Genomic DNA, 140,801 nt, shown 5'->3' with positions numbered 1-140,801 from the left:
ATCTCGGGGTTCCTCTGGAGTTACCAGAGGGGAGTCAGTCCTCGTCTCGTGTGGAGGCATGCAAGTCCGCTCTCCACTCGAGCTGGATAAGCAGGGTTAGGCTCCCTGTCGGGTTTACATAGGGATCAGTGGCTTTCTCTCGAGGTGCCACAGGGCTGTCACACTTGCCATCGTGTTTTGAGTCGATCCTCAGGGTGACCGTCGAGTCAGTTCAGGAGAGTCAGGCGTATCAGAAGTGCATTGCGACATCGGGGTCTTTTGAAATGGGGACAGGTCCCCTGGAGTTCCTCTCGAGTGTCAAATTGAGACCGCCTTCTCTTGAGGCGCCACGGGAACGCCGGCATTCCTTTCCCGACGAAGCAGGGAAATGGACCCTCCTCTGGGGATTAGGAGGGAAAACCGGGGCTCTTCTTGAGCTGTGGCAGGACCGTCGGTGTTCCTCTCGAGTGGAGACGGGTATGTCGAGGAACTTCCTGAGTTGGCTCAAGGTTGTCAATGACCCTTTCGAGGCTCAGGAGGGAAGGTGGGATTTCTCTCAAAACGCCACAGTGGAAAAGGGTCCTATCTCTCGTTGAGGGGAGAATCTCTCCTCGTTTCTCTCGAGTTGCGGCAGCAAACTTTTGGTTCCTCTCTAGTTAAGACGGGGATCTCAGGGACCCGCTCGTGGGGCCTCAGGAAATTCCAGTCTCCATCCTAGCTGTGAGCGGCTTCTCGGGATTCCTCTGCAGTCCCTGCCGGGGCCGAGGTCCTCATCTGGATTTGAGGCTGGAACCTCAGGGTTCATCTCCAGTACCGACATGGATCTTGGGGTTCCTCTGGAGTTTCCACAGGGGCGTCAGGCCTTGTCTCGTGTGGAGGTATGCAAGACCGCTCTCCTCTCGAGCTGGAAAAGCAGGATCAGGCTTCCTGTCGGGTTGACACAGGGATTGGTGGCTTTCCCTTGAGGTGCCACAGGACTGTCACACCTGCCATCGTGTTTTGAGGCGATCCTCGGTGTGACCGTCGAGTCAGTGCAGGGGAGACAGTTGTATCTGTTGTGCTTTGGGACATCGGTGTCTTTTGAGATGGTGGCACGACCCCTGGAGTTCCTCTCACGTGTCAATTTGAGACCGCCTCCTCTTGAGGTGCGACGGGAACGCTGGGATCCCATTCCCGTTGAAGCAGGTAAATGGTCCCTCCTCTCGGGAGGAGAAGAAAACCCGGGGCTCTTCTTGAGCTATGGCACGACCCTCGCTTTTCCTCTCGAGTGGATACTGGTATGTTGGGGACTTCTTGAGTTGCCTCAGGGGTGTCAAGGACCCTTTCGAGTCTCAAGAGGGAAGGTAGGATTTCTCTGGAGTCGCCACAGCGGAAAAGGGCCTCCTCTCGCTTTGAAGGGAGAATCTCCTTGTTTTTCTCGAGTTGTGGCAGCAAACGTGGGGTTCCACTTGAGTTACGACGGGGACCTCAGGGACCCGCTTGTGGGGACTCAGGAAAGTCCAGTCTCCATGCGAGTTGTGAGGAGCCTCCTGGGATTCCTCTGCAGTCGCTACCGCGGTGAGGTCCTCATCTGGAGTTGAGGCCGGAAGCTCATGGTTCCACTACAGTGCCATCATGGATCTCGGGGATCACCTGGAGTTTCCACAGGGGAGTCAGACCTTGTCTCCGGTGGAGGCATGCAAGTCCGCTCTCCACTCGAGCTGGAATAAGAGTCAGTCTTCCTGTCGGGTTGACATAGGGATTGGTGGCTTTCTCTCGAGGTGCCACAGGGCTGTCGCACCTGCCATCATGATTTGAGTCGATCCTCGGTGTGACTGTCGAGTCAGTGAAGGGGTTTCAGTTGTATCTGGAGTGCATAGGGACACTGGGGTCTTTTGAAACGGTGGCACGACCTCTGGACTTCTTCTCGAGTGTCAAGTTGAGGCCGCCTCCTCATGAGGTGCGATACGACCGCTGGGATTCCTTTCCCGACGAAGCAGGGAAATGGACCCAGGTCACTTGATGAGCAGGGAAAACCGGGGCTCTTCTTGAGCTGTGGCGGACCGTCACTGTTCCTCTCGAGTGGAGATGGGTATGTCAAGTAACTTCTTGAGGTGCCTCAGGGTGTCAAGAACATTTCAAGGCTCGAGAGGGAAAGTAGGATTTCTCTGCAGACGCCACAGTGGAAAAGGGCCTCATCTTGCATTGAGGGAAGAATCTCCTGGTTTTTCTCGAGTGTGGCAGCAAACTTGGGGTTCCTCTCGGGTTAAGATGGGGACATCTGGGACCCACTAGTGGGGCTTCAGGAAAGTCCAGTCTCCATGTGAGTTGCGAGGGGCCTCTCGGCATTCCTCTGCAGTCTCTGCCGGGGCCAAGGTCCTCATCTGGAGTTGAAGCCGACACCTCGTGTTTCCTCTCCAGTGCCGACATGGATCTTGGTGTTCCCTTGGAGTTTCCAAAGGGGAGTCAGGCCACGCTTCATGTGGAGGCTTGCAAGTCCACTGCCTCTCGAGCTGGAAAAGCAGGGTCAGGCTTCCTGTCGGGTTGACATAGGGATTGGTGGCTTTCTCTCGAGGTGCCACAGGGCTGTCACACCTGCCATTATGTTTTGAGTCGATCCTCGGGGTGACCGTCGAGTCAGTGCAGCGGAGTCAGGTGTGTCCTGAGTGCATTGGGACATTGGGGTCTTTTAAAATGGTGGCACGACACCTAGAGTTCCTGTCGAATGTCACGTTGAGACCCCCTCTCCTTGAGGAGCGAAGGGAACGCTGTGATTCCTTTCCTGAAGAAGTGAAATGGATCCTCCTCTCGGGATGAGGAGGGAAACCCTGGGCTCCTCTTGAGCTGTGGGGGGACCGTCAGTTTTCCTCTCGCGTGGAGACGGGTAGGTTTGGGAACTTCGTGAGTTGCCTCAAGGGTGTCAAGGACCTTTTCGAGGCTCAAGAGGGAAGGTGGGATTTCTCTACAGAAGCTGCAGCGGAAAAGGGCCTCATCTCACGCTGAGGGGAGAATCTCCTGGGTTTTCACGAGTTGTGGCACCAAACTTGGAGTTCCTCCCAGGTCATGATTTGGACCTCAGGGACCTGCTGGAGGGGCTTCAGGAAAGTCCAGTCTTTATGCGATTTGCCAGAGGCCTCTCGGGATTCCTCTGCAGTCGCTGCCGGGGCCGAGGTCCTCATCTGGAGTTGAGGCTGGAACTTCAGGGTTCCTCTCCAGTGCCGACATGGATCTCGGGGTTCCTCTGGAGTTACCAGAGGGGAGTCAGTCCTCGTCTCGTGTGGAGGCATGCAAGTCCGCTCTCCACTCGAGCTGGATAAGCAGGGTTAGGCTCCCTGTCGGGTTTACATAGGGATCAGTGGCTTTCTCTCGAGGTGCCACAGGGCTGTCACACTTGCCATCGTGTTTTGAGTCGATCCTCAGGGTGACCGTCGAGTCAGTTCAGGAGAGTCAGGCGTATCAGAAGTGCATTGCGACATCGGGGTCTTTTGAAATGGGGACAGGTCCCCTGGAGTTCCTCTCGAGTGTCAAATTGAGACCGCCTTCTCTTGAGGCGCCACGGGAACGCCGGCATTCCTTTCCCGACGAAGCAGGGAAATGGACCCTCCTCTGGGGATTAGGAGGGAAAACCGGGGCTCTTCTTGAGCTGTGGCAGGACCGTCGGTGTTCCTCTCGAGTGGAGACGGGTATGTCGAGGAACTTCCTGAGTTGGCTCAAGGTTGTCAATGACCCTTTCGAGGCTCAGGAGGGAAGGTGGGATTTCTCTCAAAACGCCACAGTGGAAAAGGGTCCTATCTCTCGTTGAGGGGAGAATCTCTCCTCGTTTCTCTCGAGTTGCGGCAGCAAACTTTTGGTTCCTCTCTAGTTAAGACGGGGATCTCAGGGACCCGCTCGTGGGGCCTCAGGAAATTCCAGTCTCCATCCTAGCTGTGAGCGGCTTCTCGGGATTCCTCTGCAGTCCCTGCCGGGGCCGAGGTCCTCATCTGGATTTGAGGCTGGAACCTCAGGGTTCATCTCCAGTACCGACATGGATCTTGGGGTTCCTCTGGAGTTTCCACAGGGGCGTCAGGCCTTGTCTCGTGTGGAGGTATGCAAGACCGCTCTCCTCTCGAGCTGGAAAAGCAGGATCAGGCTTCCTGTCGGGTTGACACAGGGATTGGTGGCTTTCCCTTGAGGTGCCACAGGACTGTCACACCTGCCATCGTGTTTTGAGGCGATCCTCGGTGTGACCGTCGAGTCAGTGCAGGGGAGACAGTTGTATCTGTTGTGCTTTGGGACATCGGTGTCTTTTGAGATGGTGGCACGACCCCTGGAGTTCCTCTCACGTGTCAATTTGAGACCGCCTCCTCTTGAGGTGCGACGGGAACGCTGGGATCCCATTCCCGTTGAAGCAGGTAAATGGTCCCTCCTCTCGGGAGGAGAAGAAAACCCGGGGCTCTTCTTGAGCTATGGCACGACCCTCGCTTTTCCTCTCGAGTGGATACTGGTATGTTGGGGACTTCTTGAGTTGCCTCAGGGGTGTCAAGGACCCTTTCGAGTCTCAAGAGGGAAGGTAGGATTTCTCTAGAGTCGCCACAGCGGAAAAGGGCCTCCTCTCGCTTTGAAGGGAGAATCTCCTTGTTTTTCTCGAGTTGTGGCAGCAAACGTGGGGTTCCACTTGAGTTACGACGGGGACCTCAGGGACCCGCTTGTGGGGACTCAGGAAAGTCCAGTCTCCATGCGAGTTGTGAGGAGCCTCCTGGGATCCCTCTGCAGTCACTACCGTGGCGAGGTCCTCATCTGGAGTTGAGGCCGGAAGCTCATGGTTCCACTACAGTGCCATCATGGATCTCGGGGATCACCTGGAGTTTCCACAGGGGAGTCAGACCTTGTCTCGGGTGGAGGCATGCAAGTCCGCTCTCCACTCGAGCTGGAATAAGAGTCAGTCTTCCTGTCGGGTTGACATAGGGATTGGTGGCTTTCTCTCGAGGTGCCACAGGGCTGTCGCACCTGCCATCATGATTTGAGTCAATCCTCGGTGTGACTGTCGAGTCAGTGACGGGGTTTCAGTTGTATCTGGAGTGCATAGGGACACTGGGGTCTTTTGAAACGGTGGCACGACCTCTGGACTTCTTCTCGAGTGTCAAGTTGAGGCCGCCTCCTCATGAGGTGCGATACGACCGCTGGGATTCCTTTCCCGACGAAGCAGGGAAATGGACCCAGGTCACTTGATGAGCAGGGAAAACCGGGGCTCTTCTTGAGCTGTGGCGGACCGTCACTGTTCCTCTCGAGTGGAGATGGGTATGTCAAGTAACTTCTTGAGGTGGCTCAGGGTGTCAAGAACATTTCAAGGCTCGAGAGGGAAAGTAGGATTTCTCTCCAGACGCCACAGTGGAAAAGGGCCTCATCTTGCATTGAGGGAAGAATCTCCTGGTTTTTCTCGAGTGTGGCAGCAAACTTGGGGTTCTTCTCGGGTTAAGATGGGGACATCTGGGACCCACTAGTGGGGCTTCAGGAAAGTCCAGTCTCCATGTGAGTTGCGAGGGGCCTCTCGGCATTCCTCTGCAGTCTCTGCCGGGGCCAAGGTCCTCATCTGGAGTTGAAGCCGACACCTCGTGTTTCCTCTCCAGTGCCGACATGGATCTTGGTGTTCCCTTGGAGTTTCCAAAGGGGAGTCAGGCCACGCTTCATGTGGAGGCTTGCAAGTCCACTGCCTCTCGAGCTGGAAAAGCAGGGTCAGGCTTCCTGTCGGGTTGACATAGGGATTGGTGGCTTTCTCTCGAGGTGCCACAGGGCTGTCACACCTGCCATTATGTTTTGAGTCGATCCTCGGGGTGACCGTCGAGTCAGTGCAGCGGAGTCAGGTGTGTCCTGAGTGCATTGGGACATTGGGGTCTTTTAAAATGGTGGCACGACACCTAGAGTTCCTGTCGAATGTCACGTTGAGACCCCCTCTCCTTGAGGAGCGAAGGGAACGCTGTGATTCCTTTCCCGAAGAAGTGAAATGGATCCTCCTCTCGGGATGAGGAGGGAAACCCTGGGCTCCTCTTGAGCTGTGGGGGGACCGTCAGTTTTCCTCTCGCGTGGAGACGGGTAGGTTTGGGAATTTCGTGAGTTGCCTCAAGGGTGTCAAGGACCTTTTCGAGGCTCAAGAGGGAAGGTGGGATTTCTCTACAGAAGCGTCAGCGGAAAAGGGCCTCATCTCATGCTGAGGGGAGAATCTCCTGGGTTTTCACGAGTTGTGGCACCAAACTTGGAGTTCCTCCCAGGTCATGATTTGGACCTCAGGTACCTGCTGGAGGGGCTTCAGGAAAGTCCAGTCTTTATGCGATTTGCCAGAGGCCTCTCGGGATTCCTCTGCAGTCGCTGCCGGGGCCGAGGTCCTCATCTGGAGTTGAGGCTGGAACTTCAGGGTTCCTCTCCAGTGCCGACATGGATCTCGGGGTTCCTCTGGAGTTACCAGAGGGGAGTCAGTCCTCGTCTCGTGTGGAGGCATGCAAGTCCGCTCTCCACTCGAGCTGGATAAGCAGGGTTAGGCTCCCTGTCGGGTTTACATAGGGATCAGTGGCTTTCTCTCGAGGTGCCACAGGGCTGTCACACTTGCCATCGTGTTTTGAGTCGATCCTCAGGGTGACCGTTGAGTCAGTTCAGGAGAGTCAGGCGTATCAGAAGTGCATTGCGACATCGGGGTCTTTTGAAATGGGGACAGGTCCCCTGGAGTTCCTCTCGAGTGTCAAATTGAGACCGCCTTCTCTTGAGGCGCCACGGGAACGCCGGCATTCCTTTCCCGACGAAGCAGGGAAATGGACCCTCCTCTGGGGATTAGGAGGGAAAACCGGGGCTCTTCTTGAGCTGTGGCAGGACCGTCGGTGTTCCTCTCGAGTGGAGACGGGTATGTCGAGGAACTTCCTGAGTTGGCTCAAGGTTGTCAATGACCCTTTCGAGGCTCAGGAGGGAAGGTGGGATTTCTCTCAAAACGCCACAGTGGAAAAGGGTCCTATCTCTCGTTGAGGGGAGAATCTCTCCTCGTTTCTCTCGAGTTGCGGCAGCAAACTTTTGGTTCCTCTCTAGTTAAGACGGGGATCTCAGGGACCCGCTCGTGGGGCCTCAGGAAATTCCAGTCTCCATCCTAGCTGTGAGCGGCTTCTCGGGATTCCTCTGCAGTCCCTGCCGGGGCCGAGGTCCTCATCTGGATTTGAGGCTGGAACCTCAGGGTTCATCTCCAGTACCGACATGGATCTTGGGGTTCCTCTGGAGTTTCCACAGGGGCGTCAGGCCTTGTCTCGTGTGGAGGTATGCAAGACCGCTCTCCTCTCGAGCTGGAAAAGCAGGATCAGGCTTCCTGTCGGGTTGACACAGGGATTGGTGGCTTTCCCTTGAGGTGCCACAGGACTGTCACACCTGCCATCGTGTTTTGAGGCGATCCTCGGTGTGACCGTCGAGTCAGTGCAGGGGAGACAGTTGTATCTGTTGTGCTTTGGGACATCGGTGTCTTTTGAGATGGTGGCACGACCCCTGGAGTTCCTCTCACGTGTCAATTTGAGACCGCCTCCTCTTGAGGTGCGACGGGAACGCTGGGATCCCATTCCCGTTGAAGCAGGTAAATGGTCCCTCCTCTCGGGAGGAGAAGAAAACCCGGGGCTCTTCTTGAGCTATGGCACGACCCTCGCTTTTCCTCTCGAGTGGATACTGGTATGTTGGGGACTTCTTGAGTTGCCTCAGGGGTGTCAAGGACCCTTTCGAGTCTCAAGAGGGAAGGTAGGATTTCTCTAGAGTCGCCACAGCGGAAAAGGGCCTCCTCTCGCTTTGAAGGGAGAATCTCCTTGTTTTTCTCGAGTTGTGGCAGCAAACGTGGGGTTCCACTTGAGTTACGACGGGGACCTCAGGGACCCGCTTGTGGGGACTCAGGAAAGTCCAGTCTCCATGCGAGTTGTGAGGAGCCTCCTGGGATCCCTCTGCAGTCACTACCGTGGCGAGGTCCTCATCTGGAGTTGAGGCCGGAAGCTCATGGTTCCACTACAGTGCCATCATGGATCTCGGGGATCACCTGGAGTTTCCACAGGGGAGTCAGACCTTGTCTCGGGTGGAGGCATGCAAGTCCGCTCTCCACTCGAGCTGGAATAAGAGTCAGTCTTCCTGTCGGGTTGACATAGGGATTGGTGGCTTTCTCTCGAGGTGCCACAGGGCTGTCGCACCTGCCATCATGATTTGAGTCAATCCTCGGTGTGACTGTCGAGTCAGTGACGGGGTTTCAGTTGTATCTGGAGTGCATAGGGACACTGGGGTCTTTTGAAACGGTGGCACGACCTCTGGACTTCTTCTCGAGTGTCAAGTTGAGGCCGCCTCCTCATGAGGTGCGATACGACCGCTGGGATTCCTTTCCCGACGAAGCAGGGAAATGGACCCAGGTCACTTGATGAGCAGGGAAAACCGGGGCTCTTCTTGAGCTGTGGCGGACCGTCACTGTTCCTCTCGAGTGGAGATGGGTATGTCAAGTAACTTCTTGAGGTGGCTCAGGGTGTCAAGAACATTTCAAGGCTCGAGAGGGAAAGTAGGATTTCTCTCCAGACGCCACAGTGGAAAAGGGCCTCATCTTGCATTGAGGGAAGAATCTCCTGGTTTTTCTCGAGTGTGGCAGCAAACTTGGGGTTCTTCTCGGGTTAAGATGGGGACATCTGGGACCCACTAGTGGGGCTTCAGGAAAGTCCAGTCTCCATGTGAGTTGCGAGGGGCCTCTCGGCATTCCTCTGCAGTCTCTGCCGGGGCCAAGGTCCTCATCTGGAGTTGAAGCCGACACCTCGTGTTTCCTCTCCAGTGCCGACATGGATCTTGGTGTTCCCTTGGAGTTTCCAAAGGGGAGTCAGGCCACGCTTCATGTGGAGGCTTGCAAGTCCACTGCCTCTCGAGCTGGAAAAGCAGGGTCAGGCTTCCTGTCGGGTTGACATAGGGATTGGTGGCTTTCTCTCGAGGTGCCACAGGGCTGTCACACCTGCCATTATGTTTTGAGTCGATCCTCGGGGTGACCGTCGAGTCAGTGCAGCGGAGTCAGGTGTGTCCTGAGTGCATTGGGACATTGGGGTCTTTTAAAATGGTGGCACGACACCTAGAGTTCCTGTCGAATGTCACGTTGAGACCCCCTCTCCTTGAGGAGCGAAGGGAACGCTGTGATTCCTTTCCCGAAGAAGTGAAATGGATCCTCCTCTCGGGATGAGGAGGGAAACCCTGGGCTCCTCTTGAGCTGTGGGGGGACCGTCAGTTTTCCTCTCGCGTGGGGACGGGTAGGTTTGGGAATTTCGTGAGTTGCCTCAAGGGTGTCAAGGACCTTTTCGAGGCTCAAGAGGGAAGGTGGGATTTCTCTACAGAAGCGTCAGCGGAAAAGGGCCTCATCTCATGCTGAGGGGAGAATCTCCTGGGTTTTCACGAGTTGTGGCACCAAACTTGGAGTTCCTCCCAGGTCATGATTTGGACCTCAGGTACCTGCTGGAGGGGCTTCAGGAAAGTCCAGTCTTTATGCGATTTGCCAGAGGCCTCTCGGGATTCCTCTGCAGTCGCTGCCGGGGCCGAGGTCCTCATCTGGAGTTGAGGCTGGAACTTCAGGGTTCCTCTCCAGTGCCGACATGGATCTCGGGGTTCCTCTGGAGTTACCAGAGGGGAGTCAGTCCTCGTCTCGTGTGGAGGCATGCAAGTCCGCTCTCCACTCGAGCTGGATAAGCAGGGTTAGGCTCCCTGTCGGGTTTACATAGGGATCAGTGGCTTTCTCTCGAGGTGCCACAGGGCTGTCACACTTGCCATCGTGTTTTGAGTCGATCCTCAGGGTGACCGTCGAGTCAGTTCAGGAGAGTCAGGCGTATCAGAAGTGCATTGCGACATCGGGGTCTTTTGAAATGGGGACAGGTCCCCTGGAGTTCCTCTCGAGTGTCAAATTGAGACCGCCTTCTCTTGAGGCGCCACGGGAACGCCGGCATTCCTTTCCCGACGAAGCAGGGAAATGGACTCTCCTCTGGGGATTAGGAGGGAAAACCGGGGCTCTTCTTGAGCTGTGGCAGGACCGTCGGTGTTCCTCTCGAGTGGAGACGGGTATGTCGAGGAACTTCCTGAGTTGGCTCAAGGTTGTCAATGACCCTTTCGAGGCTCAGGAGGGAAGGTGGGATTTCTCTCAAAACGCCACAGTGGAAAAGGGTCCTATCTCTCGTTGAGGGGAGAATCTCTCCTCGTTTTTCTCGAGTTGCGGCAGCAAACTTTTGGTTCCTCTCTAGTTAAGACGGGGATCTCAGGGACCCGCTCGTGGGGCCTCAGGAAATTCCAGTCTCCATCCTAGCTGTGAGCGGCTTCTCGGGATTCCTCTGCAGTCCCTGCCGGGGCCGAGGTCCTCATCTGGATTTGAGGCTGGAACCTCAGGGTTCATCTCCAGTACCGACATGGATCTTGGGGTTCCTCTGGAGTTTCCACAGGGGCGTCAGGCCTTGTCTCGTGTGGAGGTATGCAAGACCGCTCTCCTCTCGAGCTGGAAAAACAGGATCAGGCTTCCTGTCGGGTTGACAAAGGGATTGGTGGCTTTCCCTTGAGGTGCCACAGGACTGTCACACCTGCCATCGTGTTTTGAGGCGATCCTCGGTGTGACCGTCGAGTCAGTGCAGGGGAGACAGTTGTATCTGTTGTGCTTTGGGACATCGGTGTCTTTTGAGATGGTGGCACGACCCCTGGAGTTCCTCTCACGTGTCAATTTGAGACCGCCTCCTCTTGAGGTGCGACGGGAACGCTGGGATCCCATTCCCGTTGAAGCAGGTAAATGGTCCCTCCTCTCGGGAGGAGAAGAAAACCCGGGGCTCTTCTTGAGCTATGGCACGACCCTCGCTTTTCCTCTCGAGTGGATACTGGTATGTTGGGGACTTCTTGAGTTGCCTCAGGGGTGTCAAGGACCCTTTCGAGTCTCAAGAGGGAAGGTAGGATTTCTCTAGAGTCGCCACAGCGGAAAAGGGCCTCCTCTCGCTTTGAAGGGAGAATCTCCTTGTTTTTCTCGAGTTGTGGCAGCAAACGTGGGGTTCCACTTGAGTTACGACGGGGACCTCAGGGACCCGCTTGTGGGGACTCAGGAAAGTCCAGTCTCCATGCGAGTTGTGAGGAGCCTCCTGGGATCCCTCTGCAGTCGCTACCGCGGCGAGGTCCTCATCTGGAGTTGAGGCCGGAAGCTCATGGTTCCACTACAGTGCCATCATGGATCTCGGGGATCACCTGGAGTTTCCACAGGGGAGTCAGACCTTGTCTCGGGTGGAGGCATGCAAGTCCGCTCTCCACTCGAGCTGGAATAAGAGTCAGTCTTCCTGTCGGGTTGACATAGGGATTGGTGGCTTTCTCTCGAGGTGCCACAGGGCTGTCGCACCTGCCATCATGATTTGAGTCGATCCTCGGTGTGACTGTCGAGTCAGTGACGGGGTTTCAGTTGTATCTGGAGTGCATAGGGACACTGGGGTCTTTTGAAACGGTGGCACGACCTCTGGACTTCTTCTCGAGTGTCAAGTTGAGGCCGCCTCCTCATGAGGTGCGATACGACCGCTGGGATTCCTTTCCCGACGAAGCAGGGAAATGGACCCAGGTCACTTGATGAGCAGGGAAAACCGGGGCTCTTCTTGAGCTGTGGCGGACCGTCACTGTTCCTCTCGAGTGGAGATGGGTATGTCAAGTAACTTCTTGAGGTGCCTCAGGGTGTCAAGAACATTTCAAGGCTCGAGAGGGAAAGTAGGATTTCTCTGCAGACGCCACAGTGGAAAAGGGCCTCATCTTGCATTGAGGGAAGAATCTCCTGGTTTTTCTCGAGTGTGGCAGCAAACTTGGGGTTCCTCTCGGGTTAAGATGGGGACATCTGGGACCCACTAGTGGGGCTTCAGGAAAGTCCAGTCTCCATGTGAGTTGCGAGGGGCCTCTCGGCATTCCTCTGCAGTCTCTGCCGGGGCCAAGGTCCTCATCTGGAGTTGAAGCCGACACCTCGTGTTTCCTCTCCAGTGCCGACATGGATCTTGGTGTTCCCTTGGAGTTTCCAAAGGGGAGTCAGGCCACGCTTCATGTGGAGGCTTGCAAGTCCACTGCCTCTCGAGCTGGAAAAGCAGGGTCAGGCTTCCTGTCGGGTTGACATAGGGATTGGTGGCTTTCTCTCGAGGTGCCACAGGGCTGTCACACCTGCCATTATGTTTTGAGTCGATCCTCGGGGTGACCGTCGAGTCAGTGCAGCGGAGTCAGGTGTGTCCTGAGTGCATTGGGACATTGGGGTCTTTTAAAATGGTGGCACGACACCTAGAGTTCCTGTCGAATGTCACGTTGAGACCCCCTCTCCTTGAGGAGCGAAGGGAACGCTGTGATTCCTTTCCCGAAGAAGTGAAATGGATCCTCCTCTCGGGATGAGGAGGGAAACCCTGGGCTCCTCTTGAGCTGTGGGGGGACCGTCAGTTTTCCTCTCGCGTGGAGACGGGTAGGTTTGGGAACTTCGTGAGTTGCCTCAAGGGTGTCAAGGACCTTTTCGAGGCTCAAGAGGGAAGGTGGGATTTCTCTACAGAAGCTGCAGCGGAAAAGGGCCTCATCTCACGCTGAGGGGAGAATCTCCTGGGTTTTCACGAGTTGTGGCACCAAACTTGGAGTTCCTCCCAGGTCATGATTTGGACCTCAGGGACCTGCTGGAGGGGCTTCAGGAAAGTCCAGTCTTTATGCGATTTGCCAGAGGCCTCTCGGGATTCCTCTGCAGTCGCTGCCGGGGCCGAGGTCCTCATCTGGAGTTGAGGCTGGAACTTCAGGGTTCCTCTCCAGTGCCGACATGGAACTCGGGGTTCCTCTGGAGTTACCAGAGGGGAGTCAGTCCTCTTCTCGTGTGGAGGCATGCAAGTCCGCTCTCCACTCGAGCTGGATAAGCAGGGTTAGGCTCCCTGTCGGGTTTACATAGGGATCAGTGGCTTTCTCTCGAGGTGCCACAGGGCTGTCACACTTGCCATCGTGTTTTGAGTCGATCCTCAGGGTGACCGTCGAGTCAGTTCAGGAGAGTCAGGCGTATCAGAAGTGCATTGCGACATCGGGGTCTTTTGAAATGGGGACAGGTCCCCTGGAGTTCCTCTCGAGTGTCAAATTGAGACCACCTTCTCTTGAGGCGCCACGGGAACGCTGGCATTCCTTTCCCGACGAAGCAGGGAAATGGACCCTCCTCTTGGGATTAGGAGGGAAAACCGGGGCTCTTCTTGAGCTGTGGCAGGACCGTCGGTGTTCCTCTCGAGTGGAGACGGGTATGTCGAGGAACTTCCTGAGTTGACTCAAGGTTGTCAATGACCCTTTCGAGGCTCAAGAGGGAAGGTGGGATTTCTCTCAAAACGCCACAGTGGAAAAGGGTCCTATCTCTCGTTGAGGGGAGAATCTCTCCTCGTTTTTCTCGAGTTGCGGCAGCAAACTTTTGGTTCCTCTCTAGTTAAGACAGAAATTTCAGGGACCCGCTCGTGGGGCCTCAGGAAATTCCAGTCTCCATCCTAGCTGTGAGCGGCTTCTCGGGATTCCTCTGCAGTCCCTGCCGGGGCCGAGGTCCTCATCTGGATTTGAGGCTGGAACCTCAGGGTTCATCTCCAGTACCGACATGGATCTTGGGGTTCCTCTGGAGTTTCCACAGGGGCGTCAGGCCTTGTCTCGTGTGGAGGTATGCAAGACCGCTCTCCTCTCGAGCTGGAAAAACAGGATCAGGCTTCCTGTCGGGTTGACACAGGGATTGGTGGCTTTCCCTTGAGGTGCCACAGGACTGTCACACCTGCCATCGTGTTTTGAGGCGATCCTCGGTGTGACCGTCGAGTCAGTGCAGGGGAGACAGTTGTATCTGTTGTGCTTTGGGACATCGGTGTCTTTTGAGATGGTGGCACGACCCCTGGAGTTCCTCTCACGTGTCAATTTGAGACCGCCTCCTCTTGAGGTGCGACGGGAACGCTGGGATCCCATTCCCGTTGAAGCAGGTAAATGGTCCCTCCTCTCGGGAGGAGAAGAAAACCCGGGGCTCTTCTTGAGCTATGGCACGACCCTCGCTTTTCCTCTCGAGTGGATACTGGTATGTTGGGGACTTCTTGAGTTGCCTCAGGGGTGTCAAGGACCCTTTCGAGTCTCAAGAGGGAAGGTAGGATTTCTCTGGAGTCGCCACAGCGGAAAAGGGCCTCCTCTCGCTTTGAAGGGAGAATCTCCTTGTTTTTCTCGAGTTGTGGCAGCAAACGTGGGGTTCCACTTGAGTTACGACGGGGACCTCAGGGACCCGCTTGTGGGGACTCAGGAAAGTCCAGTCTCCATGCGAGTTGTGAGGAGCCTCCTGGGATCCCTCTGCAGTCGCTACCGCGGCGAGGTCCTCATCTGGAGTTGAGGCCGGAAGCTCATGGTTCCACTACAGTGCCATCATGGATCTCGGGGATCACCTGGAGTTTCCACAGGGGAGTCAGACCTTGTCTCGGGTGGAGGCATGCAAGTCCGCTCTCCACTCGAGCTGGAATAAGAGTCAGTCTTCCTGTCGGGTTGACATAGGGATTGGTGGCTTTCTCTCGAGGTGCCACAGGGCTGTCGCACCTGCCATCATGATTTGAGTCGATCCTCGGTGTGACTGTCGAGTCAGTGACGGGGTTTCAGTTGTATCTGGAGTGCATAGGGACACTGGGGTCTTTTGAAACGGTGGCACGACCTCTGGACTTCTTCTCGAGTGTCAAGTTGAGGCCGCCTCCTCATGAGGTGCGATACGACCGCTGGGATTCCTTTCCCGACGAAGCAGGGAAATGGACCCAGGTCACTTGATGAGCAGGGAAAACCGGGGCTCTTCTTGAGCTGTGGCGGACCGTCACTGTTCCTCTCGAGTGGAGATGGGTATGTCAAGTAACTTCTTGAGGTGGCTCAGGGTGTCAAGAACATTTCAAGGCTCGAGAGGGAAAGTAGGATTTCTCTGCAGACGCCACAGTGGAAAAGGGCCTCATCTTGCATTGAGGGAAGAATCTCCTGGTTTTTCTCGAGTGTGGCAGCAAACTTGGGGTTCCTCTCGGGTTAAGATGGGGACATCTGGGACCCACTAGTGGGGCTTCAGGAAAGTCCAGTCTCCATGTGAGTTGCGAGGGGCCTCTCGGCATTCCTCTGCAGTCTCTGCCGGGGCCAAGGTCCTCATCTGGAGTTGAAGCCGACACCTCGTGTTTCCTCTCCAGTGCCGACATGGATCTTGGTGTTCCCTTGGAGTTTCCAAAGGGGAGTCAGGCCACGCTTCATGTGGAGGCTTGCAAGTCCACTGCCTCTCGAGCTGGAAAAGCAGGGTCAGGCTTCCTGTCGGGTTGACATAGGGATTGGTGGCTTTCTCTCGAGGTGCCACAGGGCTGTCACACCTGCCATTATGTTTTGAGTCGATCCTCGGGGTGACCGTCGAGTCAGTGCAGCGGAGTCAGGTGTGTCCTGAGTGCATTGGGACATTGGGGTCTTTTAAAATGGTGGCACGACACCTAGAGTTCCTGTCGAATGTCACGTTGAGACCCCCTCTCCTTGAGGAGCGAAGGGAACGCTGTGATTCCTTTCCCGAAGAAGTGAAATGGATCCTCCTCTCGGGATGAGGAGGGAAACCCTGGGCTCCTCTTGAGCTGTGGGGGGACCGTCAGTTTTCCTCTCGCGTGGGGACGGGTAGGTTTGGGAACTTCGTGAGTTGCCTCAAGGGTGTCAAGGACCTTTTCGAGGCTCAAGAGGGAAGGTGGGATTTCTCTACAGAAGCTGCAGCGGAAAAGGGCCTCATCTCACGCTGAGGGGAGAATCTCCTGGGTTTTCACGAGTTGTGGCACCAAACTTGGGGTTCCTCCCAGGTCATGATTTGGAACTCAGGGACCTGCTGCAGGGGCTTCAGGAAAGTCCAGTCTTTATGCGATTTGCCAGAGGCCTCTCGGGATTCCTCTGCAGTCGCTGCCGGGGCCGAGGTCCTCATCTGGAGTTGAGGCTGGAACTTCAGGGTTCCTCTCCAGTGCCGACATGGATCTCGGGGTTCCTCTGGAGTTACCAGAGGGGAGTCAGTCCTCGTCTCGTGTGGAGGCATGCAAGTCCGCTCTCCACTCGAGCTGGATAAGCAGGGTTAGGCTCCCTGTCGGGTTTACATAGGGATCAGTGGCTTTCTCTCGAGGTGCCACAGGGCTGTCACACTTGCCATCGTGTTTTGAGTCGATCCTCAGGGTGACCGTCGAGTCAGTTCAGGAGAGTCAGGCGTATCAGAAGTGCATTGCGACATCGGGGTCTTTTGAAATGGGGACAGGTCCCCTGGAGTTCCTCTCGAGTGTCAAATTGAGACCGCCTTCTCTTGAGGCGCCACGGGAACGCCGGCATTCCTTTCCCGACGAAGCAGGGAAATGGACCCTCCTCTTGGGATTAGGAGGGAAAACCGGGGCTCTTCTTGAGCTGTGGCAGGACCGTCGGTGTTCCTCTCGAGTGGAGACGGGTATGTCGAGGAACTTCCTGAGTTGGCTCAAGGTTGTCAATGACCCTTTCGAGGCTCAGGAGGGAAGGTGGGATTTCTCTCAAAACGCCACAGTGGAAAAGGGTCCTATCTCTCGTTGAGGGGAGAATCTCTCCTCGTTTTTCTCGAGTTGCGGCAGCAAACTTTTGGTTCCTCTCTAGTTAAGACGGGGATCTCAGGGACCCGCTCGTGGGGCCTCAGGAAATTCCAGTCTCCATCCTAGCTGTGAGCGGCTTCTCGGGATTCCTCTGCAGTCCCTGCCGGGGCCGAGGTCCTCATCTGGATTTGAGGCTGGAACCTCAGGGTTCATCTCCAGTACCGACATGGATCTTGGGGTTCCTCTGGAGTTTCCACAGGGGCGTCAGGCCTTGTCTCGTGTGGAGGTATGCAAGACCGCTCTCCTCTCGAGCTGGAAAAACAGGATCAGGCTTCCTGTCGGGTTGACACAGGGATTGGTGGCTTTCCCTTGAGGTGCCACAGGACTGTCACACCTGCCATCGTGTTTTGAGGCGATCCTCGGTGTGACCGTCGAGTCAGTGCAGGGGAGACAGTTGTATCTGTTGTGCTTTGGGACATCGGTGTCTTTTGAGATGGTGGCACGACCCCTGGAGTTCCTCTCACGTGTCAATTTGAGACCGCCTCCTCTTGAGGTGCGATGGGAACGCTGGGATCCCATTCCCGTTGAAGCAGGTAAATGGTCCCTCCTCTCGGGAGGAGAAGAAAACCCGGGGCTCTTCTTGAGCTATGGCACGACCCTCGCTTTTCCTCTCGAGGGGATACTGGTATGTTGGGGACTTCTTGAGTTGCCTCAGGGGTGTCAAGGACCCTTTCGAGTCTCAAGAGGGAAGGTAGGATTTCTCTAGAGTCGCCACAGCGGAAAAGGGACTCCTCTCGCTTTGAAGGGAGAATCTCCTTGTTTTTCTCGAGTTGTGGCAGCAAACGTGGGGTTCCACTTGAGTTACGACGGGGACCTCAGGGACCCGCTTGTGGGGACTCAGGAAAGTCCAGTCTCCATGCGAGTTGTGAGGAGCCTCCTGGGATCCCTCTGCAGTCACTACCCTGGCGAGGTCCTCATCTGGAGTTGAGGCCGGAAGCTCATGGTTCCACTACAGTGCCATCATGGATATCGGGGATCACCTGGAGTTTCCACAGGGGAGTCAGACCTTGTCTCGGGTGGAGGCATGCAAGTCCGCTCTCCACTCGAGCTGGAATAAGAGTCAGTCTTCCTGTCGGGTTGACATAGGGATTGGTGGCTTTCTCTCGAGGTGCCACAGGGCTGTCGCACCTGCCATCATGATTTGAGTCGATCCTCGGTGTGACTGTCGAGTCAGTGACGGGGTTTCAGTTGTATCTGGAGTGCATAGGGACACTGGGGTCTTTTGAAACGGTGGCACGACCTCTGGACTTCTTCTCGAGTGTCAAGTTGAGGCCGCCTCCTCATGAGGTGCGATACGACCGCTGGGATTCCTTTCCCGACGAAGCAGGGAAATGGACCCAGGTCACTTGATGAGCAGGGAAAACCGGGGCTCTTCTTGAGCTGTGGCGGACCGTCACTGTTCCTCTCGAGTGGAGATGGGTATGTCAAGTAACTTCTTGAGGTGCCTCAGGGTGTCAAGAACATTTCAAGGCTCGAGAGGGAAAGTAGGATTTCTCTGCAGACGCCACAGTGGAAAAGGGCCTCATCTTGCATTGAGGGAAGAATCTCCTGGTTTTTCTCGAGTGTGGCAGCAAACTTGGGGTTCCTCTCGGGTTAAGATGGGGACATCTGGGACCCACTAGTGGGGCTTCAGGAAAGTCCAGTCTCCATGTGAGTTGCGAGGGGCCTCTCGGCATTCCTCTGCAGTCTCTGCCGGGGCCAAGGTCCTCATCTGGAGTTGAAGCCGACACCTCGTGTTTCCTCTCCAGTGCCGACATGGATCTTGGTGTTCCCTTGGAGTTTCCAAAGGGGAGTCAGGCCACGCTTCATGTGGAGGCTTGCAAGTCCACTGCCTCTCGAGCTGGAAAAGCAGGGTCAGGCTTCCTGTCGGGTTGACATAGGGATTGGTGGCTTTCTCTCGAGGTGCCACAGGGCTGTCACACCTGCCATTATGTTTTGAGTCGATCCTCGGGGTGACCGTCGAGTCAGTGCAGCGGAGTCAGGTGTGTCCTGAGTGCATTGGGACATTGGGGTCTTTTAAAATGGTGGCACGACACCTAGAGTTCCTGTCGAATGTCACGTTGAGACCCCCTCTCCTTGAGGAGCGAAGGGAACGCTGTGATTCCTTTCCCGAAGAAGTGAAATGGATCCTCCTCTCGGGATGAGGAGGGAAACCCTGGGCTCCTCTTGAGCTGTGGGGGGACCGTCAGTTTTCCTCTCGCGTGGAGACGGGTAGGTTTGGGAACTTCGTGAGTTGCCTCAAGGGTGTCAAGGACCTTTTCGAGGCTCAAGAGGGAAGGTGGGATTTCTCTACAGAAGCTGCAGCGGAAAAGGGCCTCATCTCACGCTGAGGGGAGAATCTCCTGGGTTTTCACGAGTTGTGGCACCAAACTTGGAGTTCCTCCCAGGTCATGATTTGGACCTCAGGGACCTGCTGGAGGGGCTTCAGGAAAGTCCAGTCTTTATGCGATTTGCCAGAGGCCTCTCGGGATTCCTCTGCAGTCGCTGCCGGGGCCGAGGTCCTCATCTGGAGTTGAGGCTGGAACTTCAGGGTTCCTCTCCAGTGCCGACATGGAACTCGGGGTTCCTCTGGAGTTACCAGAGGGGAGTCAGTCCTCTTCTCGTGTGGAGGCATGCAAGTCCGCTCTCCACTCGAGCTGGATAAGCAGGGTTAGGCTCCCTGTCGGGTTTACATAGGGATCAGTGGCTTTCTCTCGAGGTGCCACAGGGCTGTCACACTTGCCATCGTGTTTTGAGTCGATCCTCAGGGTGACCGTCGAGTCAGTTCAGGAGAGTCAGGCGTATCAGAAGTGCATTGCGACATCGGGGTCTTTTGAAATGGGGACAGGTCCCCTGGAGTTCCTCTCGAGTGTCAAATTGAGACCACCTTCTCTTGAGGCGCCACGGGAACGCTGGCATTCCTTTCCCGACGAAGCAGGGAAATGGACCCTCCTCTTGGGATTAGGAGGGAAAACCGGGGCTCTTCTTGAGCTGTGGCAGGACCGTCGGTGTTCCTCTCGAGTGGAGACGGGTATGTCGAGGAACTTCCTGAGTTGACTCAAGGTTGTCAATGACCCTTTCGAGGCTCAAGAGGGAAGGTGGGATTTCTCTCAAAACGCCACAGTGGAAAAGGGTCCTATCTCTCGTTGAGGGGAGAATCTCTCCTCGTTTTTCTCGAGTTGCGGCAGCAAACTTTTGGTTCCTCTCTAGTTAAGACGGGGATCTCAGGGACCCGCTCGTGGGGCCTCAGGAAATTCCAGTCTCCATCCTAGCTGTGAGCGGCTTCTCGGGATTCCTCTGCAGTCCCTGCCGGGGCCGAGGTCCTCATCTGGATTTGAGGCTGGAACCTCAGGGTTCATCTCCAGTACCGACATGGATCTTGGGGTTCCTCTGGAGTTTCCACAGGGGCGTCAGGCCTTGTCTCGTGTGGAGGTATGCAAGACCGCTCTCCTCTCGAGCTGGAAAAACAGGATCAGGCTTCCTGTCGGGTTGACACAGGGATTGGTGGCTTTCCCTTGAGGTGCCACAGGACTGTCACACCTGCCATCGTGTTTTGAGGCGATCCTCGGTGTGACCGTCGAGTCAGTGCAGGGGAGACAGTTGTATCTGTTGTGCTTTGGGACATCGGTGTCTTTTGAGATGGTGGCACGACCCCTGGAGTTCCTCTCACGTGTCAATTTGAGACCGCCTCCTCTTGAGGTGCGACGGGAACGCTGGGATCCCATTCCCGTTGAAGCAGGTAAATGGTCCCTCCTCTCGGGAGGAGAAGAAAACCCGGGGCTCTTCTTGAGCTATGGCACGACCCTCGCTTTTCCTCTCGAGGGGATACTGGTATGTTGGGGACTTCTTGAGTTGCCTCAGGGGTGTCAAGGACCCTTTCGAGTCTCAAGAGGGAAGGTAGGATTTCTCTAGAGTCGCCACAGCGGAAAAGGGACTCCTCTCGCTTTGAAGGGAGAATCTCCTTGTTTTTCTCGAGTTGTGGCAGCAAACGTGGGGTTCCACTTGAGTTACGACGGGGACCTCAGGGACCCGCTTGTGGGGACTCAGGAAAGTCCAGTCTCCATGCGAGTTGTGAGGAGCCTCCTGGGATCCCTCTGCAGTCACTACCCTGGCGAGGTCCTCATCTGGAGTTGAGGCCGGAAGCTCATGGTTCCACTACAGTGCCATCATGGATATCGGGGATCACCTGGAGTTTCCACAGGGGAGTCAGACCTTGTCTCGGGTGGAGGCATGCAAGTCCGCTCTCCACTCGAGCTGGAATAAGAGTCAGTCTTCCTGTCGGGTTGACATAGGGATTGGTGGCTTTCTCTCGAGGTGCCACAGGGCTGTCGCACCTGCCATCATGATTTGAGTCGATCCTCGGTGTGACTGTCGAGTCAGTGACGGGGTTTCAGTTGTATCTGGAGTGCATAGGGACACTGGGGTCTTTTGAAACGGTGGCACGACCTCTGGACTTCTTCTCGAGTGTCAAGTTGAGGCCGCCTCCTCATGAGGTGCGATACGACCGCTGGGATTCCTTTCCCGACGAAGCAGGGAAATGGACCCAGGTCACTTGATGAGCAGGGAAAACCGGGGCTCTTCTTGAGCTGTGGCGGACCGTCACTGTTCCTCTCGAGTGGAGATGGGTATGTCAAGTAACTTCTTGAGGTGCCTCAGGGTGTCAAGAACATTTCAAGGCTCGAGAGGGAAAGTAGGATTTCTCTGCAGACGCCACAGTGGAAAAGGGCCTCATCTTGCATTGAGGGAAGAATCTCCTGGTTTTTCTCGAGTGTGGCAGCAAACTTGGGGTTCCTCTCGGGTTAAGATGGGGACATCTGGGACCCACTAGTGGGGCTTCAGGAAAGTCCAGTCTCCATGTGAGTTGCGAGGGGCCTCTCGGCATTCCTCTGCAGTCTCTGCCGGGGCCAAGGTCCTCATCTGGAGTTGAAGCCGACACCTCGTGTTTCCTCTCCAGTGCCGACATGGATCTTGGTGTTCCCTTGGAGTTTCCAAAGGGGAGTCAGGCCACGCTTCATGTGGAGGCTTGCAAGTCCACTGCCTCTCGAGCTGGAAAAGCAGGGTCAGGCTTCCTGTCGGGTTGACATAGGGATTGGTGGCTTTCTCTCGAGGTGCCACAGGGCTGTCACACCTGCCATTATGTTTTGAGTCGATCCTCGGGGTGACCGTCGAGTCAGTGCAGCGGAGTCAGGTGTGTCCTGAGTGCATTGGGACATTGGGGTCTTTTAAAATGGTGGCACGACACCTAGAGTTCCTGTCGAATGTCACGTTGAGACCCCCTCTCCTTGAGGAGCGAAGGGAACGCTGTGATTCCTTTCCCGAAGAAGTGAAATGGATCCTCCTCTCGGGATGAGGAGGGAAACCCTGGGCTCCTCTTGAGCTGTGGGGGGACCGTCAGTTTTCCTCTCGCGTGGAGACGGGTAGGTTTGGGAACTTCGTGAGTTGCCTCAAGGGTGTCAAGGACCTTTTCGAGGCTCAAGAGGGAAGGTGGGATTTCTCTACAGAAGCTGCAGCGGAAAAGGGCCTCATCTCACGCTGAGGGGAGAATCTCCTGGGTTTTCACGAGTTGTGGCACCAAACTTGGAGTTCCTCCCAGGTCATGATTTGGACCTCAGGGACCTGCTGGAGGGGCTTCAGGAAAGTCCAGTCTTTATGCGATTTGCCAGAGGCCTCTCGGGATTCCTCTGCAGTCGCTGCCGGGGCCGAGGTCCTCAGCTGGAGTTGAGGCTGGAACTTCAGGGTTCCTCTCCAGTGCCGACATGGATCTCGGGGTTCCTCTGGAGTTACCAGAGGGGAGTCAGTCCTCGTCTCGTGTGGAGGCATGCAAGTCCGCTCTCCACTCGAGCTGGATAAGCAGGGTTAGGCTCCCTGTCGGGTTTACATAGGGATCAGTGGCTTTCTCTCGAGGTGCCACAGGGCTGTCACACTTGCCATCGTGTTTTGAGTCGATCCTCAGGGTGACCGTCGAGTCAGTTCAGGAGAGTCAGGCGTATCAGAAGTGCATTGCGACATCGGGGTCTTTTGAAATGGGGACAGGTCCCCTGGAGTTCCTCTCGAGTGTCAAATTGAGACCGCCTTCTCTTGAGGCGCCACGGGAACGCCGGCATTCCTTTCCCGACGAAGCAGGGAAATGGACCCTCCTCTTGGGATTAGGAGGGAAAACCGGGGCTCTTCTTGAGCTGTGGCAGGACCGTCGGTGTTCCTCTCGAGTGGAGACGGGTATGTCGAGGAACTTCCTGAGTTGGCTCAAGGTTGTCAATGACCCTTTCGAGGCTCAGGAGGGAAGGTGGGATTTCTCTCAAAACGCCACAGTGGAAAAGGGTCCTATCTCTCGTTGAGGGGAGAATCTCTCCTCGTTTCTCTCGAGTTGCGGCAGCAAACTTTTGGTTCCTCTCTAGTTAAGACGGGGATCTCAGGGACCCGCTCGTGGGGCCTCAGGAAATTCCAGTCTCCATCCTAGCTGTGAGCGGCTTCTCGGGATTCCTCTGCAGTCCCTGCCGGGGCCGAGGTCCTCATCTGGATTTGAGGCTGGAACCTCAGGGTTCATCTCCAGTACCGACATGGATCTTGGGGTTCCTCTGGAGTTTCCACAGGGGCGTCAGGCCTTGTCTCGTGTGGAGGTATGCAAGACCGCTCTCCTCTCGAGCTGGAAAAGCAGGATCAGGCTTCCTGTCGGGTTGACACAGGGATTGGTGGCTTTCCCTTGAGGTGCCACAGGACTGTCACACCTGCCATCGTGTTTTGAGGCGATCCTCGGTGTGACCGTCGAGTCAGTGCAGGGGAGACAGTTGTATCTGTTGTGCTTTGGGACATCGGTGTCTTTTGAGATGGTGGCACGACCCCTGGAGTTCCTCTCACGTGTCAATTTGAGACCGCCTCCTCTTGAGGTGCGACGGGAACGCTGGGATCCCATTCCCGTTGAAGCAGGTAAATGGTCCCTCCTCTCGGGAGGAGAAGAAAACCCGGGGCTCTTCTTGAGCTATGGCACGACCCTCGCTTTTCCTCTCGAGTGGATACTGGTATGTTGGGGACTTCTTGAGTTGCCTCAGGGGTGTCAAGGACCCTTTCGAGTCTCAAGAGGGAAGGTAGGATTTCTCTAGAGTCGCCACAGCAGAAAAGGGCCTCCTCTCGCTTTGAAGGGAGAATCTCCTTGTTTTTCTCGAGTTGTGGCAGCAAACGTGGGGTTCCACTTGAGTTACGACGGGGACCTCAGGGACCCGCTTGTGGGGACTCAGGAAAGTCCAGTCTCCATGCGAGTTGTGAGGAGCCTCCTGGGATCCCTCTGCAGTCACTACCGTGGCGAGGTCCTCATCTGGAGTTGAGGCCGGAAGCTCATGGTTCCACTACAGTGCCATCATGGATCTCGGGGATCACCTGGAGTTTCCACAGGGGAGTCAGACCTTGTCTCGGGTGGAGGCATGCAAGTCCGCTCTCCACTCGAGCTGGAATAAGAGTCAGTCTTCCTGTCGGGTTGACATAGGGATTGGTGGCTTTCTCTCGAGGTGCCACAGGGCTGTCGCACCTGCCATCATGATTTGAGTCGATCCTCGGTGTGACTGTCGAGTCAGTGACGGGGTTTCAGTTGTATCTGGAGTGCATAGGGACACTGGGGTCTTTTGAAACGGTGGCACGACCTCTGGACTTCTTCTCGAGTGTCAAGTTGAGGCCGCCTCCTCATGAGGTGCGATATGACCGCTGGGATTCCTTTCCCGACGAAGCAGGGAAATGGACCCAGGTCACTTGATGAGCAGGGAAAACCGGGGCTCTTCTTGAGCTGTGGCGGACCGTCACTGTTCCTCTCGAGTGGAGATGGGTATGTCAAGTAACTTCTTGAGGTGCCTCAGGGTGTCAAGAACATTTCAAGGCTCGAGAGGGAAAGTAGGATTTCTCTGCAGACGCCACAGTGGAAAAGGGCCTCATCTTGCATTGAGGGAAGAATCTCCTGGTTTTTCTCGAGTGTGGCAGCAAACTTGGGGTTCCTCTCGGGTTAAGATGGGGACATCTGGGACCCACTAGTGGGGCTTCAGGAAAGTCCAGTCTCCATGTGAGTTGCGAGGGGCCTCTCGGCATTCCTCTGCAGTCTCTGCCGGGGCCAAGGTCCTCATCTGGAGTTGAAGCCGACACCTCGTGTTTCCTCTCCAGTGCCGACATGGATCTTGGTGTTCCCTTGGAGTTTCCAAAGGGGAGTCAGGCCACGCTTCATGTGGAGGCTTGCAAGTCCACTGCCTCTCGAGCTGGAAAAGCAGGGTCAGGCTTCCTGTCGGGTTGACATAGGGATTGGTGGCTTTCTCTCGAGGTGCCACAGGGCTGTCACACCTGCCATTATGTTTTGAGTCGATCCTCGGGGTGACCGTCGAGTCAGTGCAGCGGAGTCAGGTGTGTCCTGAGTGCATTGGGACATTGGGGTCTTTTAAAATGGTGGCACGACACCTAGAGTTCCTGTCGAATGTCACGTTGAGACCCCCTCTCCTTGAGGAGCGAAGGGAACGCTGTGATTCCTTTCCCGAAGAAGTGAAATGGATCCTCCTCTCGGGATGAGGAGGGAAACCCTGGGCTCCTCTTGAGCTGTGGGGGGACCGTCAGTTTTCCTCTCGCGTGGAGACGGGTAGGTTTGGGAACTTCGTGAGTTGCCTCAAGGGTGTCAAGGACCTTTTCGAGGCTCAAGAGGGAAGGTGGGATTTCTCTACAGAAGCTGCAGCGGAAAAGGGCCTCATCTCACGCTGAGGGGAGAATCTCCTGGGTTTTCACGAGTTGAGGCACCAAGCTTGGAGTTCCTCCCAGGTCATGATTTGGACCTCAGGGACCTGCTGGAGGGGCTTCAGGAAAGTCCAGTCTTTATGCGATTTGCCAGAGGCCTCTCGGGATTCCTCTGCAGTCGCTGCCGGGGCCGAGGTCCTCATCTGGAGTTGAGGCTGGAACTTCAGGGTTCCTCTCCAGTGCCGACATGGATCTCGGGGTTCCTCTGGAGTTACCAGAGGGGAGTCAGTCCTCGTCTCGTGTGGAGGCATGCAAGTCCGCTCTCCACTCGAGCTGGATAAGCAGGGTTAGGCTCCCTGTCGGGTTTACATAGGGATCAGTGGCTTTCTCTCGAGGTGCCACAGGGCTGTCACACTTGCCATCGTGTTTTGAGTCGATCCTCAGGGTGACCGTCGAGTCAGTTCAGGAGAGTCAGGCGTATCAGAAGTGCATTGCGACATCGGGGTCTTTTGAAATGGGGACAGGTCCCCTGGAGTTCCTCTCGAGTGTCAAATTGAGACCGCCTTCTCTTGAGGCGCCACGGGAACGCCGGCATTCCTTTCCCGACGAAGCAGGGAAATGGACCCTCCTCTTGGGATTAGGAGGGAAAACCGGGGCTCTTCTTGAGCTGTGGCAGGACCGTCGGTGTTCCTCTCGAGTGGAGACGGGTATGTCGAGGAACTTCCTGAGTTGGCTCAAGGTTGTCAATGACCCTTTCGAGGCTCAGGAGGGAAGGTGGGATTTCTCTCAAAACGCCACAGTGGAAAAGGGTCCTATCTCTCGTTGAGGGGAGAATCTCTCCTCGTTTCTCTCGAGTTGCGGCAGCAAACTTTTGGTTCCTCTCTAGTTAAGACGGGGATCTCAGGGACCCGCTCGTGGGGCCTCAGGAAATTCCAGTCTCCATCCTAGCTGTGAGCGGCTTCTCGGGATTCCTCTGCAGTCCCTGCCGGGGCCGAGGTCCTCATCTGGATTTGAGGCTGGAACCTCAGGGTTCATCTCCAGTACCGACATGGATCTTGGGGTTCCTCTGGAGTTTCCACAGGGGCGTCAGGCCTTGTCTCGTGTGGAGGTATGCAAGACCGCTCTCCTCTCGAGCTGGAAAAGCAGGATCAGGCTTCCTGTCGGGTTGACACAGGGATTGGTGGCTTTCCCTTGAGGTGCCACAGGACTGTCACACCTGCCATCGTGTTTTGAGGCGATCCTCGGTGTGACCGTCGAGTCAGTGCAGGGGAGACAGTTGTATCTGTTGTGCTTTGGGACATCGGTGTCTTTTGAGATGGTGGCACGACCCCTGGAGTTCCTCTCACGTGTCAATTTGAGACCGCCTCCTCTTGAGGTGCGACGGGAACGCTGGGATCCCATTCCCGTTGAAGCAGGTAAATGGTCCCTCCTCTCGGGAGGAGAAGAAAACCCGGGGCTCTTCTTGAGCTATGGCACGACCCTCGCTTTTCCTCTCGAGTGGATACTGGTATGTTGGGGACTTCTTGAGTTGCCTCAGGGGTGTCAAGGACCCTTTCGAGTCTCAAGAGGGAAGGTAGGATTTCTCTGGAGTCGCCACAGCGGAAAAGGGCCTCCTCTCGCTTTGAAGGGAGAATCTCCTTGTTTTTCTCGAGTTGTGGCAGCAAACGTGGGGTTCCACTTGAGTTACGACGGGGACCTCAGGGACCCGCTTGTGGGGACTCAGGAAAGTCCAGTCTCCATGCGAGTTGTGAGGAGCCTCCTGGGATCCCTCTGCAGTCACTACCGTGGCGAGGTCCTCATCTGGAGTTGAGGCCGGAAGCTCATGGTTCCACTACAGTGCCATCATGGATCTCGGGGATCACCTGGAGTTTCCACAGGGGAGTCAGACCTTGTCTCGGGTGGAGGCATGCAAGTCCGCTCTCCACTCGAGCTGGAATAAGAGTCAGTCTTCCTGTCGGGTTGACATAGGGATTGGTGGCTTTCTCTCGAGGTGCCACAGGGCTGTCGCACCTGCCATCATGATTTGAGTCGATCCTCGGTGTGACTGTCGAGTCAGTGACGGGGTTTCAGTTGTATCTGGAGTGCATAGGGACACTGGGGTCTTTTGAAACGGTGGCACGACCTCTGGACTTCTTCTCGAGTGTCAAGTTGAGGCCGCCTCCTCATGAGGTGCGATATGACCGCTGGGATTCCTTTCCCGACGAAGCAGGGAAATGGACCCAGGTCACTTGATGAGCAGGGAAAACCGGGGCTCTTCTTGAGCTGTGGCGGACCGTCACTGTTCCTCTCGAGTGGAGATGGGTATGTCAAGTAACTTCTTGAGGTGGCTCAGGGTGTCAAGAACATTTCAAGGCTCGAGAGGGAAAGTAGGATTTCTCTGCAGACGCCACAGTGGAAAAGGGCCTCATCTTGCATTGAGGGAAGAATCTCCTGGTTTTTCTCGAGTGTGGCAGCAAACTTGGGGTTCCTCTCGGGTTAAGATGGGGACATCTGGGACCCACTAGTGGGGCTTCAGGAAAGTCCAGTCTCCATGTGAGTTGCGAGGGGCCTCTCGGCATTCCTCTGCAGTCTCTGCCGGGGCCAAGGTCCTCATCTGGAGTTGAAGCCGACACCTCGTGTTTCCTCTCCAGTGCCGACATGGATCTTGGTGTTCCCTTGGAGTTTCCAAAGGGGAGTCAGGCCACGCTTCATGTGGAGGCTTGCAAGTCCACTGCCTCTCGAGCTGGAAAAGCAGGGTCAGGCTTCCTGTCGGGTTGACATAGGGATTGGTGGCTTTCTCTCGAGGTGCCACAGGGCTGTCACACCTGCCATTATGTTTTGAGTCGATCCTCGGGGTGACCGTCGAGTCAGTGCAGCGGAGTCAGGTGTGTCCTGAGTGCATTGGGACATTGGGGTCTTTTAAAATGGTGGCACGACACCTAGAGTTCCTGTCGAATGTCACGTTGAGACCCCCTCTCCTTGAGGAGCGAAGGGAACACTGTGATTCCTTTCCCGAAGAAGTGAAATGGATCCTCCTCTCGGGATGAGGAAGGAAACCCTGGGCTCCTCTTGAGCTGTGGGGGGACCGTCAGTTTTCCTCTCGCGTGGAGACGGGTAGGTTTGGGAATTTCGTGAGTTGCCTCAAGGGTGTCAAGGACCTTTTCGAGGCTCAAGAGGGAAGGTGGGATTTCTCTACAGAAGCGTCAGCGGAAAAGGGCCTCATCTCACGCTGAGGGGAGAATCTCCTGGGTTTTCACGAGTTGTGGCACCAAACTTGGAGTTCCTCCCAGGTCATGATTTGGACCTCAGGGACCTGCTGGAGGGGCTTCAGGAAAGTCCAGTCCTTATGCGATTTGCCAGAGGCCTCTCGGGATTCCTCTGCAGTCGCTGCCGGGGCCGAGGTCCTCATCTGGAGTTGAGGCTGGAACTTCAGGGTTCCTCTCCAGTGCCGACATGGATCTCGGGGTTCCTCTGGAGTTACCAGAGGGGAGTCAGTCCTCGTCTCGTGTGGAGGCATGCAAGTCCGCTCTCCACTCGAGCTGGATAAGCAGGGTTAGGCTCCCTGTCGGGTTTACATAGGGATCAGTGGCTTTCTCTCGAGGTGCCACAGGGCTGTCACACTTGCCATCGTGTTTTGAGTCGATCCTCAGGGTGACCGTCGAGTCAGTTCAGGAGAGTCAGGCGTATCAGAAGTGCATTGCGACATCGGGGTCTTTTGAAATGGGGACAGGTCCCCTGGAGTTCCTCTCGAGTGTCAAATTGAGACCGCCTTCTCTTGAGGCGCCACGGGAACGCCGGCATTCCTTTCCCGACGAAGCAGGGAAATGGACCCTCCTCTTGGGATTAGGAGGGAAAACCGGGGCTCTTCTTGAGCTGTGGCAGGACCGTCGGTGTTCCTCTCGAGTGGAGACGGGTATGTCGAGGAACTTCCTGAGTTGGCTCAAGGTTGTCAATGACCCTTTCGAGGCTCAGGAGGGAAGGTGGGATTTCTCTCAAAACGCCACAGTGGAAAAGGGTCCTATCTCTCGTTGAGGGGAGAATCTCTCCTCGTTTTTCTCGAGTTGCGGCAGCAAACTTTTGGTTCCTCTCTAGTTAAGACGGGGATCTCAGGAACCCGCTCGTGGGGCCTCAGGAAATTCCAGTCTCCATCCTAGCTGTGAGCGGCTTCTCGGGATTCCTCTGCAGTCCCTGCCGGGGCCGAGGTCCTCATCTGGATTTGAGGCTGGAACCTCAGGGTTCATCTCCAGTACCGACATGGATCTTGGGGTTCCTCTGGAGTTTCCACAGGGGCGTCAGGCCTTGTCTCGTGTGGAGGTATGCAAGACCGCTCTCCTCTCGAGCTGGAAAAACAGGATCAGGCTTCCTGTCGGGTTGACACAGGGATTGGTGGCTTTCCCTTGAGGTGCCACAGGACTGTCACACCTGCCATCGTGTTTTGAGGCGATCCTCGGTGTGACCGTCGAGTCAGTGCAGGGGAGACAGTTGTATCTGTTGTGCTTTGGGACATCGGTGTCTTTTGAGATGGTGGCACGACCCCTGGAGTTCCTCTCACGTGTCAATTTGAGACCGCCTCCTCTTGAGGTGCGATGGGAACGCTGGGATCCCATTCCCGTTGAAGCAGGTAAATGGTCCCTCCTCTCGGGAGGAGAAGAAAACCCGGGGCTCTTCTTGAGCTATGGCACGACCCTCGCTTTTCCTCTCGAGGGGATACTGGTATGTTGGGGACTTCTTGAGTTGCCTCAGGGGTGTCAAGGACCCTTTCGAGTCTCAAGAGGGAAGGTAGGATTTCTCTAGAGTCGCCACAGCGGAAAAGGGACTCCTCTCGCTTTGAAGGGAGAATCTCCTTGTTTTTCTCGAGTTGTGGCAGCAAACGTGGGGTTCCACTTGAGTTACGACGGGGACCTCAGGGACCCGCTTGTGGGGACTCAGGAAAGTCCAGTCTCCATGCGAGTTGTGAGGAGCCTCCTGGGATCCCTCTGCAGTCACTACCCTGGCGAGGTCCTCATCTGGAGTTGAGGCCGGAAGCTCATGGTTCCACTACAGTGCCATCATGGATATCGGGGATCACCTGGAGTTTCCACAGGGGAGTCAGACCTTGTCTCGGGTGGAGGCATGCAAGTCCGCTCTCCACTCGAGCTGGAATAAGAGTCAGTCTTCCTGTCGGGTTGACATAGGGATTGGTGGCTTTCTCTCGAGGTGCCACAGGGCTGTCGCACCTGCCATCATGATTTGAGTCGATCCTCGGTGTGACTGTCGAGTCAGTGACGGGGTTTCAGTTGTATCTGGAGTGCATAGGGACACTGGGGTCTTTTGAAACGGTGGCACGACCTCTGGACTTCTTCTCGAGTGTCAAGTTGAGGCCGCCTCCTCATGAGGTGCGATACGACCGCTGGGATTCCTTTCCCGACGAAGCAGGGAAATGGACCCAGGTCACTTGATGAGCAGGGAAAACCGGGGCTCTTCTTGAGCTGTGGCGGACCGTCACTGTTCCTCTCGAGTGGAGATGGGTATGTCAAGTAACTTCTTGAGGTGCCTCAGGGTGTCAAGAACATTTCAAGGCTCGAGAGGGAAAGTAGGATTTCTCTCCAGACGCCACAGTGGAAAAGGGCCTCATCTTGCATTGAGGGAAGAATCTCCTGGTTTTTCTCGAGTGTGGCAGCAAACTTGGGGTTCCTCTCGGGTTAAGATGGGGACATCTGGGACCCACTAGTGGGGCTTCAGGAAAGTCCAGTCTCCATGTGAGTTGCGAGGGGCCTCTCGGCATTCCTCTGCAGTCTCTGCCGGGGCCAAGGTCCTCATCTGGAGTTGAAGCCGACACCTCGTGTTTCCTCTCCAGTGCCGACATGGATCTTGGTGTTCCCTTGGAGTTTCCAAAGGGGAGTCAGGCCACGCTTCATGTGGAGGCTTGCAAGTCCACTGCCTCTCGAGCTGGAAAAGCAGGGTCAGGCTTCCTGTCGGGTTGACATAGGGATTGGTGGCTTTCTCTCGAGGTGCCACAGGGCTGTCACACCTGCCATTATGTTTTGAGTCGATCCTCGGGGTGACCGTCGAGTCAGTGCAGCGGAGTCAGGTGTGTCCTGAGTGCATTGGGACATTGGGGTCTTTTAAAATGGTGGCACGACACCTAGAGTTCCTGTCGAATGTCACGTTGAGACCCCCTCTCCTTGAGGAGCGAAGGGAACGCTGTGATTCCTTTCCCGAAGAAGTGAAATGGATCCTCCTCTCGGGATGAGGAGGGAAACCCTGGGCTCCTCTTGAGCTGTGGGGGGACCGTCAGTTTTCCTCTCGCGTGGAGACGGGTAGGTTTGGGAACTTCGTGAGTTGCCTCAAGGGTGTCAAGGACCTTTTCGAGGCTCAAGAGCGAAGGTGGGATTTCTCTACAGAAGCTGCAGCGGAAAAGGGCCTCATCTCACGCTGAGGGGAGAATCTCCTGGGTTTTCACGAGTTGTGGCACCAAACTTGGAGTTCCTCCCAGGTCATGATTTGGACCTCAGGGACCTGCTGGAGGGGCTTCAGGAAAGTCCAGTCTTTATGCGATTTGCCAGAGGCCTCTCGGGATTCCTCTGCAGTCGCTGCCGGGGCCGAGGTCCTCATCTGGAGTTGAGGCTGGAACTTCAGGGTTCCTCTCCAGTGCCGACATGGATCTCGGGGTTCCTCTGGAGTTACCAGAGGGGAGTCAGTCCTCGTCTCGTGTGGAGGCATGCAAGTCCGCTCTCCACTCGAGCTGGATAAGCAGGGTTAGGCTCCCTGTCGGGTTTACATAGGGATCAGTGGCTTTCTCTCGAGGTGCCACAGGGCTGTCACACTTGCCATCGTGTTTTGAGTCGATCCTCAGGGTGACCGTCGAGTCAGTTCAGGAGAGTCAGGCGTATCAGAAGTGCATTGCGACATCGGGGTCTTTTGAAATGGGGACAGGTCCCCTGGAGTTCCTCTCGAGTGTCAAATTGAGACCGCCTTCTCTTGAGGCGCCACGGGAACGCCGGCATTCCTTTCCCGACGAAGCAGGGAAATGGACCCTCCTCTTGGGATTAGGAGGGAAAACCGGGGCTCTTCTTGAGCTGTGGCAGGACCGTCGGTGTTCCTCTCGAGTGGAGACGGGTATGTCGAGGAACTTCCTGAGTTGGCTCAAGGTTGTCAATGACCCTTTCGAGGCTCAGGAGGGAAGGTGGGATTTCTCTCAAAACGCCACAGTGGAAAAGGGTCCTATCTCTCGTTGAGGGGAGAATCTCTCCTCGTTTCTCTCGAGTTGCGGCAGCAAACTTTTGGTTCCTCTCTAGTTAAGACGGGGATCTCAGGGACCCGCTCGTGGGGCCTCAGGAAATTCCAGTCTCCATCCTAGCTGTGAGCGGCTTCTCGGGATTCCTCTGCAGTCCCTGCCGGGGCCGAGGTCCTCATCTGGATTTGAGGCTGGAACCTCAGGGTTCATCTCCAGTACCGACATGGATCTTGGGGTTCCTCTGGAGTTTCCACAGGGGCGTCAGGCCTTGTCTCGTGTGGAGGTATGCAAGACCGCTCTCCTCTCGAGCTGGAAAAGCAGGATCAGGCTTCCTGTCGGGTTGACACAGGGATTGGTGGCTTTCCCTTGAGGTGCCACAGGACTGTCACACCTGCCATCGTGTTTTGAGGCGATCCTCGGTGTGACCGTCGAGTCAGTGCAGGGGAGACAGTTGTATCTGTTGTGCTTTGGGACATCGGTGTCTTTTGAGATGGTGGCACGACCCCTGGAGTTCCTCTCACGTGTCAATTTGAGACCGCCTCCTCTTGAGGTGCGACGGGAACGCTGGGATCCCATTCCCGTTGAAGCAGGTAAATGGTCCCTCCTCTCGGGAGGAGAAGAAAACCCGGGGCTCTTCTTGAGCTATGGCACGACCCTCGCTTTTCCTCTCGAGTGGATACTGGTATGTTGGGGACTTCTTGAGTTGCCTCAGGGGTGTCAAGGACCCTTTCGAGTCTCAAGAGGGAAGGTAGGATTTCTCTAGAGTCGCCACAGCAGAAAAGGGCCTCCTCTCGCTTTGAAGGGAGAATCTCCTTGTTTTTCTCGAGTTGTGGCAGCAAACGTGGGGTTCCACTTGAGTTACGACGGGGACCTCAGGGACCCGCTTGTGGGGACTCAGGAAAGTCCAGTCTCCATGCGAGTTGTGAGGAGCCTCCTGGGATCCCTCTGCAGTCACTACCGTGGCGAGGTCCTCATCTGGAGTTGAGGCCGGAAGCTCATGGTTCCACTACAGTGCCATCATGGATCTCGGGGATCACCTGGAGTTTCCACAGGGGAGTCAGACCTTGTCTCGGGTGGAGGCATGCAAGTCCGCTCTCCACTCGAGCTGGAATAAGAGTCAGTCTTCCTGTCGGGTTGACATAGGGATTGGTGGCTTTCTCTCGAGGTGCCACAGGGCTGTCGCACCTGCCATCATGATTTGAGTCGATCCTCGGTGTGACTGTCGAGTCAGTGACGGGGTTTCAGTTGTATCTGGAGTGCATAGGGACACTGGGGTCTTTTGAAACGGTGGCACGACCTCTGGACTTCTTCTCGAGTGTCAAGTTGAGGCCGCCTCCTCATGAGGTGCGATACGACCGCTGGGATTCCTTTCCCGACGAAGCAGGGAAATGGACCCAGGTCACTTGATGAGCAGGGAAAACCGGGGCTCTTCTTGAGCTGTGGCGGACCGTCACTGTTCCTCTCGAGTGGAGATGGGTATGTCAAGTAACTTCTTGAGGTGCCTCAGGGTGTCAAGAACATTTCAAGGCTCGAGAGGGAAAGTAGGATTTCTCTGCAGACGCCACAGTGGAAAAGGGCCTCATCTTGCATTGAGGGAAGAATCTCCTGGTTTTTCTCGAGTGTGGCAGCAAACTTGGGGTTCCTCTCGGGTTAAGATGGGGACATCTGGGACCCACTAGTGGGGCTTCAGGAAAGTCCAGTCTCCATGTGAGTTGCGAGGGGCCTCTCGGCATTCCTCTGCAGTCTCTGCCGGGGCCAAGGTCCTCATCTGGAGTTGAAGCCGACACCTCGTGTTTCCTCTCCAGTGCCAACATGGATCTTGGTGTTCCCTTGGAGTTTCCAAAGGGGAGTCAGGCCACGCTTCATGTGGAGGCTTGCAAGTCCACTGCCTCTCGAGCTGGAAAAGCAGGGTCAGGCTTCCTGTCGGGTTGACATAGGGATTGGTGGCTTTCTCTCGAGGTGCCACAGGGCTGTCACACCTGCCATTATGTTTTGAGTCGATCCTCGGGGTGACCGTCGAGTCAGTGCAGCGGAGTCAGGTGTGTCCTGAGTGCATTGGGACATTGGGGTCTTTTAAAATGGTGGCACGACACCTAGAGTTCCTGTCGAATGTCACGTTGAGACCCCCTCTCCTTGAGGAGCGAAGGGAACGCTGTGATTCCTTTCCCGAAGAAGTGAAATGGATCCTCCTCTCGGGATGAGGAGGGAAACCCTGGGCTCCTCTTGAGCTGTGGGGGGACCGTCAGTTTTCCTCTCGCGTGGAGACGGGTAGGTTTGGGAACTTCGTGAGTTGCCTCAAGGGTGTCAAGGACCTTTTCGAGGCTCAAGAGGGAAGGTGGGATTTCTCTACAGAAGCTGCAGCGGAAAAGGGCCTCATCTCACGCTGAGGGGAGAATCTCCTGGGTTTTCACGAGTTGAGGCACCAAGCTTGGAGTTCCTCCCAGGTCATGATTTGGACCTCAGGGACCTGCTGGAGGGGCTTCAGGAAAGTCCAGTCTTTATGCGATTTGCCAGAGGCCTCTCGGGATTCCTCTGCAGTCGCTGCCGGGGCCGAGGTCCTCATCTGGAGTTGAGGCTGGAACTTCAGGGTTCCTCTCCAGTGCCGACATGGATCTCGGGGTTCCTCTGGAGTTACCAGAGGGGAGTCAGTCCTCGTCTCGTGTGGAGGCATGCAAGTCCGCTCTCCACTCGAGCTGGATAAGCAGGGTTAGGCTCCCTGTCGGGTTTACATAGGGATCAGTGGCTTTCTCTCGAGGTGCCACAGGGCTGTCACACTTGCCATCGTGTTTTGAGTCGATCCTCAGGGTGACCGTCGAGTCAGTTCAGGAGAGTCAGGCGTATCAGAAGTGCATTGCGACATCGGGGTCTTTTGAAATGGGGACAGGTCCCCTGGAGTTCCTCTCGAGTGTCAAATTGAGACCGCCTTCTCTTGAGGCGCCACGGGAACGCCGGCATTCCTTTCCCGACGAAGCAGGGAAATGGACCCTCCTCTTGGGATTAGGAGGGAAAACCGGGGCTCTTCTTGAGCTGTGGCAGGACCGTCGGTGTTCCTCTCGAGTGGAGACGGGTATGTCGAGGAACTTCCTGAGTTGGCTCAAGGTTGTCAATGACCCTTTCGAGGCTCAGGAGGGAAGGTGGGATTTCTCTCAAAACGCCACAGTGGAAAAGGGTCCTATCTCTCGTTGAGGGGAGAATCTCTCCTCGTTTCTCTCGAGTTGCGGCAGCAAACTTTTGGTTCCTCTCTAGTTAAGACGGGGATCTCAGGGACCCGCTCGTGGGGCCTCAGGAAATTCCAGTCTCCATCCTAGCTGTGAGCGGCTTCTCGGGATTCCTCTGCAGTCCCTGCCGGGGCCGAGGTCCTCATCTGGATTTGAGGCTGGAACCTCAGGGTTCATCTCCAGTACCGACATGGATCTTGGGGTTCCTCTGGAGTTTCCACAGGGGCGTCAGGCCTTGTCTCGTGTGGAGGTATGCAAGACCGCTCTCCTCTCGAGCTGGAAAAGCAGGATCAGGCTTCCTGTCGGGTTGACACAGGGATTGGTGGCTTTCCCTTGAGGTGCCACAGGACTGTCACACCTGCCATCGTGTTTTGAGGCGATCCTCGGTGTGACCGTCGAGTCAGTGCAGGGGAGACAGTTGTATCTGTTGTGCTTTGGGACATCGGTGTCTTTTGAGATGGTGGCACGACCCCTGGAGTTCCTCTCACGTGTCAATTTGAGACCGCCTCCTCTTGAGGTGCGACGGGAACGCTGGGATCCCATTCCCGTTGAAGCAGGTAAATGGTCCCTCCTCTCGGGAGGAGAAGAAAACCCGGGGCTCTTCTTGAGCTATGGCACGACCCTCGCTTTTCCTCTCGAGTGGATACTGGTATGTTGGGGACTTCTTGAGTTGCCTCAGGGGTGTCAAGGACCCTTTCGAGTCTCAAGAGGGAAGGTAGGATTTCTCTGGAGTCGCCACAGCGGAAAAGGGCCTCCTCTCGCTTTGAAGGGAGAATCTCCTTGTTTTTCTCGAGTTGTGGCAGCAAACGTGGGGTTCCACTTGAGTTACGACGGGGACCTCAGGGACCCGCTTGTGGGGACTCAGGAAAGTCCAGTCTCCATGCGAGTTGTGAGGAGCCTCCTGGGATCCCTCTGCAGTCACTACCGTGGCGAGGTCCTCATCTGGAGTTGAGGCCGGAAGCTCATGGTTCCACTACAGTGCCATCATGGATCTCGGGGATCACCTGGAGTTTCCACAGGGGAGTCAGACCTTGTCTCGGGTGGAGGCATGCAAGTCCGCTCTCCACTCGAGCTGGAATAAGAGTCAGTCTTCCTGTCGGGTTGACATAGGGATTGGTGGCTTTCTCTCGAGGTGCCACAGGGCTGTCGCACCTGCCATCATGATTTGAGTCGATCCTCGGTGTGACTGTCGAGTCAGTGACGGGGTTTCAGTTGTATCTGGAGTGCATAGGGACACTGGGGTCTTTTGAAACGGTGGCACGACCTCTGGACTTCTTCTCGAGTGTCAAGTTGAGGCCGCCTCCTCATGAGGTGCGATATGACCGCAGGGATTCCTTTCCCGACGAAGCAGGGAAATGGACCCAGGTCACTTGATGAGCAGGGAAAACCGGGGCTCTTCTTGAGCTGTGGCGGACCGTCACTGTTCCTCTCGAGTGGAGATGGGTATGTCAAGTAACTTCTTGAGGTGGCTCAGGGTGTCAAGAACATTTCAAGGCTCGAGAGGGAAAGTAGGATTTCTCTGCAGACGCCACAGTGGAAAAGGGCCTCATCTTGCATTGAGGGAAGAATCTCCTGGTTTTTCTCGAGTGTGGCAGCAAACTTGGGGTTCCTCTCGGGTTAAGATGGGGACATCTGGGACCCACTAGTGGGGCTTCAGGAAAGTCCAGTCTCCATGTGAGTTGCGAGGGGCCTCTCGGCATTCCTCTGCAGTCTCTGCCGGGGCCAAGGTCCTCATCTGGAGTTGAAGCCGACACCTCGTGTTTCCTCTCCAGTGCCGACATGGATCTTGGTGTTCCCTTGGAGTTTCCAAAGGGGAGTCAGGCCACGCTTCATGTGGAGGCTTGCAAGTCCACTGCCTCTCGAGCTGGAAAAGCAGGGTCAGGCTTCCTGTCGGGTTGACATAGGGATTGGTGGCTTTCTCTCGAGGTGCCACAGGGCTGTCACACCTGCCATTATGTTTTGAGTCGATCCTCGGGGTGACCGTCGAGTCAGTGCAGCGGAGTCAGGTGTGTCCTGAGTGCATTGGGACATTGGGGTCTTTTAAAATGGTGGCACGACACCTAGAGTTCCTGTCGAATGTCACGTTGAGACCCCCTCTCCTTGAGGAGCGAAGGGAACGCTGTGATTCCTTTCCCGAAGAAGTGAAATGGATCCTCCTCTCGGGATGAGGAGGGAAACCCTGGGCTCCTCTTGAGCTGTGGGGGGACCGTCAGTTTTCCTCTCGCGTGGAGACGGGTAGGTTTGGGAACTTCGTGAGTTGCCTCAAGGGTGTCAAGGACCTTTTCGAGGCTCAAGAGGGAAGGTGGGATTTCTCTACAGAAGCTGCAGCGGAAAAGGGCCTCATCTCACGCTGAGGGGAGAATCTCCTGGGTTTTCACGAGTTGAGGCACCAAGCTTGGAGTTCCTCCCAGGTCATGATTTGGACCTCAGGGACCTGCTGGAGGGGCTTCAGGAAAGTCCAGTCTTTATGCGATTTGCCAGAGGCCTCTCGGGATTCCTCTGCAGTCGCTGCCGGGGCCGAGGTCCTCATCTGGAGTTGAGGCTGGAACTTCAGGGTTCCTCTCCAGTGCCGACATGGATCTCGGGGTTCCTCTGGAGTTACCAGAGGGGAGTCAGTCCTCGTCTCGTGTGGAGGCATGCAAGTCCGCTCTCCACTCGAGCTGGATAAGCAGGGTTAGGCTCCCTGTCGGGTTTACATAGGGATCAGTGGCTTTCTCTCGAGGTGCCACAGGGCTGTCACACTTGCCATCGTGTTTTGAGTCGATCCTCAGGGTGACCGTCGAGTCAGTTCAGGAGAGTCAGGCGTATCAGAAGTGCATTGCGACATCGGGGTCTTTTGAAATGGGGACAGGTCCCCTGGAGTTCCTCTCGAGTGTCAAATTGAGACCGCCTTCTCTTGAGGCGCCACGGGAACGCCGGCATTCCTTTCCCGACGAAGCAGGGAAATGGACCCTCCTCTTGGGATTAGGAGGGAAAACCGGGGCTCTTCTTGAGCTGTGGCAGGACCGTCGGTGTTCCTCTCGAGTGGAGACGGGTATGTCGAGGAACTTCCTGAGTTGGCTCAAGGTTGTCAATGACCCTTTCGAGGCTCAGGAGGGAAGGTGGGATTTCTCTCAAAACGCCACAGTGGAAAAGGGTCCTATCTCTCGTTGAGGGGAGAATCTCTCCTCGTTTCTCTCGAGTTGCGGCAGCAAACTTTTGGTTCCTCTCTAGTTAAGACGGGGATCTCAGGGACCCGCTCGTGGGGCCTCAGGAAATTCCAGTCTCCATCCTAGCTGTGAGCGGCTTCTCGGGATTCCTCTGCAGTCCCTGCCGGGGCCGAGGTCCTCATCTGGATTTGAGGCTGGAACCTCAGGGTTCATCTCCAGTACCGACATGGATCTTGGGGTTCCTCTGGAGTTTCCACAGGGGCGTCAGGCCTTGTCTCGTGTGGAGGTATGCAAGACCGCTCTCCTCTCGAGCTGGAAAAGCAGGATCAGGCTTCCTGTCGGGTTGACACAGGGATTGGTGGCTTTCCCTTGAGGTGCCACAGGACTGTCACACCTGCCATCGTGTTTTGAGGCGATCCTCGGTGTGACCGTCGAGTCAGTGCAGGGGAGACAGTTGTATCTGTTGTGCTTTGGGACATCGGTGTCTTTTGAGATGGTGGCACGACCCCTGGAGTTCCTCTCACGTGTCAATTTGAGACCGCCTCCTCTTGAGGTGCGACGGGAACGCTGGGATCCCATTCCCGTTGAAGCAGGTAAATGGTCCCTCCTCTCGGGAGGAGAAGAAAACCCGGGGCTCTTCTTGAGCTATGGCACGACCCTCGCTTTTCCTCTCGAGTGGATACTGGTATGTTGGGGACTTCTTGAGTTGCCTCAGGGGTGTCAAGGACCCTTTCGAGTCTCAAGAGGGAAGGTAGGATTTCTCTGGAGTCGCCACAGCGGAAAAGGGCCTCCTCTCGCTTTGAAGGGAGAATCTCCTTGTTTTTCTCGAGTTGTGGCAGCAAACGTGGGGTTCCACTTGAGTTACGACGGGGACCTCAGGGACCCGCTTGTGGGGACTCAGGAAAGTCCAGTCTCCATGCGAGTTGTGAGGAGCCTCCTGGGATCCCTCTGCAGTCACTACCGTGGCGAGGTCCTCATCTGGAGTTGAGGCCGGAAGCTCATGGTTCCACTACAGTGCCATCATGGATCTCGGGGATCACCTGGAGTTTCCACAGGGGAGTCAGACCTTGTCTCGGGTGGAGGCATGCAAGTCCGCTCTCCACTCGAGCTGGAATAAGAGTCAGTCTTCCTGTCGGGTTGACATAGGGATTGGTGGCTTTCTCTCGAGGTGCCACAGGGCTGTCGCACCTGCCATCATGATTTGAGTCGATCCTCGGTGTGACTGTCGAGTCAGTGACGGGGTTTCAGTTGTATCTGGAGTGCATAGGGACACTGGGGTCTTTTGAAACGGTGGCACGACCTCTGGACTTCTTCTCGAGTGTCAAGTTGAGGCCGCCTCCTCATGAGGTGCGATACGACCGCTGGGATTCCTTTCCCGACGAAGCAGGGAAATGGACCCAGGTCACTTGATGAGCAGGGAAAACCGGGGCTCTTCTTGAGCTGTGGCGGACCGTCACTGTTCCTCTCGAGTGGAGATGGGTATGTCAAGTAACTTCTTGAGGTGCCTCAGGGTGTCAAGAACATTTCAAGGCTCGAGAGGGAAAGTAGGATTTCTCTGCAGACGCCACAGTGGAAAAGGGCCTCATCTTGCATTGAGGGAAGAATCTCCTGGTTTTTCTCGAGTGTGGCAGCAAACTTGGGGTTCCTCTCGGGTTAAGATGGGGACATCTGGGACCCACTAGTGGGGCTTCAGGAAAGTCCAGTCTCCATGTGAGTTGCGAGGGGCCTCTCGGCATTCCTCTGCAGTCTCTGCCGGGGCCAAGGTCCTCATCTGGAGTTGAAGCCGACACCTCGTGTTTCCTCTCCAGTGCCGACATGGATCTTGGTGTTCCCTTGGAGTTTCCAAAGGGGAGTCAGGCCACGCTTCATGTGGAGGCTTGCAAGTCCACTGCCTCTCGAGCTGGAAAAGCAGGGTCAGGCTTCCTGTCGGGTTGACATAGGGATTGGTGGCTTTCTCTCGAGGTGCCACAGGGCTGTCACACCTGCCATTATGTTTTGAGTCGATCCTCGGGGTGACCGTCGAGTCAGTGCAGCGGAGTCAGGTGTGTCCTGAGTGCATTGGGACATTGGGGTCTTTTAAAATGGTGGCACGACACCTAGAGTTCCTGTCGAATGTCACGTTGAGACCCCCTCTCCTTGAGGAGCGAAGGGAACGCTGTGATTCCTTTCCCGAAGAAGTGAAATGGATCCTCCTCTCGGGATGAGGAGGGAAACCCTGGGCTCCTCTTGAGCTGTGGGGGGACCGTCAGTTTTCCTCTCGCGTGGAGACGGGTAGGTTTGGGAACTTCGTGAGTTGCCTCAAGGGTGTCAAGGACCTTTTCGAGGCTCAAGAGGGAAGGTGGGATTTCTCTACAGAAGCTGCAGCGGAAAAGGGCCTCATCTCACGCTGAGGGGAGAATCTCCTGGGTTTTCACGAGTTGAGGCACCAAGCTTGGAGTTCCTCCCAGGTCATGATTTGGACCTCAGGGACCTGCTGGAGGGGCTTCAGGAAAGTCCAGTCTTTATGCGATTTGCCAGAGGCCTCTCGGGATTCCTCTGCAGTCGCTGCCGGGGCCGAGGTCCTCATCTGGAGTTGAGGCTGGAACTTCAGGGTTCCTCTCCAGTGCCGACATGGATCTCGGGGTTCCTCTGGAGTTACCAGAGGGGAGTCAGTCCTCGTCTCGTGTGGAGGCATGCAAGTCCGCTCTCCACTCGAGCTGGATAAGCAGGGTTAGGCTCCCTGTCGGGTTTACATAGGGATCAGTGGCTTTCTCTCGAGGTGCCACAGGGCTGTCACACTTGCCATCGTGTTTTGAGTCGATCCTCAGGGTGACCGTCGAGTCAGTTCAGGAGAGTCAGGCGTATCAGAAGTGCATTGCGACATCGGGGTCTTTTGAAATGGGGACAGGTCCCCTGGAGTTCCTCTCGAGTGTCAAATTGAGACCGCCTTCTCTTGAGGCGCCACGGGAACGCCGGCATTCCTTTCCCGACGAAGCAGGGAAATGGACCCTCCTCTTGGGATTAGGAGGGAAAACCGGGGCTCTTCTTGAGCTGTGGCAGGACCGTCGGTGTTCCTCTCGAGTGGAGACGGGTATGTCGAGGAACTTCCTGAGTTGGCTCAAGGTTGTCAATGACCCTTTCGAGGCTCAGGAGGGAAGGTGGGATTTCTCTCAAAACGCCACAGTGGAAAAGGGTCCTATCTCTCGTTGAGGGGAGAATCTCTCCTCGTTTCTCTCGAGTTGCGGCAGCAAACTTTTGGTTCCTCTCTAGTTAAGACGGGGATCTCAGGGACCCGCTCGTGGGGCCTCAGGAAATTCCAGTCTCCATCCTAGCTGTGAGCGGCTTCTCGGGATTCCTCTGCAGTCCCTGCCGGGGCCGAGGTCCTCATCTGGATTTGAGGCTGGAACCTCAGGGTTCATCTCCAGTACCGACATGGATCTTGGGGTTCCTCTGGAGTTTCCACAGGGGCGTCAGGCCTTGTCTCGTGTGGAGGTATGCAAGACCGCTCTCCTCTCGAGCTGGAAAAGCAGGATCAGGCTTCCTGTCGGGTTGACACAGGGATTGGTGGCTTTCCCTTGAGGTGCCACAGGACTGTCACACCTGCCATCGTGTTTTGAGGCGATCCTCGGTGTGACCGTCGAGTCAGTGCAGGGGAGACAGTTGTATCTGTTGTGCTTTGGGACATCGGTGTCTTTTGAGATGGTGGCACGACCCCTGGAGTTCCTCTCACGTGTCAATTTGAGACCGCCTCCTCTTGAGGTGCGACGGGAACGCTGGGATCCCATTCCCGTTGAAGCAGGTAAATGGTCCCTCCTCTCGGGAGGAGAAGAAAACCCGGGGCTCTTCTTGAGCTATGGCACGACCCTCGCTTTTCCTCTCGAGTGGATACTGGTATGTTGGGGACTTCTTGAGTTGCCTCAGGGGTGTCAAGGACCCTTTCGAGTCTCAAGAGGGAAGGTAGGATTTCTCTGGAGTCGCCACAGCGGAAAAGGGCCTCCTCTCGCTTTGAAGGGAGAATCTCCTTGTTTTTCTCGAGTTGTGGCAGCAAACGTGGGGTTCCACTTGAGTTACGACGGGGACCTCAGGGACCCGCTTGTGGGGACTCAGGAAAGTCCAGTCTCCATGCGAGTTGTGAGGAGCCTCCTGGGATCCCTCTGCAGTCACTACCGTGGCGAGGTCCTCATCTGGAGTTGAGGCCGGAAGCTCATGGTTCCACTACAGTGCCATCATGGATCTCGGGGATCACCTGGAGTTTCCACAGGGGAGTCAGACCTTGTCTCGGGTGGAGGCATGCAAGTCCGCTCTCCACTCGAGCTGGAATAAGAGTCAGTCTTCCTGTCGGGTTGACATAGGGATTGGTGGCTTTCTCTCGAGGTGCCACAGGGCTGTCGCACCTGCCATCATGATTTGAGTCGATCCTCGGTGTGACTGTCGAGTCAGTGACGGGGTTTCAGTTGTATCTGGAGTGCATAGGGACACTGGGGTCTTTTGAAACGGTGGCACGACCTCTGGACTTCTTCTCGAGTGTCAAGTTGAGGCCGCCTCCTCATGAGGTGCGATACGACCGCTGGGATTCCTTTCCCGACGAAGCAGGGAAATGGACCCAGGTCACTTGATGAGCAGGGAAAACCGGGGCTCTTCTTGAGCTGTGGCGGACCGTCACTGTTCCTCTCGAGTGGAGATGGGTATGTCAAGTAACTTCTTGAGGTGCCTCAGGGTGTCAAGAACATTTCAAGGCTCGAGAGGGAAAGTAGGATTTCTCTGCAGACGCCACAGTGGAAAAGGGCCTCATCTTGCATTGAGGGAAGAATCTCCTGGTTTTTCTCGAGTGTGGCAGCAAACTTGGGGTTCCTCTCGGGTTAAGATGGGGACATCTGGGACCCACTAGTGGGGCTTCAGGAAAGTCCAGTCTCCATGTGAGTTGCGAGGGGCCTCTCGGCATTCCTCTGCAGTCTCTGCCGGGGCCAAGGTCCTCATCTGGAGTTGAAGCCGACACCTCGTGTTTCCTCTCCAGTGCCAACATGGATCTTGGTGTTCCCTTGGAGTTTCCAAAGGGGAGTCAGGCCACGCTTCATGTGGAGGCTTGCAAGTCCACTGCCTCTCGAGCTGGAAAAGCAGGGTCAGGCTTCCTGTCGGGTTGACATAGGGATTGGTGGCTTTCTCTCGAGGTGCCACAGGGCTGTCACACCTGCCATTATGTTTTGAGTCGATCCTCGGGGTGACCGTCGAGTCAGTGCAGCGGAGTCAGGTGTGTCCTGAGTGCATTGGGACATTGGGGTCTTTTAAAATGGTGGCACGACACCTAGAGTTCCTGTCGAATGTCACGTTGAGACCCCCTCTCCTTGAGGAGCGAAGGGAACGCTGTGATTCCTTTCCCGAAGAAGTGAAATGGATCCTCCTCTCGGGATGAGGAGGGAAACCCTGGGCTCCTCTTGAGCTGTGGGGGGACCGTCAGTTTTCCTCTCGCGTGGAGACGGGTAGGTTTGGGAACTTCGTGAGTTGCCTCAAGGGTGTCAAGGACCTTTTCGAGGCTCAAGAGGGAAGGTGGGATTTCTCTACAGAAGCTGCAGCGGAAAAGGGCCTCATCTCACGCTGAGGGGAGAATCTCCTGGGTTTTCACGAGTTGAGGCACCAAGCTTGGAGTTCCTCCCAGGTCATGATTTGGACCTCAGGGACCTGCTGGAGGGGCTTCAGGAAAGTCCAGTCTTTATGCGATTTGCCAGAGGCCTCTCGGGATTCCTCTGCAGTCGCTGCCGGGGCCGAGGTCCTCATCTGGAGTTGAGGCTGGAACTTCAGGGTTCCTCTCCAGTGCCGACATGGATCTCGGGGTTCCTCTGGAGTTACCAGAGGGGAGTCAGTCCTCGTCTCGTGTGGAGGCATGCAAGTCCGCTCTCCACTCGAGCTGGATAAGCAGGGTTAGGCTCCCTGTCGGGTTTACATAGGGATCAGTGGCTTTCTCTCGAGGTGCCACAGGGCTGTCACACTTGCCATCGTGTTTTGAGTCGATCCTCAGGGTGACCGTCGAGTCAGTTCAGGAGAGTCAGGCGTATCAGAAGTGCATTGCGACATCGGGGTCTTTTGAAATGGGGACAGGTCCCCTGGAGTTCCTCTCGAGTGTCAAATTGAGACCGCCTTCTCTTGAGGCGCCACGGGAACGCCGGCATTCCTTTCCCGACGAAGCAGGGAAATGGACCCTCCTCTTGGGATTAGGAGGGAAAACCGGGGCTCTTCTTGAGCTGTGGCAGGACCGTCGGTGTTCCTCTCGAGTGGAGACGGGTATGTCGAGGAACTTCCTGAGTTGGCTCAAGGTTGTCAATGACCCTTTCGAGGCTCAGGAGGGAAGGTGGGATTTCTCTCAAAACGCCACAGTGGAAAAGGGTCCTATCTCTCGTTGAGGGGAGAATCTCTCCTCGTTTCTCTCGAGTTGCGGCAGCAAACTTTTGGTTCCTCTCTAGTTAAGACGGGGATCTCAGGGACCCGCTCGTGGGGCCTCAGGAAATTCCAGTCTCCATCCTAGCTGTGAGCGGCTTCTCGGGATTCCTCTGCAGTCCCTGCCGGGGCCGAGGTCCTCATCTGGATTTGAGGCTGGAACCTCAGGGTTCATCTCCAGTACCGACATGGATCTTGGGGTTCCTCTGGAGTTTCCACAGGGGCGTCAGGCCTTGTCTCGTGTGGAGGTATGCAAGACCGCTCTCCTCTCGAGCTGGAAAAACAGGATCAGGCTTCCTGTCGGGTTGACACAGGGATTGGTGGCTTTCCCTTGAGGTGCCACAGGACTGTCACACCTGCCATCGTGTTTTGAGGCGATCCTCGGTGTGACCGTCGAGTCAGTGCAGGGGAGACAGTTGTATCTGTTGTGCTTTGGGACATCGGTGTCTTTTGAGATGGTGGCACGACCCCTGGAGTTCCTCTCACGTGTCAATTTGAGACCGCCTCCTCTTGAGGTGCGACGGGAACGCTGGGATCCCATTCCCGTTGAAGCAGGTAAATGGTCCCTCCTCTCGGGAGGAGAAGAAAACCCGGGGCTCTTCTTGAGCTATGGCACGACCCTCGCTTTTCCTCTCGAGTGGACACTGGTATGTTGGGGACTTCTTGAGTTGCCTCAGGGGTGTCAAGGACCCTTTCGAGTCTCAAGAGGGAAGGTAGGATTTCTCTGGAGTCGCCACAGCGGAAAAGGGCCTCCTCTCGCTTTGAAGGGAGAATCTCCTTGTTTTTCTCGAGTTGTGGCAGCAAACGTGGGGTTCCACTTGAGTTACGACGGGGACCTCAGGGACCCGCTTGTGGGGACTCAGGAAAGTCCAGTCTCCATGCGAGTTGTGAGGAGCCTCCTGGGATCCCTCTGCAGTCGCTACCGCGGCGAGGTCCTCATCTGGAGTTGAGGCCGGAAGCTCATGGTTCCACTACAGTGCCATCATGGATCTCGGGGATCACCTGGAGTTTCCACAGGGGAGTCAGACCTTGTCTCGGGTGGAGGCATGCAAGTCCGCTCTCCACTCGAGCTGGAATAAGAGTCAGTCTTCCTGTCGGGTTGACATAGGGATTGGTGGCTTTCTCTCGAGGTGCCACAGGGCTGTCGCACCTGCCATCATGATTTGAGTCGATCCTCGGTGTGACTGTCGAGTCAGTGACGGGGTTTCAGTTGTATCTGGAGTGCATAGGGACACTGGGGTCTTTTGAAACGGTGGCACGACCTCTGGACTTCTTCTCGAGTGTCAAGTTGAGGCCGCCTCCTCATGAGGTGCGATACGACCGCTGGGATTCCTTTCCCGACGAAGCAGGGAAATGGACCCAGGTCACTTGATGAGCAGGGAAAACCGGGGCTCTTCTTGAGCTGTGGCGGACCGTCACTGTTCCTCTCGAGTGGAGATGGGTATGTCAAGTAACTTCTTGAGGTGCCTCAGGGTGTCAAGAACATTTCAAGGCTCGAGAGGGAAAGTAGGATTTCTCTGCAGACGCCACAGTGGAAAAGGGCCTCATCTTGCATTGAGGGAAGAATCTCCTGGTTTTTCTCGAGTGTGGCAGCAAACTTGGGGTTCCTCTCGGGTTAAGATGGGGACATCTGGGACCCACTAGTGGGGCTTCAGGAAAGTCCAGTCTCCATGTGAGTTGCGAGGGGCCTCTCGGCATTCCTCTGCAGTCTCTGCCGGGGCCAAGGTCCTCATCTGGAGTTGAAGCCGACACCTCGTGTTTCCTCTCCAGTGCCGACATGGATCTTGGTGTTCCCTTGGAGTTTCCAAAGGGGAGTCAGGCCACGCTTCATGTGGAGGCTTGCAAGTCCACTGCCTCTCGAGCTGGAAAAGCAGGGTCAGGCTTCCTGTCGGGTTGACATAGGGATTGGTGGCTTTCTCTCGAGGTGCCACAGGGCTGTCACACCTGCCATTATGTTTTGAGTCGATCCTCGGGGTGACCGTCGAGTCAGTGCAGCGGAGTCAGGTGTGTCCTGAGTGCATTGGGACATTGGGGTCTTTTAAAATGGTGGCACGACACCTAGAGTTCCTGTCGAATGTCACGTTGAGACCCCCTCTCCTTGAGGAGCGAAGGGAACGCTGTGATTCCTTTCCCGAAGAAGTGAAATGGATCCTCCTCTCGGGATGAGGAGGGAAACCCTGGGCTCCTCTTGAGCTGTGGGGGGACCGTCAGTTTTCCTCTCGCGTGGAGACGGGTAGGTTTGGGAACTTCGTGAGTTGCCTCAAGGGTGTCAAGGACCTTTTCGAAGCTCAAGAGGGAAGGTGGGATTTCTCTACAGAAGCTGCAGCGGAAAAGGGCCTCATCTCACGCTGAGGGGAGAATCTCCTGGGTTTTCACGAGTTGTGGCACCAAACTTGGAGTTCCTCCCAGGTCATGATTTGGACCTCAGGGACCTGCTGGAGGGGCTTCAGGAAAGTCCAGTCCTTATGCGATTTGCCAGAGGCCTCTCGGGATTCCTCTGCAGTCGCTGCCGGGGCCGAGGTCCTCAGCTGGAGTTGAGGCTGGAACTTCAGGGTTCCTCTCCAGTGCCGACATGGATCTCGGGGTTCCTCTGGAGTTACCAGAGGGGAGTCAGTCCTCGTCTCGTGTGGAGGCATGCAAGTCCGCTCTCCACTCGAGCTGGATAAGCAGGGTTAGGCTCCCTGTCGGGTTTACATAGGGATCAGTGGCTTTCTCTCGAGGTGCCACAGGGCTGTCACACTTGCCATCGTGTTTTGAGTCGATCCTCAGGGTGACCGTCGAGTCAGTTCAGGAGAGTCAGGCGTATCAGAAGTGCATTGCGACATCGGGGTCTTTTGAAATGGGGACAGGTCCCCTGGAGTTCCTCTCGAGTGTCAAATTGAGACCGCCTTCTCTTGAGGCGCCACGGGAACGCCGGCATTCCTTTCCCGACGAAGCAGGGAAATGGACCCTCCTCTTGGGATTAGGAGGGAAAACCGGGGCTCTTCTTGAGCTGTGGCAGGACCGTCGGTGTTCCTCTCGAGTGGAGACGGGTATGTCGAGGAACTTCCTGAGTTGGCTCAAGGTTGTCAATGACCCTTTCGAGGCTCAGGAGGGAAGGTGGGATTTCTCTCAAAACGCCACAGTGGAAAAGGGTCCTATCTCTCGTTGAGGGGAGAATCTCTCCTCGTTTTTCTCGAGTTGCGGCAGCAAACTTTTGGTTCCTCTCTAGTTAAGATGGGGATCTCAGGGACCGGCTCGTGGGGCCTCAGGAAATTCCAGTCTCCATCCTAGCTGTGAGCGGCTTCTCGGGATTCCTCTGCAGTCCCTGCCGGGGCCGAGGTCCTCATCTGGATTTGAGGCTGGAACCTCAGGGTTCATCTCCAGTACCGACATGGATCTTGGGGTTCCTCTGGAGTTTCCACAGGGGCGTCAGGCCTTGTCTCGTGTGGAGGTATGCAAGACCGCTCTCCTCTCGAGCTGGAAAAACAGGATCAGGCTTCCTGTCGGGTTGACACAGGGATTGGTGGCTTTCCCTTGAGGTGCCACAGGACTGTCACACCTGCCATCGTGTTTTGAGGCGATCCTCGGTGTGACCGTCGAGTCAGTGCAGGGGAGACAGTTGTATCTGTTGTGCTTTGGGACATCGGTGTCTTTTGAGATGGTGGCACGACCCCTGGAGTTCCTCTCACGTGTCAATTTGAGACCGCCTCCTCTTGAGGTGCGACGGGAACGCTGGGATCCCATTCCCGTTGAAGCAGGTAAATGGTCCCTCCTCTCGGGAGGAGAAGAAAACCCGGGGCTCTTCTTGAGCTATGGCACGACCCTCGCTTTTCCTCTCGAGTGGATACTGGTATGTTGGGGACTTCTTGAGTTGCCTCAGGGGTGTCAAGGACCCTTTCGAGTCTCAAGAGGGAAGGTAGGATTTCTCTGGAGTCGCCACAGCGGAAAAGGGCCTCCTCTCGCTTTGAAGGGAGAATCTCCTTGTTTTTCTCGAGTTGTGGCAGCAAACGTGGTGTTCCACTTGAGTTACGACGGGGACCTCAGGGACCTGCTTGTGGGGACTCAGGAAAGTCCAGTCTCCATGCGAGTTGTGAGGAGCCTCCTGGGATTCCTCTGCAGTCGCTACCGCGGCGAGGTCCTCATCTGGAGTTGAGGCCGGAAGCTCATGGTTCCACTACAGTGCCATCATGGATCTCGGGGATCACCTGGAGTTTCCACAGGGGAGTCAGACCTTGTCTCGGGTGGAGGCATGCAAGTCCGCTCTCCACTCGAGCTGGAATAAGAGTCAGTCTTCCTGTCGGGTTGACATAGGGATTGGTGGCTTTCTCTCGAGGTGCCACAGGGCTGTCGCACCTGCCATCATGATTTGAGTCGATCCTCGGTGTGACTGTCGAGTCAGTGACGGGGTTTCAGTTGTATCTGGAGTGCATAGGGACACTGGGGTCTTTTGAAACGGTGGCACGACCTCTGGACTTCTTCTCGAGTGTCAAGTTGAGGCCGCCTCCTCATGAGGTGCGATACGACCGCTGGGATTCCTTTCCCGACGAAGCAGGGAAATGGACCCAGGTCACTTGATGAGCAGGGAAAACCGGGGCTCTTCTTGAGCTGTGGCGGACCGTCACTGTTCCTCTCGAGTGGAGATGGGTATGTCAAGTAACTTCTTGAGGTGCCTCAGGGTGTCAAGAACATTTCAAGGCTCGAGAGGGAAAGTAGGATTTCTCTGCAGACGCCACAGTGGAAAAGGGCCTCATCTTGCATTGAGGGAAGAATCTCCTGGTTTTTCTCGAGTGTGGCAGCAAACTTGGGGTTCCTCTCGGGTTAAGATGGGGACATCTGGGACCCACTAGTGGGGCTTCAGGAAAGTCCAGTCTCCATGTGAGTTGCGAGGGGCCTCTTGGCATTCCTCTGCAGTCTCTGCCGGGGCCAAGGTCCTCATCTGGAGTTGAAGCCGACACCTCGTGTTTCCTCTCCAGTGCCGACATGGATCTTGGTGTTCCCTTGGAGTTTCCAAAGGGGAGTCAGGCCACGCTTCATGTGGAGGCTTGCAAGTCCACTGCCTCTCGAGCTGGAAAAGCAGGGTCAGGCTTCCTGTCGGGTTGACATAGGGATTGGTGGCTTTCTCTCGAGGTGCCACAGGGCTGTCACACCTGCCATTATGTTTTGAGTCGATCCTCGGGGTGACCGTCGAGTCAGTGCAGCGGAGTCAGGTGTGTCCTGAGTGCATTGGGACATTGGGGTCTTTTAAAATGGTGGCACGACACCTAGAGTTCTTGTCGAATGTCACGTTGAGACCCCCTCACCTTGAGGAGCGAAGGGAACGCTGTGATTCCTTTCCCGAAGAAGTGAAATGGATCCTCCTCTCGGGATGAGGAGGGAAACCCTGGGCTCCTCTTGAGCTGTGGGGGGACCGTCAGTTTTCCTCTCGCGTGGAGACGGGTAGGTTTGGGAACTTCGTGAGTTGCCTCAAGGGTGTCAAGGACCTTTTCGAGGCTCAAGAGGGAAGGTGGGATTTCTCTACAGAAGCTGCAGCGGAAAAGGGCCTCATCTCACGCTGAGGGGAGAATCTCCTGGGTTTTCACGAGTTGTGGCACCAAACTTGGAGTTCCTCCCAGGTCATGATTTGGACCTCAGGGACCTGCTGGAGGGGCTTCAGGAAAGTCCAGTCCTTATGCGATTTGCCAGAGGCCTCTCGGGATTCCTCTGCAGTCGCTGCCGGGGCCGAGGTCCTCAGCTGGAGTTGAGGCTGCAACTTCAGGGTTCCTCTCCAGTGCCGACATGGATCTCGGGGTTCCTCTGGAGTTACCAGAGGGGAGTCAGTCCTCGTCTTGTGTGGAGGCATGCAAGTCCGCTCTCCACTCGAGCTGGATAAGCAGGGTTAGGCTCCCTGTCGGGTTTACATAGGGATCAGTGGCTTTCTCTCGAGGTGCCACAGGGCTGTCACACTTGCCATCGTGTTTTGAGTCGATCCTCAGGGTGACCGTCGAGTCAGTTCAGGAGAGTCAGGCGTATCAGAAGTGCATTGCGACATCGGGGTCTTTTGAAATGGGGACAGGTCCCCTGGAGTTCCTCTCGAGTGTCAAATTGAGACCGCCTTCTCTTGAGGCGCCACGGGAACGCCGGCATTCCTTTCCCGACGAAGCAGGGAAATGGACCCTCCTCTTGGGATTAGGAGGGAAAACCGGGGCTCTTCTTGAGCTGTGGCAGGACCGTCGGTGTTCCTCTCGAGTGGAGACGGGTATGTCGAGGAACTTCCTGAGTTGGCTCAAGGTTGTCAATGACCCTTTCGAGGCTCAGGAGGGAAGGTGGGATTTCTCTCAAAACACCACAGTGGAAAAGCGTCCTATCTCTCGTTGAGGGGAGAATCTCCTCGTTTTTCTCGAGTTGCGGCAGCAAACTTTTGGTTCCTCTCTAGTTAAGACGGGGATCTCAGGGACCCGCTCGTGGGGCCTCAGGAAATTCCAGTCTCCATCCTAGCTGTGAGCGGCTTCTTGGGATTCCTCTGCAGTCCCTGCCGGGGCCGAGGTCCTCATCTGGATTTGAGGCTGGAACCTCAGGGTTCATCTCCAGTACCGACATGGATCTTGGGGTTCCTCTGGAGTTTCCACAGGGGCGTCAGGCCTTGTCTCGTGTGGAGGTATGCAAGACCGCTCTCCTCTTGAGCTGGAAAAACAGGATCAGGCTTCCTGTCGGGTTGACACAGGGATTGGTGGCTTTCCCTTGAGGTGCCACAGGACTGTGACACCTGCCATCGTGTTTTGAGGCGATCCTCGGTGTGACCGTCGAGTCAGTGCAGGGAAGACAGTTGTATCTGTTGTGCTTTGGGACATCGGTGTCTTTTGAGATGGTGGCACGACCCCTGGAGTTCCTCTCACGTGTCAATTTGAGACCGCCTCCTCTTGAGGTGCGACGGGAACGCTGGGATCCCATTCCCGTTGAAGCAGGTAAATGGTCCCTCCTCTCGGGAGGAGAAGAAAACCCGGGGCTCTTCTTGAGCTATGGCACGACCCTCGCTTTTCCTCTCGAGTGGATACTGGTATGTTGGGGACTTCTTGAGTTGCCTCAGGGGTGTCAAGGACCCTTTCGAGTCTCAAGAGGGAAGGTAGGATTTCTCTGGAGTCGCCACAGCGGAAAAGGGCCTCCTCTCGCTTTGAAGGGAGAATCTCCTTGTTTTTCTCGAGTTGTGGCAGCAAACGTGGGGTTCCACTTGAGTTACGACGGGGACCTCAGGGACCCGCTTGTGGGGACTCAGGAAAGTCCAGTCTCCATGCGAGTTGTGAGGAGCCTCCTGGGATCCCTCTGCAGTCGCTACCGCGGCGAGGTCCTCATCTGGAGTTGAGGCCGGAAGCTCATGGTTCCACTACAGTGCCATCATGGATCTCGGGGATCACCTGGAGTTTCCACAGGGGAGTCAGACCTTGTCTCGGGTGGAGGCATGCAAGTCCGCTCTCCACTCGAGCTGGAATAAGAGTCAGTCTTCCTGTCGGGTTGACATAGGGATTGGTGGCTTTCTCTCGAGGTGCCACAGGGCTGTCGCACCTGCCATCATGATTTGAGTCGATCCTCGGTGTGACTGTCGAGTCAGTGACGGGGTTTCAGTTGTATCTGGAGTGCATAGGGACACTGGGGTCTTTTGAAACGGTGGCACGACCTCTGGACTTCTTCTCGAGTGTCAAGTTGAGGCCGCCTCCTCATGAGGTGCGATACGACCGCTGGGATTCCTTTCCCGACGAAGCAGGGAAATGGACCCAGGTCACTTGATGAGCAGGGAAAACCGGGGCTCTTCTTGAGCTGTGGCGGACCGTCACTGTTCCTCTCGAGTGGAGATGGGTATGTCAAGTAACTTCTTGAGGTGCCTCAGGGTGTCAAGAACATTTCAAGGCTCGAGAGGGAAAGTAGGATTTCTCTGCAGACGCCACAGTGGAAAAGGGCCTCATCTTGCATTGAGGGAAGAATCTCCTGGTTTTTCTCGAGTGTGGCAGCAAACTTGGGGTTCCTCTCGGGTTAAGATGGGGACATCTGGGACCCACTAGTGGGGCTTCAGGAAAGTCCAGTCTCCATGTGAGTTGCGAGGGGCCTCTCGGCATTCCTCTGCAGTCTCTGCCGGGGCCAAGGTCCTCATCTGGAGTTGAAGCCGACACCTCGTGTTTCCTCTCCAGTGCCGACATGGATCTTGGTGTTCCCTTGGAGTTTCCAAAGGGGAGTCAGGCCACGCTTCATGTGGAGGCTTGCAAGTCCACTGCCTCTCGAGCTGGAAAAGCAGGGTCAGGCTTCCTGTCGGGTTGACATAGGGATTGGTGGCTTTCTCTCGAGGTGCCACAGGGCTGTCACACCTGCCATTATGTTTTGAGTCGATCCTCGGGGTGACCGTCGAGTCAGTGCAGCGGAGTCAGGTGTGTCCTGAGTGCATTGGGACATTGGGGTCTTTTAAAATGGTGGCACGACACCTAGAGTTCCTGTCGAATGTCACGTTGAGACCCCCTCTCCTTGAGGAGCGAAGGGAACGCTGTGATTCCTTTCCCGAAGAAGTGAAATGGATCCTCCTCTCGGGATGAGGAGGGAAACCCTGGGCTCCTCTTGAGCTGTGGGGGGACCGTCAGTTTTCCTCTCGCGTGGAGACGGGTAGGTTTGGGAACTTCGTGAGTTGCCTCAAGGGTGTCAAGGACCTTTTCGAGGCTCAAGAGGGAAGGTGGGATTTCTCTACAGAAGCTGCAGCGGAAAAGGGCCTCATCTCACGCTGAGGGGAGAATCTCCTGGGTTTTCACGAGTTGTGGCACCAAACTTGGAGTTCCTCCCAGGTCATGATTTGGACCTCAGGGACCTGCTGGAGGGGCTTCAGGAAAGTCCAGTCTTTATGCGATTTGCCAGAGGCCTCTCGGGATTCCTCTGCAGTCGCTGCCGGGGCCGAGGTCCTCATCTGGAGTTGAGGCTGGAACTTCAGGGTTCCTCTCCAGTGCCGACATGGATCTCGGGGTTCCTCTGGAGTTACCAGAGGGGAGTCAGTCCTCGTCTCGTGTGGAGGCATGCAAGTCCGCTCTCCACTCGAGCTGGATAAGCAGGGTTAGGCTCCCTGTCGGGTTTACATAGGGATCAGTGGCTTTCTCTCGAGGTGCCACAGGGCTGTCACACTTGCCATCGTGTTTTGAGTCGATCCTCAGGGTGACCGTCGAGTCAGTTCAGGAGAGTCAGGCGTATCAGAAGTGCATTGCGACATCGGGGTCTTTTGAAATGGGGACAGGTCCCCTGGAGTTCCTCTCGAGTGTCAAATTGAGACCGCCTTCTCTTGAGGCGCCACGGGAACGCCGGCATTCCTTTCCCGACGAAGCAGGGAAATGGACCCTCCTCTTGGGATTAGGAGGGAAAACCGGGGCTCTTCTTGAGCTGTGGCAGGACCGTCGGTGTTCCTCTCGAGTGGAGACGGGTATGTCGAGGAACTTCCTGAGTTGGCTCAAGGTTGTCAATGACCCTTTCGAGGCTCAGGAGGGAAGGTGGGATTTCTCTCAAAACGCCACAGTGGAAAAGGGTCCTATCTCTCGTTGAGGGGAGAATCTCTCCTCGTTTCTCTCGAGTTGCGGCAGCAAACTTTTGGTTCCTCTCTAGTTAAGACGGGGATCTCAGGGACCCGCTCGTGGGGCCTCAGGAAATTCCAGTCTCCATCCTAGCTGTGAGCGGCTTCTCGGGATTCCTCTGCAGTCCCTGCCGGGGCCGAGGTCCTCATCTGGATTTGAGGCTGGAACCTCAGGGTTCATCTCCAGTACCGACATGGATCTTGGGGTTCCTCTGGAGTTTCCACAGGGGCGTCAGGCCTTGTCTCGTGTGGAGGTATGCAAGACCGCTCTCCTCTCGAGCTGGAAAAGCAGGATCAGGCTTCCTGTCGGGTTGACACAGGGATTGGTGGCTTTCCCTTGAGGTGCCACAGGACTGTCACACCTGCCATCGTGTTTTGAGGCGATCCTCGGTGTGACCGTCGAGTCAGTGCAGGGGAGACAGTTGTATCTGTTGTGCTTTGGGACATCGGTGTCTTTTGAGATGGTGGCACGACCCCTGGAGTTCCTCTCACGTGTCAATTTGAGACCGCCTCCTCTTGAGGTGCGACGGGAACGCTGGGATCCCATTCCCGTTGAAGCAGGTAAATGGTCCCTCCTCTCGGGAGGAGAAGAAAACCCGGGGCTCTTCTTGAGCTATGGCACGACCCTCGCTTTTCCTCTCGAGTGGATACTGGTATGTTGGGGACTTCTTGAGTTGCCTCAGGGGTGTCAAGGACCCTTTCGAGTCTCAAGAGGGAAGGTAGGATTTCTCTAGAGTCGCCACAGCGGAAAAGGGCCTCCTCTCGCTTTGAAGGGAGAATCTCCTTGTTTTTCTCGAGTTGTGGCAGCAAACGTGGGGTTCCACTTGAGTTACGACGGGGACCTCAGGGACCCGCTTGTGGGGACTCAGGAAAGTCCAGTCTCCATGCGAGTTGTGAGGAGCCTCCTGGGATTCCTCTGCAGTCGCTACCGCGGCGAGGTCCTCATCTGGAGTTGAGGCCGGAAGCTCATGGTTCCACTACAGTGCCATCATGGATCTCGGGGATCACCTGGAGTTTCCACAGGGGAGTCAGACCTTGTCTCGGGTGGAGGCATGCAAGTCCGCTCTCCACTCGAGTTGGAATAAGAGTCAGTCTTCCTGTCGGGTTGACATAGGGATTGGTGGCTTTCTCTCGAGGTGCCACAGGGCTGTCGCACCTGCCATCATGATTTGAGTCGATCCTCGGTGTGACTGTCGAGTCAGTGACGGGGTTTCAGTTGTATCTGGAGTGCATAGGGACACTGGGGTCTTTTGAAACGGTGGCACGACCTCTGGACTTCTTCTCGAGTGTCAAGTTGAGGCCGCCTCCTCATGAGGTGCGATACGACCGCTGGGATTCCTTTCCCGACGAAGCAGGGAAATGGACCCAGGTCACTTGATGAGCAGGGAAAACCGGGGCTCTTCTTGAGCTGTGGCGGACCGTCACTGTTCCTCTCGAGTGGAGATGGGTATGTCAAGTAACTTCTTGAGGTGCCTCAGGGTGTCAAGAACATTTCAAGGCTCGAGAGGGAAAGTAGGATTTCTCTGCAGACGCCACAGTGGAAAGGGGCCTCATCTTGCATTGAGGGAAGAATCTCCTGGTTTTTCTCGAGTGTGGCAGCAAACTTGGGGTTCCTCTCGGGTTAAGATGGGGACATCTGGGACCCACTAGTGGGGCTTCAGGAAAGTCCAGTCTCCATGTGAGTTGCGAGGGGCCTCTCGGCATTCCTCTGCAGTCTCTGCCGGGGCCAAGGTCCTCATCTGGAGTTGAAGCCGACACCTCGTGTTTCCTCTCCAGTGCCGACATGGATCTTGGTGTTCCCTTGGAGTTTCCAAAGGGGAGTCAGGCCACGCTTCATGTGGAGGCTTGCAAGTCCACTGCCTCTCGAGCTGGAAAAGCAGGGTCAGGCTTCCTGTCGGGTTGACATAGGGATTGGTGGCTTTCTCTCGAGGTGCCACAGGGCTGTCACACCTGCCATTATGTTTTGAGTCGATCCTCGGGGTGACCGTCGAGTCAGTGCAGCGGAGTCAGGTGTGTCCTGAGTGCATTGGGACATTGGGGTCTTTTAAAATGGTGGCACGACACCTAGAGTTCCTGTCGAATGTCACGTTGAGACCCCCTCTCCTTGAGGAGCGAAGGGAACGCTGTGATTCCTTTCCCGAAGAAGTGAAATGGATCCTCCTCTCGGGATGAGGAGGGAAACCCTGGGCTCCTCTTGAGCTGTGGGGGGACCGTCAGTTTTCCTTTCGCGTGGAGACGGGTAGGTTTGGGAACTTCGTGAGTTGCCTCAAGGGTGTCAAGGACCTTTTCGAGGCTCAAGAGGGAAGGTGGGATTTCTCTACAGAAGCTGCAGCGGAAAAGGGCCTCATCTCACGCTGAGGGGAGAATCTCCTGGGTTTTCACGAGTTGTGGCACCAAACTTGGAGTTCCTCCCAGGTCATGATTTGGACCTCAGGGACCTGCTGGAGGGGCTTCAGGAAAGTCCAGTCTTTATGCGATTTGCCAGAGGCCTCTCGGGATTCCTCTGCAGTCGCTGCCGGGGCCGAGGTCCTCATCTGGAGTTGAGGCTGGAACTTCAGGGTTCCTCTCCAGTGCCGACATGGATCTCGGGGTTCCTCTGGAGTTACCAGAGGGGAGTCAGTCCTCGTCTCGTGTGGAGGCATGCAAGTCCGCTCTCCACTCGAGCTGGATAAGCAGGGTTAGGCTCCCTGTCGGGTTTACATAGGGATCAGTGGCTTTCTCTCGAGGTGCCACAGGGCTGTCACACTTGCCATCGTGTTTTGAGTCGATCCTCAGGGTGACCGTCGAGTCAGTTCAGGAGAGTCAGGCGTATCAGAAGTGCATTGCGACATCGGGGTCTTTTGAAATGGGGACAGGTCCCCTGGAGTTCCTCTCGAGTGTCAAATTGAGACCGCCTTCTCTTGAGGCGCCACGGGAACGCCGGCATTCCTTTCCCGACGAAGCAGGGAAATGGACCCTCCTCTTGGGATTAGGAGGGAAAACCGGGGCTCTTCTTGAGCTGTGGCAGGACCGTCGGTGTTCCTCTCGAGTGGAGACGGGTATGTCGAGGAACTTCCTGAGTTGGCTCAAGGTTGTCAATGACCCTTTCGAGGCTCAGGAGGGAAGGTGGGATTTCTCTCAAAACGCCACAGTGGAAAAGGGTCCTATCTCTCGTTGAGGGGAGAATCTCTCCTCGTTTCTCTCGAGTTGCGGCAGCAAACTTTTGGTTCCTCTCTAGTTAAGACGGGGATCTCAGGGACCCGCTCGTGGGGCCTCAGGAAATTCCAGTCTCCATCCTAGCTGTGAGCGGCTTCTCGGGATTCCTCTGCAGTCCCTGCCGGGGCCGAGGTCCTCATCTGGATTTGAGGCTGGAACCTCAGGGTTCATCTCCAGTACCGACATGGATCTTGGGGTTCCTCTGGAGTTTCCACAGGGGCGTCAGGCCTTGTCTCGTGTGGAGGTATGCAAGACCGCTCTCCTCTCGAGCTGGAAAAACAGGATCAGGCTTCCTGTCGGGTTGACACAGGGATTGGTGGCTTTCCCTTGAGGTGCCACAGGACTGTCACACCTGCCATCGTGTTTTGAGGCGATCCTCGGTGTGACCGTCGAGTCAGTGCAGGGGAGACAGTTGTATCTGTTGTGCTTTGGGACATCGGTGTCTTTTGAGATGGTGGCACGACCCCTGGAGTTCCTCTCACGTGTCAATTTGAGACCGCCTCCTCTTGAGGTGCGACGGGAACGCTGGGATCCCATTCCCGTTGAAGCAGGTAAATGGTCCCTCCTCTCGGGAGGAGAAGAAAACCCGGGGCTCTTCTTGAGCTATGGCACGACCCTCGCTTTTCCTCTCGAGTGGATACTGGTATGTTGGGGACTTCTTGAGTTGCCTCAGGGGTGTCAAGGACCCTTTCGAGTCTCAAGAGGGAAGGTAGGATTTCTCTGGAGTCGCCACAGCGGAAAAGGGCCTCCTCTCGCTTTGAAGGGAGAATCTCCTTGTTTTTCTCGAGTTGTGGCAGCAAACGTGGGGTTCCACTTGAGTTACGACGGGGACCTCAGGGACCCGCTTGTGGGGACTCAGGAAAGTCCAGTCTCCATGCGAGTTGTGAGGAGCCTCCTGGGATTCCTCTGCAGTCGCTACCGCGGCGAGGTCCTCATCTGGAGTTGAGGCCGGAAGCTCATGGTTCCACTACAGTGCCATCATGGATCTCGGGGATCACCTGGAGTTTCCACAGGGGAGTCAGACCTTGTCTCGGGTGGAGGCATGCAAGTCCGCTCTCCACTCGAGTTGGAATAAGAGTCAGTCTTCCTGTCGGGTTGACATAGGGATTGGTGGCTTTCTCTCGAGGTGCCACAGGGCTGTCGCACCTGCCATCATGATTTGAGTCGATCCTCGGTGTGACTGTCGAGTCAGTGACGGGGTTTCAGTTGTATCTGGAGTGCATAGGGACACTGGGGTCTTTTGAAACGGTGGCACGACCTCTGGACTTCTTCTCGAGTGTCAAGTTGATGCCGCCTCCTCATGAGGTGCGATACGACCGCTGGGATTCCTTTCCCGACGAAGCAGGGAAATGGACCCAGGTCACTTGATGAGCAGGGAAAACCGGGGCTCTTCTTGAGCTGTGGCGGACCGTCACTGTTCCTCTCGAGTGGAGATGGGTATGTCAAGTAACTTCTTGAGGTGCCTCAGGGTGTCAAGAACATTTCAAGGCTCGAGAGGGAAAGTAGGATTTCTCTGCAGACGCCACAGTGGAAAAGGGCCTCATCTTGCATTGAGGGAAGAATCTCCTGGTTTTTCTCGAGTGTGGCAGCAAACTTGGGGTTCCTCTCGGGTTAAGATGGGGACATCTGGGACCCACTAGTGGGGCTTCAGGAAAGTCCAGTCTCCATGTGAGTTGCGAGGGGCCTCTCGGCATTCCTCTGCAGTCTCTGCCGGGGCCAAGGTCCTCATCTGGAGTTGAAGCCGACACCTCATGTTTCCTCTCCAGTGCCGACATGGATCTTGGTGTTCCCTTGGAGTTTCCAAAGGGGAGTCAGGCCACGCTTCATGTGGAGGCTTGCAAGTCCACTGCCTCTCGAGCTGGAAAAGCAGGGTCAGGCTTCCTGTCGGGTTGACATAGGGATTGGTGGCTTTCTCTCGAGGTGCCACAGGGCTGTCACACCTGCCATTATGTTTTGAGTCGATCCTCGGGGTGACCGTCGAGTCAGTGCAGCGGAGTCAGGTGTGTCCTGAGTGCATTGGGACATTGGGGTCTTTTAAAATGGTGGCACGACACCTAGAGTTCCTGTCGAATGTCACGTTGAGACCCCCTCTCCTTGAGGAGCGAAGGGAACGCTGTGATTCCTTTCCCGAAGAAGTGAAATGGATCCTCCTCTCGGGATGAGGAGGGAAACCCTGGGCTCCTCTTGAGCTGTGGGGGGACCGTCAGTTTTCCTCTCGCGTGGAGACGGGTAGGTTTGGGAACTTCGTGAGTTGCCTCAAGTGTGTCAAGGACCTTTTCGAGGCTCAAGAGGGAAGGTGGGATTTCTCTACAGAAGCTGCAGCGGAAAAGGGCCTCATCTCACGCTGAGGGGAGAATCTCCTGGGTTTTCACGAGTTGTGGCACCAAACTTGGAGTTCCTCCCAGGTCATGATTTGGACCTCAGGGACCTGCTGGAGGGGCTTCAGGAAAGTCCAGTCTTTATGCGATTTGCCAGAGGCCTCTCGGGATTCCTCTGCAGTCGCTGCCGGGGCCGAGGTCCTCATCTGGAGTTGAGGCTGGAACTTCAGGGTTCCTCTCCAGTGCCGACATGGATCTCGGGGTTCCTCTGGAGTTACCAGAGGGGAGTCAGTCCTCGTCTCGTGTGGAGGCATGCAAGTCCACTCTCCACTCGAGCTGGATAAGCAGGGTTAGGCTCCCTGTCGGGTTTACATAGGGATCAGTGGCTTTCTCTCGAGGTGCCACAGGGCTGTCACACTTGCCATCGTGTTTTGAGTCGATCCTCAGGGTGACCGTCGAGTCAGTTCAGGAGAGTCAGGCGTATCAGAAGTGCATTGCGACATCGGGGTCTTTTGAAATGGGGACAGGTCCCCTGGAGTTCCTCTCGAGTGTCAAATTGAGACCGCCTTCTCTTGAGGCGCCACGGGAACGCCGGCATTCCTTTCCCGACGAAGCAGGGAAATGGACCCTCCTCTTGGGATTAGGAGGGAAAACCGGGGCTCTTCTTGAGCTGTGGCAGGACCGTCGGTGTTCCTCTCGAGTGGAGACGGGTATGTCGAGGAACTTCCTGAGTTGGCTCAAGGTTGTCAATGACCCTTTCGAGGCTCAGGAGGGAAGGTGGGATTTCTCTCAAAACGCCACAGTGGAAAAGGGTCCTATCTCTCGTTGAGGGGAGAATCTCTCCTCGTTTCTCTCGAGTTGCGGCAGCAAACATTTGGTTCCTCTCTAGTTAAGACGGGGATCTCAGGGACCGGCTTGTGGGGCCTCAGGAAATTCCAGTCTCCATCCTAGCTGTGAGCGGCTTCTCGGGATTCCTCTGCAGTCCCTGCCGGGGCCGAGGTCCTCATCTGGATTTGAGGCTGGAACCTCAGGGTTCATCTCCAGTACCGACATGCATCTTGGGGTTCCTCTGGAGTTTCCACAGGGGCGTCAGGCCTTGTCTCGTGTGGAGGTATGCAAGACCGCTCTCCTCTCGAGCTGGAAAAACAGGATCAGGCTTCCTGTCGGGTTGACACAGGGATTGGTGGCTTTCCCTTGAGGTGCCCCAGGACTGTCACACCTGCCATCATGTTTTGAGGCGATCTTCGTTGTGACCGTCGAGTCAGTGCAGGGGAGACAGTTGTATCTGTTGTGCTTTGGGACATCGGTGTCTTTTGAGATGGTGGCACGACCCCTGGAGTTCCTCTCACGTGTCAATTTGAGACCGCCTCCTCTTGAGGTGCGACGGGAACGCTGGGATCCCATTCCCGTTGAAGCAGGTAAATGGTCCCTCCTCTCGGGAGGAGAAGAAAACCCGGGGCTCTTCTTGAGCTATGGCACGACCCTCGCTTTTCCTCTCGAGTGGATACTGGTATGTTGGGGACTTCTTGAGTTGCCTCAGGGGTGTCAAGGACCCTTTCGAGTCTCAAGAGGGAAGGTAGGATTTCTCTAGAGTCGACACAGCGGAAAAGGGCCTCCTCTCGCTTTGAAGGGAGAATCTCCTTGTTTTTCTCGAGTTGTGGCAGCAAACGTGGGGTTCCACTTGAGTTACGACGGGGACCTCAGGGACCCGCTTGTGGGGACTCAGGAAAGTCCAGTCTCCATGCGAGTTGTGAGGAGCCTCCTGGGATCCCTCTGCAGTCGCTACCGCGGCGAGGTCCTCATCTGGAGTTGAGGCCGGAAGCTCATGGTTCCACTACAGTGCCATCATGGATCTCGGGGATCACCTGGAGTTTCCACAGGGGAGTCAGACCTTGTCTCGGGTGGAGGCATGCAAGTCCGCTCTCCACTCGAGCTGGAATAAGAGTCAGTCTTCCTGTCGGGTTGACATAGGGATTGGTGGCTTTCTCTCGAGGTGCCACAGGGCTGTCGCACCTGCCATCATGATTTGAGTCGATCCTCGGTGTGACTGTCGAGTCAGTGACGGGGTTTCAGTTGTATCTGGAGTGCATAGGGACACTGGGGTCTTTTGAAACGGTGGCACGACCTCTGGACTTCTTCTCGAGTGTCAAGTTGAGGCCGCCTCCTCATGAGGTGCGATACGACCGCTGGGATTCCTTTCCCGACGAAGCAGGGAAATGGACCCAGGTCACTTGATGAGCAGGGAAAACCGGGGCTCTTCTTGAGCTGTGGCGGACCGTCACTGTTCCTCTCGAGTGGAGATGGGTATGTCAAGTAACTTCTTGAGGTGCCTCAGGGTGTCAAGAACATTTCAAGGCTCGAGAGGGAAAGTAGGATTTCTCTGCAGACGCCACAGTGGAAAAGGGCCTCATCTTGCATTGAGGGAAGAATCTCCTGGTTTTTCTCGAGTGTGGCAGCAAACTTGGGGTTCCTCTCGGGTTAAGATGGGGACATCTGGGACCCACTAGTGGGGCTTCAGGAAAGTCCAGTCTCCATGTGAGTTGCGAGGGGCCTCTCGGCATTCCTCTGCAGTCTCTGCCGGGGCCAAGGTCCTCATCTGGAGTTGAAGCCGACACCTCGTGTTTCCTCTCCAGTGCCGACATGGATCTTGGTGTTCCCTTGGAGTTTCCAAAGGGGAGTCAGGCCACGCTTCATGTGGAGGCTTGCAAGTCCACTGCCTCTCGAGCTGGAAAAGCAGGGTCAGGCTTCCTGTCGGGTTGACATAGGGATTGGTGGCTTTCTCTCGAGGTGCCACAGGGCTGTCACACCTGCCATTATGTTTTGAGTCGATCCTCGGGGTGACCGTCGAGTCAGTGCAGCGGAGTCAGGTGTGTCCTGAGTGCATTGGGACATTGGGGTCTTTTAAAATGGTGGCACGACACCTAGAGTTCCTGTCGAATGTCACGTTGAGACCCCCTCTCCTTGAGGAGCGAAGGGAACGCTGTGATTCCTTTCCCGAAGAAGTGAAATGGATCCTCCTCTCGGGATGAGGAGGGAAACCCTGGGCTCCTCTTGAGCTGTGGGGGGACCGTCAGTTTTCCTCTCGCGTGGAGACGGGTAGGTTTGGGAACTTCGTGAGTTGCCTCAAGGGTGTCAAGGACCTTTTCGAGGCTCAAGAGGGAAGGTGGGATTTCTCTACAGAAGCTGCAGCGGAAAAGGGCCTCATCTCACGCTGAGGGGAGAATCTCCTGGGTTTTCACGAGTTGTGGCACCAAACTTGGAGTTCCTCCCAGGTCATGATTTGGACCTCAGGGACCTGCTGGAGGGGCTTCAGGAAAGTCCAGTCTTTATGCGATTTGCCAGAGGCCTCTCGGGATTCCTCTGCAGTCGCTGCCGGGGCCGAGGTCCTCATCTGGAGTTGAGGCTGGAACTTCAGGGTTCCTCTCCAGTGCCGACATGGATCTCGGGGTTCCTCTGGAGTTACCAGAGGGGAGTCAGTCCTCGTCTCGTGTGGAGGCATGCAAGTCCGCTCTCAACTCGAGCTGGATAAGCAGGGTTAGGCTCCCTGTCGGGTTTACATAGGGATCAGTGGCTTTCTCTCGAGGTGCCACAGGGCTGTCACACTTGCCATCGTGTTTTGAGTCGATCCTCAGGGTGACCGTCGAGTCAGTTCAGGAGAGTCAGGCGTATCAGAAGTGCATTGCGACATCGGGGTCTTTTGAAATGGGGACAGGTCCCCTGGAGTTCCTCTCGAGTGTCAAATTGAGACCGCCTTCTCTTGAGGCGCCACGGGAACGCCGGCATTCCTTTCCCGACGAAGCAGGGAAATGGACCCTCCTCTTGGGATTAGGAGGGAAAACCGGGGCTCTTCTTGAGCTGTGGCAGGACCGTCGGTGTTCCTCTCGAGTGGAGACGGGTATGTCGAGGAACTTCCTGAGTTGGCTCAAGGTTGTCAATGACCCTTTCGAGGCTCAGGAGGGAAGGTGGGATTTCTCTCAAAACGCCACAGTGGAAAAGGGTCCTATCTCTCGTTGAGGGGAGAATCTCTCCTCGTTTTTCTCGAGTTGCGGCAGCAAACTTTTGGTTCCTCTCTAGTTAAGATGGGGATCTCAGGGACCGGCTCGTGGGGCCTCAGGAAATTCCAGTCTCCATCCTAGCTGTGAGCGGCTTCTCGGGATTCCTCTGCAGTCCCTGCCGGGGCCGAGGTCCTCATCTGGATTTGAGGCTGGTACCTCAGGGTTCATCTCCAGTACCGACATGGATCTTGGGGTTCCTCTGGAGTTTCCACAGGGGCGTCAGGCCTTGTCTCGTGTGGAGGTATGCAAGACCGCTCTCCTCTCGAGCTGGAAAAACAGGATCAGGCTTCCTGTCGGGTTGACACAGGGATCGGTGGCTTTCCCTTGAGGTGCCACAGGACTGTCACACCTGCCATCGTGTTTTGAGGCGATCCTCGGTGTGACCGTCGAGTCAGTGCAGGGGAGACAGTTGTATCTGTTGTGCTTTGGGACATCGGTGTCTTTTGAGATGGTGGCACGACCCCTGGAGTTCCTCTCACGTGTCAATTTGAGACCGCCTCCTCTTGAGGTGCGACGGGAACGCTGGGATCCCATTCCCGTTGAAGCAGGTAAATGGTCCCTCCTCTCGGGAGGAGAAGAAAACCCGGGGCTCTTCTTGAGCTATGGCACGACCCTCGCTTTTCCTCTCGAGTGGATACTGGTATGTTGGGGACTTCTTGAGTTGCCTCAGGGGTGTCAAGGACCCTTTCGAGTCTCAAGAGGGAAGGTAGGATTTCTCTAGAGTCGCCACAGCGGAAAAGGGCCTCCTCTCGCTTTGAAGGGAGAATCTCCTTGTTTTTCTCGAGTTGTGGCAGCAAACGTGGGGTTCCACTTGAGTTACGACGGGGACCTCAGGGACCCGCTTGTGGGGACTCAGGAAAGTCCAGTCTCCATGCGAGTTGTGAGGAGCCTCCTGGGATTCCTCTGCAGTCGCCACCGCGGCGAGGTCCTCATCTGGAGTTGAGGCCGGAAGCTCATGGTTCCACTACAGTGCCATCATGGATCTCGGGGATCACCTGGAGTTTCCACAGGGGAGTCAGACCTTGTCTCGGGTGGAGGCATGCAAGTCCGCTCTCCACTCGAGCTGGAATAAGAGTCAGTCTTCCTGTCGGGTTGACATAGGGATTGGTGGCTTTCTCTCGAGGTGCCACAGGGCTGTCGCACCTGCCATCATGATTTGAGTCGATCCTCGGTGTGACTGTCGAGTCAGTGACGGGGTTTCAGTTGTATCTGGAGTGCATAGGGACACTGGGGTCTTTTGAAACGGTGGCACGACCTCTGGACTTCTTCTCGAGTGTCAAGTTGAGGCCGCCTCCTCATGAGGTGCGATACGACCGCTGGGATTCCTTTCCCGACGAAGCAGGGAAATGGACCCAGGTCACTTGATGAGCAGGGAAAACCGGGGCTCTTCTTGAGCTGTGGCGGACCGTCACTGTTCCTCTCGAGTGGAGATGGGTATGTCAAGTAACTTCTTGAGGTGCCTCAGGGTGTCAAGAACATTTCAAGGCTCGAGAGGGAAAGTAGGATTTCTCTGCAGACGCCACAGTGGAAAAGGGCCTCATCTTGCATTGAGGGAAGAATCTCCTGGTTTTTCTCGAGTGTGGCAGCAAACTTGGGGTTCCTCTCGGGTTAAGATGGGGACATCTGGGACCCACTAGTGGGGCTTCAGGAAAGTCCAGTCTCCATGTGAGTTGCGAGGGGCCTCTCGGCATTCCTCTGCAGTCTCTGCCGGGGCCAAGGTCCTCATCTGGAGTTGAAGCCGACACCTCGTGTTTCCTCTCCAGTGCCGACATGGATCTTGGTGTTCCCTTGGAGTTTCCAAAGGGGAGTCAGGCCACGCTTCATGTGGAGGCTTGCAAGTCCACTGCCTCTCGAGCTGGAAAAGCAGGGTCAGGCTTCCTGTCGGGTTGACATAGGGATTGGTGGCTTTCTCTCGAGGTGCCACAGGGCTGTCACACCTGCCATTATGTTTTGAGTCGATCCTCGGGGTGACCGTCGAGTCAGTGCAGCGGAGTCAGGTGTGTCCTGAGTGCATTGGGACATTGGGGTCTTTTAAAATGGTGGCACGACACCTAGAGTTCCTGTCGAATGTCACGTTGAGACCCCCTCTCCTTGAGGAGCGAAGGGAACGCTGTGATTCCTTTCCCGAAGAAGTGAAATGGATCCTCCTCTCGGGATGAGGAGGGAAACCCTGGGCTCCTCTTGAGCTGTGGGGGGACCGTCAGTTTTCCTCTCGCGTGGAGACGGGTAGGTTTGGGAACTTCGTGAGTTGCCTCAAGGGTGTCAAGGACCTTTTCGAGGCTCAAGAGGGAAGGTGGGATTTCTCTACAGAAGCTGCAGCGGAAAAGGGCCTCATCTCACGCTGAGGGGAGAATCTCCTGGGTTTTCACGAGTTGTGGCACCAAACTTGGAGTTCCTCCCAGGTCATGATTTGGACCTCAGGGACCTGCTGGAGGGGCTTCAGGAAAGTCCAGTCTTTATGCGATTTGCCAGAGGCCTCTCGGGATTCCTCTGCAGTCGCTGCCGGGGCCGAGGTCCTCATCTGGAGTTGAGGCTGGAACTTCAGGGTTCCTCTCCAGTGCCGACATGGATCTCGGGGTTCCTCTGGAGTTACCAGAGGGGAGTCAGTCCTCGTCTCGTGTGGAGGCATGCAAGTCCGCTCTCCACTCGAGCTGGATAAGCAGGGTTAGGCTCCCTGTCGGGTTTACATAGGGATCAGTGGCTTTCTCTCGAGGTGCCACAGGGCTGTCACACTTGCCATCGTGTTTTGAGTCGATCCTCAGGGTGACCGTCGAGTCAGTTCAGGAGAGTCAGGCGTATCAGAAGTGCATTGCGACATCGGGGTCTTTTGAAATGGGGACAGGTCCCCTGGAGTTCCTCTCGAGTGTCAAATTGAGACCGCCTTCTCTTGAGGCGCCACGGGAACGCCGGCATTCCTTTCCCGACGAAGCAGGGAAATGGACCCTCCTCTTGGGATTAGGAGGGAAAACCGGGGCTCTTCTTGAGCTGTGGCAGGACCGTCGGTGTTCCTCTCGAGTGGAGACGGGTATGTCGAGGAACTTCCTGAGTTGGCTCAAGGTTGTCAATGACCCTTTCGAGGCTCAGGAGGGAAGGTGGGATTTCTCTCAAAACGCCACAGTGGAAAAGGGTCCTATCTCTCGTTGAGGGGAGAATCTCTCCTCGTTTTTCTCGAGTTGCGGCAGCAAACTTTTGGTTCCTCTCTAGTTAAGATGGGGATCTCAGGGACCGGCTCGTGGGGCCTCAGGAAATTCCAGTCTCCATCCTAGCTGTGAGCGGCTTCTCGGGATTCCTCTGCTGTCCCTGCCGGGGCCGAGGTCCTCATCTGGATTTGAGGCTGGAACCTCAGGGTTCATCTCCAGTACCGACATGGATCTTGGGGTTCCTCTGGAGTTTCCACAGGGGCGTCAGGCCTTGTCTCGTGTGGAGGTATGCAAGACCGCTCTCCTCTCGAGCTGGAAAAGCAGGATCAGGCTTCCTGTCGGGTTGACACAGGGATCGGTGGCTTTCCCTTGAGGTGCCACAGGACTGTCACACCTGCCATCGTGTTTTGAGGCGATCCTCGGTGTGACCGTCGAGTCAGTGCAGGGGAGACAGTTGTATCTGTTGTGCTTTGGGACATCGGTGTCTTTTGAGATGGTGGCACGACCCCTGGAGTTCCTCTCACGTGTCAATTTGAGACCGCCTCCTCTTGAGGTGCGACGGGAACGCTGGGATCCCATTCCCGTTGAAGCAGGTAAATGGTCCCTCCTCTCGGGAGGAGAAGAAAACCCGGGGCTCTTCTTGAGCTATGGCACGACCCTCGCTTTTCCTCTCGAGTGGATACTGGTATGTTGGGGACTTCTTGAGTTGCCTCAGGGGTGTCAAGGACCCTTTCGAGTCTCAAGAGGGAAGGTAGGATTTCTCTGGAGTCGCCACAGCGGAAAAGGGCCTCCTCTCGCTTTGAAGGGAGAATCTCCTTGTTTTTCTCGAGTTGTGGCAGCAAACGTGGGGTTCCACTTGAGTTACGACGGGGACCTCAGGGACCCGCTTGTGGGGACTCAGGAAAGTCCAGTCTCCATGCGAGTTGTGAGGAGCCTCCTGGGATCCCTCTGCAGTCGCTACCGCGGCGAGGTCCTCATCTGGAGTTGAGGCCGGAAGCTCATGGTTCCACTACAGTGCCATCATGGATCTCGGGGATCACCTGGAGTTTCCACAGGGGAGTCAGACCTTGTCTCGGGTGGAGGCATGCAAGTCCGCTCTCCACTCGAGCTGGAATAAGAGTCAGTCTTCCTGTCGGGTTGACATAGGGATTGGTGGCTTTCTCTCGAGGTGCCACAGGGCTGTCGCACCTGCCATCATGATTTGAGTCGATCCTCGGTGTGACTGTCGAGTCAGTGACGGGGTTTCAGTTGTATCTGGAGTGCATAGGGACACTGGGGTCTTTTGAAACGGTGGCACGACCTCTGGACTTCTTCTCGAGTGTCAAGTTGAGGCCGCCTCCTCATGAGGTGCGATACGACCGCTGGGATTCCTTTCCCGACGAAGCAGGGAAATGGACCCAGGTCACTTGATGAGCAGGGAAAACCGGGGCTCTTCTTGAGCTGTGGCGGACCGTCACTGTTCCTCTCGAGTGGAGATGGGTATGTCAAGTAACTTCTTGAGGTGCCTCAGGGTGTCAAGAACATTTCAAGGCTCGAGAGGGAAAGTAGGATTTCTCTGCAGACGCCACAGTGGAAAAGGGCCTCATCTTGCATTGAGGGAAGAATCTCCTGGTTTTTCTCGAGTGTGGCAGCAAACTTGGGGTTCCTCTCGGGTTAAGATGGGGACATCTGGGACCCACTAGTGGGGCTTCAGGAAAGTCCAGTCTCCATGTGAGTTGCGAGGGGCCTCTCGGCATTCCTCTGCAGTCTCTGCCGGGGCCAAGGTCCTCATCTGGAGTTGAAGCCGACACCTCGTGTTTCCTCTCCAGTGCCGACATGGATCTTGGTGTTCCCTTGGAGTTTCCAAAGGGGAGTCAGGCCACGCTTCATGTGGAGGCTTGCAAGTCCACTGCCTCTCGAGCTGGAAAAGCAGGGTCAGGCTTCCTGTCGGGTTGACATAGGGATTGGTGGCTTTCTCTCGAGGTGCCACAGGGCTGTCACACCTGCCATTATGTTTTGAGTCGATCCTCGGGGTGACCGTCGAGTCAGTGCAGCGGAGTCAGGTGTGTCCTGAGTGCATTGGGACATTGGGGTCTTTTAAAATGGTGGCACGACACCTAGAGTTCCTGTCGAATGTCACGTTGAGAACCCCTCTCCTTGAGGAGCGAAGGGAACGCTGTGATTCCTTTCCCGAAGAAGTGAAATGGATCCTCCTCTCGGGATGAGGAGGGAAACCCTGGGCTCCTCTTGAGCTGTGGGGGGACCGTCAGTTTTCCTCTCGCGTGGAGACGGGTAGGTTTGGGAACTTCGTGAGTTGCCTCAAGGGTGTCAAGGACCTTTTCGAGGCTCAAGAGGGAAGGTGGGATTTCTCTACAGAAGCTGCAGCGGAAAAGGGCCTCATCTCACGCTGAGGGGAGAATCTCCTGGGTTTTCACGAGTTGTGGCACCAAACTTGGAGTTCCTCCCAGGTCATGATTTGGACCTCAGGGACCTGCTGGAGGGGCTTCAGGAAAGTCCAGTCTTTATGCGATTTGCCAGAGGCCTCTCGGGATTCCTCTGCAGTCGCTGCCGGGGCCGAGGTCCTCATCTGGAGTTGAGGCTGGAACTTCAGGGTTCCTCTCCAGTGCCGACATGGATCTCGGGGTTCCTCTGGAGTTACCAGAGGGGAGTCAGTCCTCGTCTCGTGTGGAGGCATGCAAGTCCGCTCTCCACTCGAGCTGGATAAGCAGGGTTAGGCTCCCTGTCGGGTTTACATAGGGATCAGTGGCTTTCTCTCGAGGTGCCACAGGGCTGTCACACTTGCCATCGTGTTTTGAGTCGATCCTCAGGGTGACCGTCGAGTCAGTTCAGGAGAGTCAGGCGTATCAGAAGTGCATTGCGACATCGGGGTCTTTTGAAATGGGGACAGGTCCCCTGGAGTTCCTCTCGAGTGTCAAATTGAGACCGCCTTCTCTTGAGGCGCCACGGGAACGCCGGCATTCCTTTCCCGACGAAGCAGGGAAATGGACCCTCCTCTTGGGATTAGGAGGGAAAACCGGGGCTCTTCTTGAGCTGTGGCAGGACCGTCGGTGTTCCTCTCGAGTGGAGACGGGTATGTCGAGGAACTTCCTGAGTTGGCTCAAGGTTGTCAATGACCCTTTCGAGGCTCAGGAGGGAAGGTGGGATTTCTCTCAAAACGCCACAGTGGAAAAGGGTCCTATCTCTCGTTGAGGGGAGAATCTCTCCTCGTTTTTCTCGAGTTGCGGCAGCAAACTTTTGGTTCCTCTCTAGTTAAGATGGGGATCTCAGGGACCGGCTCGTGGGGCCTCAGGAAATTCCAGTCTCCATCCTAGCTGTGAGCGGCTTCTCGGGATTCCTCTGCAGTCCCTGCCGGGGCCGAGGTCCTCATCTGGATTTGAGGCTGGAACCTCAGGGTTCATCTCCAGTACCGACATGGATCTTGGGGTTCCTCTGGAGTTTCCACAGGGGCGTCAGGCCTTGTCTCGTGTGGAGGTATGCAAGACCGCTCTCCTCTCGAGCTGGAAAAGCAGGATCAGGCTTCCTGTCGGGTTGACACAGGGATTGGTGGCTTTCCCTTGAGGTGCCACAGGACTGTCACACCTGCCATCGTGTTTTGAGGCGATCCTCGGTGTGACCGTCGAGTCAGTGCAGGGGAGACAGTTGTATCTGTTGTGCTTTGGGACATCGGTGTCTTTTGAGATGGTGGCACGACCCCTGGAGTTCCTCTCACGTGTCAATTTGAGACCGCCTCCTCTTGAGGTGCGATGGGAACGCTGGGATCCCATTCCCGTTGAAGCAGGTAAATGGTCCCTCCTCTCGGGAGGAGAAGAAAACCCGGGGCTCTTCTTGAGCTATGGCACGACCCTCGCTTTTCCTCTCGAGTGGATACTGGTATGTTGGGGACTTCTTGAGTTGCCTCAGGGGTGTCAAGGACCCTTTCGAGTCTCAAGAGGGAAGGTAGGATTTCTCTGGAGTCGCCACAGCGGAAAAGGGCCTCCTCTCGCTTTGAAGGGAGAATCTCCTTGTTTTTCTCGAGTTGTGGCAGCAAACGTGGGGTTCCACTTGAGTTACGACGGGGACCTCAGGGACCCGCTTGTGGGGACTCAGGAAAGTCCAGTCTCCATGCGAGTTGTGAGGAGCCTCCTGGGATCCCTCTGCAGTCGCTACCGCGGCGAGGTCCTCATCTGGAGTTGAGGCCGGAAGCTCATGGTTCCACTACAGTGCCATCATGGATCTCGGGGATCACCTGGAGTTTCCACAGGGGAGTCAGACCTTGTCTCGGGTGGAGGCATGCAAGTCCGCTCTCCACTCGAGCTGGAATAAGAGTCAGTCTTCCTGTCGGGTTGACATAGGGATTGGTGGCTTTCTCTCGAGGTGCCACAGGGCTGTCGCACCTGCCATCATGATTTGAGTCGATCCTCGGTGTGACTGTCGAGTCAGTGACGGGGTTTCAGTTGTATCTGGAGTGCATAGGGACACTGGGGTCTTTTGAAACGGTGGCACGACCTCTGGACTTCTTCTCGAGTGTCAAGTTGAGGCCGCCTCCTCATGAGGTGCGATACGACCGCTGGGATTCCTTTCCCGACGAAGCAGGGAAATGGACCCAGGTCACTTGATGAGCAGGGAAAACCGGGGCTCTTCTTGAGCTGTGGCGGACCGTCACTGTTCCTCTCGAGTGGAGATGGGTATGTCAAGTAACTTCTTGAGGTGCCTCAGGGTGTCAAGAACATTTCAAGGCTCGAGAGGGAAAGTAGGATTTCTCTGCAGACGCCACAGTGGAAAAGGGCCTCATCTTGCATTGAGGGAAGAATCTCCTGGTTTTTCTCGAGTGTGGCAGCAAACTTGGGGTTCCTCTCGGGTTAAGATGGGGACATCTGGGACCCACTAGTGGGGCTTCAGGAAAGTCCAGTCTCCATGTGAGTTGCGAGGGGCCTCTCGGCATTCCTCTGCAGTCTCTGCCGGGGCCAAGGTCCTCATCTGGAGTTGAAGCCGACACCTCGTGTTTCCTCTCCAGTGCCGACATGGATCTTGGTGTTCCCTTGGAGTTTCCAAAGGGGAGTCAGGCCACGCTTCATGTGGAGGCTTGCAAGTCCACTGCCTCTCGAGCTGGAAAAGCAGGGTCAGGCTTCCTGTCGGGTTGACATAGGGATTGGTGGCTTTCTCTCGAGGTGCCACAGGGCTGTCACACCTGCCATTATGTTTTGAGTCGATCCTCGGGGTGACCGTCGAGTCAGTGCAGCGGAGTCAGGTGTGTCCTGAGTGCATTGGGACATTGGGGTCTTTTAAAATGGTGGCACGACACCTAGAGTTCCTGTCGAATGTCACGTTGAGAACCCCTCTCCTTGAGGAGCGAAGGGAACGCTGTGATTCCTTTCCCGAAGAAGTGAAATGGATCCTCCTCTCGGGATGAGGAGGGAAACCCTGGGCTCCTCTTGAGCTGTGGGGGGACCGTCAGTTTTCCTCTCGCGTGGAGACGGGTAGGTTTGGGAACTTCGTGAGTTGCCTCAAGGGTGTCAAGGACCTTTTCGAGGCTCAAGAGGGAAGGTGGGATTTCTCTACAGAAGCTGCAGCGGAAAAGGGCCTCATCTCACGCTGAGGGGAGAATCTCCTGGGTTTTCACGAGTTGTGGCACCAAACTTGGAGTTCCTCCCAGGTCATGATTTGGACCTCAGGGACCTGCTGGAGGGGCTTCAGGAAAGTCCAGTCTTTATGCGATTTGCCAGAGGCCTCTCGGGATTCCTCTGCAGTCGCTGCCGGGGCCGAGGTCCTCATCTGGAGTTGAGGCTGGAACTTCAGGGTTCCTCTCCAGTGCCGACATGGATCTCGGGGTTCCTCTGGAGTTACCAGAGGGGAGTCAGTCCTCGTCTCGTGTGGAGGCATGCAAGTCCGCTCTCCACTCGAGCTGGATAAGCAGGGTTAGGCTCCCTGTCGGGTTTACATAGGGATCAGTGGCTTTCTCTCGAGGTGCCACAGGGCTGTCACACTTGCCATCGTGTTTTGAGTCGATCCTCAGGGTGACCGTCGAGTCAGTTCAGGAGAGTCAGGCGTATCAGAAGTGCATTGCGACATCGGGGTCTTTTGAAATGGGGACAGGTCCCCTGGAGTTCCTCTCGAGTGTCAAATTGAGACCGCCTTCTCTTGAGGCGCCACGGGAACGCCGGCATTCCTTTCCCGACGAAGCAGGGAAATGGACCCTCCTCTTGGGATTAGGAGGGAAAACCGGGGCTCTTCTTGAGCTGTGGCAGGACCGTCGGTGTTCCTCTCGAGTGGAGACGGGTATGTCGAGGAACTTCCTGAGTTGGCTCAAGGTTGTCAATGACCCTTTCGAGGCTCAGGAGGGAAGGTGGGATTTCTCTCAAAACGCCACAGTGGAAAAGGGTCCTATCTCTCGTTGAGGGGAGAATCTCTCCTCGTTTTTCTCGAGTTGCGGCAGCAAACTTTTGGTTCCTCTCTAGTTAAGATGGGGATCTCAGGGACCGGCTCGTGGGGCCTCAGGAAATTCCAGTCTCCATCCTAGCTGTGAGCGGCTTCTCGGGATTCCTCTGCAGTCCCTGCCGGGGCCGAGGTCCTCATCTGGATTTGAGGCTGGAACCTCAGGGTTCATCTCCAGTACCGACATGGATCTTGGGGTTCCTCTGGAGTTTCCACAGGGGCGTCAGGCCTTGTCTCGTGTGGAGGTATGCAAGACCGCTCTCCTCTCGAGCTGGAAAAGCAGGATCAGGCTTCCTGTCAGGTTGACACAGGGATTGGTGGCTTTCCCTTGAGGTGCCACAGGACTGTCACACCTGCCATCGTGTTTTGAGGCGATCCTCGGTGTGACCGTCGAGTCAGTGCAGGGGAGACAGTTGTATCTGTTGTGCTTTGGGACATCGGTGTCTTTTGAGATGGTGGCACGACCCCTGGAGTTCCTCTCACGTGTCAATTTGAGACCGCCTCCTCTTGAGGTGCGATGGGAACGCTGGGATCCCATTCCCGTTGAAGCAGGTAAATGGTCCCTCCTCTCGGGAGGAGAAGAAAACCCGGGGCTCTTCTTGAGCTATGGCACGACCCTCGCTTTTCCTCTCGAGTGGATACTGGTATGTTGGGGACTTCTTGAGTTGCCTCAGGGGTGTCAAGGACCCTTTCGAGTCTCAAGAGGGAAGGTAGGATTTCTCTGGAGTCGCCACAGCGGAAAAGGGCCTCCTCTCGCTTTGAAGGGAGAATCTCCTTGTTTTTCTCGAGTTGTGGCAGCAAACGTGGGGTTCCACTTGAGTTACGACGGGGACCTCAGGGACCCGCTTGTGGGGACTCAGGAAAGTCCAGTCTCCATGCGAGTTGTGAGGAGCCTCCTGGGATCCCTCTGCAGTCGCTACCGCGGCGAGGTCCTCATCTGGAGTTGAGGCCGGAAGCTCATGGTTCCACTACAGTGCCATCATGGATCTCGGGGATCACCTGGAGTTTCCACAGGGGAGTCAGACCTTGTCTCGGGTGGAGGCATGCAAGTCCGCTCTCCACTCGAGCTGGAATAAGAGTCAGTCTTCCTGTCGGGTTGACATAGGGATTGGTGGCTTTCTCTCGAGGTGCCACAGGGCTGTCGCACCTGCCATCATGATTTGAGTCGATCCTCGGTGTGACTGTCGAGTCAGTGACGGGGTTTCAGTTGTATCTGGAGTGCATAGGGACACTGGGGTCTTTTGAAACGGTGGCACGACCTCTGGACTTCTTCTCGAGTGTCAAGTTGAGGCCGCCTCCTCATGAGGTGCGATACGACCGCTGGGATTCCTTTCCCGACGAAGCAGGGAAATGGACCCAGGTCACTTGATGAGCAGGGAAAACCGGGGCTCTTCTTGAGCTGTGGCGGACCGTCACTGTTCCTCTCGAGTGGAGATGGGTATGTCAAGTAACTTCTTGAGGTGCCTCAGGGTGTCAAGAACATTTCAAGGCTCGAGAGGGAAAGTAGGATTTCTCTGCAGACGCCACAGTGGAAAAGGGCCTCATCTTGCATTGAGGGAAGAATCTCCTGGTTTTTCTCGAGTGTGGCAGCAAACTTGGGGTTCCTCTCGGGTTAAGATGGGGACATCTGGGACCCACTAGTGGGGCTTCAGGAAAGTCCAGTCTCCATGTGAGTTGCGAGGGGCCTCTCGGCATTCCTCTGCAGTCTCTGCCGGGGCCAAGGTCCTCATCCGGAGTTGAAGCCGACACCTCGTGTTTCCTCTCCAGTGCCGACATGGATCTTGGTGTTCCCTTGGAGTTTCCAAAGGGGAGTCAGGCCACGCTTCATGTGGAGGCTTGCAAGTCCACTGCCTCTCGAGCTGGAAAAGCAGGGTCAGGCTTCCTGTCGGGTTGACATAGGGATTGGTGGCTTTCTCTCGAGGTGCCACAGGGCTGTCACACCTGCCATTATGTTTTGAGTCGATCCTCGGGGTGACCGTCGAGTCAGTGCAGCGGAGTCAGGTGTGTCCTGAGTGCATTGGGACATTGGGGTCTTTTAAAATGGTGGCACGACACCTAGAGTTCCTGTCGAATGTCACGTTGAGAACCCCTCTCCTTGAGGAGCGAAGGGAACGCTGTGATTCCTTTCCCGAAGAAGTGAAATGGATCCTCCTCTCGGGATGAGGAGGGAAACCCTGGGCTCCTCTTGAGCTGTGGGGGGACCGTCAGTTTTCCTCTCGCGTGGAGACGGGTAGGTTTGGGAACTTCGTGAGTTGCCTCAAGGGTGTCAAGGACCTTTTCGAGGCTCAAGAGGGAAGGTGGGATTTCTCTACAGAAGCTGCAGCGGAAAAGGGCCTCATCTCACGCTGAGGGGAGAATCTCCTGGGTTTTCACGAGTTGTGGCACCAAACTTGGAGTTCCTCCCAGGTCATGATTTGGACCTCAGGGACCTGCTGGAGGGGCTTCAGGAAAGTCCAGTCTTTATGCGATTTGCCAGAGGCCTCTCGGGATTCCTCTGCAGTCGCTGCCGGGGCCGAGGTCCTCATCTGGAGTTGAGGCTGGAACTTCAGGGTTCCTCTCCAGTGCCGACATGGATCTCGGGGTTCCTCTGGAGTTACCAGAGGGGAGTCAGTCCTCGTCTCGTGTGGAGGCATGCAAGTCCGCTCTCCACTCGAGCTGGATAAGCAGGGTTAGGCTCCCTGTCGGGTTTACATAGGGATCAGTGGCTTTCTCTCGAGGTGCCACAGGGCTGTCACACTTGCCATCGTGTTTTGAGTCGATCCTCAGGGTGACCGTCGAGTCAGTTCAGGAGAGTCAGGCGTATCAGAAGTGCATTGCGACATCGGGGTCTTTTGAAATGGGGACAGGTCCCCTGGAGTTCCTCTCGAGTGTCAAATTGAGACCGCCTTCTCTTGAGGCGCCACGGGAACGCCGGCATTCCTTTCCCGACGAAGCAGGGAAATGGACCCTCCTCTTGGGATTAGGAGGGAAAACCGGGGCTCTTCTTGAGCTGTGGCAGGACCGTCGGTGTTCCTCTCGAGTGGAGACGGGTATGTCGAGGAACTTCCTGAGTTGGCTCAAGGTTGTCAATGACCCTTTCGAGGCTCAGGAGGGAAGGTGGGATTTCTCTCAAAACGCCACAGTGGAAAAGGGTCCTATCTCTCGTTGAGGGGAGAATCTCTCCTCGTTTTTCTCGAGTTGCGGCAGCAAACTTTTGGTTCCTCTCTAGTTAAGATGGGGATCTCAGGGACCGGCTCGTGGGGCCTCAGGAAATTCCAGTCTCCATCCTAGCTGTGAGCGGCTTCTCGGGATTCCTCTGCAGTCCCTGCCGGGGCCCAGGTCCTCATCTGGATTTGAGGCTGGAACCTCAGGGTTCATCTCCAGTACCGACATGGATCTTGGGGTTCCTCTGGAGTTTCCACAGGGGCGTCAGGCCTTGTCTCGTGTGGAGGTATGCAAGACCGCACTCCTCTCGAGCTGGAAAAACAGGATCAGGCTTCCTGTCGGGTTGACACAGGGATTGGTGGCTTTCCCTTGAGGTGCCACAGGACTGTCACACCTGCCATCGTGTTTTGAGGCGATCCTCGGTGTGACCGTCGAGTCAGTGCAGGGGAGACAGTTGTATCTGTTGTGCTTTGGGACATCGGTGTCTTTTGAGATGGTGGCACGACCCCTGGAGTTCCTCTCACGTGTCAATTTGAGACCGCCTCCTCTTGAGGTGCGACGGGAACGCTGGGATCCCATTCCCGTTGAAGCAGGTAAATGGTCCCTCCTCTCGGGAGGAGAAGAAAACCCGGGGCTCTTCTTGAGCTATGGCACGACCCTCGCTTTTCCTCTCGAGTGGATACTGGTATGTTGGGGACTTCTTGAGTTGCCTCAGGGGTGTCAAGGACCCTTTCGAGTCTCAAGAGGGAAGGTAGGATTTCTCTGGAGTCGCCACAGCGGAAAAGGGCCTCCTCTCGCTTTGAAGGGAGAATCTCCTTGTTTTTCTCGAGTTGTGGCAGCAAACGTGGGGTTCCACTTGAGTTACGACGGGGACCTCAGGGACCCGCTTGTGGGGACTCAGGAAAGTCCAGTCTCCATGCGAGTTGTGAGGAGCCTCCTGGGATCCCTCTGCAGTCGCTACCGCGGCAAGGTCCTCATCTGGAGTTGAGGCCGGAAGCTCATGGTTCCACTACAGTGCCATCATGGATCTCGGGGATCACCTGGAGTTTCCACAGGGGAGTCAGACCTTGTCTCGGGTGGAGGCATGCAAGTCCGCTCTCCACTCGAGCTGGAATAAGAGTCAGTCTTCCTGTCGGGTTGACATAGGGATTGGTGGCTTTCTCTCGAGGTGCCACAGGGCTGTCGCACCTGCCATCATGATTTGAGTCGATCCTCGGTGTGACTGTCGAGTCAGTGACGGGGTTTCAGTTGTATCTGGAGTGCATAGGGACACTGGGGTCTTTTGAAACGGTGGCACGACCTCTGGACTTCTTCTCGAGTGTCAAGTTGAGGCCGCCTCCTCATGAGGTGCGATACGACCGCTGGGATTCCTTTCCCGACGAAGCAGGGAAATGGACCCAGGTCACTTGATGAGCAGGGAAAACCGGGGCTCTTCTTGAGCTGTGGCGGACCGTCACTGTTCCTCTCGAGTGGAGATGGGTATGTCAAGTAACTTCTTGAGGTGCCTCAGGGTGTCAAGAACATTTCAAGGCTCGAGAGGGAAAGTAGGATTTCTCTGCAGACGCCACAGTGGAAAAGGGCCTCATCTTGCATTGAGGGAAGAATCTCCTGGTTTTTCTCGAGTGTGGCAGCAAACTTGGGGTTCCTCTCGGGTTAAGATGGGGACATCTGGGACCCACTAGTGGGGCTTCAGGAAAGTCCAGTCTCCATGTGAGTTGCGAGGGGCCTCTCGGCATTCCTCTGCAGTCTCTGCCGGGGCCAAGGTCCTCATCTGGAGTTGAAGCCGACACCTCGTGTTTCCTCTCCAGTGCCGACATGGATCTTGGTGTTCCCTTGGAGTTTCCAAAGGGGAGTCAGGCCACGCTTCATGTGGAGGCTTGCAAGTCCACTGCCTCTCGAGCTGGAAAAGCAGGGTCAGGCTTCCTGTCGGGTTGACATAGGGATTGGTGGCTTTCTCTCGAGGTGCCACAGGGCTGTCACACCTGCCATTATGTTTTGAGTCGATCCTCGGGGTGACCGTCGAGTCAGTGCAGCGGAGTCAGGTGTGTCCTGAGTGCATTGAGACATTGGGGTCTTTTAAAATGGTGGCACGACACCTAGAGTTCCTGTCGAATGTCACGTTGAGACCCCCTCTCCTTGAGGAGCGAAGGGAACGCTGTGATTCCTTTCCCGAAGAAGTGAAATGGATCCTCCTCTCGGGATGAGGAGGGAAACCCTGGGCTCCTCTTGAGCTGTGGGGGGACCGTCAGTTTTCCTCTCGCGTGGAGACGGGTAGGTTTGGGAACTTCGTGAGTTGCCTCAAGGGTGTCAAGGACCTTTTCGAGGCTCAAGAGGGAAGGTGGGATTTCTCTTCCGAAGCTGCAGCGGAAAAGGGCCTCATCTCACGCTGAGGGGAGAATCTCCTGGGTTTTCACGAGTTGTGGCACCAAACTTGGAGTTCCTCCCAGGTCATGATTTGGACCTCAGGGACCTGCTGGAGGGGCTTCAGGAAAGTCCAGTCTTTATGCGATTTGCCAGAGGCCTCTCGGGATTCCTCTGCAGTCGCTGCCGGGGCCGAGGTCCTCATCTGGAGTTGAGGCTGGAACTTCAGGGTTCCTCTCCAGTGCCGACATGGATCTCGGGGTTCCTCTGGAGTTACCAGAGGGGAGTCAGTCCTCGTCTCGTGTGGAGGCATGCAAGTCCGCTCTCCACTCGAGCTGGATAAGCAGGGTTAGGCTCCCTGTCGGGTTTACATAGGGATCAGTGGCTTTCTCTCGAGGTGCCACAGGGCTGTCACACTTGCCATCGTGTTTTGAGTCGATCCTCAGGGTGACCGTCGAGTCAGTTCAGGAGAGTCAGGCGTATCAGAAGTGCATTGCGACATCGGGGTCTTTTGAAATGGGGACAGGTCCCCTGGAGTTCCTCTCGAGTGTCAAATTGAGACCGCCTTCTCTTGAGGCGCCACGGGAACGCCGGCATTCCTTTCCCGACGAAGCAGGGAAATGGACCCTCCTCTTGGGATTAGGAGGGAAAACCGGGGCTCTTCTTGAGCTGTGGCAGGACCGTCGGTGTTCCTCTCGAGTGGAGACGGGTATGTCGAGGAACTTCCTGAGTTGGCTCAAGGTTGTCAATGACCCTTTCGAGGCTCAGGAGGGAAGGTGGGATTTCTCTCAAAACGCCACAGTGGAAAAGGGTCCTATCTCTCGTTGAGGGGAGAATCTCTCCTCGTTTTTCTCGAGTTGCGGCAGCAAACTTTTGGTTCCTCTCTAGTTAAGATGGGGATCTCAGGGACCGGCTCGTGGGGCCTCAGGAAATTCCAGTCTCCATCCTAGCTGTGAGCGGCTTCTCGGGATTCCTCTGCAGTCCCTGCCGGGGCCGAGGTCCTCATCTGGATTTGAGGCTGGAACCTCAGGGTTCATCTCCAGTACCGACATGGATCTTGGGGTTCCTCTGGAGTTTCCACAGGGGCGTCAGGCCTTGTCTCGTGTGGAGGTATGCAAGACCGCTCTCCTCTCGAGCTGGAAAAACAGGATCAGGCTTCCTGTCGGGTTGACACAGGGATTGGTGGCTTTCCCTTGAGGTGCCACAGGACTGTCACACCTGCCATCGTGTTTTGAGGCGATCCTCGGTGTGACCGTCGAGTCAGTGCAGGGGAGACAGTTGTATCTGTTGTGCTTTGGGACATCGGTGTCTTTTGAGATGGTGGCACGACCCCTGGAGTTCCTCTCACGTGTCAATTTGAGACCGCCTCCTCTTGAGGTGCGACGGGAACGCTGGGATCCCATTCCCGTTGAAGCAGGTAAATGGTCCCTCCTCTCGGGAGGAGAAGAAAACCCGGGGCTCTTCTTGAGCTATGGCACGACCCTCGCTTTTCCTCTCGAGTGGATACTGGTATGTTGGGGACTTCTTGAGTTGCCTCAGGGGTGTCAAGGACCCTTTCGAGTCTCAAGAGGGAAGGTAGGATTTCTCTGGAGTCGCCACAGCGGAAAAGGGCCTCCTCTCGCTTTGAAGGGAGAATCTCCTTGTTTTTCTCGAGTTGTGGCAGCAAACGTGGGGTTCCACTTGAGTTACGACGGGGACATCAGGGACCCGCTTGTGGGGACTCAGGAAAGTCCAGTCTCCATGCGAGTTGTGAGGAGCCTCCTGGGATCCCTCTGCAGTCGCTACCGCGGCGAGGTCCTCATCTGGAGTTGAGGCCGGAAGCTCATGGTTCCACTACAGTGCCATCATGGATCTCGGGGATCACCTGGAGTTTCCACAGGGGAGTCAGACCTTGTCTCGGGTGGAGGCATGCAAGTCCGCTCTCCACTCGAGCTGGAATAAGAGTCAGTCTTCCTGTCGGGTTGACATAGGGATTGGTGGCTTTCTCTCGAGGTGCCACAGGGCTGTCGCACCTGCCATCATGATTTGAGTCGATCCTCGGTGTGACTGTCGAGTCAGTGACGGGGTTTCAGTTGTATCTGGAGTGCATAGGGACACTGGGGTCTTTTGAAACGGTGGCACGACCTCTGGACTTCTTCTCGAGTGTCAAGTTGAGGCCGCCTCCTCATGAGGTGCGATACGACCGCTGGGATTCCTTTCCCAACGAAGCAGGGAAATGGACCCAGGTCACTTGATGAGCAGGGAAAACCGGGGCTCTTCTTGAGCTGTGGCGGACCGTCACTGTTCCTCTCGAGTGGAGATGGGTATGTCAAGTAACTTCTTGAGGTGCCTCAGGGTGTCAAGAACATTTCAAGGCTCGAGAGGGAAAGTAGGATTTCTCTGCAGACGCCACAGTGGAAAAGGGCCTCATCTTGCATTGAGGGAAGAATCTCCTGGTTTTTCTCGAGTGTGGCAGCAAACTTGGGGTTCCTCTCGGGTTAAGATGGGGACATCTGGGACCCACTAGTGGGGCTTCAGGAAAGTCCAGTCTCCATGTGAGTTGCGAGGGGCCTCTCGGCATTCCTCTGCAGTCTCTGCCGGGGCCAAGGTCCTCATCTGGAGTTGAAGCCGACACCTCGTGTTTCCTCTCCAGTGCCGACATGGATCTTGGTGTTCCCTTGGAGTTTCCAAAGGGGAGTCAGGCCACGCTTCATGTGGAGGCTTGCAAGTCCACTGCCTCTCGAGCTGGAAAAGCAGGGTCAGGCTTCCTGTCGGGTTGACATAGGGATTGGTGGCTTTCTCTCGAGGTGCCACAGGGCTGTCACACCTGCCATTATGTTTTGAGTCGATCCTCGGGGTGACCGTCGAGTCAGTGCAGCGGAGTCAGGTGTGTCCTGAGTGCATTGGGACATTGGGGTCTTTTAAAATGGTGGCACGACACCTAGAGTTCCTGTCGAATGTCACGTTGAGACCCCCTCTCCTTGAGGAGCGAAGGGAACGCTGTGATTCCTTTCCCGAAGAAGTGAAATGGATCCTCCTCTCGGGATGAGGAGGGAAACCCTGGGCTCCTCTTGAGCTGTGGGGGGACCGTCAGTTTTCCTCTCGCGTGGAGACGGGTAGGTTTGGGAACTTCGTGAGTTGCCTCAAGGGTGTCAAGGACCTTTTCGAGGCTCAAGAGGGAAGGTGGGATTTCTCTACAGAAGCTGCAGCGGAAAAGGGCCTCATCTCACGCTGAGGGGAGAATCTCCTGGGTTTTCACGAGTTGTGGCACCAAACTTGGAGTTCCTCCCAGGTCATGATTTGGACCTCAGGGACCTGCTGGAGGGGCTTCAGGAAAGTCCAGTCTTTATGCGATTTGCCAGAGGCCTCTCGGGATTCCTCTGCAGTCGCTGCCGGGGCCGAGGTCCTCATCTGGAGTTGAGGCTGGAACTTCAGGGTTCCTCTCCAGTGCCGACATGGATCTCGGGGTTCCTCTGGAGTTACCAGAGGGGAGTCAGTCCTCGTCTCGTGTGGAGGCATGCAAGTCCGCTCTCCACTCGAGCTGGATAAGCAGGGTTAGGCTCCCTGTCGGGTTTACATAGGGATCAGTGGCTTTCTCTCGAGGTGCCACAGGGCTGTCACACTTGCCATCGTGTTTTGAGTCGATCCTCAGGGTGACCGTCGAGTCAGTTCAGGAGAGTCAGGCGTATCAGAAGTGCATTGCGACATCGGGGTCTTTTGAAATGGGGACAGGTCCCCTGGAGTTCCTCTCGAGTGTCAAATTGAGACCGCCTTCTCTTGAGGCGCCACGGGAACGCCGGCATTCCTTTCCCGACGAAGCAGGGAAATGGACCCTCCTCTTGGGATTAGGAGGGAAAACCGGGGCTCTTCTTGAGCTGTGGCAGGACCGTCGGTGCTCCTCTCGAGTGGAGACGGGTATGTCGAGGAACTTCCTGAGTTGGCTCAAGGTTGTCAATGACCCTTTCGAGGCTCAGGAGGGAAGGTGGGATTTCTCTCAAAACGCCACAGTGGAAAAGGGTCCTATCTCTCGTTGAGGGGAGAATCTCTCCTCGTTTTTCTCGAGTTGCGGCAGCAAACTTTTGGTTCCTCTCTAGTTAAGATGGGGATCTCAGGGACCGGCTCGTGGGGCCTCAGGAAATTCCAGTCTCCATCCTAGCTGTGAGCGGCTTCTCGGGATTCCTCTGCAGTCCCTGCCGGGGCCGAGGTCCTCATCTGGATTTGAGGCTGGAACCTCAGGGTTCATCTCCAGTACCGACATGGATCTTGGGGTTCCTCTGGAGTTTCCACAGGGGCGTCAGGCCTTGTCTCGTGTGGAGGTATGCAAGACCGCTCTCCTCTCGAGCTGGAAAAACAGGATCAGGCTTCCTGTCGGGTTGACACAGGGATTGGTGGCTTTCCCTTGAGGTGCCACAGGACTGTCACACCTGCCATCGTGTTTTGAGGCGATCCTCGGTGTGACCGTCGAGTCAGTGCAGGGGAGACAGTTGTATCTGTTGTGCTTTGGGACATCGGTGTCTTTTGAGATGGTGGCACGACCCCTGGAGTTCCTCTCACGTGTCAATTTGAGACCGCCTCCTCTTGAGGTGCGACGGGAACGCTGGGATCCCATTCCCGTTGAAGCAGGTAAATGGTCCCTCCTCTCGGGAGGAGAAGAAAACCCGGGGCTCTTCTTGAGCTATGGCACGACCCTCGCTTTTCCTCTCGAGTGGATACTGGTATGTTGGGGACTTCTTGAGTTGCCTCAGGGGTGTCAAGGACCCTTTCGAGTCTCAAGAGGGAAGGTAGGATTTCTCTGGAGTCGCCACAGCGGAAAAGGGCCTCCTCTCGCTTTGAAGGGAGAATCTCCTTGTTTTTCTCGAGTTGTGGCAGCAAACGTGGGGTTCCACTTGAGTTACGACGGGGACATCAGGGACCCGCTTGTGGGGACTCAGGAAAGTCCAGTCTCCATGCGAGTTGTGAGGAGCCTCCTGGGATCCCTCTGCAGTCGCTACCGCGGCAAGGTCCTCATCTGGAGTTGAGGCCGAAAGCTCATGGTTCCACTACAGTGCCATCATGGATCTCGGGGATCACCTGGAGTTTCCACAGGGGAGTCAGACCTTGTCTCGGGTGGAGGCATGCAAGTCCGCTCTCCACTCGAGCTGGAATAAGAGTCAGTCTTCCTGTCGGGTTGACATAGGGATTGGTGGCTTTCTCTCGAGGTGCCACAGGGCTGTCGCACCTGCCATCATGATTTGAGTCGATCCTCGGTGTGACTGTCGAGTCAGTGACGGGGTTTCAGTTGTATCTGGAGTGCATAGGGACACTGGGGTCTTTTGAAACGGTGGCACGACCTCTGGACTTCTTCTCGAGTGTCAAGTTGAGGCCGCCTCCTCATGAGGTGCGATACGACCGCTGGGATTCCTTTCCCGACGAAGCAGGGAAATGGACCCAGGTCACTTGATGAGCAGGGAAAACCGGGGCTCTTCTTGAGCTGTGGCGGACCGTCACTGTTCCTCTCGAGTGGAGATGGGTATGTCAAGTAACTTCTTGAGGTGCCTCAGGGTGTCAAGAACATTTCAAGGCTCGAGAGGGAAAGTAGGATTTCTCTGCAGACGCCACAGTGGAAAAGGGCCTCATCTTGCATTGAGGGAAGAATCTCCTGGTTTTTCTCGAGTGTGGCAGCAAACTTGGGGTTCCTCTCGGGTTAAGATGGGGACATCTGGGACCCACTAGTGGGGCTTCAGGAAAGTCCAGTCTCCATGTGAGTTGCGAGGGGCCTCTCGGCATTCCTCTGCAGTCTCTGCCGGGGCCAAGGTCCTCATCTGGAGTTGAAGCCGACACCTCGTGTTTCCTCTCCAGTGCCGACATGGATCTTGGTGTTCCCTTGGAGTTTCCAAAGGGGAGTCAGGCCACGCTTCATGTGGAGGCTTGCAAGTCCACTGCCTCTCGAGCTGGAAAAGCAGGGTCAGGCTTCCTGTCGGGTTGACATAGGGATTGGTGGCTTTCTCTCGAGGTGCCACAGGGCTGTCACACCTGCCATTATGTTTTGAGTCGATCCTCGGGGTGACCGTCGAGTCAGTGCAGCGGAGTCAGGTGTGTCCTGAGTGCATTGGGACATTGGGGTCTTTTAAAATGGTGGCACGACACCTAGAGTTCCTGTCGAATGTCACGTTGAGACCCCCTCTCCTTGAGGAGCGAAGGGAACGCTGTGATTCCTTTCCCGAAGAAGTGAAATGGATCCTCCTCTCGGGATGAGGAGGGAAACCCTGGGCTCCTCTTGAGCTGTGGGGGGACCGTCAGTTTTCCTCTCGCGTGGAGACGGGTAGGTTTGGGAACTTCGTGAGTTGCCTCAAGGGTGTCAAGGACCTTTTCGAGGCTCAAGAGGGAAGGTGGGATTTCTCTACCGAATCTGCAGCGGAAAAGGGCCTCATCTCACGCTGAGGGGAGAATCTCCTGGGTTTTCACGAGTTGTGGCACCAAACTTGGAGTTCCTCCCAGGTCATGATTTGGACCTCAGGGACCTGCTGGAGGGGCTTCAGGAAAGTCCAGTCTTTATGCGATTTGCCAGAGGCCTCTCGGGATTCCTCTGCAGTCGCTGCCGGGGCCGAGGTCCTCATCTGGAGTTGAGGCTGGAACTTCAGGGTTCCTCTCCAGTGCCGACATGGATCTCGGGGTTCCTCTGGAGTTACCAGAGGGGAGTCAGTCCTCGTCTCGTGTGGAGGCATGCAAGTCCGCTCTCCACTCGAGCTGGATAAGCAGGGTTAGGCTCCCTGTCGGGTTTACATAGGGATCAGTGGCTTTCTCTCGAGGTGCCACAGGGCTGTCACACTTGCCATCGTGTTTTGAGTCGATCCTCAGGGTGACCGTCGAGTCAGTTCAGGAGAGTCAGGCGTATCAGAAGTGCATTGCGACATCGGGGTCTTTTGAAATGGGGACAGGTCCCCTGGAGTTCCTCTCGAGTGTCAAATTGAGACCGCCTTCTCTTGAGGCGCCACGGGAACGCCGGCATTCCTTTCCCGACGAAGCAGGGAAATGGACCCTCCTCTTGGGATTAGGAGGGAAAACCGGGGCTCTTCTTGAGCTGTGGCAGGACCGTCGGTGTTCCTCTCGAGTGGAGACGGGTATGTCGAGGAACTTCCTGAGTTGGCTCAAGGTTGTCAATGACCCTTTCGAGGCTCAGGAGGGAAGGTGGGATTTCTCTCAAAACGCCACAGTGGAAAAGGGTCCTATCTCTCGTTGAGGGGAGAATCTCTCCTCGTTTCTCTCGAGTTGCGGCAGCAAACTTTTGGTTCCTCTCTAGTTAAGACGGGGATCTCAGGGACCCGCTCGTGGGGCCTCAGGAAATTCCAGTCTCCATCCTAGCTGTGAGCGGCTTCTCGGGATTCCTCTGCAGTCCCTGCCGGGGCCGAGGTCCTCATCTGGAGTTGAGGCTGGAACCTCAGGGTTCATCTCCAGTACCGACATGGATCTTGGGGTTCCTCTGGAGTTTCCACAGGGGCGTCAGGCCTTGTCTCGTGTGGAGGTATGCAAGACCGCTCTCCTCTCGAGCTGGAAAAGCAGGATCAGGCTTCCTGTCGGGTTGACACAGGGATTGGTGGCTTTCCCTTGAGGTGCCACAGGACTGTCACACCTGCCATCGTGTTTTGAGGCGATCCTCGGTGTGACCGTCGAGTCAGTGCAGGGGAGACAGTTGTATCTGTTGTGCTTTGGGACATCGGTGTCTTTTGAGATGGTGGCACGACCCCTGGAGTTCCTCTCACGTGTCAATTTGAGACCGCCTCCTCTTGAGGTGCGACGGGAACGCTGGGATCCCATTCCCGTTGAAGCAGGTAAATGGTCCCTCCTCTCGGGAGGAGAAGAAAACCCGGGGCTCTTCTTGAGCTATGGCACGACCCTCGCTTTTCCTCTCGAGTGGATACTGGTATGTTGGGGACTTCTTGAGTTGCCTCAGGGGTGTCAAGGACCCTTTCGAGTCTCAAGAGGGAAGGTAGGATTTCTCTGGAGTCGCCACAGCGGAAAAGGGCCTCCTCTCGCTTTGAAGGGAGAATCTCCTTGTTTTTCTCGAGTTGTGGCAGCAAACGTGGGGTTCCACTTGAGTTACGACGGGGACATCAGGGACCCGCTTGTGGGGACTCAGGAAAGTCCAGTCTCCATGCGAGTTGTGAGGAGCCTCCTGGGATCCCTCTGCAGTCGCTACCGCGGCGAGGTCCTCATCTGGAGTTGAGGCCGGAAGCTCATGGTTCCACTACAGTGCCATCATGGATCTCGGGGATCACCTGGAGTTTCCACAGGGGAGTCAGACCTTGTCTCGGGTGGAGGCATGCAAGTCCGCTCTCCACTCGAGCTGGAATAAGAGTCAGTCTTCCTGTCGGGTTGACATAGGGATTGGTGGCTTTCTCTCGAGGTGCCACGGGGCTGTCGCACCTGCCATCATGATTTGAGTCGATCCTCGGTGTGACTGTCGAGTCAGTGACGGGGTTTCAGTTGTATCTGGAGTGCATAGGGACACTGGGGTCTTTTGAAACGGTGGCACGACCTCTGGACTTCTTCTCGAGTGTCAAGTTGAGGCCGCCTCCTCATGAGGTGCGATACGACCGCTGGGATTCCTTTCCCGACGAAGCAGGGAAATGGACCCAGGTCACTTGATGAGCAGGGAAAACCGGGGCTCTTCTTGAGCTGTGGCGGACCGTCACTGTTCCTCTCGAGTGGAGATGGGTATGTCAAGTAACTTCTTGAGGTGCCTCAGGGTGTCAAGAACATTTCAAGCCTCGAGAGGGAAAGTAGGATTTCTCTGCAGACGCCACAGTGGAAAAGGGCCTCATCTTGCATTGAGGGAAGAATCTCCTGGTTTTTCTCGAGTGTGGCAGCAAACTTGGGGTTCCTCTCGGGTTAAGATGGGGACATCTGGGACCCACTAGTGGGGCTTCAGGAAAGTCCAGTCTCCATGTGAGTTGCCAGGGGCCTCTCGGCATTCCTCTGCAGTCTCTGCCGGGGCCAAGGTCCTCATCCGGAGTTGAAGCCGACACCTCGTGTTTCCTCTCCAGTGCCGACATGGATCTTGGTGTTCCCTTGGAGTTTCCAAAGGGGAGTCAGGCCACGCTTCATGTGGAGGCTTGCAAGTCCACTGCCTCTCGAGCTGGAAAAGCAGGGTCAGGCTTCCTGTCGGGTTGACATAGGGATTGGTGGCTTTCTCTCGAGGTGCCACAGGGCTGTCACACCTGCCATTATGTTTTGAGTCGATCCTCGGGGTGACCGTCGAGTCAGTGCAGCGGAGTCAGGTGTGTCCTGAGTGCATTGGGACATTGGGGTCTTTTAAAATGGTGGCACGACACCTAGAGTTCCTGTCGAATGTCACGTTGAGACCCCCTCTCCTTGAGGAGCGAAGGGAACGCTGTGATTCCTTTCCCGAAGAAGTGAAATGGATCCTCCTCTCGGGATGAGGAGGGAAACCCTGGGCTCCTCTTGAGCTGTGGGGGGACCGTCAGTTTTCCTCTCGCGTGGAGACGGGTAGGTTTGGGAACTTCGTGAGTTGCCTCAAGGGTGTCAAGGACCTTTTCGAGGCTCAAGAGGGAAGGTGGGATTTCTCTACCGAAGCTGCAGCGGAAAAGGGCCTCATCTCACGCTGAGGGGAGAATCTCCTGGGTTTTCACGAGTTGTGGCACCAAACTTGGAGTTCCTCCCAGGTCATGATTTGGACCTCAGGGACCTGCTGGAGGGGCTTCAGGAAAGTCCAGTCTTTATGCGATTTGCCAGAGGCCTCTCGGGATTCCTCTGCAGTCGCTGCCGGGGCCGAGGTCCTCATCTGGAGTTGAGGCTGGAACTTCAGGGTTCCTCTCCAGTGCCGACATGGATCTCGGGGTTCCTCTGGAGTTACCAGAGGGGAGTCAGTCCTCGTCTCGTGTGGAGGCATGCAAGTCCGCTCTCCACTCGAGCTGGATAAGCAGGGTTAGGCTCCCTGTCGGGTTTACATAGGGATCAGTGGCTTTCTCTCGAGGTGCCACAGGGCTGTCACACTTGCCATCGTGTTTTGAGTCGATCCTCAGGGTGACCGTCGAGTCAGTTCAGGAGAGTCAGGCGTATCAGAAGTGCATTGTGACATCGGGGTCTTTTGAAATGGGGACAGGTCCCCTGGAGTTCCTCTCGAGTGTCAAATTGAGACCGCCTTCTCTTGAGGCGCCACGGGAACGCCGGCATTCCTTTCCCGACGAAGCAGGGAAATGGACCCTCCTCTTGGGATTAGGAGGGAAAACCGGGGCTCTTCTTGAGCTGTGGCAGGACCGTCGGTGTTCCTCTCGAGTGGAGACGGGTATGTCGAGGAACTTCCTGAGTTGGCTCAAGGTTGTCAATGACCCTTTCGAGGCTCAGGAGGGAAGGTGGGATTTCTCTCAAAACGCCACAGTGGAAAAGGGTCCTATCTCTCGTTGAGGGGAGAATCTCTCCTCGTTTTTCTCGAGTTGCGGCAGCAAACTTTTGGTTCCTCTCTAGTTAAGACGGGGATCTCAGGGACCCGCTCGTGGGGCCTCAGGAAATTCCAGTCTCCATCCTAGCTGTGAGCGGCTTCTCGGGATTCCTCTGCAGTCCCTGCCGGGGCCGAGGTCCTCATCTGGATTTGAGGCTGGAACCTCAGGGTTCATCTCCAGTACCGACATGGATCTTGGGGTTCCTCTGGAGTTTCCACAGGGGCGTCAGGCCTTGTCTCGTGTGGAGGTATGCAAGACCGCTCTCCTCTCGAGCTGGAAAAGCAGGATCAGGCTTCCTGTCGGGTTGACACAGGGATTGGTGGCTTTCCCTTGAGGTGCCACAGGACTGTCACACCTGCCATCGTGTTTTGAGGCGATCCTCGGTGTGACCGTCGAGTCAGTGCAGGGGAGACAGTTGTATCTGTTGTGCTTTGGGACATCGGTGTCTTTTGAGATGGTGGCACGACCCCTGGAGTTCCTCTCACGTGTCAATTTGAGACCGCCTCCTCTTGAGGTGCGACGGGAACGCTGGGATCCCATTCCCGTTGAAGCAGGTAAATGGTCCCTCCTCTCGGGAGGAGAAGAAAACCCGGGGCTCTTCTTGAGCTATGGCACGACCCTCGCTTTTCCTCTCGAGTGGATACTGGTATGTTGGGGACTTCTTGAGTTGCCTCAGGGGTGTCAAGGACCCTTTCGAGTCTCAAGAGGGAAGGTAGGATTTCTCTAGAGTCGCCACAGCGGAAAAGGGCCTCCTCTCGCTTTGAAGGGAGAATCTCCTTGTTTTTCTCGAGTTGTGGCAGCAAACGTGGGGTTCCACTTGAGTTACGACGGGGACCTCAGGGACCCGCTTGTGGGGACTCAGGAAAGTCCAGTCTCCATGCGAGTTGTGAGGAGCCTCCTGGGATTCCTCTGCAGTCGCTACCGCGGCGAGGTCCTCATCTGGAGTTGAGGCCGGAAGCTCATGGTTCCACTACAGTGCCATCATGGATCTCGGGGATCACCTGGAGTTTCCACAGGGGAGTCAGACCTTGTCTCGGGTGGAGGCATGCAAGTCCGCTCTCCACTCGAGCTGGAATAAGAGTCAGTCTTCCTGTCGGGTTGACATAGGGATTGGTGGCTTTCTCTCGAGGTGCCACAGGGCTGTCGCACCTGCCATCATGATTTGAGTCGATCCTCGGTGTGACTGTCGAGTCAGTGACGGGGTTTCAGTTGTATCTGGAGTGCATAGGGACACTGGGGTCTTTTGAAACGGTGGCACGACCTCTGGACTTCTTCTCGAGTGTCAAGTTGAGGCCGCCTCCTCATGAGGTGCGATACGACCGCTGGGATTCCTTTCCCGACGAAGCAGGGAAATGGACCCAGGTCACTTGATGAGCAGGGAAAACCGGGGCTCTTCTTGAGCTGTGGCGGACCGTCACTGTTCCTCTCGAGTGGAGATGGGTATGTCAAGTAACTTCTTGAGGTGCCTCAGGGTGTCAAGAACATTTCAAGGCTCGAGAGGGAAAGTAGGATTTCTCTGCAGACGCCACAGTGGAAAAGGGCCTCATCTTGCATTGAGGGAAGAATCTCCTGGTTTTTCTCGAGTGTGGCAGCAAACTTGGGGTTCCTCTCGGGTTAAGATGGGGACATCTGGGACCCACTAGTGGGGCTTCAGGAAAGTCCAGTCTCCATGTGAGTTGCGAGGGGCCTCTCGGCATTCCTCTGCAGTCTCTGCCGGGGCCAAGGTCCTCATCCGGAGTTGAAGCCGACACCTCGTGTTTCCTCTCCAGTGCCGACATGGATCTTGGTGTTCCCTTGGAGTTTCCAAAGGGGAGTCAGGCCACGCTTCATGTGGAGGCTTGCAAGTCCACTGCCTCTCGAGCTGGAAAAGCAGGGTCAGGCTTCCTGTCGGGTTGACATAGGGATTGGTGGCTTTCTCTCGAGGTGCCACAGGGCTGTCACACCTGCCATTATGTTTTGAGTCGATCCTCGGGGTGACCGTCGAGTCAGTGCAGCGGAGTCAGGTGTGTCCTGAGTGCATTGGGACATTGGGGTCTTTTAAAATGGTGGCACGACACCTAGAGTTCCTGTCGAATGTCACGTTGAGACCCCCTCTCCTTGAGGAGCGAAGGGAACGCTGTGATTCCTTTCCCGAAGAAGTGAAATGGATCCTCCTCTCGGGATGAGGAGGGAAACCCTGGGCTCCTCTTGAGCTGTGGGGGGACCGTCAGTTTTCCTCTCGCGTGGAGACGGGTAGGTTTGGGAACTTCGTGAGTTGCCTCAAGGGTGTCAAGGACCTTTTCGAGGCTCAAGAGGGAAGGTGGGATTTCTCTACCGAAGCTGCAGCGGAAAAGGGCCTCATCTCACGCTGAGGGGAGAATCTCCTGGGTTTTCACGAGTTGTGGCACCAAACTTGGAGTTCCTCCCAGGTCATGATTTGGACCTCAGGGACCTGCTGGAGGGGCTTCAGGAAAGTCCAGTCCTTATGCGATTTGCCAGAGGCCTCTCGGGATTCCTCTGCAGTCGCTGCCGGGGCCGAGGTCCTCAGCTGGAGTTGAGGCTGGAACTTCAGGGTTCCTCTCCAGTGCCGACATGGATCTCGGGGTTCCTCTGGAGTTACCAGAGGGGAGTCAGTCCTCGTCTCGTGTGGAGGCATGCAAGTCCGCTCTCCACTCGAGCTGGATAAGCAGGGTTAGGCTCCCTGTCGGGTTTACATAGGGATCAGTGGCTTTCTCTCGAGGTGCCACAGGGCTGTCACACTTGCCATCGTGTTTTGAGTCGATCCTCAGGGTGACCGTCGAGTCAGTTCAGGAGAGTCAGGCGTATCAGAAGTGCATTAGGACATCGGAGTCTTTTGAAATGGGGTACAACCCCTGGAGTTTCTCTCGAGTGTCAAGTTCAGACCACCTCCTCTTGAGGTGCCCCGGGAACGCCGGCATTCCTTTTCCAACGAAGCAGGGAAATGGACCCTCCTCTTGGGATTAGAAGAGAAAACTAGGGCTCTTCTTGAGCTGTGGTAGGACCGTCAGTGTTCGTCTCGAGTGGAGACGTGTATTTTGGGGAACTTCGTGAGTTTGCTCATTATTGTCAATGACCCTTTCGAGGCTCAAGAGGGAAGGTGGGATTTCTCTCGAGATGCCAAATTGGAAAAGGACCCCATCTCTCGTTGAGGGGAGAATCTTTTTGTTTTTCTCGAGTTGCGGCAACAAACTTGCCGTCCCTCTTGATTTACAATAGGCATCTCAGGGACCGGCTCGTGGGGCCTCAGGAAATTCCAGTTTCCATCCTAGTTGCGAGTGGCTTCACGGGATTCCTCTGCAGTCGCTCCCTAGGCCAAGGTCCTCATGTGGATTTGAGGCTGGAACCTCAGGTTTCCTCTTCAGTGCCAATATGAATCTCAGGGTTCCTCTGGAGTTTCCATGGGGGAATCAGGCCTTGTCTTGTGTGGAGGCATGCAAGACCGCTCTCCTCTCGAGCTGGAAAAACAGGGTCACGCTTCCTGTCTGGTTGACATAGGGATCAGTGGCTTTCTGTTTAGGTGCCACAGGACTGTCACACCTGTCATCGTGTTTGAGTCGATCCTCGGTGTGACCGTCGAGTCAGTGCAGGGGAGTCATGTTTATCTGGTGTTCTTTGGGACTTCAAGTTCTTTGGACATGGTGGCATGACCCTTGGAGTTCCTCTCGAGTGTCAAGTTGAGACCGCCTCCTCTTGAGGTGCGACAGTAAAGCCGAGATTCCTTTCCCGAAGAAGCAGGGAAATGGACCCTCCTCTTGGGATTAGAAGGGAAAACCAGGGCTCTTTTTGAGCTGTGGCAGGACTGTCGGTGTCCTCTCGAGTGGAGATGCGTATGTTGGGGAACTTCCTGAGTTGCCTCAAGGGTGTCTAGGACTCTTTCGAGGCTCAAGACAGAAGGTGGGATTTCACTCGAGATGCCGCAGCAGAAAAGGGCCTTATCTCGCATTGAGGGGAGAATCTCCTGATTTTTCTCGAGTTGTGGCAGCAAACTTGGTGTTCTTCTCGAGTTTTGATGGGGACCTCAGGGACCTGCTCGTGGGGAATCAGGAAAGTCCAGTCTCCATGCGAGTTGCGAGGGGACTCTCAGTATTCCTCTTCAGTCGCTGCTGGGGCCAAGGTCTTCATCTGCATTTGAGGCCAGAAACTCAGGTTTCCTCTCCAGTGCTGACATGGTTTTCGGGGTTTCTCTGGAGTTTCCACAGGGAAGTCAGGCCTCGTCTCGTGTGGAGAGATGCAAGTCCACTCTCCTCTCGAGCCAGAAAAGCATTGTCAGGCTTCCTGTTGAGTTGACATAGGGATCGGTGGCTTTTTCTTGAAATGCCACAAGGCTGTTAGACTGCCATCATGTTTTGAATCGATTCTCAGGGTATCCGTAGAGTCAGTGCAGGGGAGTCAGGTGTATTGGGAGTGGATTTGGACATTGGGGTCTTTTGGAATGCGAGTGCATCCCCTGGAGTCCCTCTTGAGTGTCAATTTGAGACCACCTCCTCTTGAGGTGCCACGGGATCGCTGGGATTCCTTTCCTGACGAAGCAGGGAAATGGACCTTCACCACGAGATGAGGAGGGAAACCTGGGACGCTTCTTGAGTTATGGCGGGAACCTTGGTGTTCCTCTCTAGTGGAGACGGGTATGTTGGGGAACTTCTTGAGTTTCCCCTAGAGCTCAAGGACCCTTTTGAGGGTAAAGAGGGATAGTGGGATTTCTCTCCAGATGTCGCAGCAGAAAAGGGCCTCATCTCGCGTTGAGGGGAGAATCTTCTCTTTTTTTCGATTTGTGGTTGGAAATCTCAGGTTCCTCTCGAGGTACGACCAGGACCTCACGGACCCACTCATGTGGCCTCGGGAAAATCCAGTCTCCATGCGAGTTATGAGGGCCTTCTTGGGATTCCTCTGCATTCGCTGCCGGGGCCGAGGTCTTCATCTGGAGTTGAGGCCGCAAACCCAGGATTCCACACCAGGGCTGACATGTATCTCGGGGTTCCTCTGGGGTTTCCAGAGGGGAGTCAGGCCTCGTCTCGTTTGGAAACATGCAAGTCCGCTCTCCTCTCGAGCTGGATATGCAGTGTCAGGCTTCTTGTCGAGTTGACATAGGGATCAGTGGCTTTCTCTCGTGGGGCCACAGGGCTGTCACACCTGCCATCGTGTTTTGAGTTGATCCTCCGGGTGACGGTCGAGTTACTGCAGGGGAGTCAGGTGTATATGGAGTGAATTGGGACATCAGGGTCTTTTGAAATGGGGACACGACTCCTGGATTTCCTCTCGAGTGTCAATGAGACCGCCTGCTCTAGAGGTATGAGGGGAATGCCAGGATTCCTTTCCCGATGAAGCACGGAAATGAACCCTCATCTCCAGATGAGGAGGGAAAATCGGGGCTCCTCTTGGCTTGTGCCGGGACCCTTGGTGTTCCTCTCTAGTGGAAACGCATAAGTCGGGGAACTTCTTGCGTTGCCTCAAGTGTGTCAAGAACCCCTTCAAGTCTCAAGAGGGAAGGTGGGATTTCTCTAGAGATGCCGCAGCAGAAAAGGGCCTCATCTTGCTTTGACGGGGAGAATCTCCTGGTTTTTCTTGAGTTGTGGCAGCAAACTTGGATTTCCTCTTGAGTTACAACGGGGACCTCAGGGACACAATCATGGGGCCTCAGGAAAGTCCAGTCTCCATGCGAGTTGCCAGCCGCCCCTCGGGATTCCTCTGCAGTAGCTACCGGGGCCGAGGTCTTCATCTGCAGTTGAGGCCGGAAACTCAGGATTCCTCTCATTCCTGACACGGATCTTGTGGTTCCTTTGGAGTTTCCAGAGGGGAGTCAGGCCTCTTCTTGTGTGGAGACATGCAAATCCGCTCTTCTCTCAAACTGGAAAAGCAGTGTCAGGCTTCCTGTCAAGTTGACCTAGGGATCAGTTGCTTTCTCTCGAGGTGCCACTAGGCTGTCAGAGTGCCATCATATTTTGAGTCGATCCTCGGGATGACCGTCCAGTCAGTGCAGTGGAGTCAGGTGTATCTCTAGTGGATTGGGACATCAGGGTCTTTTGGAATGGTGGCACGACCCCTGGAGTTCCTCTCGAGAGTCCAGTTGAGACTGCCTCCTCTTGAGGTGCGACGGGAACGAAGGGATTCCTTTCCCGATGAAGCAGGAAAATGGACCCTCATCTCGAGATATAAGGGAAATTCGATGCTCTTCTTAAGTTGTGCCGTGACCCTCGGTGTTCCTCTTGAGTGCAGACTGGTATATCGAGGAACTTCTTGAGTTGCCTCAAGGGTGTCAAGGACACTTTTGAGGCTCAAGAGGGATGGTAGGATTTCTCTCAAGACGCCGCAGCAGAAAAGGGCCTAATCTCACATTGAGGGGAGAATCTCCTGGTTTTTCTCGAATTGTGGCAGGAAACTTGGGGTTCCTCTCGAGTTACAATGGGGACCTCAGGGACCTGCTCGTGGGGCCTCAGGAAATTCTAGTCTCCATGTCAGTTGTAAGGGAACTCTCGGATTCCTCTCCAGTCTCTGATAGGGCCGAGGTCCTCATCTGGATTTGAGACCGGAACCTCAGGTTTCCTCTCCAGTGCCTACATGGACCTCGGGGTTCCTCTGGAGTTTCCACAGGAGTGTCAGGCCTCATCTCGTGTGCAAACATGCAAGTCTGCTTTCCTCTCGAGCTGGAAAATCAGTGTCAGGCTTCATGTCGAGTTGACATAGGGATCAGTGGCATTCTCTCAAGGTTCCAATGGGTTGTCACAGCTGCCATCATGTTTTGAGTCGATCCTCCATGTGGCCGTCGAGTCTGTGCAGGAAAGTCAGGTATATCTGGAGTGCATTGGGATATCAGGGTCTTTTGGAATGGTGGCCCGACCCTTGTAGTTCCTCCGGAGTGTTAAGTTGAGACCGAGTCCTCTTGAGGTGCGACGGGAAGGCCGGGATTCCTTTCCCATTGAAGTAGGGAAATGGACCCTTTTCTCGAGATGAGGAGGGAAAACTGGGGCTCTTCTTGAGTTGTTGCGGGACCTTCAGTGTTCCTCTCCAGTGGAGACGGGTATGTCGGTGCAGGGATCCAGCACGGTAGCTATCACCCCTGACACGTTCATGTGGAAAGACCTGACGGGCAAGGCGAGTCAGGTCTCAATGTGTCCTCTGTCTGAGCATCTAGCCCCAAACCAAAATCTGTTGTTTACTGTATGATATACTATACCCTTCTGACATTACAGGTGGCTATCTCGACCACCTTTCTGTGGAAAAAGTCAACCTAGAACTCCAACAGTCTCCTGTATATAAAAAGATATCCTCGGTTTAAATCCCTTTGATGGCTTTTAACTTACCTGACTGGTCTGCCCGGACTTTTACAACTTGTGATTGTTTACAGCCCCCCAACCGTGAGAGGCATGAAGTTTAAAACATCTTGAAAATATAGAGCCTTTTAGAGATAAGAATTAGTTTCGTGAAGTGTTTATTGAGTTAATGTTTGCTGCCAGGCCTCCATATCCTTTATCTTCTAGGCACCCAAGAGCAGATTAATGTAATCGGGATGCAGAAACAGAAATATAGTAGTTTTGGTGTTAGCAACACTAGACTTTGGAGTTAATGAATTTTCTCTTTGTTATAAATCACTGTACTCCTGTTTCATTGTTATAAATTGTTGTGTCCCTGCTATGTAAGGATGTAAATTTATTTAGTGCTTTCTGAGAGTGGCACCAGACTTTGGGAAGAACAACAATATTACCCTTATCAGAAAAGGGCTCTAAAATATTAATTGGCCTTCTGGCCAGAAGATGATGTAAATCACCTAAGACTTGTGTATACAGCTAGGAATGCAGAGAGAAAGCCTGGTCATGATAAGAGTCAGGGCTGCTGATGCTGCATAATATTGTATTATCCATTGATCTCTATGTACAATCAAATGTATAAAATGCTTTTCTGGACAATAAAGGATGGACCAGTTTCTCAGACCAGCTTCTCGGACTGGTTTCTTGGAAATCTGGCTGCCCCTGTGTCGAATCTCTTTCTCTCTCTCCCTCTCCCTCCTTCTCCTTTTCAGGCTGAATTCCGATCTGGAGCTTGGAGGCACGCCAAGTCTACTTCCTTGCTCTGGCTTTTAAGACCCACGAGAGAGGGAGCCCAAGACGGGGCACCCTCCACTATTCAAATGAGTGCCGGTGGCCTAACGTAGATGGTGCAAAACTCTTGTCCTGAGGTTTTATTAGTTTTCCACGTAAACCAAGTTATTCAGCATCTTTTCTCCACTAAATTTCCCACTACACTATTCCTTCCTAATCTCTCTTTATATTTCTAATTAAGTAGTTCTTTTCCAGACTCTGACTCCATCCCCATTTCGAATTCGCTGTATTCAACGGGGCTGGACACAGGCATGTCAGGAAAATTATTGAGTTGCATCCAGAGTGTCAAGAACCCTTTCGAGACTCAAGAGGGAAGGTGGGATTTCTCTTGAGATGCCACAGCGGTAAAAGGCCCCATCTCGCATTGAGGGGAGAATCTCCTGGTTTTCCTCGAGTTGCAGCAGGAAACTTGGGGTTCCTCTCGACTTACGACGGGGACCTCAAGGACCCTCTCGTGTTGCCTCAGGAAAGTCCAGTCTAAATGCTAGTTGCGAGGGGGGTCTCAGGATTCTTCTCCAGTCAGTGCAGGATCCTAGGTACTGATCTGGAGCTGAGGCCGGAACCTCAGGGTTCCTCTCCAGTGCTGAAATGGAACTCGGCTTACCAGTGGAGTTTCAACAGGGGAGTCAGGCCTCATCTTGTGTGGAGACATGCAAGCCCGCTTTCCTCTCGAGCTGTGCAGTAGTGACAGGCTTCCTGTCCAGGTGACATAGGGATCTGTGGCTTTCTTTCAAGGTGCCACAAGGCTGTCACACGTGCCATTGTGTTGTGAGTTGATACTCGGGGTGACAGTCGAGTCAGTGCAGAGGAGTCAGGTGTATCTGGTGTGGATTTGGACATTGGGGTTTTTGGATTGGTGGCACGACCTGTGGAGTTCCTCTCGACTTTCAAGTTGAGACCGCCTCCTCTTGAGGTGTGACGAGAAAGCCGCGATTCCTTTCCCGACGAAGCAAGGAAATGGACCCTCATCTCGAGATGAGGAGGGAAAAACTGGGCTCTTCTTGAGTTGTGGCGGGACCCTCAGTATTCCACTCAAGCGGAGACAGGTACATTGAGGAACTTCTTGAGATGCATCCAGGGTGTCAAGGACCCTTTCGAGGCTGAAGAAGGAAGGTGTTATTTTTCTCGAGACGCCGCTGTGGAAAAGGGCCTCATCTCGCATTGAGTGTAGAATCTCCTGGTTTTCCTCGAGTTGTGGCAGGAAACTTTGGGTTACTGTTGACTCACAAAGTGGACCTCAGGGACCCGCTCGTGTTGCCTCAGGAAAGTTCAGTCTCCATGCGAGTTGCGACGGGACTCTCAGGATTCCTCTTCAGTCGCTGCCAGGTCTAGGTCCTCATCTGGAGCTGAGGCCAGAACCTCAGGATTCCTTTCCAGTGCTGACATTGATTTTGGGGTTCTTATGTAGTTTCAACAGGGGAGTCATGCCTCATCTCGTGTGTACACATGCAAGTCTGCTTTCCTCTCGAGCTGTAACAGCAGTGTCAGTCTTCCTGTCGAGTTGACATAGGGATCTGTGACTTTCCGTCGAGGTGCCACAGGGCTGTCACACGTGCCACCGTGTTTTGAGTTGATACTCGGGGTGACAGTCGAGTCAGTGCAGGGGAGTCAGGTGTATCTGGAGTGGATTGGGGTGTCGGGGTGTTTTGGAATGTTGGCACGACCGCTGGAGTTCCTCTCGACTTCGAAGTGCAGACCACCTCCTCTTGAGTTGTGACAGGATCGCTGGGATTCCTTTCCCAACGAAGCAGGGAAATGGACCCTCGTCTTGAGATGAGGAGGGAAAACCGGGGCTCTTCTTGAGTTGTGGCGGGACCCTCGGTGTTCCTTTTGAGTGGAGACGCATATTTCGGGGAACTTCTTCAGTTGCATCCTGGGTGTCAAGGACCCTTTCGAGGCTCAAGAGGGAAGGTGGAATTTCTCTCGAGATGCGGCAGTGGAGAACGCCTCATCTCTCTTTGAGAGGAGAATTTTTTAGTTTTTCTCGAGTTGCAGCAGGCAACTTCGGATTCCTCTAGAGTTATGAGGGGACCTCAGGGACCCTCTCGTGTTGCCTCAGGAAAGGCCAATTTCCATGCGAGTTGCGAGGTGCCTCTCGCGATTCCTCTCCAGTCGGTGCTGGGACCTAGGTCTTCATCTGGAGCTGAGGCTGGAACCTTAGTGTCGGGAGCCACCCTGATGAACTGCCCATGGCAAAGGTCATGAGGAAGGAGGCTTCGGCATACACTAAGGTGGCATCTAGCCTCAGGTGACCCCATGTTCCTGAGCATCCACCCCCAAAGCCAGAGTCTTCCTACTTTACTGCTTTTTGCTCTCATCTTCACCTCTGACTTTATGGGGGGCTCTCCCCCACCACCTCTCTCGGAGAAGGAGTTAACTTGCAGCTCCCGTCAATAAAAATTCCTGGGCGTGACAAGAGTGTTTCTACTTAGAAATTCATCTGAAGGTTCTCTAGCCTGCCTGAGCAGGTTCATCTGGCGACAAGTGATTGTTTACAGCCTCCCAATCATGAGTGGCATGAGATGCTTTAAACTTTCTAAATACAGATTCTTTTGTGAAGTTAGAAATTATTAGTATAGTGGGTTGGTTAGACATTATACTGGTGAAGGGTTTTCATTTGTTGGGCCAATATTTGCTGCTAAGTCTCCATATTCCTTGCCCTTATACACATTAATGAATATAACTAGAATATAAGAGAAATAAGTATTAACCTTTGGTATTAATCATGTTAAACATTCAGTTCAGTTCAGTTAAGTCGCTCAGTCCTGTCCGACTCTTTGGGACCCCATAAAGTGCAGCACGCCAGGCCTCCCTGTCCATCACCAACTCCCGAAGTTCACTCAGATTCAAGTCCATCGAATCAGTGATGCCATCCAGCCATCTCATTCTCTGTCGTCCCCTTCTCCTACTGCCCCCAATCCCTCCCATCATCAGAATCTTTTCCAATGAGTCAACTCTTCACATGAGGTGGCCAAAGTACTTGGGTTTCAGCTTTAGCATCATTCCTTCCAAAGAGATCCCAGGGCTGATCTCCTTCAGAATGGACTGGTTGGATCTCCCTGCATTCCAAGGGACTCTCAAGAGTCTTCTCCAACACCACAGTTCAAAAGCATCAATTGGTGCTTAGCCTTCTTCACAGTCCAACTCTCACATCCACACATGACCACAGGAAAAACCAGAGCTTTGATTAGACGGACCTTAGTCAGCAAAATAATGTCTCTGCTTTTGAATATACTATCTAGGTTGGTCATAACTTTTCTTCCAAGGAGTAAGCGTCTTTTAATTTCATGGCTGCAATCACCATCTGCAGTGATTTTGGAGCCCCCCAAAAAACAAAGTCTGACACTGTTTCCACTGTTTCCCCATCTATTTCCCATGAAGTGATGGGACTGGATGCCATGATCTTCATTTTCTGAATGTTGAGCTCTAGGCCAACTTTTTCACTCTCCACTTTCACTTTCATCAAGTGGCTTTTTAGTTCCTCTTCACTTTCTGCCATAAGGGTGGTGTCATCTGCATATCTGAGGTTATTGATATTTCTCCCAGCAATCTTTATTCCAGCTTGTGTTTCTTCCAGTCCAGCGTTTCTCATGATGTACTCTGCATATAAGTTAAATAAGGAGGGTGACATTATACAGCCTTGACGTACTCCTTTTCCTATTTGGAACCAGTCTGTTGTTCCATGTCCAGTTATAACTGTTGCTTCCTGACCTGTATACAGATTTTTCAAGAGGCAGGTCACGTGGTCTGGTATGCCCATCTCTTTCAGAATTTTCCACAGTTTATTGTGATCCACACAGTCAAAGGCTTTGGCATAGTCAAAAAAGCAGAAATAGATGTTTTTCTGGAACTCTCTTGCTTTTCCCATGATCCAGCGGATGTTGGCAATTTGATCTCGGGTTCTTCTGCCTTTCCTAAAAGCAGCTTGAACATCAGGAAGTTCACGGTTCACGTATTGCTGAAGGCTTAGGCTAAGTTCCTTTCATGATTGTAACCCACTGCACCTTCACCTATAGGAATGCAACTTTATCTGGTACCTTCAGAGGGTGGTGCCTGGTTTAAGAAAATTCACCCCTGGAAAATATGTTTTCTGGTTGACTGACCATTATCAGAAAGAAAGGGTCATAAAATGTCAGCAGGCCTCATGGCCAGAAGATGATGTAAAGCCACCTAAGACCTTTTCTATACATTTATATGAAGCACTTGATTTTGACAAAGGTCAGGTCTGCTGACCCTGTGTGACTTTGTATTCTGTTTCTATGTATAACAAAAAGTATATAAGCAAACCTGAAAAATAAATAAAACAGACCAGTTCCTGGAAAGACTGGTTTCCCACGTGTGGTCTTTTCTCATTCTCTTCTTTTCTGGCTGAATTCCCATCTGGAGCATGGAGGCTCGCCATGTCTACTTACTTGCCATGGGTTCTAAGACCCACGTGAGAGGGAGCCCGAGGCAGGGCACTCTCCGCTATTCAAGTGGGCTCCAGTGGCCTACGTAGATGGTGCAAATTCCTTGTCTTGGAATTTTATTGGTTTTCCACGTAAACCAAGTTATTCAGACCCTTTTCTACACTAATTTTCCTACTACACTATTCTTTTCTGATCTCTCTATATATTTCCAATTAAACTGCTTATTCCTAGGATGTCGACTCTGTCTCCACTTCAAATTACCCTGGATCCACCAGGACTGAAATCCAGCACCTCAGGGTTCCTCTCCAGTGCTGACATGGATCTTGGGGCTCCTATGCAGTTTCCACAGGGGAGTCAGGCCTCGTATCATGTGGAGACATGAAACTCCACTTTCCTCTCGTGCTGAAACAGTAGTGTCAGGCTTCCTGTGATGTTGACCTAGGGATCTGTGGCTTTGTCTCGAGGTGCCACAGGTCTGTAACACGTGCCATCGTGTTATGAGTCGATACTCGGGGTGACAGTCAAGTCAGTGCAGGCGAATCAGGTGTATCTGGAGTACGTTGGGACATCGGGGTCTTTTGGAATGGTGACACGACCCCTGGAGTTCCTCTCGTGTTTCTAGTTGAGACCACCTCCTCTTGAGGTGTGACGGGAACATTCCTTTCCCGATGAAGCAGGGAAATAGACCCTCATCTCGAGATGAGAGGGAAAAACGGGGCTCTTCTTGAATTGTGGTGGGACCCTCGGTGTTCCTCTCGAGTGGAGACAGGTATGTCGGGGAACTCTTTGAGTTACATCCAGGGTGTAAAGGACCCTTTCGAGGCTCAAGAGTGATGGTGGGATTTCTCTCGAGACGCCTCAGTGGAAAAGGGACTCATCAGTGGTGAGAAGAGAATTTCCTGGTTTTTCTCGAGTGTGGCAAGAAAGTTGGGGTTCCTGTTGAGATAAGACGGGGAACACAGGGACCCACTCGTATAGCCTAAGGAATGTCCAGTGTCCATGTTAGTTGCGAGGGGCCTCTTGGGATTCCTCTCCAGTCAGTGCTGGGACTGAAGTCCTCATCTGGAGCTGAGGCCAGAACCTCAGGGTTCCTCTCCAGTACTGACAAGGATCTAGGAGTTCCTATGTAGTTTGACAGGGAAGTCAGGCCTCATCTTGTGTGAGACATGCAAGTCCACTTTCCTCGCGAGCTGTCAAAGAAGTGTCAGGCTTCCTGTCGAGTTGACATAGGGATCGGTGGCTTCTCTTGAGGTGCTGCAGAGCTGTCACAACTGCCATCGTGTTGGTTTTGATCCTCAGGGTGACAGTAGAGTCAGTGCAGGGAATCAGGTTTCTCTGGAGTGGATTGGGACATTGGGGCCTTTTGGAATTGTGGCAAGACCCCTGGAGTTTTGCTCGAGTTTCAAGTTGAGACCCCCTCCTCTTGAGATGCGATGGGAACGCCGGGATTCCTTTCCTGACAAAGCAGGGAAATAGACCCGCATCTTGAGATGATGAGAGAAAACCGGGGCTCTTCTTGAGTTGTGGTGGGACCCTCGGTGTTCCTTTCGAGTGGAGACGGGTATGTCGGGGAATTTCTTGAATTGTGTCAGGGGTGCAAAGGACACTTTCAAGGCTCAAGAGGGAAGGTGGGATTTCTCTTGAGACCCCGCAGTGGAAAAGGACTCCATCTCACATTGAGGGGAGATTTTCCTGTTTTTTCTCGAGTTGTGGCAGGAAACTAGGGGTTCCTCGTGTGTTATGATGGGGATCTCAGGGGCCGGCTCTTGTTGCCTCAAGAAATTCCAGTCTCCATGCGAGTTGTGAGGGGCCTCTACGGTTTCCTCTCCAGTTGGTGCCAAGTCCTAGGTCCTCATCTAGAGCTGAGGCTGGAACCTCTGGTTTCCTCTCCAGTGCTGACATGTATCTCGAGGTTCCTATGCACTTTCGACAGGGGATTCAGGCCTCGACTAGTGTGGAGACATGAAAATCCGCTTTCCTCTCGAGCTGTCAAAGCAGTCAGTCTTCCTGTCGAGATTACATACGGATCTATGGCTTTCTCTCGAGTTGCCACAGGGCTGTCATACCTGCCATAATGTTTGGAGTCGATCCTCAGGGTGACAGTCGAGTCAGTGTAGGGGAGTCAGGTTTCTGTGGTTTGATTGGGTAATTGGGGTCTTTTGGAAGGGTGGCACGACCCCTGGAGTTCCTCTCAAGTTTCTATTTGAGACCACCTCCTCCTGAGATGCCACAGGAATGCCAGGATTCCTTTCTCAACAAAGCAGGGAAATGGATCCTCATCTCGAGAAGAGGAGGGAATACCAGAGCTCTTCTTGAGTTGTGGCAGGACCCTCGGTGTTCCGCTCAAATGGACACAGTTATGTCGGGGAACTTCTTGAGTTGCATAGGGGGTTTCAAGGACACTTCCGAGGCTCAAGAGGAAAGGTAAGATTTCTCTCATGACACCACAGCAGAAAAGGGCCTCATCACTCGTTGAGGGGAGAATCTCCTGGTTTTTCTCGAATTGTGGCAGCAAACTTGGGGATCCTCTCCAGTTATGATGGGTATCTCAGGTACCTGCTCGTGTTGCCTCAGGAAAGTCCAGTCTCCATGCGAGTTGCAAGAGGCCTCTCGGATTCTTCTCCAGTTACTGCCTGGGCCGAGGTCCTCATCTGGAGTTGAGGCCGGAACCTCTAGTTTCCTTTCCTGTGCTGACAAGAATCTTGGATTCCTATGGAGATTCCACAGGGGAGTCTGGCCTCGTCTCGAGTGGAGACATGCAAGTCCACTTTCCTTTCGGGGTGTCAAAGCTTGTCAGGCTTCCTGGTGAATTGACATAGGAATCGGTGGCTTTCCCTCGAGGTGCCACAGGCCTGTCACACCTGCCATCATGTTTGGAGTTGATCCTCAGGGTGACTTTCGAGTCAGTTCATGGGAGTCAGGTTTCTCTGGAGTGATTTGGATTTCGAGGTCTTTTGGAATAGTGGCACGACCCCTGGAGTTCCTCTCGAGTTTCAAGTTGAGACCGCCTCATCTTGAGGTGCAATGGGAAGGCCAGGATTCCTTTCATGATGAAGCAGGGAAATGTATCTTCATCTCGAGATGAGGAGGGAAAACCGGGGCTCTTCTTGAGTTTTGGCGGGACCCTCGCTGTTCCTCTCGAGTGGAGACGGGTATGTTGGGTTACTTCTTGAGTTGCATCAAGGGTGTCAAGGACCCTTCCAATGCTCAAGAGTGAAGTTGGGATTTCTCTCAAGATGCCTCAGTGGAAAAGGGCCCCATCTCGCATTGAGGGTAAATTATCCTGGTTTTTCTTAAGTTGCGGCAGGAAAATTGGGGTTCCTCTCGAGTTATGATGGGGACCTCGGTGACCTGCTCATGTTGCCTCAGCAAAGTCCAGTCTCCATGCGAGTTGCGAGGGGCCTTTCGGGATTCCTCTCCAGTCGCTGCCGGGGCCAAGGTCCTCATCTGGAGTTGAGGCCGGAACCTCAGGTTTCCTCTCCAGTGCTGACATGGATCTCGGGGTTCCTATGGAGTTTGACCAGGGAATCAAGCCTGTTCTCGGGTGGAGACACGTAAGCCCACTTTCCTCTCGAGCTGTAAATGTAGTGTCAGGCTTCCTGTCGAGTTGGCATGTGGATCAGTGGCTTTCTCTCTAGGAGCCACAGGGCTGTCACACCTGCCATCGGGTTTGGTGTCGATACTTGGGGTGACAGTCGTGTCAGTGCAGGGGAATCAGATTTATGTGTAGTGGATTGGCCCATCGGTTTTTTTTGGTGTTGTGGCACGACCCCTGGAGTTCCTCTCGATTTTCATGTTGGGACCACCTTCTCTTGAGGTGCCATGGGAACGCAGGGATTCCTTTACTGATGAAGCAGGGAAATGGACCCTCATCTTGAGATGAGGAGGGAAAACAGTGGCTCTTCCTGAGTTGTGGCAGGACCCTCGGTGTTCTTCTTGAGTGGAGATGGGTATGTCCGGTAACTTCTTGAGTTGCATCCAGGGTTTCAAGGACCTTTCTGTGTCTCAAGAGGGAAGGTGGGATTTCTCTTGACACGCCACAGCATAAAAGGACCCCATCTAGCATTGACGGGAGAATTTCCTGGTTTTTCTCTAGTTGCTTCAGGAAACTTGGGTTCCCCTAGAGTTCCCCTAGAGTTATGATGGGGAGTTCAAGGACCCGCTCATGTTGCCTCAGGAAAGTCAAGTCTCCGTGCGAGTTGCCAGGGGCCTCTTGGCTTCCTGTCCATTCAGTGCCGGGGCTGAGGTCCTCATCTGGAGTTGAGGCTGGAACCTCAGGGCTCCTCTCCAGTGCTGACATGGATCTCGGGGTTCCTATGGAGTTCCACAGGGGAGTCAGGCCTCGTCTTGGGTTGAGACATGCAAGTCAGCTTTCCTCTCGAGCTGGAAAAGCAGTGTCAGGCTTCCTGTCGAATTGACATAGGGATTGGTGGCTTTTTCTCGAGGTGTCACAGGGCTGTCACACCTGCCATCATGTTTGGAGTTGATACTTGGCATGACAGTCGAGTCATTGCAGGGGAATCACGTTTCTCTAGAGTGGATTGAGACGTGGGGTTCTTTTGTTATTGTGGCACGACCCCTGGAGTTCCTCTCGATTTTCAAGTTGAGACCGCCTCCTCTTGAGGTGTGACGGGAAGCCCGGGATTCCTTTACCGATGAAGCAGGTAAATGGACCCTCATCTTGAGATGAGGAGGGAAAAACTGGGCTCTTTTTGAGTTGTCACGGGACCCTCGGTGTTCCTCTCAAGTGGAGACAGTTATGTCGGGATCCCGGGATCCAACATGGGAGATCCCACCCATTACTAGTTCATGCGGAGAGACCTGATGGGCACATTGAGTTAGGTCTCAAGGGATACTTTGCCTGAGCATCTACCCCAAAATCAAAATGAAAAATAGCCCCACCCTATGCCAGAAATTTGTTAATGCCGCTCTAGAAGATACTAGGATTAAATACGAACAGGTATATATGATTCACTATATGGGTGATATTTTAATAGCTCATCCTGATAGAGTTCATTTACAAACTACAAACTGTCTTCCAAGACTTGACAGAGGCATTGACAGATAGAGGTCTAAAAATTGCCCCAGAAAAAATTCAATCAATCCGCCCATAACCTACTTAGGAAGAGTCATAAATTCAGAAACAGTGACTCATGCCCCACTGCAATTGAGAAAAGACCATCTTATTTCTTTAAATGATTATCAAAAACTCTTAGGTGATATTAATTTAATTGGACTAAACCCTATTTAAAATTAACCACTGCCGAATTGAAACCTCTTTTTAACATTTTGTGTGGGGATCTAGATCCAGCTTCTAAAAGACAATTAACTGCTGAAGCTCGGGAAGCCCTAGGCAATGTAGAAACAGTCTTATCGAATAGTTATGTAAAAAGAATTGATTTCACGGTAACTAGGCAGTTCCTTTCTCTAGCTACTCCAACAGCACCTACGGGAGTCCTGTCGCAAAGCGGTCCTCTAAAGTGGATACATCTTCCCGCCCAAGCTAAAAAAGTCGTGGCTTCTTATCCCGGTTTAACTGCCACATTGATACTAAATGGAAGGAAACGGAGCATTGAATTGTTCGGTAAAGAGCCATTAGAGATTGTAATTCCATATAATAAGGAGGAGCTTGATGCTCTTCAAATATTTGATGATGATTGGCAGATTGCTATAGGAAATTATTTTGGACAAATCTTGCATCATTTGCCCTCCCATATTTTGTTAAATTTTATGTCTAAGCATCCAGTTATTTTTCCTGTTAGACGCAAACAATCTCCTATTCCAGATGCTCAGATAGCCTTTAATGATGGGTCAGCAAACGGTAAAGCCTCCATAGTTACAAGAAATCATCAGAAAGTTTTGGAAACACAAGAAACTTCAACTCAAAGAGCTGAAATCACAGCTGTTATAGAGGCTTTTGTTATGTTTCAGAGGAGGAATTTAACCTTTACTCTGACTCTCAGTATGTGGTCAGGCTGTTTCCACACCTTGAGACTGCAGTTCTGCCCCAAAACAAAACTGCTACCTTTCATTTGTTAACTAGATTACAGCAGCAAATTTGGAAAAGAAATTGAGCATTCTTTATTGGCCACATTCGGGCTCATTCCGGTCTGCCTGGCCCTTTAAATTCTTTCAATGACCTGGAACATTCACTAACCAGGACTATAGTGGCTTCTGTTTTCGAAGAAGCCCGAACTTCTCACTCACTTCATCATCAGAATGCCACTGCCTTAAGATACCAGTTTCAATTCCTCGAGAATCTGCCCGAGAGATTGTTCTTTCTTGTTTACATTGCCCTGCTACCATGAATAGCCTACCTACGGGAGTTAACCCTTGTGGTCTCAAACCTAATGCACTCTGGCAAATGGATGTAACTCATGTCTCTTCATTTGGAAAATTGTCTTTTGTTCATGTAACCGTGGATTCCTTTTCTCATGTTATTGTTGCAACTGCTCGTACAGCAGAAGCAGTTAAAGATGTAATACAACATCTTTTTACTTGTTTTTCATATCTGGACTTGCCAAAAGCTTTAAAAACTGATAATGCTCCTGCTTACACTTATAAATCTTTTCAGCAATTTTGTACAAAGTTTAAAATTAAACATAACACAGGTATCCCTTATAATCTGCAGGGACAAGCCATTGTGGAAAGAGCACATCAAACATTAAAAACCCATTCTCAGAAACTAAAAGAAGGAGAATTTAAATATAGTTCTCCCCATCAGATTTTGCAACATGCTCTCTTTGTAATAAATAACTTAAATGCTGATTCATCCGGAAACATTGCAATGCTTCGCCATTGGTGCCCGGAGCAATCAAATGCAAAACCACTAGTAAAATGGAGGGACCTACTCTCCGGACAATGGAAAGGTCCCGACCCATTGTTAACCAGCTGTCTAGGATATGCTTCTATTTTTCCACAGGACGCAGACTCTCTGATTTAGGTCCCAGACAAGCTGATTCGCCATGTCTCAGCTCCCCAGACACCGGATTCCTCCGCTGCCGTGACCCCTGAAAAGGAAGAAGCCTCCCATACCTCCACTCCATCCACCAGTATGGGAAGTGCCGCAGACCTTGGTACGACTGACATCGGAGACCCCAGATGAACAGCGAATGGACCCACCCACCAGACAAATGTCACAACTTTGTATAAAAGATATTGTTCCCCCTAACCCGTTGCCTTGTAGGAGACCACCAGGACGCCCAGCTCAGGCAACCCACCTGGGGACAGATTAAGGCACTCTGTGACCAGGCATGGGGGATAGCTTCTTTGCAGGGATCTTCAACCTCCCCTGAGAAAGTGTTTATTGCCTCCTCGAGATGAGGAGGGAAAACCGGGGTTCTTCTTGAGTTGAGGCGGGACCCTCGATGTTCCTCTCGAGTGGAGATGCATACATCGGGGAACTTCTTGAGTTGCCTCAAGGGTGTCAAGGACCCTTTCGAGGCTCAAGAGGGAAGGTGGCATTTCTCGCCACAATGGAAAAGGGCCTCATCTCGCTTTGAGGGGAGAATCTCCTGGTTTTTCTTGAGTTGCAGCAGGAAACTTGGGGTTCCTCTCGAGTTACAACAGGGACCTCAGGGACCCTCTCGTGTTGCCTCAGGAAAGTCCAGTCTCCATGCGAGTTGCGAGGGCCCCCTCGGGATTGCTCTCCAGTCGGTGCCGGGTCCTTGGTCCTCATCTGGAAGTGAGGCCAGAACCTCAGTGCTGGCAGCCAGCATGAGGAACTCCACCCATGGCAAAGGTCATGATGAAGGAGGCTTCGGCATAGACAAAGGCGGGGTCGAGCCTCAGGAGACCCCCTATTCCCGAGCATCCACCCCCAAAGCCACAGTCTGCCTACTTTACTGCTTTTTGCTCTCACCTACACCTCTGACTTTACAGAGGGCTGTCCTGCACCACCTCTCTCAGAGAAGGAGTTAACTTGCAGCTACAGTCAATAAAAATTCCTGAGCGTGACAAGAGTGTTTCAACTTACAAACTCCTCTGAAGTTTTTCTAGCCTGCCTGAGCAGGTTCATCTGGCCACATGTGATTGTTTACAGCCTCCCAACCGTGAGAGGCATGAGATGCTTTAAACTTTCTAAATACAGATTATTTTGAGAAGTTAGAAATTTTTAGTATAGTGGGTTGGTTAGACATTATACTGGTGAAGGGTTTTCATTTGTTGGGCCAATATTTGCTGCTCAGTCTCCATATTCCTTGCCCTTATATACATTAATGAATATAACAAGCATATATGAGAAATAAGTATTAACCTTTGGTATTAATCATGGTAAACCTTAGGCTAAGTAAATTCCTTTCTCAATTGTAACCCACTGTACCTTCTCCCTATAGGAATGCAACTTTATCTGGTACCTTCAGAGGGTGCCACCTGGGTTAAGAAAATTCACCCCTGGAAAATAGGTTTTCTGATTGACTGACAGTTATCAGAAAGAAATGGTCATAAAATGTAAGCAGGCCTCATGGTCAAAAGATGATGTAAAGCCACCTAAGACCTTTTGTATACATTTATATGAAGCACTTGATTTTGATAAAGGTCAGGTCTGCTGACTCCACGTGACTTTGTATTCTATCTCTATGTATAACAGAAAGTATGTAAGCAAACCTGAAACATAAATAAAACGGACCAGTTGTAGGGAACAAGGTAAAAGGAAGGTTGAGAAGTGCTTGCAAACGAGACTCTCAACCAGGGCTGAACATTCTTGCAAACGAGATGTTCAGGTAAGAATCCTGTTTGTTCCTGTGGGAAAAGAACATTTCTTGCACACAGGATGTTTCTCTGATTCCTCAAAAGGAACAGACCCAGGGACAAAACAGATTCTAAGTTGATAAGGAAGTTCCCCAAAACAAAGTCTTAGCTGCAGTAAATAAGTCAAGGTAAAGGTTATCTCGCCCTGTGCCTGCGCACTGTATAGTCTCTGAATCATAGTGCTTGGCAACTTGCCCTGTAGGTTGTTGTGCAAAGGATATAAAATAAAGCAGCTGTAAGAAGCAAGTGTTAAAATACAAAGATTCAAACCACTCTGCAGTGTTGGTGTTTCATTCTGTCACCAGCAACCAGTTCCTGGGATGACTGGTTTCCCCCATGTGGCCTTTTCTCGTTCTCTTCGTTTCTGGAAGAATTCCCATCTGGAGTGTGGAGGCTCACCATATCTACTTACTTGCCCTGGCTTCTAAGACCCCCACGAGAGGGATTCCAAGGCAAGGCACCCTCCGCTATTCAAGTGGGCGCCAGTGGCCTACGTAGATAGTGCAAATTCCTTGTCTTGGAGGTTTATTGGTTTTCCACGTAAACCAAGTTATTCAGAATCTTTTTTCCACTAATTTTCCTACTACACTATTCTTTTCAAATCTCTCTTTATATTTCTAATGAAATAGCTTTTTCCTAGCACACTGACTCTGTCTCCCCTTCAAATTACCCTGGATCCACCGAGGCTGCACACCAGCACTTCAGTAATGCTCTGCAGTGCTGATATGGATCTCGGGGTTTCTCTGGAGATTCCACAGGGGAGTCAGTCATCAAATGGTGTGGACATGCAAGTCCACATTCCTCACGAGCTGGAAAAGCAGTGTCAGGCTTCCTTTCGAGTTGAGATAGGGATCAGTGGATTTCTCTCAAGGTGCCACAGGTCTGTCACTACTACCATCATCTTTCATTCAATCCTTGGGGTGACCGTCAAGTCAGTACAGGGGAGTCAGGTGAATCTGGAGTGGATTGGAACATCAGGGTCTTTTGGAATTGTGGCACGGCCCCTGGAGTTCCTCTCGAGGGTTGAGTTGAGACCACCTCTCTCTTGTGACGGGAATGCCGGGATTCCTTTCCTGACGAAACAGGGAAATGGACCCTTATCTCGAGATGAGGAGGGAACACTGGAGCTCTGCTTGGGTTGTGGCAGGACCCTTGGTGTTCCTCTCGAGTGGAGACTGGTATGTCAGGAACCTTCTTGAGTTGCCTCGAGGGTTTCAAACACCCGTTAGAGGCTCAAGAGTGAAGGTGGGATTTCTCTGGAGACACAGCAGTGGAAAAAGGCCTCATCTCGCATTGAGGGGGAGAATCTCCTCCTTTTTCTCGAGTGGTGGCAGCAAACTTGGGGTTCCTTTTAAGTTACGACGGGGACCTCAGGGACCCGCTCGTGGGGCCTCAGGAATGTCCAGTCTCCATACGAGTTGGAAGGGGTCTCTCGGGATTCCTCTGCAATCGCTGCTGGGGCTGAGGTACTCATCTGGAGTTGAGGTCGGAACCTCAGGGATCCTCTCCAGTGCTGACATGGATCTCGGGGTTCCTCTGGAGATTCCACAGGGGCGTCAGGCCTTGTCTCGTAAGGAGACATGCAAGTACGCTCTCCTCTCGAGCTGGAAAAGCAGTGTCAGGCTTCCTGTTGGGTTGACATAGGGATTGGTGGCTTTCTCTCGAGGTGCCACAGGGTTGTCATACCTGCCATCGTGTTTTGAGTCGATCCTCGGGGTGACTGTCGAGTCAGTGCAGGGGAGTCTGGTGTGTCTGGAGTGGAGCGGGATATCGGGGTCCTTTGGAATTGTTGTATGGCCACTGGAGTTCCTCTCCAGGATCAAGTTGAGACCACCTCCTCTTGAGGTGCAACGGGAACACTGGGAATCCTTTCCCAATGAAGCAGGGAAATGAACCCTCATGTTGACATGAGGAGGGAAAATCGGAGCTCATCTCGAGTTTTGGCGGGACCCCTGGTTTTCCTCTCCCGTGGAGACACGTGTGTGGGGGAACTTCTTGAGTTGCCTCAAGGGTGTCAAGGAACCTTTCGAGGCTCAAGAGGGAAGGTGAAATTTCTCTCAAGATGCCGCAGCGGAAAACGGCCTTATCTCGCGTTGAGGAGGGTTTCTTCGGGTTTTTCTCGAGTTGCGGCAGGAATCCTGTGGTTTCTCTCAACTTATGACAGGGACCTCAGGGACGCGCTCTTGTTGCCTCAGGAAAGTCCAGTCTGCATACGAGTTGTGAGAGGTCTCGGGATCCTCTCCAGTCACTGCCGGGGCCGCAGTCCTCATCTGGAGCTGAGGCTTGAACCTCAGGGTTCCTCTCTAGTGCCGACTTGGATCATGGGGTTCCTCTGTAGTTTCCATAGGGAAATCAAGCCTTGTCTCATGTAGAGACATGCAAGTCCGCTCCCCTCTACAGCTAGAAAAGCAATGTCAGGCTCCCTGTCGAGTTGACATAGGGATCCGTGGCTTCCTCTCGAGGTGCCAGAGGGTTCTCACACCTGCCATCGTGTTTTGAGTCGATCCTTGGGATGACCATTGAGTCAGTGCAGGGGAGTCAGGTGGGACATCGGGGTCTTTTGAATTGTGGCACGACCACTGGAGTTCCTCTGGAGTGTCAAGTTGATACCGCCTCCTCTTGAGGTGTGACGGGAATGCTGGAATTCCTTTCCCGACGAAGCAGGGAAATGGACTCTCGTCTCGAGTTGAGGAGGGAAAACCGAGGCCCTTCTAGAGTTGTGGTGGGAACCTCGGTGTTCCTCTGTAGTGGAAACGGGTATGTCGGGGAACTTCTTGAGTTGCCTCAAGAGTGTCAAGGACCCATTCGAGGCTCAAAAGGGAAGGTGGGATTTTTCTAGAGATGCCAGAGTGGAAAAGGGCCTTATCTCTCATTGAGCGGAGAACCTCCTGGTTTTTCTGGAGTTGTGGCAGGAAACTTGGGGTACCTCTTGAGTTACGACTGGTACCACAGGGAACCGCTTGAATTGCCTCTGAAAAGTCCAGTCTCCATGCGAGTTGTGAGGGGCTTCTCGTGATTCCTCTCCAGTAGCTGCCGGGGCCACTCTACTCATCTGGAGTTGATGCCAGAACCTCAGATTTCCTCTCCAGTGCTGACATGGATCTCAGGTTTCCTCTGGAGTTTTCACAGGGGAGTCAGGCCTCATCTCATAAGGAGACATGCAAGTCTGCTTTCCTCTCGAGCTGGATATGCAGTGTCAGGCTTCCAGTGGAGCTGACATAGGGATCGGTGGCTTTCTTGAGGTGCCACAGGGTTGTCACACCTGCCATCATGTTTTGAGTCAATCCTCGGGGTGACCCCTACTCAGTGCAGGGGAGTTAGGTGTATCTAGAGTGGATTGGCACATTGGGATCTCTTGGAATGGCGGCACAAACCCTGGAGTTCCTCTGGACGTTCAAGTGGAGACCACCTCCTTTGAGGTGCGACAGGAACAACCGGGATACCTTACCCGACTAAGCAGGGAAATGGACCCTCATCTCGAGACAAGGAGGGAAAACTGGGGCTCTTCTCGAGTTGTGGCCAGACCTATGGTGTTCCTATCGAGTGGAGATGTGTATGTCAGGGAACTTCTTGAGTTGCCTTAAGGGTGTCAAGGACCCTTTCGAGGCTCAAGAGGGAAGGTGGGGGACACCTTCACTCGAGACACCGCAGCAGAAAAGGGCTTCATATTGCGTTGAGGGTAAAATCTCCTTGTTTTTCTCCAGTTGTGGCAGGAAAATTGGGGTTCACTTCGAGTTAGGATGGGGACGTCAGGGACCTGCTCGTGTTGCCTGAGGAAAGTGCAGTCTCCATGTGAGTCGCGAAGGGCCTCTTGCAATTCCACTCCAGTCGCTGCTGGGTCCTAGGACCTCATCTGGAGCTGAGGCCAGAACCTCAGATATTCTCTCCAGTGCTAACATGTATCTCGGGTTCCTATGGAGTTTCAACAGAGGAGTCAGGCCTCGTCTCGTGTGGAGACATGCAAGTACGCTTCCTCCTCGAGCTGTAACAGTAGTGCCAGGCTTCCTGTCGAGTTGACATAGGGATCTGTGGCTTTCTCTTTATGTGCCACAGGGCTGTCACACGTGCCATCCTGTTTTGAGTTGATCATCAGGTTGACAGTCGAATCAGTGCAGAGGAACCAGGGGAATTCAGGGGTGTTGCCACCTTTCTCAAAATACCCCAATGTCCAAATCCACTCCAGATACACCTGACTACCCTGCACTGTCTCGACGGTCACCTCGAGGATAGACTCAAAACACGATGGCAGGTGTGACAACCCTGTGGCACATAGAGAGCAAGCCACAGATCCCTATGTCAACTCGACAGGAATCCTGACACTGCTTTTTGCAGCTCGAGAGAAAAGCTGACTTGCATGTCTCCACAAGAGATAAGGTCTCAGTCTGCTGTGGAAACTCCAGAGGAACCCCGAGATCCAATTTAGCACTGGAGAGGAAGCCTGAGGTTCTGGCCTAAATTCCACATGAGGACCTCGGCCCCGGCAGCGACTGGAGAGGTATCCCAAGAAGCCCCTCGCAACTCACATGGAGATTGAACTATTCTGAGGCCACACCAGTGGTTCACTGAGGTCCCCGTCATACTCAGAAGGAACCCTAAGTTTCCTGCTGCAACTCGAGAAAAACCAGGAGAATATCTCCTCAACACAAGATGAGGACCTTTTCCGCTCTTGTGTATCGAGAGAAATCCCACCTTCCCTCTTGAGCCTCGAATGGGTCCTTGACACCTTTGAGGCAACCCAAGAAGTTCCCCGACATACCCGTCTCCACTTGAAAGGAACACCGTGGGTCCCGCCACAACTCAAGAAGAGCCCCGGTTTTCCCTCCTCATCCCGAGAGGAGGGTCCATTTCCCTGCTTCATCAGGAAAGGAATCCCTGCATTCCCGTCGCACCTCAAGAGGAAGCGGGCTCAACTTGACACTCGAGAGGACTCCAGGAGACGTGCCACCAATTCAAATGACCCTGATGTCCCAATGCACTCCAGATACACCTGACTTCCCTGCACTGACTCGACGGTCACCCCGAGGATAAACTCACAACACGATGGCAGGTGTGACAGCCCCGTGGCACCTCAAGAGAAAGCCACCAATCCCTATGTCAACCCAACAGGAAGCCTGACACTGCTTTTGCAGCTCGAGAGGAGAGCACACTTGCATGTCTTCACACGAGATGAGGCCTAACTCCCCTGTGGAAAATCCATAGGGACCCCGAGATCAATGTCGGCACTTGAGAGGTACCCTGAGATTCCGGCCTCAACTCCAGATGAGGACCTCGGCCCTGGCAGCGACTGGAGAGGAATCCCTAGAGGCCCCTAGCAACTCGCATGGAGACTGGACTTTCCTGAGTCCCCACAAGTGGGTCGCTGAGGTCCCAGTCGTAACTCGAGAGGAAACCCAAGTTTTCAGCCGCAACTCGAGTAAAACGAGGAGATTCTCCCCTCAATGCGCGATGAGGCCCTTTCCTGCTGCGGCGTCTTGAGAGAAATCCCACCTACATGTTTGAGCATCGAATGAGTCCTTGACACACTTGAGGCAACTAAAGAAGTTCCACGACATACCCGTCTCCACTCAAGAGGAACACTGAGGGTCCCGCCACAACTCAAGAACAACCCCGGTTCTCCCTCCTCATCCCGAGAGAAGGGTCCGTTTCCCTGCTTCGTCTGGGAGGGAATCCCGGCATTCCTGTCGAACCTCAAGAGGAGGCGGTCTCCACTTGACGTTCGAGAGGAACTCCAGGGGTTGTGCCACCATTTCAAAAGACCCCTGATGTCCCAGTGGACTCCAGACACACCTGATTTCCCTGAACTGACTCGACGTTCACCCCAAGGACCGACTCAAAACACAATGGCAGGTGTGACAGCCCTGTGTTTCCTCGAGAGAAAGCCACCGATCCCTATGGTCAACACGACAGGAAGATTGACACTGCTTTTCTGGTTCGAGAGGAGAGCGGACTTGCATGGCTCCACAAGAGACGAGGCCTGCTTCCCCTGTGGATGCCCCAGAGGAACCCTGAGATCCATGTCGGCCCTGGAGAGGAACTCTGAGGTTCCGGCCTTAACTCCAGATGAGGACCTGGCCCCAGCAGCAACTGCAGAGGAATCCCAAGGGGCCCATAGCGACTCGCGTGGAGATTGGACCTTCCTGAAGTCCCACAAGCGGGTCGCTGAGGTCCCCGTCTTAACTCGAGAGAAACCCAGCCACAACACAAGAAAAACCAGGAGATTCTCCCCTCAAAGCGATCTGAGGCCCTTTTCCACTGCGTGTCTCGAGAGAAATCCCACCTTCCCTCCTGAGCCACGAAAGGGTCCTTGCCAACCTTGAGGCAACTCAAGAAGTTCCCCGACATCCCCTCCTACACTCGAGAGGAACACCGAGGGTCCCGCCACAACTCAAGAAGAGCCCCGGTATCGGGGAGGGAATCCTGGCATTCCCGTCACACCTCAGAGGAGGAGGTCTCCACTTGACGCTCAAGTGGAACTCCAGGGGTTTTGCCACCATTTCAAAAGACCCCCAATGTTCCAGTGCACTCCAGACACAACTGACCGCCCTGCACTGACTCGACGGTCACCCCGAGGACCGACTCAAAACACGATGGCAGCTGTGACAGCCCTGTTGCGCCTGGAGAGAAAGCCACCGATCCCTATGGTCAAACTGACAGGAAGCCTGACACTGCTTTTCCGGCTCGAGAGGAGAGCCAACTTGCATGGCTCCACAAGGGACAAAGCTTGAATCCCCTGTGGATGCCTCAGGGGAACACTGAGGCCCACGTCGGCCCTGGAGAGGAAACCTGAGGTTACAGCCTCAACTGCCGATGAGGACCTCGGCCCAGCAGCTACAGCAGAGGAATACCAAGGGGCCCCTCGTGACTCGCTTGGAGACTGGACTTCCCTGACACCCGAGGAGCGGGTCGCTGAGGTCCCTGTCGTAACTTGAGAGGAACCCTGCCACAACTGGAGAAAAACCAGAAGATTCTCCCCTCAACGCGAGCTGAGGGCCTTTTCCTCTGTGGTGTCTCAAGAGAAATCTGATCTTCTCTCCTGAGCCCCGAAAGGGTCCTTGAAAGCCTTGAGGCAACATAAGAAGTTCCCCGACATCCCCGTCTGCACTCGAGTGGAACACCGAGGGTCCCGCCACAACTCAAGAAGCGCCCCGGTTCTCCCTCCTCATTCCGAGAGGAGGGTCCGTTTCCCTGCTTCATTGGGAAGGGATTCCCGGCATTCCTGTCTCACTTCAAGAGGAGGTGGTCTCCACTTGATGCTCGAGAGGAACTCCCGGGGTCGTGCCATCATTTCAAAAGACCCCCAGTGTCCCAGTGCATTCCAGAGACACCTTACTCCCCTGCACTGACTCGACGGTCACCCCGTGAACCGACTCAAAACATGGTGGCCTGTGTGATGGCCCTGTGACACCTCTAGAGAAAGCCAACGATCCCTATGGTCAACCGGACAGTAAGACTGACACTGCTTTTCTGGATCGAGAGGAGAATGAACTTGCATGGCTCTTCAAGGGACGAAGTCTGACTCACCTGTGGACGCCCCAGGGGAGCTCTGAGATCCATGTTGGCCATGGAGAGAAACTCTGAGGTTCCAGCCTCAACTCCAGATGAGGACCTCGGCCCCGACAGCGACTACAGAGGAATCCCGAGGGGCCCCTCGCGACTCGCGTGGAGACTGGACTTCCTTGAGGCCCCATGAGTGGGTCCCTGAGATCGCAGTCATAACTCAAGAGGAATCCTGCTGCAACTCGAGTAAAACATGGAGATTGTCCCCTCAACGTGAGCTGAGGCACTTTTCCTCTGTGTCGTCTCGAGAGAAATCCCACTTTCCCTCCTGAGCCCCGAAAGGGCCCTTGACACCCCTGAGGCAACTGAAGAAGTTCCCCGACATCCACATCTACTGTCGAGAGGAACACCGAGGGTCCACCCACAACTCAAGAAGAGCCCCGGTTCTCCCTCCTCATCCCGAGAGGAGCGTCCATTTCCCTGCTTCGTCTGGGAGGGAATCCCAGCGTTCCCGTCGCACTGGATGATTAAGCGGGTTACACTTGAGGCTCCAGAGGATCTCCCGGGTAGTGCCACCATTTCAAAAGTTCCCCGATGACCTAGTGCAATCCAGACACACCTGACTGCCCTGCACTGACTCGACGGTCACAGCGAGGACCGACTCAAAACACGATGGCATGTGTGACAGCCCTGTGGCACCTCGAGAGAAATCGACCGATCCCTATGGTCAACCCGAGACTAAACCTAACATTGCTTTTCCGGCTCAAGAGGAGACGTGCATAGCTTCACACGAGACGAGCCCTGACACACCTGTGGACGCCCCAGAGGAACCCTGTGTACCATGTTGGCCCTGGACAGGAACCCTGAGGTCCGTGGTCAACTCTAGATGAGGACCAAGGCCTCGGAAGCGACGGCAGAGGAATCCTGAGGGGCTCCTCGTGACATGCGTGGAGACTGTACCTCCCTGAAGCCCCACGAGCGGGTCTCTGAGGTCCCCGTAGTAACTCGAGAGGAATCCAGCCACAACTCGAGAAAAACCAGGAGATCCTCCCCTCAATCCGAGCTGAGGCCCTTTTCTGCTGCGACGTCTCGAGAGAAATCCCACCTTCCATCCTGAGCCCGAAAAGGTCCTTTCCACCCGTGAGGCAACTTAAAAAGTTTCCCGACATCCCCGTCTGCACTTGAGAGGAACACCGAGGGTCCCGCCACATCTCAAGAAGAGCCCCGGTTCTCCCTCCTCATCCTGAGAGGAGGGTTTGTTTCCCTGCTTCGTCAGGGAGGGAATCCTGGTGTTCCCGTCACACTCAAGAGGAGGTGGTCTCCACTTGATTCTCGAGAGAAACTCCAGGGGTCGTTCCACATTTCAAAAGACCCCTGATGTCCCAGTGCACTCCAGACACACCTGACTCCCCTGCAATGACTGGACGGTCACCCCGAGAACCGACTAAAAACACAATGGCAAGTGTGACAACCCTGTCGTGCCTCGAGAGAAAGTAACTGAAACATGTGGTCAACCCGATAGGAAGCCTGATACTGCTTTTCTGGCTCGAGGGGAGAGTGGACTTGCAGGCTCCACATGAGATGAGGCCCTGACTCCCCTGTGGATGCCCAAGAGGAACACCGAGGTCCATGTCGGCCCTGGACAGGAACCCTGAGGTTCCGGCCTCAATGGCAGATGAGGACTTTGGACCTGGCAGCAACTGCAAAGGAATCCCAAGGGGCCCCTCGAGACTCGCGTGGAGACTGGACCTCCCTGAGGCCCCACGTGCGGTTTCCCTGAGGTTCCCATCTTAACTCGAGAGGAACCCCACTGCATCTCTGAAATACCAAGAGATCTTCCCCTCAACGTGAGCTGAGTTCCTTTTCCACTGCGGCATCTCCAGAGAAATCCCACCTTTCATCCTGAGCCCCGAAAAGGTTCTTGACACCTTTGAAGCAACTCAAGAAGATCCCCGACATCCCCGTCTGCGCTCGAGAGGAACACCAAGGGTACCACCACAACTCAAGAAGAGCCCAGGTTCTCCCTCCTCATCCCGAGTGGAGGGTCCGTTACCCTGCTTCGTCGTGGAGGGAATTCCGACGTTCCCGTTGTACCTCAATTGGAGGTGGTCTCCATTTGACGCTTGAGAGGAACTCCAGGGGTCGCGCCACCATTTCAAAAGACCCCCGATGTCCCAGTGCACTCCAGACACACCTGACTCCCCTGCACTGACTCGACGGTCACCCGGAGGACGGACTCAAAACACGATGGCAGGTGTGACAGCCACAAGGTGCCTCGAGAGAAAGCCACCAATCCCTATGGTCAAACCTACAGGAAGCTTGACACTGCTTTACTGGCTTGAGAGGAGAGCGGACTTGCATGGCTCTACACGAGACGAGGCCTGACTCCCCTGTGGATGCCCCAGAGGAACCCCGAGATCCATGTCTGCCCTGGAGAGGAACCCTAAGGTTCTGGCCTCAACTCCAGATGAGGACCTCGGTCCCAGCAGCGACTGCAGAGGAATCCTGAGGGGCTGCTTGCGACTCGCGTGGCGACTGGACCTCCATGAGGCCCCACGAGCGGGTCCCTTTAGACCCGTCTAACTCGAGAGGAATGCCATTGCATCTCTAGTAAAAACAGAAGATCCTCCCCTCAAAGCGAGTTAAGGCTTGTTTGGCTGTGACGTCTCGAGAGAAATCCCACCTTCCCTCCTGAGCCCCGAATAGGTCCTTGACACCCTTGAGGCAAGTTAAGAAGTTTCCCGACATCCCTGTCTGCACTTGAGAGGAACATCGAGGGTACCACCACAACTCAAGAAGAGCCCCGGTTGTCCCACCTCATCCCAAGAGGAGGGTCCATTTCCCTGCTACGTGGGTGACTGATCCTGGCGTTCCCGTTGCACCTCAAGGGGAGGCGGTCTCCACATGACGCTCAAGAGGAACTCCAGAGGTCATGCCACCATGTCGAAAGACTCCCGGTGTCCCAGTGCAATCCAGACACACCTGAGTCACCTGCATTGAGATGACCGACACACCGAGGACCGACTCAAAACACGAGGGAAGTGTGACAGCCCTGTGGTGCCTTGAGAGAAAGCCAAAGTTCCCTATGTTCAACCTGACAGGAAGCCTGACACTGCTTTTACGGCTCGAGAGAAGAGTGGACTTGCATGGCTCCACACGAGACGAGGCCTGTCTCACCTGTGGACGACCCAGAGGAACCCCGAGATCTATGTGGGCCCTGGAGAGGTACCCTGAGGTTCCAGCCTCAACGGCAGATGAGGACTTCGCCCCTGGCAGAAACTGCAGAGGAATCCCGACGGGCCCCTCACGACTCGCATGGGGACTGGACCTCCCTGAGGCCCCACCAGCGGGTCCCTGATGTCCCCATCTTAACTCGAGTGGAACCCGGCCACAACTCGAGAAAAAATCAGGAGATCCTCCCCTCAATGCGAGCTGAGGCCCTTTTCCGCTGTGGCGTCACGACAGAAATCCCGCCTTCACTCCTAAGCTCCCAAAATGTCCTTGACACCCTTCTAGCAACTCAAGAAGTTCCCAGACATCCCCGTCTGCACCCAAGAGGAACACCGAGGGTCCAACCACAACTCAAGAAGAGCCCCGGTTCTCTCCTCATCCCGAAAGGAGGGTCCATTTCCCTGCTTCGTCGGGGAGGGAATCCTGGCATTTCCGTCGCACCTCAAGAGGAGGCAGTCTCCACTTGACACTCGAGAGGAACTCCAGGGGTCGTGCAACCATTTTAAAAAAACCCCGATGTCCCAGTGCAATCCAGACACACCTGAATCCCCTACATTAACTCGAAGATCACTCAGAGGCCTGAATTAAAGCATGATGGCAGATGTGACAGCCCTGTGGTGCCTGGAGAGAAAGCCACCGATTTCTATGCTCAACCTGACAGGAAGACTGACACTGCCTTTCTGGCTCAAGAGGAGAGCGGAGTTGCATGGCTCCACATGAGACGAGGCCTGACACCCCTGTGGACGCCCCAGAGGAACCGTGAGATCCATGTCGGCCGTGGAGAGGAACCCTGAGGTTCTGGCGTCAACTCCAGTTGAGGACTTCGGCCCCAGCAAGGACTGCAGAGGAATCCCGATGGGCCCCTCGCGACTCTCATGGAGACTGTCCCTCCCTGATGCCCCACGAGCAGGTCACTCTGGTCCACTCGTAGCTCGTGGGGATCCCCGCCGCAACTCGAGAAAAAACAGGAGATTCTCCCCTCAGGCAAGCTGAGGCCCCTTTCCACTGCGGCTACTCGAGAGAAATCCCACCTTCCCTCCTGAGCCTCGAAAAGGTACCTGACACCCTTGAGGCAACTCAAGAAGTTCTCTGAGATCCCCGTTTGCACTCTAGAGGAACACTGAAGGTCCCACCACATCTCAAAAAGATCCCAATTTCTCCCTTCTCATCCCGAGAGGAGGGTCCGTTTACCTGCTTCTTCGCTGAGGGAATCCCAGCATTCTTGTTGCACCTCAAGTGGAGGCGGTCTCCACTTGACGCTCGAGAGGAACTCCAGGGGTAGTGCCACCATTTCAAAAGACCCCCGATCTCCCAGTGCACTTCAGACACACCTGACTCCCCTGCAATGACTCGAATTTCACCCCGAGGACTGACTCAAAACATGATGGCAGGTGTGGCAACCCTGTGGCCCCTCGAGAGTAAGACACTGATACCTATGGTCAACTTGACAGGAAGCCTGACACTGATTTTCTTGCTTGAGAGGAGAGCGGAATTGCATGGCTCCACACGAGATGAGGCCAGAGTCCCCTGTGGATGCACCAGAGGAACCCCGAGATCTATGTCAGCCCTGGAGAGGAAACCTGTTTCCGGCCTCAACTCCAGATGAGGACCTCGGCATCGGCAGTGACTTCAGAGGAATTCTGAGGGGCCCCTCGCGACTCGCATGGAGACTGGACCTCCCTGAGGCTTCACGAGCTGGTCCCTTAGGTCCAAGTCGTAACTCGAGAGGAACCACGCCGCATCTCGAGAAAAACCAGGAGATTGTCCCATCAATGCGAGCTGAGGTCCTTTTCTGCTGTGCTGTCTAGAGAAATCTCACCTTCCCTTTTGAGTCCGGAAAGGGTCTTTGAGATCCTTGTGGCAACTCAAGAAGTTCCACGACATCCCCGTCTGCACTCGAGAGGAACACCGTGCGTCCTGTCCCAACTCAAGAAGAGCCCCGGTTCTCCCTTCTCATCCCGAGAGGAGGGTCCGTTTCCCTTCTTTGATGGGGAGGGAATCACGGGGTTCCTGTCTCACCTCAAGAGGAGGCGGTCTCCACAAGACGCTCGAGAGGAGCTCGAGGTGTCATACCACCATTTCAAAAGACCCCTGATGTCCCAGTGGACTCCAGAGACAGCTGACTCCCCTGCACTGACTCAACGGTCACACTGAGGATGGACTCAAAACACGATGGAAGTTGTGACAGCCCTGTGGCCCCTCGAGAGAAAGCCACAGATCCCTGTGGTCAACACGACAGGAAGCCTGACATGCTTTTCCGGCTCGAGAAGAGAGTGACTTGCATGGCTCCACAAGAGATGAGGCCTGATTCCACTGTGCATGCCACAGAGGAACGCCGAGATCCATGTCGGCCCTGGAGAGGAAACCTAAGGTTCTGGTCTCAACTCCAGATGAGGACCTAGGCACGAGAGCGACTGCAGAGAAATCCCGACGGGATCCTTGGGACTTGCATGGAGAATGGACATTCCTGAACCCCAAGAGCGGGTCCCTGAGGTCCCGGTCATAACTCGAGAGGAACCCCGCCACAACTCGAGAAAAACCAAGAGATTTTCTTCTCCACACGAGCTGAGGCCCTCTTCATCTGCAGCATCTCGAGAGAAATCCCACGTTCCCTCCTAGCCCCGAAAGGGTCCTTCACACCCTTGCAGCAACTCAAGAAGTTCCCCGAGATACCTGTCTCCACTAGAGAGGGACACCGAGGGTCCCGACAAAATCAAGAGGAGCCCCATTTCAGCTTCCTAGCTCGAGATTACTGTTCCTTTCCCAACTTCGTCGGGAAAGGATTCCCAGCATTCCTGTAGCATCTCAAGACGAGGCACTCTCAACAGGAAAGTCGAAACTCCGGGGGTCATGCCACCATTCCAAAAGTACCCCAAAATCTCAGTCCACTCCAGAGAACCTGATTTCCCTGCACTGCCTCGACTGTCATGCCAAGTATCGACTCACACCAAGGTGGTACTTGTGATTGCCCTGTGGGAAAGCCTCGAGGGAAAGCCAAAGATCCCTGTGTCAACTCGACGGGAAGCCTGAGACTGCTGCTACAGTTCGGGAGGAAAGCGGATGTGCATGTCTCCACTCGACACTAGGCCTGACTCCCCTGCGGAGACTCCAGAGGAACTGCAAGATCCATGTTACCACTGGAGAGGGAACCTCAGGTTCCAGCCTTGACTCCAGACGAGGTCTTAGGACCTGGCACCGACTGGAGAGGGATCCCAAGAGGCCCCTCGCAATTGGCATGGAGACTGGCCTTTCCTGAGGCCACATGAGCGGGTCCCTGACGTCCCTGTCATATCTCGAGAGTAACCTGCCACCAATAGAGAAAATCCAGGAGGTTCTCCCCTCCAGGAGAGATGAGGCCATTTTCCGCTGAGGTGTCTCGAGGGAAATCACACCTTCCCTTCAAAACTCGAACGGGTCTTTCACACTCTTGCCGCAACTCAAGAAGTTCCCTGACATACCGGTCTCCACTCGAGAGGAACACCGAGGGTCCCGCCACAATGCAGGAGGAGCCCTGGTACCCCTCCTCATCACGAGATGAGGGTTCCTTTCCTTGTTTCATCGGGAAAGGATTCCCAGCATTCCCGTCGCATCTCAAGAGGAAGCGCTCTCAACAGGAAAGTCATGGGTCGTGCCACCATTCCAAAAAACCCCAAATGCCTCAGTCCACTCCAGAGAAACCTGATTCCTCTGCACTGTCTCGACTGTCACCCCGAGTATCGACTCACACCATGCTGGCAAGTGTGAAAGCCCTGTGGGAAAACCTCGAGGGAAAGCCACAGATCCGTGGGTTAACTCGACAGGAAGCCTGATACTGGTGCTACTTCTCGAGAGGAAAGCGGGCTTGCATGCTTCTAGTCGAGACGAAGCCTGACTCCCCTGTGGAGACTCCAGAGGAACCCCAAGATCCATGTCAGCACTGCAGAGGAAATCTCAGGTTCGCTCCCCGGTTATAGACGAGGACTTAGAACCGGGCACTGACTGGAGAGGAATCCCGAGAGGCCCCTTGCAACTCGCATGGAGACTGGCCTTTCCTGAGGCCACACAAGTGGGATCCTGAGATTACCATCGTAACTAGAGAGGAACCTGGCGCAACTCGAGAAAAACTAGGAAGGTTCTCCCCTCCAGGCGAGATGAGGTCCATTTCCACTGCAGCGTATCGAAGGTAATCACACCTTCCCTCTTGAACCTCGAAAGGGTCCTTCACACCCTTGCTGCAAATCAAGAAGTTCCCCAACATACCTGTAACCACTCGAGAGGAACACCGAGGGTCCCACCACAACTCAAGAGTAGCCCCGTTTCCCCCTCCTCTGGTTGAGATGAGGGTTCCTTTCCCTGCTACATCGGGAAATGTTTCCCGGCGTTCCCGTCGCATCTCAAGAGGAGGTGCTCTCAACAGGAAAGACGAAAGGAAATCCAGGGTTCATGCCACCATTCCAAAAGACCCTCAAATGTCTCAGTCCACTCCAGAGGAACCTGAATTCCCTGTACTGCCTTGACTGTCACCCCGAGTATCGACTCACCCCACAGTGGGTCCCACAGTGACTGCCCTGTGGGAAAGCCTCAAGGCAAAGCAACAAATCGCTGTGACAACTCGAAGGGAAGCCTGAAACTGCTGCTACCACTCGGGAGGAAAGTGGACGTGCAAGTCTCCACTCGACACTATGCCTGAATCCCCTGTGGAGACTCCAGAAGAACCCCAAGATCCATGTCAGCACTGGAGAGGAAACCTCAGGTTCCGGCCTCAGCTCCAGACGAGGACGTATTATCCGGCACCAACAGGAGAGGTATCCCGAAAGGCCCTCACAACTCGCATGGAGACTGGCTTTCCAGAGGCCACACGAACGGGTCCCTGAGGTCCCCATTGTAACTCAAGAGGAACCTGCCGCAACTCGAAAATAACTATTAGGTTCTCCCCTCCAGACGAAATGAAGCCCCTTACCGCTGCTGCGACTCAAGGGAAATCACACCTTCCCTCTTGAACCTCGAAAGGGTCCTTGACACCCTTGCAGCAAACCAAATATTTCCCCGATAAACCCGTGTCCACTCAAGAGGCACACCATGGGTCCGGCCACAACTCAAGAGGAGCCACGTTTCCCCTTCCTCCGCTCGAGATGAGGGTGCATTTCCCTGCTTCATTGGGAGAGGATTCCGGCATTGCCATCACATCTCAAGAGGAGTTGCTCTCAACAGGAAAGTCGAGAGGAACTCCACGGGTCGTGCCACCATTCCAAAAGACCCCTAATTGTTTCAGTCCACACCAGAGGAAACTGATTACCCTGCGCTGCCTCGACTGTCACACCAAGTATCTACTCACACCACAGTGGCACGTGTTATAGCCTTGTGGGAAAGCATCGAGGGAAAGTCACAGATCCCTAAGTCAATTCGACTTAAGTCTGACACTGTTGCTACAGCTCGGGAGGAAAGCGGACGTGCATCTCTACAATTGAGACGAGGACTGACTCCCCCCTGGAGACTCCAGAGGAACCCTAAAATCCATGTCAGCACTGGAGAGGAAACCTCAGATACCAACCTCGGCTCCAAACGAAGTCTTAGGACTAGGAACCGACTTTAGAGGAATCTGGAGAGGCCCCTCGCAACTCCCATTGAGACTGGCCTTTCCTGAGGCCACACGAGCGCATCCCTGTGGTCCCCGTTGTAACTCGAGAGGAAGCTGCCGCATCTTGAAAAAAACCAGGAGGTTAACCCCTCCAGGCCAGATGAGGCCCTTTTCTGCTGTGGCGTCTCGAGGGAAATCACACCTTCCCTCTTGAACCTCGAAACGGTACATCACACCATTTCAGAAACTCAAGAAATTCCCCGACATACCCGTCTCCACACGAGATGAACACCGAGGGTCCCGCTAAACTCAAGAAGAGCCCCGTTTCCCTCTCCTCCGCTCGAGATGAGGGTTCCTTTCTCTGCTTCGTCGGGAAAGGATTCCTGGCATTCCCGTCACATCTCAGGAGGAGGCACGCTCAACAGGAAAGTCGAGAGGAACTCCAGGGGTCATGCGACCATTTAAAAAGTCCCCCAAATGTCTCAGTCCAGTCCAGAGGAACCTGATTTCCCTGCATTGTCTCGACTGTCACCCTGAGTATCAACTCACACCACGGTGGCACCTGTGAGAGCCTTGTGGGATGCCTCGAGGGAAAGCCACAGATCCTAGGATCAACTCGACAGGAAGCCTCACACTGATGCTACACCTCTGGAGGAAAGTGGACGTACATGTCTCCACTTGAGATGAGGCCTGACTCCCCTGTGGAGATTCCAGAGGAACCCAAAGATCCATGTCATCACTGAAGAAGAAACCTCACTTTCCGGCCTTGGCTCCAGACGAGGACTTACGATCTAGCACCGAATGGAGAGATGTCCTGATAGGCCACTCTCAACTCGCATGGAGCCTGGCCTTTCCTGAGGCCACACGAGCGGGACCCTGAGATTCCTGTCGTAACTCGTGAGGAACCTGCCACAACTCGAGAAAATCTAGGAGGTTTTCCCCTCCAGGCGAGATGAGGCCCGTTTCCGCTGCGGTGTCTGGAGGGTAATCACACCTTCCCTCTTGGACCTCGAAAGAGTCCTTCCCTTGTTGCAAATAAAGAAGTTCCCCAACATACCCGTCTCCACTGCAGAGGAACACTGAGGGTCCCGACACAACTCAAGAGTAGCCCCGTCTCCCCCTCTTCTGGTCGAGATAAGGGTTCCTTTCCCTGCATCATCAGGAAATGTTTCCTGGTGTTCCCGTCGCATCTCAAGTGTAGGCGCTCTCCACAGTAAAGATGAGAGGAAATCCAGGGGTCATGCCACTATTCCCAAACCCCCCAAATGTCTCAGTTCACTCCAGAGGAACCTGATTTCCCTGCACTGTCTCGACTGTCACCCCGAGCATCCACTCACACCACGGTGGCACTTGTGTGAGCTCTGAGGGAAAAACTCTAGGGAAAGCCACAGATCCCTCTAACAACTCGAAGGGAAGCCTGACACTGCTGCTAGAGCTTAGGAGGAAAGCGGACGTGCATGTCTCCACTCAAGACGAGGCCTGACTCCCCTGTGGAGACTCGAGAAGTACCCCCAAGGTCCATGTCAGCAATGGAGAGAAAACCTCAGGTTCCGGTCTCGGCTCCAGACGAGGACGTATTACCCGGCACCGACTGGACAGGTATCCCGAAAGCACTCACAACTCTCATGAAGACTGGCTTTCCTGAGGCCACAAGAACGGGTCCCTGAGTTCCCCGATGTAAGATGAGAAGAACCTGCCACAACTCCAGTAAAACCAGGAGGTTCTCCCCTCCAGTCTAGATGAGGCACTTTTCCGGTGAGGCGTGTAGAGGGAAATCAAACTTTCCCTCCTGAACCAGGAATGGTTCGTTCACACCCATTCTGCAACTCAAGATCCCCGACATACCCGTCTCCAATCGAGAGGAACACCGAGGGTCCTGCCAAACTTGAGAGGAACCCCGTTTCCCCCTCCTCCACTCGAGATGAGGTTTCCTTTCCCTGCTTCGTTGGGAAAGGATTTTTGGCGTTCCCAATGTATCTCGAGAGGAAATGCTCTCCACAGGAATGTAGAGAGGAACACCAGCAGTCGTGCCACAATACCAAAAGACACCCAAATGTCTCAGTTCACTCCAGAGGAAACTGATTTCCCTGCACTGACTCAACTGTCACCCCGAGTATCGACTGACACCCCAGTGGCTCGTGTGACAGCCCTGTGGGAAAGCCTCGAGGGAAAGCCACAGATCCCTGTGTCAACTCGACGGGAAGCCTGACACTGCTTCTACAGCTTGGCAGGAAAGCGGGCGTGCATGTCTCCACAGGAGACAAGCCTGGCTCCCCTGTGGAGACTCCAGAGGTACCCCAAGATCCATGAGAGCGCTGGAGGGGAAAACTCAGATTCCGGCCTCGGCTCCAGATGAGGACTTAGGACCCCGAAACGACTGTAGAGGAATCCAGAGAGGCCCCTGCAACTCGCATGGAGACTGGCCTTTCCTGAGGTCACACGAGCCGGTCCCTGAGACCACTGTCATAACTCGAGAGGAACCTGCTCCAACTCGAGAAAAACCAGGAGGTTCTCCCCTCCAGGCGAGATGAGGCCCTTTTCACCTGCGGCATCTCAAGGGAAATCACACCTTCCTTTTTGATCCTCGAAATGGTACTTCACACACTGGCAGCAACTCAAGGATATCCCCGACAAACCCATCTCCACTCAAGAGGAACACCGAGGGTCCCGCCAAACTCAAGAGGAGCCCCGTTTCCTCCTCCTCCACTCGAGATGAGGGTTCCTTTCCCGGCTTCGTCAGGAAAGGATTCCCGGCGTTCCTGTCGCATCTCAAGAGGAGGCACTCTCAACAGCAAAGACGAGAGGAAATCCAAGAGTAAAGCCACCATTCCAAAAGAACCCCAAATGTCTCAGTCGACTCCCGAGAACCTGATTTCCCTGCGCTGATTTGACTGTCACGCTGCGTATCGACACACACCACGGTGGCACATGCTACAGCCTTGTGGCAAAGCGTCGAGGGAAAGCCACAGATCCCTGATTCAACTCGACTTAAGTCTGACACTTTTGCTACAGCTCGGGAGGAAAGCGGAGATGCATGTCTCCACTCGAGACGAGGACTGACTCCCCTGTGGAGACTCCAGAGGAACCCCAAGACCATGTCAGCACTGGAGAGGAAACCTCAGGTTCCAGCCTCGGCTCCAGACAAGGTCTTATAATCCGACACCGACTGGAGAGAAATCCCGAGAGGCCCCTCGCAACTCACATCGAGAATGGCCTTTCCTGAGGCCACAAGAGCGCTTCCCTGAAGTCCCCGTCGTAACTCGAGAGGAAGCTGCAGCATCTCGATTAAAACTAGGAGGTTCACCCCTCCAGGCGAGATGAGGCCCTTTTCCACTGTGGCGTCTCGAGGGAAATCACACCTTCCCTCTTGAAACTAGAAAGGGTCCTTCACACCGTTTCAGCAACTCAAGAAGTTCCCCGACATACCCGTCTCCATTCGAGAGGAACACCGAGGGTCCTGCCAAACTCAAGTGGAGCCACGTTTCCCCCTCCTGCGCTGGAGATGAGAGTTCCTTTCCCTGCTTTGTTGGGAAAGGGTTCCCGGCGTTCCCGTCGCATCTCAAGAGGAGGCGCTCTAAACAGGAAAGTTGAGAGGAACTCCAGGGGTCGTGTCAAAAATCCAAAAGACCCCCAAATGTCTCAGTCCACTCCAGAGGAACCTGATTTCCCTGCACAGACTCGGCTGTCACCCCGAATTTCGACTCACTCCACGGTGGCACGTGTGACAGCCCTGTGGGAAAGCCTCGAGGGAAAGCCACAGATCCCTGTGTCAATACGACTAGAAGCCTGACACTGCTCCTACAGCTCAGGAGGAAAGCGGACGTGCATGTCTCCACTTGACACGTGGCCTGACTCCTCTTTGCAGACTTCAGAGGAACCCCAAGATCCATGTCTGCACTGAAGAAGAAACCTCAGATTCTGGCCTCGGCTTCAGATGAGGTCTTAGGACCCGGCGCCGACTGGGGAGGAATCTCGAGAGGCCTCTAGCAACTCGCATGGTGACTGGCCTTTCCTGAGGGCACACGAGCGGGTCCCTGAAGTCCCCGTCGTAACTCGAGAGGAACCTGCCGAGATTCCAGAAAATCCAGTAGGTTCTCCCTTCCAGGCGAGATGAGGCACTTTTCCGCTGCTGTGTTTCGAGGGAAATTCCACCTTCCGTCTTCAACATCAAAAGGGTCCTTCACACCCTTGCTGCAAGCCAAGAAATTCCCTGGCATACCCTTCTCCACTCGAGAGGAAACCCGAGGCTCCCATCAAACTCAAGAGGAGCCCCGTTTCCCCCTCCTACGTTCGAGATGAGAGTTCCTTTCCCTGCTTCATTGGGAAAGGATTCCCGGCGATCCTGTCGCATCTGAAGAGGAGGTGCTCTCAACAGGAAATTCGAGAGGAACTCCAGGGGTCGTGCCACTGCCAGAGGCCAGCGTGGATTTCCACCCATGACAAGTTAATCCGGCAGAGTTCTGATGGGCAAGGTCGAGTCAGATCTTAGGTTTTCCCCCTGGCATTTCCTGAGCATGTACCCCCCCAAATTAGAATATGCCTGCCTTGTTGTATTGTACGTTTCCAATCTCCTGACACACTCTGGAAAAAGTCATCTCAAAGCTTTAGTCTTCTGCATTTGAAAGAGTGTTTCAATCCAAAAACCCCTCTGATGTCTTTCTAGCCTGCCTGCAGGACTCATACAGCTGCACATGTGATTGTTTGAGACTTCCTGACTGCAGGAGGCACAGGAAGCTTAAAACATCTTAGAAATATAGGGGCTTCCAAGGAGTCAAAATCATTAGAATAGTACTGATTAAAGGTTTCATTTGTTGAGCCAATACTTGCTGCCAAATTTTCATATCTTTTACTTGTTGATATAGTTGGTATATAGAAAAACAAGCAGCAACATTAGATCTTTGAGTTAAGTACCTTCTTTGTTATAACCGACTGCACCTTTGTTCTATAGAGCTGTAACTCTAGTGCTTTAAGGAGATGCAAATTAAAGAAAAACACTTCAGGGGAAAGGAAATTAACATTCATTAAGGAAGAGAGTCAAAAAGTGTTAGCATGCCTCTTGGCCAGAAGATAATGTAAATCACCTGAGACCTTTTGTATACAAAAACATATACAGAAAGAGTCTGGGCTGCTAACGCTACATAATTTTGTATTACCCATTGATCTCTGTGTATAATCAAAAGTATAAAAGGCCTTGAAGGACAATAAAGTGGGGTGCCACTCATTGGAAAGACTGGTTTCCCCGTGTCTCCTCTTTACTCTAATTTCCTGCTGAATTCCCATCTGGGGCGTGGAGGCTCACTCTGTCTACTTACTTGTCCCAGATTCTAAGATCTGTAAGAGAGAGAGCCCAAGGCGGGGCACTCTCTGATATTCAAACGGGCGCTGGCGGCCTAACATACATGGTGCAAGTACCTTGTCTGAAACTTTATTGCTTTTCCACGTAAGCCAAATTATTCAGCCTTCTTTCTCCACTTAATTTTCCCACTATACTATTGTTTTTAATCTAATCTTATATAAATAAATAAATAAGTCTTTCCTCACCAAAGCCGTCCCCACTTCGACTTCCCTGGATCCACCGGGGCTGGACCCCGGCATGCCACCATTCCAAACGACCCCAAATGTCTCAGTCCACTCCAGAGGAACCTGATTTCCCTGCACTGCCACGACTGTCACCCCGAGTATCTACTTACACCACGGTGGCACGTGTGACAGCCCTGTGGGAAAGCGTCGAGGGAAAGACACAGATCCCTGTGTCAACTCGACGGGAAGCCTGACACTGCTGCTACAGCTCAGAAGGAAAGAGGACATGCATGTCTTCACTCGCTACGACGCCTGACTCCACAGTGGAGACTCCGAGGAACCCCAAGATCCATGTCAGCACTGGAGAGGAAACCTCAGGTCAGGTCTCGGATCCAGACGCTGACTAAGGACCCGGCACCTACTGGAGAGAAATTCGGAGAGGCCACTTGAATCTCGCATGGAGACGGGCCTTTCCTGAGGCCTCACAAGCAGGTCCCTGAGGTCTCCGTTGTAACTCCAGAGGAACCTGCTACAACTCGAGAATAACCAGGAGGTTCTCCCCTCCAGGAGAGATGAGGCCCTTTTCTGCTGCAGCATCTCGAGGCAAATCACACCTTCCCTCTTGAACCTCGAAAGGGTCCTTCACACCCTTGCTGCAATTCAAGAAGTTCCCCAACATACCTGTGTCCCATTGAGAGGAACACCGAGAGTGCCGCCAAAATCAGGAAGAGCCCCGTTTCCCGTCCTCCGCTCGATATGAGGGTTCCTTTCCCTGTTTCGCTGGGAGAGGATTCCCAGCATTCCCGTCGCATCTCATAAGGAGGCACTCTCAACAGGAAAGTCAAGAGGAACTCCAAGGGTCATGCCACCATTCCAAAAGACCCTCAAATGTCTCTGTCCACTCCAAAGGAACCTGATTCCTGCACTGCCTCGACTGTCACCCCGAGTATCTACTCACACCACGGTGGCACGTGTGACAGCCCTGTGGGAAAGCCTCAAGGGAAAGCCACAGTTCCCTGTGTCAACTCGACAAGTGACAGCGCTGTGGGAAAGCTTCAAGGGAAAGACACTGATCCCTGTGTCAACTCGTCGGTAAGCCTTATACTGCTGCAGCTCAGGAGGTAAGCGGACGTGCATGTCTCCACTCGAGACGAGGCCTTACTCCTCTGTGGAGACTCCAGAGGAACCTTAAGATCCATGTCAGCACTGGAGAGGAAGCCTCAGGTTCTGGCCTCGACTCCAGACGAGGAGTTAGGACCTGGCACAGACTGAAGAGGAATCCTGAAAGGCCCCTCTACTCGCATGGAGACTGTCCTTTCCTGAGGCCACAAGAGCGGGTCCCTGATTTCTCTGTCATAACTCGAGAGAAACCTACCACAACTCGAGAAAAACCAGGAGGTTCTCCCTTCCAGGCGAGATGACACACTTTTCTGCTGCGGCGTCTCGAGGGAAATCACACCTTCCCTCTTGAACCTCGAAAGGGTCCTTCACTCCGTTGCAGGAACTCAAGAAGTTCCCCGACATACCGGTATCCTCTCGAGAGGAACAGGGAGGATCCCGCCACAACACAAGAAGATCCCCTTTTCCCCTCCTCCACTCGAGATGTGGGTTCCTTTCCCTACTTCTTCGGGAAAGGATTCCCGGTGTTCCTGTGGCAGCTCAAGAGGAGGAGCTCTCAACTGAAAGGTCGAGAAGAACTCCAGGGGTCATACAACCATTCTGAAAATCCCCCAAATATCTCAGTCCACTCCAGAAGAACCTGATTTCCCTGTCTTGCCTCGACTTGCACAACGAGTATCGACTCACTCCACGGTGGCACGTGTGACAGCCCTGTGGGAAAGCCTCGAGGGAAAGCCACAGATCCCTGTGTCAACTTGACGGGGAGCCTGATACAGCTGCTACAGCTCGGGAGGAAAGCGGACGTGCATGTCTCCACTCGAGACGAGACCTAACTCCTCTGTGGAGACTCTAGAGGAACCTCAAGATCCATGTCAGCCCTGGAGAGGAAACCTCAGGTTCCAGCCTCAGTTCCAGACGAGGATTTAGGACCCGGTCCCAACTGAAGAGGAATCACTAGAGGCCCCTCGCCACTCGCATGGAGACTGGCCTTTCCTGAGGGCAAACGAGCAGGTCCCTGATGTCCCCGTCATTACTCGAGAGGAACCTGGCACAACTCGAGAAAAACCAGGAGGTTCTCCTCTCCAGGCGAGATGAGGGCCTTTTCCGCGGCGGCATCTCGAGTGAAATGACAGCTTCCTTCTTGAACCTCAAAAAGTTCCTTCACACCCTTGCAGCAACTGAAGAATTTCCCCGACATAGCCGTGTCCACTCAAGAGGAACACCAATGGTCCCGCCACAACTCAAGAGGAGCCCCGTTTTCCCCTCCTCCACTTGAGATGATAGTTCCTTTCCCTGCTTCGTTGGGAAGGGATTCCAGGCATTCCTGTCATATCTCAAGAGGAGATGCTCTCAACAGCAAAGTCGAGAGGAACTCCAGGGGTCTTGCCAGCATTTCAACATGGAAGGTTGTTGTTGAATTATGACGCCGGGATTTTTTGACCCTGGATGAGAAGAACTCAATCTGGGGCCAGAAACGAGGCTTTATCGCTCCGAGCTTTTGTGTAATTAAGTTTAATAAAGTATAAAGAGTATAGAGAAAGCTTCTGAGATAGGGATCAGAAGCGGGCAGAAAGAGTACCCCCCTGCTAGTCTTTAGCTGGATGTTTTATAGTTATCAGCAGTTTGTTAATGAAAGAGAGGAATGTCTCAAAACTTAGAATGGCACCAGGCCCCTCACCCATAGGTTGTATTTTGGGATAATCTTGGCTCCAAATGGTTCATCCTGGGCCATAAAAGGATTAACTTGAATCTTGAAGAAGTGCAGAGCACCATACAAATAGTGTTATTTACATAGATTAGAGGAACAATATCGGAGCATGACATACTGGTTTATCAACTAGGTTCTGAGCCAAAAGGCTGAACTGACTTGAAGACATAGTTTGGGGTAAATGCATGGTACATTAGTATAACTTAAGATAAACATTTCCATAAGAATAAGGCATTGGTTAACTTCAGGTGAAACCAGGTGTCATGGCAGCACAGAATTTTAAGAGAAACCTCCTTTTAAATTTGTATAGAGGAAAAAAATATCGCTAGTTTGTTTCCTCCTGCCACTTAAGAGACAGAAAAATGTCTGACACTTGCAGGCTATTTCCTCCATTTGGAGACCCCTGGCCTTCCTGCCTGTTACCCTCTCATTCTCCCCTTTTCTTTTTGGAGAATTATGTTGTCTATGGAAAAGGGGCGTCATTTTCGTTCCATAACTGCTTCTGAGCTGATCCTCATATTGAGGATATCTGATCCAGGGGCCCCAAATAGTAGTTGTAGGCAGCTGCAGGGGTAGCAGGAGTTTAAGCAACCATTTGTAACTTGAAAGCTTTCATGCGGCTAGAAACAAATCCAGTTATACAGTTACAGATGCAGGGAGCGAACAGTAAAAACGAAACAATCAGAATGATTGTAATTAAGATAGTTGTACACCATGGGGAACTAGCTAACGTCTCCCAAAGTGAGGCAAATGAGGCCTCGGGAGTATCCATGGCCTCAATCATCTTGTTCATGTGTTTAGTAAAATGAGTAACATTCGTGTTTATATCAGGTATATACGTACAGCATTGGGTATGAATAATAGCACACGTTCCTCCTTGTGCAGCTGTCAGAATGTCTAAAGCCAATCTGTTTTGTAAAACCACATTTTTAATTTGTGCTTGTTCAGCATTAAGAGCGGAAATAGCCTTTTGAGAATCTTGTAATACCTGTTGAGTAAAATTATTCAAAGCATCCACTCATAGCATAACATCTGTAGTTCCCAAAGAGGGAACAAAGACTGCAGCCAAATAATCATACCAGGGAAATACAGACCTTGCTCACCGAGTTTTAAGGTGGGGTAAATTAGCAGGCTTTTCTGGGAGCTCTGAAAATATAAAGCCGGGAGTAAAGGCTAGACCCAGGGAGCATCTCCCTATCCAACCAGGGGGAAGCCATGCCCATAGGTAAGAGCCACATATCCAAAAAGTCCCGTTTGGAGCAAGCCAGCGTGACTGAGATATCCAGTCCCAATTAGTGCCTGGCCAGACAAAGGGAGAACCTGAACTGGGGTTGGAAAACACGGGAATGATTACGTTGCATATTTCCTGAGGCAAAAATCCCAATTGTTTCCAATCATTGTAATTAAGTTGCTGGCTAACTTTTGGGGATGGTTCTGTTTGTTCCCAGCATATAGGGGCAGTAGATATTAAACGTCATTTTTCAGGAGTTAGCCACATAACCTCATCCCATATTTGATAAACGTCAGGTAAAAATTCATTAGATATAGACCTATTTGCCTTATGTGTAGCAAAATAGTCATTGAACCGAGACAATGTATAATCAAAATTAAAAGTCACATTATGTCCATAGTTAAAGTACAAAGTGCTGCACCCGTCCATTTAGGGTTGGTAGATGTCATCAGATGAAGAGGCATCGCATGTAATTGTTGTTGAAGGTATTTACACACTTGGCGAAAGTCTTTTTCTTGAAGTGGAGATGTCCACCACGGGAAGCCTTCCACTGACAAAGAGGGGAGTGCTCCACAGACCCAGCAGTTAGACCGATTGTGGAATGCAGCGTAGGAGCGAGCCCAGGACAGGAAGGCATTGTCTTGAGGATCAAACGGCAGACTCAGGATATTTGGAGTCAGCAGAAGTAAGCTCACATAGGTTATCCGGCCCATCTGAAAAGTATAAAGTCAGAGCATAGAAAGTAAAGACATAAAAAGATGTCACTTAGTTTTGGTCAGGGTGCCACCTCTTAACTCGAGTGTGATGTACCCACGAATCAATTCCTGGCACTTTGACAGCTGTGGGAGAAGAAAGAATAACCTGGTAAGGGCCTTCCCAGAGGGGCTCGAGGGATGGGCCCCCAGATCCCAAAGTTTTTATGAGGACCTCAGTTCCTGGCTCAAATAGAGGCTTGCTTGACTCAGAGGCGGGGTCAGGAGTCGTCTCCCAGAGTTCTGTTAATGCCTGTCGGAAAGCTGAGAGCTGAGTTACATAACTAGTTAATTCCAAGGCTTCAGGGTCTATAAAAATGCCTGTGCATAAGAAAGGCCTTCCATAAATACATTCAAAGGGGGATAGTACCTCCCTTCTGGGGGCAGTTCGAGCCCTCATTAAAGCTATGGGTAGAACTTTAATCCAATTGTCCTGCGTCTCTTGAGTTAATTGGTGCAGATGTCTTTTGATAATATCATTAGCTTTTTCAACCTTTCCTGAGGATTGGGGTCTCCAGGAACAGTGTAAGTGATATGCTATTCCTAGAGCTTTAGATACTCCCTGAGTTACAGCAGCTTTAAAGGCCGAGCCATTGTCACTCTGAAGGCTCCGTGGCAGCCCAAACCTGGGGATAATTTCATGGATTAAAATCTTTATAACCTCCTTAGCCTGTTCACTACGACAGGGAAAAGTCTCAATCCATCCAGTAAAAGTATCTACCCAAACTTAAAAGCAAGAATATCCATTAGCTCTTGGCATATGAGCAAAATCAATTTCCCAGTCCTCTCCAGGATACTTCCTACTTCGTTGTAACCCAGATTTTGCTAGTTTTTCAGTCTTTGGGTTATTTTTCTGACAAACCTCACACCTTTTGATAATATTTTTTAAATTTTTATTACATTTTTACCTTCAAACAAACGAGAAGCCATTTGGTAAGTACTCTCTGCACCCAAATGAAAACTCTGATGTAAACCTTAAAGAATTTTCCATTGAGCATTTTCAGGAATTAGGAATCGTCCATCCTCAGACTGTAACCATCTTTTATCAGTAATCTGTGTTCTTTTTTTAATATCTTTCTAATTTTTTTTTCAGAATATTGCGTTTTTTTTTTTGTTTTTTTTTTTTTTTGTTGTTGTTGTTGTTGTTGTTGTTGTTGTTCCACAGGACCTGTCCAGATCAAAGGCGTCTGCAGTGAAGGGGTTTCATCAAGTGCCGCTTTTTTGGCTTTACAGTCAGCCAACTGATTACCTTGGGCTACTTTACTCCCATCCCTGCTGTGCCCTTTGCAACGCATAACAGCTACTTCTTTAGGACAATATATAGCAGTTAAAAGAGATCTCTCGATCTCTCTGAAATGCTTAATAGGTTAACCTGTTGCTGTTTTAAACTGTCTTTCTTTCCATATTGCAGCATGAGCATGTAAAGTCAAATAAGTATATTTAGAATCCGTGTAGATATTTACCTGATGCCCTTTGCTTAACTCTGGAGCTCGGGTCAGAACCAAAAGCTCTGCTAATTGAGCACTGGTTCCCTGGGGGAGAGATTTTTCTTCCAAAACCTGTTCAGCAGTTACCACAGCATAACCTGCTTTACGCTTTCCATCCCAAACAAAAGAAATGCCATCTGTAAATATTTCCAGGTCAAGATTGTCTAATGGGGTATCCATTAGATCTTCCCAAGCTGCATAGTTTAAAGTTAGGAATTGAAAACAATCGTGATCAGGTGTTTCATTTTCCTTCTCAGGAAGGAAAGTGGCAGGATTTAAATTTCCACAAACTTTAAGCTTAGTTACTGGTCCTTCTAACAACAATGATTGGTATTTGAGAAGCCTACTGTCTGTCATCCAAATATTAACCTTAGAATTTAAGATTCCAGTCACATCATGAGAAGTCAGTACAGTAAGGTTTCGTCCATTAATTATTTTTAAAGCTTCAGGTGCTAATAAAGCTGCTGCCCCAATTACTCTTAGGCAGTGGGGCCACTCACGTGAAATTACATCTAATTCTCTACTTAGATAAGCAATAGGTTGCTGCCTAGGCCCTCGAGGTTGTGTCGAAACGCCCAAGGCCATACCTTTCCTTTCAGAGACAAACAAATTAAATTCTGACCCTGTGGGCAAGCTCAGAGCAGGAGCTTGCAGGAGAGCAGTCTGAAGAACCATAAAAGCCTTTTGAATTTCTGGTGACCAAACCAATTTGTCAGTTTGGGCCTGCTGAGTTTCAGCTATAAGTTTATATAAAGGCCGGGCAAGTTCCCCATAACCCGGAATCCAAATTCGACAGTAACCTGTGATTCCCCAAAATCCTGTCAATTGTCTTAAAGTCGTAGGTAGGGGATGATTTAGTATAGGTTTAATTCTCTCAGGGCCTATGGCCCTAGTCCCTTCTGATATGATTAGGCCCAGATATCTAACAGATTGCTGACAAAGCTGAGCCTTTTCTCTTGATGCCTTATAACCACAGCCTGGCAGAAAGTTTAAGAAATCTTCTGAGGCTCGTGAACAAGCTTCCTCTGTCTCAGCACAGAGCAAAATATCATCTACATATTGTAACACCACCGCTTCAGAGCTGTTAAAGTTTTGTAGACCCCGTGACAAACTTTTTCCAAATAAGTGAGGACTGTCACTAAATCCCTGGGGCAAAACTGTCCAGGTTAACTGAGAAGCTGGCTGCATAGGGTCTTCAAAGGCAAATAGAAATTGACTTTCCTCTGCCAAAGGCACTGAATAGAAAGCATCTTTTAAATCAATTGCTGAGAAATATTTGGCTCATTCAGGAATTTCAGACAATAGAGTATAAGGATTAGGCACCACGGGGTGTAAAGGAACTACAGCCTCATTTATTATACGTAAATCTTGAACTAGTCTCCATTTACCATTTAATTTTTTTTTTTTATACCCAAAATAGGAGTGTTAAAAGGACTGTTACAGAAAATTAATAGTCTCTGTTCCTTTAAGTTTTTGATAATGGGTTTTAACCCTTCCTTAACCTCAGGTTTCAGAGGATACTGCTTCTTATGTGGAATGAAGTGTGGGTCTTTGAGCTTGACAGCTACAGGAATAGCATTTTGTGCTCAACCCACAGATTTTCCATCAGCCCATACTCTAGGATTTACATTTTGTTCAACTAGAGGAAGAGAAAGGGAAGG

Source organism: Budorcas taxicolor, chromosome 17 (assembly GCF_023091745.1).
Source record: "Budorcas taxicolor isolate Tak-1 chromosome 17, Takin1.1, whole genome shotgun sequence".
NCBI lineage: Eukaryota > Metazoa > Chordata > Mammalia > Artiodactyla > Bovidae > Budorcas > Budorcas taxicolor.
This window is presented reverse-complemented; position numbering follows the sequence as displayed.